Here is a 144,179-nt window from a genome sequence, read left to right as displayed (position 1 = left end):
CCATTCAGAGATTGCGTTCAAACAGGCGAACGGAATAAATGCCTATTTTGGCAAGCTTAAGCAGAAAAGAAATTTACTAAAGAACATTAGATTCATAGCATCTCCAGGATGGTCAGAGAACCTGGCTTGGAGTCTGTGCCAACAGAAACAATGCCCAAAGGAGGTACCAGAATTGTTTCTGTGCAGATTCCTTTGCAACGTCACTTTTGTAAGGAAACTAACGGTTCAAGGCTTTTGTGTATTTTTCTGTTATATCATCCTTTCTTTTCAAAACTTATTTGGAGAAGTTCTTTAAATAATGTGGATATTAATTCCTTATTGATTTTATGTGTAGCAAATATCTTTCCCCATATAGCTCTAGCCCTGTTTTTTGTTGTTGTTGTTGTTGTGTGGTTTTTTTTTTTTTTTTTTTTTTTTTTCATTTAAAAAGTACTGTCTCAGTAGGGATAAATTACATTGAATCAAGCTTGGTGATTGTGTTTTCCAGGTCTTCCATATCCTTACTGAGTTGCTTTTTTTTTTTTCACCTTATCCTACCCATTACTGACAAGTGTATTAAATTCTGTCATTCATTATGATCGTGGATTTGTCTTTATCCTTTACTTCTGTCAATTTTTCATATGTATATCTTTTGGCAACATTATTGAGTAACAATATATTTATAATTGTTTTCTCTTCCTGATGAATTAATCTTATTATTCAGTGAATATCTTTATGTATAGGAATGCTTCTTTCTTTTTAAAATCTTTTTTATCTGGTAATAATATACCAATTGAAGCACTAATATCTTTTGGTAGAAATTTGTCTGGCATATATTTTTCTGTCCTTTTACCTTCCTTTTTTCTTAAGTTTTAGATGTATCCCTCACAAAAGCATATCGTTGGGTTTAAAAAATCTAGTCAGTCTTTGTCTTTTAGCATCGAGTCTGCTCATATTAATGTCATTACTGATTTATTTAGAGTCCAATACGAGATTTTACTCTATATTCCATCATGTGTGTACCTTTTTCTTTTTCCAAAGTATGCAATTATTCTTTTTCTCTCCTTTTACTTTCTTTAGACTGATTATTCTTGTTCCATTCTTTTCGTGACTAGTTTGGAAGCTTAACACCCTTTGTCTTTATTTAATTGTTATCCTAAAATTCCACACATAACTTTAAACTATCAGAGTCTAAACTGAACAATAACCAGGACCTTGTTACACAATGAATCCATTAACTTCTCCTCATGTTTGATGCTATTACTTTCATGTATTTTAAATTTTTCTTGTTGCCTTTAAAGTAACACTAGGTCATTAGTTTTTATGGGACATTACTTCAGATTCTCTTGGCTTCTTACTCTTATGTGGTCTGACTGGCCATCTTCTTGATCTGTATCTTTGAGAATTTCTGTTAGTGAGAGTCTATTGGTGGTAACCTTTTTGTTTTTCTTTTTTGGAAATTATATTTGTTTCATTCTTGAAACCAGTATTTCTGGGTATACAATTCTTGGTTGGCCACTACCTTACCCAACAGTGAAGATCAATACACTGTCTTTAATCTATAGCACAACTGTTGGAAGGACAGTTGTGCACTGTCACTTTTTAAAGGTAATCTGTTTTCTTGGGAGCTTTCCAGATTTTCTCCTTATTTTTGATATTCTTCAGTTTCATGATAAGGTCTTGATGTAGGTTTTTTTCTTTCTTTCTTAATCCTGCATTACCATAGATATTTGAGTTGTAGTATTTTTATTAGTATGTAAAGGCGCTAGATGAAATGTGTCCTTCATCAATTATTGGCCTGCCATATGGAGGACCTTTTCCTAAATTTCTTATTCAAAACCTGTTTGTTTCCTTAATACACATATGGCCCAAGTTTACTTTAATCCTTCCTCACGTTTGTCTTTGATCTGTCTGTCAAAAGATTACGAACCTCCTGGAAAAGGGTAATCCAGCCGTGATAGTATAGCACTGCTAATGAAGAGAACTCTATTGCCGTGATGTTGGTTTCTTTATGATTGTTCATATTTTGTGTGTGTGCTTTGTTGGTGGTGAGCATTTCAGTGAAAAAGAGCTCTGCTGAGTGCTTATCTGTTTTTGCAAAGGATTCACCCAGAATTTATGAGGACCCAGATGGATTTTCCTGGTCTTTCATTATTTTCTGCAAAATTACTTATTTCAAGACATATATATATTTTTTTTTCTTTTTTTTTTTTTTTTTTTCTTCTATAGCATGCATGTCTTTGACTCATTTATTTTCATGGTCTGGACATTGAAGGTGTTTTCAACTAAAATCTAACTGCCAGTATTTTGGTGGCAAGGGCTGTTACATTTCTGTTGTTAATTTCATTGTCCAGAGAGATCAACTGGAAGTAGATTTATTCACTTTACTATTGTATTCAGTATCATTCTAACATTGTCAGAAAGCAGATTTGGGGATGTTACTAGTCAGTCTGAAAACCGGGCCCTTTTCCTTTACTTTCTTGTTAGCACTGTCATAGTGTGAGCTTTTTTTTTTTCATTTTTATTTTAATGTTTATTTTTGAGAGACAGAGAGACAGAGCACGAGCAGAGGAGGGGCAGAGAGAGAGAGGGAGACACAGAATCCGAAGCAGGCTCCAGGCTCTGAGCTGTCAGCACAGAGCCAGACGCAGGGCTTGAACCCACCAACTGTGAGATCATGACCTGGGCCAAAGTGAGATGCCCCACTGACTGAGCCACCCAGGTGCCCCATAGTGTAAGCTACTTTAATTGCGTGTTCTGTATTTATTTTCTATTGTTTTTGTGACTAATTACCACAAATGTGGTTGCTTAAGACAACACACATATCTTGTCCTATGGGTCTGGATTACAAAAATCTGAAATCAGTTTCCCTAGGCTCAAATTAAAGTGCTCCCTGGGATGTTCCAGGGGGAGATGCTCGTTCTGTGTCTTTTCCACTTTTCTAGAGCTGCATTCCCGCCTCGGTGCCTTTCTCCATTTTCAAAGTTACATCTCCTGCCTCTGTGTCAAATCTCACACTGCCTCTCTCTAATAAAGACATTTGCTATTGCATTTAAGGCCCTCCTGGATAATCCAGGATAATCTCTCCATCTCACAAGTCTTAATTTATTCACATCTGCAAAGACCCTTTTGCCACATAAGGTAAGATTTATAGTTTCCAGGGATGAGTGGATGACCTGGATATTTTGGGGTGCTGTCACTCAACTGACCTCTCCTGGCTCTCCCCCTCTCTTAGGACAGTTGTTGGCAATCCCTTCAGTTTGCTGTGCTCAAGCAAGATATGAGAGCCACTGAACAAAGACTTAAACTCGTAGTGGTAGAAACTAAACTGACAACGATACCTTCATTTCCCCATCTCATCTTCTGCGGGGCCACCTGTTTTGTTCTGTTCTCAGATATAATGTCTTGTAATTTCAAAATGGACCAGAACAGGCTTCAGAAGTTAAAATAATGAATATTACCTCTCCAGTGTAACTCCATTATTTCTAACTCCATTATTACCCGACACTGAAAATTAGGTCCAGTAAATCCAGCCAATGTGCTAGATTCCTTCTCAATTGAGACCCCTGGGTATTTTGTATATTCATGCCCAGCTAGGAAGGCACAGACACTGTTGTGATGTGCACATGGGGGTGTGTCATTAATGGCAGAAGATGAGTTATTGAGCCTGGTAGGAGCCCTGTGATCATCACACATACAGAACTGGAGGTTCATAAATTAACACTAAGTTAAATGATCTAGGCCCTTACTTCTCTGGGTGACATAGTAAAATACAAAAGCAACAGGAGGTCAGGTTTCCTGAAATGTAGAGACTTCAGTAAAAGAAAGAAAGAAAGAAAGAAAGAAAGAAAGAAAGAAAGAAAGAAAGAAAGACCAGGAAAGTCCCTGAGCAAACTGAGCAAATTCAGACAAGTTGTTCACCCCTCTCACAACCCACTTTTCTGTAACTTGTTGATAACCTCCAGTTTCTAAACTTCTCTGATTTTGTTTAAAAAAAAAAAAAACAAAACCCAAAGACGATTCAGTCACACATTTGGGTTTGGGAAAGTCAGCTTGAGGGAAACACTCAACTCTGAAGTTCTCATGCAAGGCCCATGTCAGGCTGGATTCTTGTGGTTTGCCATCTGTGCTGAGAATTCTGCTGAAGGATCTTTTCAGGGTTGTCTCCCCTCGCTGCTGAGGGCCTCCGGCAATCCAAAAAATTATGTAACTGAAGTAATTTTTCTCTAGAGCTTCTCTTCCTTATCTGGAAGAAACTATCCAGTTCGTCCTTTACTTTCCTCAAGCAATGCTTATATTTTACAAACACAGCACGTTGGGTGAACTATAATCGTACAGAAAAGTAAAGTGACTCATTAAGGTTATAAAGCCGCTTAATGCCCAGGTCAGGGTAGCGCTGAGTTTCCGGCAGTCTAAGCCCGTGTTTCCATGTACTTTTCCTAACTTCCAAACATCAAATGATGAAGAAAATGGATACAGTTCACTTCCTGCATCTGATATCCTGCAGTGAATACAGGATGTTAGCACATGTAAAAGGAAGACATTTACCATAAGAAGCAGCATATGGAACCCTTGCAAACATTATTTTGCGGTGGATTATGAATTAACCCTGGGTTTTCTTTTCCCTTAATTTACATATTTTAACATTGCCAGCATTTCATTTATATTTGGAACATTTCACGTGTCTTGAAATATTATTAGCATAATACATATCTGAGAAAAAGAAACATTCTTTTAAAATATTTTTTTAATCTATCATTTTTTTTAATCTAAGAAAGTGAGATTTGAAATTAGCCTATGCTGGTAAAGCATAATGTGTTGTCTGTATTTTCTGTGTTTCATCCCTGCCAAGCCTGTTTTCAGGGTATTAGAGGTCATTTTGAGGAAATATGATGTATCATGATTGAAAAGGGATAAAGTTATGTAGTCAAGGGTGGCATGTTAGCAAAGCCACTGTCCTTAAGTATTTATGAGGACTTTCAGTTGTTTACATATTTCAATCCCTGCAAATACACCATGAATAAATGGGTTCTCGTAAAAGAAAGTGTATTGTAGGCATGGATGGATAAGCTTGCCTCTCTAGCCAGAAAACTACACTAGAAAGGGTCACGAGAGCCAGATGATTAGATGGATGGTCTGTTTACAGGAGTACATGTGAGTATACTTAGCATTACACTGGGTCAGAGAAGGCACTTCAAAGGTTATAAACAAATAAAAATCTTTGGCTTAAGGTGCAATACTTGGAAATGCGGCTTTCCTTAGTAAGTTTGGAGAGCTGACATAGGGAATTGAATAAATAAATGCATTTTTACCCTGATAAGTTTACTTCATTTTTGTCTGCATAATTAGCAACAGCAATAACAAAGGAAAATGACAAAGGACCCAACATGAAGTCAAGCAAATATATATTAATAAGATGGGATAATTAGTGTCTAAGTGAATTATGTCAATACATGAAAATATACATTAACATAGATAGAATGGATAAATTGGCGTGAATTTATCACTACTGTTAGAAACATAGTTAATGCTGAGATGGCTTCATTTTACTATCATTTTTAAAAAACAATTATTTATTTTCAGCAAATAAAAAGAGTATTACAATTTAAGATTGAAATAGTTTAGGTTTTAAAATACTAGGTTATGTGAGTATATAAAAATGCTTGGCAATGTATTTAGGGACCTTATAAAAATAATACCTTAGTCTTACGGAGCTTTTTTTTTGTTTTAACTACGACTGCTTACCTAGTGTACTTTCTTGTTCGGCCCTTAATCCAAGGTTCCTTCCATGTGTTTCTGCAAAAACGTAGATAGTAGGTACACCAGATGGAAGTTCAGATCATCTTGAGGGACTTTTAAGATTGGTTTTTCTTCACCAAAATATCAAGTTCTGTTAGTTGTAGGGATTTAAATGTCTTTTCTATCCTACTTTCAGCTCCTTAAAAGCATGCTCAAGAGAGAAATACTAGTAGACATTTTCTTGAGGTGTACCTTAAGTTTCTGTCTTCAAAATTTGACACAGTAACAAAATTATATAGAGCATAATGTCTCTTCTGAATGTGTCCCTATGTAAAGATCAGAATAATTGCAAATTATAATTTAAAATGGTCTCACAAATCATTTAATTTTACTAACACCTATTAACATTGAATTACATGCCTAAGCATATAAGCTATGAGTGTTAGAGCTGCGAGTAAATCTCAGTGCTTTTCCCATTATATATGACTTGTACCTACATTGATATGTGCATTTTTGTATTTAACGTTTTGAGATGATTGAGATTATTTAATTGAAAATTGATCCTCTTCCATATAAAAGGTGAAGAAGAAAGTCAAATCTTGCGGAAATAAGAGTTGGTGGATTAAAACCCTGGGACCTTAGATTTGGCTCGGAGTTTATTAGCAGTTAAAACTGAGAGGGGAATTAGATTGAATTACAGAGCTTCTGTTTTCTGGCAACAGAGAACCTGTACATCCATTTAGAGAGACAACACATTTTCTTGAAAGTGAATTTGAAGTGGAATGTATGAGAGAAGTGGGAACAGAATATTTTCAGAGCACCTGCTGTCTTCCGGGCATTGTATTAGCTACTCTCTGTGCCCTCTCATTTAATTTTCATGAGCACCCCACAGGGAAGTGTAATCACAGTTTCACGTATGAAAAGACTGAGCCTCGGAGAAGGTAAATTAATTGCCAGTTACTTCCCCTGAACACCTACTGATCCCCATCACTAGTAAGTGACAAAGCCAAGATTTGGACTACACTGGTCTCAGGTGAGCGGTGGGAAGGAAGGGAGGTACTTAGGTGCTATCAAGAATTTTCAAGGAGTCCACCTATAATCGATTTGTTCAAAAGCATTTTCTACATGTGCACAAAATAAATCTTAGATCTTACAAATACACATACTGTTTTTAATGCTGTTTGCATTAATAAAATGCATATTTAGATGCATTACTAATATCTAGTAGATATTTTTTATTGTCCATTTTTCACAATCAAGGATATTCCACAGACACTTACAATTGTGTAGAGGGTTACAAGGCTACACCAAAGGAGTGCTCAGAGATTAGGAATGATTAATAAACTTCAATCAATTGTTGATCATTTATTGGACACCTGTTGAACTGTACTCAGCATTGTGGGCAAAGTGGAATTAAGACTATATAAGATGTATTTCCTCAACAAAGAAAGCTTAACATCTAGTTGTTAATATATATATAAACAATGTAGATATCAATATCAGAAAACACATAATCCATATAAACTATGTGGTACTTAGAAGTTTAAAAAAAATATGAAAGAGAAGAGAAAAGGACTTTCAGTTTCAGATCCAGCATGCAAAGAGCTTAGAAGTCACTATTCTGCACTGACAATGAATAAAAGGCTGAAAAAGACTGAAAAATCAGCAAACCTTCTCAGATATGCTATAGAAATGGATTACAAAGCAAACTACTGCCCCCCAAATCAGAGAGACAAACAGGTGGTTACAGGACTCACAACTCTTGTCAGCAGACACCTCGGGGGAAGCAGTGCTGGGGCAGAAGAATCTGAACTGTGCTTGACAAATTGCTGGGGGCTGAGTGCAGACAAGTGTGAGAGTTAAAAACTCCAAGGATTCCCAGTGATGGGGGTGGGGGGAGCCCACCGTTCGGTGAGTTTTACCTTTAGAATCTCTATGGTTCTCGAAGTAAATACCAAAGAAAAATTCCCTTGTCCTTCTGGCAAGGGGGAAGGAAAAATAATCATTTTGAAATACGCCAGGGCATTTTATTCTTCTTAAAACAAGACCTGCCCTCAGGGGAAACTATTTTACCAGAGCCTCATCCACTGAGGTATTTTCAGACCTCACCAAACTGAGGGTAAGAAAATACTCAACCTCAGCAGGCTGTAGCCTTCCACGGTGAGAAGGGAAATGTCTGACTCTTGCCCTTCTGAACACCTTGTTTTACCTTATGAGGGGGAGACTGAGAAGTGCTGATGAAGTTCACAGCTTCTCCAAAAGACTGAGATTAATCATAGGATTGTGGGATGCTTCCCTTACTCCCTCACATCACCAGTGCATTATTCAAAACCTATTTGCTACAGTTCCTTCTACCCAGCACATCATGTCCTCATTTCAATAAAAAAATTACAAGGCATGCTAAAAAGGAAAAGCACGGTTTGAAGAGACTGAAAAAGCATCAGAACCAGAGTCAGATATGGGAGGAATGTTGTACTTATAAGACCAAGAATATGAAAAGCGGTGATTAATATGCTAAGGGCTTTAATAGGAAAAGTAGACAACATGTAAGAACATATGGATAAAGGAAGCCATCAGATGGAAATTCTAAGAAAGAATAAAAAAATAAATGCTAGTGATCAAAAACAGTGTAATAGAAATGAAGAGTGCTTTAGATGGGCTCACCAGGACACGTAATATGGCTGGGAAAGAATTTGTAAGCTTGAGGGTATCTCAGTCAAAACCTTTAGAACTGAAAAACAAGTAGAAAAAAGAAACAACACTAAAAAAACAAACAAACAAAAAAACAACAACAACATCCAGTAGCTGTGAGACAACTCGACAAGGCATAACATACATGTACTGGAAATATCAAAATAGGAAGAAAGTGAGAAGTGAGTGAAAGCAATATTTAAAACAATAATGAATGAAAATTTACCCCAAATTAATGTTGGAAACCAAACCAGATTCAGAAAGCTCAGAGAACATCAAATAGCTCAGAGAACATCATATAAAATGCATGTAACCATATAAAATACAAACCTCAGAAAATCAGAGACCAAAAAAAATCTTTAAAGAAGCCAGAAGAAAGAAAATAACTTATCTACATGGGAACACAGGTAGGAATTATTTCTGATATTTCCTCAGACACATAGAATTAAGAAGTGAAATATTTATGGTGCTGAGAGAAAAAAAAACACACCAATCTAGAATTCTGTACCCTGTGAAATTATTTTTCCAAACTGAAGGAGATATAAAAACATTTTTAGACAAATACAGATTAAAGGAATTTATTTCCAGTAGACTGCCTTGTAAGAATATTGAACAAAGTTCTTCAGAGAGAGGAAAATTATGTAGGTTAGAATTTTAGATCTATATAAAGGAAGTGCATCAGAGAAGGAACAAGTGAAAATAAGATAAACGCTTTTGTCTTTCTTATTTTTACGAATCTAACAGATAACAGTTTGTTCAAAATAATAATAGAGCAATAATGTATTCTATTATATATATGCACCTATGCTTGTGTATAAGTGAAATAAATAACCACAATGATAAAAAGGAATGGAAGAGGGAGGAATCAGCAATATTTTGTTTTTATAAGGTACTTGAAATATCCATGAAGTGGTATAGAGATATTTGAAAGTGGATTTGGGTTCGTTGTAAATGCATATTGCAATCTCTATAGCAACCGCTTATAAGAAGTAAATAACAAGTATAATTGATATATAAGAATGGAAGGAAAATGGAACCATATAAAATGCTCAATTCAAATCATAAAAGGCAGTAAAAGGGTGAAAAAACAACAGCAAATAATAAGAGCCACAGATAGAAAGCAATAGCAGATATGTTAGATATTAATCCAAGCATATTGATAATCATTTTCAATATCAGAGGACTACATGCACCAATTAAGAGACAGAGATTGTCAGGGTGGACTGAAAACCAAGATCTAACTATATGTTGTTTACAAGAAACCCACTTTAAAAGATACATATAGATTAAAAATAGATGGATAAGGAAAAATTTTACATGCTACACAAATAAAAAGAAAGTAGGAGTAGCAATATTAATCCCAGACAGAGCAGATAACACAGCAAGAAAACTTATCAGGGATAAAGAGGGTCATTACATAATGATAAAGATGTTCATTCTCTGAGAAGACATAACAATCCTTAATGTGCCTAATACCAGAGCATCAAAATAATGTGAGGCAAAAACTGATAAAATTACAAGGAGAAATAGATGATTCACTATTATAGTTGGAGGCTTTAATACCCATCTCTCAGAAATGGACAGATCCAGCAGGCAGAAACTCAGTAAGGACATCATTGAACTCAATAACATCACCAATAAATTGGATTATAATGACATCCATAGACTACTTCACTCAACCCAGTAAAATACACATTCTTCTCAAGCTCGCATGGAACATTCACCAATATGGAACATATTCTGTGCCATAAACCACACCTTAACAACATTAAAAGAAAAGACATAGGACAATTTCTGCATTCAGAGCACACTGGAATTAAACTAGAAATAGATAATAGAAAGATAGCTGGAAGATCCCCTAAAACCAACACGCTTCTAAATAACACATGGGTCGAAGAAGAAATTTGAAGAAATATTCAATAATATTTTGAACTAAATGCAAATGAAAATACAACTTACCAAAATTACTGGAATGCAATAAAAGCAATGCTTAGAGGGGATTATAAAGCATTTATAGCATAGATTAGAAGCAAAGAAAAATCTAAAATCAATTACCTAAGCTTCCACCCTAGGGAACTAGAGAAAGAGGAGCAGCTGGGGCACCTGGGTGGCTCAGTTGGTTAAGTGCCTGACTCTTGATTTTGGCTCAGGTCATGATCTCATGGCCGTGAGATTGAGCCCCTGAGGGACTCCATTCAGGGGGTAGGGCCTGCTTAAGATTCCCTCTTCCTCTACCTCTGCCCTTTCCCACTCACTCTCATGTTCTCTCGCTCTCTCTCAAAAAAAAAAAAAGAAAACAAAAAAAGAAAAAGGGCAAATTCAGTATGAAATAAGTGGAAGAAAATAATAGAAATTAGAGCAGAAACCAATAGAAGCAAATGGTGGAAATCAAAGAAAAAAACATCAACAAAACCAAAATTGTTTCTTAAAAATAACAATAAAATTGAGAATCCTCTGGCCAAGCTAACCAAGCAAAAAAAAAAAAAAAAAAGGAAAAACACAAGTTGCTAATATTAGCAGTGAAAAAGGGGACATCATTGTGGATCCCATGGAGAACAAAAGCATAATAAAACAATGATATGAACAGCTTTATGCTCACAAACCTGATAACCCAGATGAAATGGACCAATTCCTTGAAAGACACAATCTGCCAAACTCACACAAGAAGAAACAGATAATCAGGATAGGCCTATATCTTAAGGAAATTGAATCAATACTTCATAACTTGCAGAACAGAAAGCACTAGGCCCAGATGGGTTAACAGGTGAAGTCTACCAACATTTGAAAAGGAAATTATACCAATTCTCTATAATCTCTTCCAGAAGATAGAAGCAGAGAGAATACTTGCTAACTCGTTCTATGAGGCCATCATTACCCTAGTACCAAAATCAGATACAGATATTACAAGAAAAAAAAAAAAAAACTGCAGACTGATATCTTTTATGAAATAGATGCAAAAATCCTTAACAAAATATTAAATAGAATCCAACAATGTATAAAAGATTTATGTATTATGACCAAGTGTGATTTATCCCAGTTGTGCAAAGCTATTTCATTAGAAACTCAGTTAATGTAATTTATCACATCAATGGGCTAAAGAAGAAAAGCCACATGACCAAATTAATAGATACAGATAAATCTTTTGACAAAATCCAATATCCATTCATGTTAAAAACTCAGTAAACTAAGACAGAGGGGAACTTCCTCAGCTTAATAGGAAGTTATTATGTTCCTTATTTACAAAAAAAAGAAACCCTACAGCTGACATTATACTTAATGGTGAGAAACTAGACATTTTCCTAGTAAGATTAGAAACAAGGCAAGAATGTTTCCTCTCACCAGTCCTTTTCAAATCATACTGTAAGTCCTAGCTAATGCAGTAAGACAAGAAAAGGTAATTACTGTACACAGGGAAAAAAGAAATAAAACTGTGTTCTTTTTTGTAGGTAAGATGATCATCTATGTAGATAATATGAAAGAATCAACAACAACAACCACAACCACCACAACAAAACACTCCTGGAACTAATGAGCAATTACAGCACGGTTGCAGGATACCCAATTAATATACACAAGTCAATTGTTTTTCTATATACCAGCCATAAACAGGTGGCATTTGAATTAAAACACAATACCATTCCCATTACCCCCCCAAAATTAAATACTTAGGTATAAATATAACAAAATACATTCAACATCTACATGATAGAAATCATAAAACCCTAATGAATGAAATCAAATAACTAAATCAATGCAATGATATTCCATATTCATGGATAGGAAGACTCAATATTATCAAGTCAGTTCTTGCTCTGTAGAGTCAATGCAATCACAATCAAAATTCCAGCAAATTAGCTGTGGATATCAAGAAAGTGGTTCAAAAGATTTATGTGAACAAGCAAAAGTCTCAATAGCCGGCACAATATGGGAGAGAGAAAGAAAGTTGGATTACTGACACTAACCAACTTTTAAGACTTATCATAGAACACAGCAATCAAGACAATGGTGAGATCAATCAAGATCAATCAAGACAATTAAGAGGTAAAATGATTGACAAATAAATCAATGGAATAGAATAGACAGCCAAGAGATAAACCTACTTAAATATGCCAACTGCTCTTTGACAAAGGAGTAAAGGTAGCACAATGGAGCAAAGATAATCTATCCAACAAAAAGTGCCGTTACAGCTGGACATCCACATTAAAAAAAAAAGGCACCTAGACACAGACTTTACATCCTTCACCAATTAACACAAAATTAACTCAAAATAGATAATATACTTTAAAGTGCAGGCCCCTGGAAGATAGCATTGGAGAAAATCTAGATGACTTTTGGTATTGTGATAACTCTTTAGATACAACACCAAAGGCATAATGCATGAAAGAAATAATTGATAAGCTGTACACCATTACAATTTAAAACTGGTTTCCTATTTCAAAAGAAGGAGAAGACAAGGCACAGACTGATAGAAAATATTTGCAAAATAAATATCTTATAAAAGACTCTTTTCAAAAATATGCAAAGAACACTTAAAATTCAATAGTAAGAACATGACCTGAATGATTAAATATGGGCAAGAGATCTGAACACACGCCTCATTAGGTGTCATTAGGGAATTATAAATGAACACAACAATGAGATACCAGGACATACCTATTAGAATGGCCAAATCCAAAACACTGACAACACCAAATGGTAGGGAGGATGTGGACCGATAGGAACTCTCATCCAAAGAGACAGGATGCAAAAAATGGTGCTGCTACTTTAGAAGACAATACGGTGGTTTCTTAGAAAACTAAATATGCTCTTACCACATAGTCCAGCAATTGTGCTTCTTGGTATTTACTCAAATGAATTGAAAATTTGTGTCTACACAAAAATCTGCACATGGATATTTATAGATAGTTTCTTCATAATTGCCAAGACCTGGAAGCAACCAAGATGTCTGTCAGTCGGGGAATGGATAGATACACTGTGGTCCACTAGGGATTTAATATGCAGCATGGTGACTATCGTTAACAATTCTGTATTACAGACTTGAAAGTTGCTGAGAGAGTAGGTCTTTGATTTTTTTTTTTTTACCACACATACATACATAATTACGTGAGGTGATGGATACATCAACTAACTTTATTATGATAATTATTTCACAATGTATATGCCTATTAAGTCATCACATTTTACACTTTAAACTTACAAAATTTTATATGTCAATTATAGCTCAACAAACCTGGAAAAGGTAGGTCATGATAAAATCATCCAAAAAAACCCAACCCCAACAACCACACAATGGAGTATCATTCAGCACTAAAGAGAAAAGATGTGAAGGAAACATAAATGAATGTTGCTAAGTGGAAGCAGCCAACTGGAAAAGGCCAGGCACTATGATCCCAATGATGTGGCATTCTGGAAAAGACACAACTATAGAGACAGATAAGTGGTTGCCAGGGGTTAATGGAGAGGGTGAGTTGAGCAAGCAGAGCACAGAGGATTTGAGGGACAGTGAAACTATTGTTTACGATGCTCTACTGTAGCTACATGTCGTTGTACCTGTTTCAGAACTCACACCAAGCGTGACCTGTAATGTAAACTATGGACTTGGGGTGATAATGTTGTATCAACATAGGTTCATTGATTCCAACCAGTGTACTGCTGTTGCGTGGGAGAATCCGTACCTGTTGAGGGGGCAATGGGTACACAGAAGCTCTGTACTTTCTGTTCAGTTTTGCTGTGAACTCAGAACTGCTCTAAAAAAATAAAGGTGTGTGTGTGTGTGTGTGTGTGTTTTATTTTGTTTTAAAGGGAAGAAAATAATGTGGACCCAAATGGGGGGGAAAGTGTTCATGGGGCCAAGGTGGGAAAGAACAAAAGGAAGAATTTTCTAAATCCCAGGAGCTACGTGTGCAGAGGAGGGGACCTCAGGTGGGTGTGAAATATATAGAAATATGTAGAAAAGGATATAGCGCAGTATCTGTCATATGGAGAAGGTAAGGGTACGAGTCCCTGTACCCTCCTCTTAGAGCAGATAAACGAGCCCAGGATGGCATCCCCACTTAGACCAAACCCTGGCTCTAGAGTGCTTTGGGTGCCCGAGACTTATCTGATGGTGAGCATGATTTGATTCCAGGTTGCTTAACTGCCAGCTGCTGAGTGGGTATTTGTAAAACGCAATACTTAACCTCAGGCACCTTTTCTCTGTCTTTTCAGCAAGACTGTAGTTCCTGCTCATTAAGAACAGCACGGTTGGCATTTCATTGGGGTGCCACCCACAGCAAAATAGTCACTACCGGCCCCAAACACTCGGCATGTGCTTTTTTTTTTTGGGGGGGGGTTTCTTTTTGCCAGCATCAGAATAACACAAAGAAGGGAAATCTCAGGGAGGTTTTCCCTAAAGAATTACGGTTTTGCAGTAGCACTGATTTATCATCCAAGAGACCAGTTCATAAAATAAAAATGTAATAAAACATAATGGGAATGGCTTTTCCTCATCCCGCCACATAGCTCTTATTAACATTAATGGGGATTGTAAGTGAGTTTGGAAAGAGGAGGATGCATGGTTTTTCCAAAGGCTTTATATTTAGACCGATTCAATGAGAGGGTCTCATGTGCTTTATTCAAGCACAATATAGAATAAAAGGAGGGACACAGGGCCTCTCTTTGGAGAATACTATGCTTTTTGTTGGGGTAATTTGATTTATTTTACTGTTCAGAAGTGTGGAGACAGAGCAGGGTAGCCCTGAGACACATGGAGAGAAGGGTGCTGTTTTATTGCTAAAGCCTAATGCACAGTGAATAAGTTCACTTATAATAATGATTTCAAAACACACCCTTGTAAAATGGATCTATTTCTTCTTGATTTAGTATTCCACGTGGTATATCTTACTCTACCCCCACCTCTAACAACATATAAAAAAAACATCTTGGGGGGGAATAAAAAAAGTAATGATTTCCCCCCCTAATTGAATCGGGCCTCAAGTCTCTCTGGGATTGAGCAATTGCCCTGAGCAACTGGTTTTCCTCAGTTGGTGAGTGTTGTCTATGTGGTTGAGTATTGCTGAACAGCCTGCAGTTAGAAGTTTATCTTTTCTAATTAAAAATATATGACATATTTTCATGGTGCCAAGTTTGAAAAACTGTAAGAAGGTAGAAAATAAAACCCGTCTGTAATCTCATCATCCAGAAATACTGCTCTGTTGCCCCATTCGAATACGTGTATATTTATATATATGACTGTTGATGTACCTTTTATGATTCTGACTAATACTGTGTGTAGGTTTTTATACCTTGCCTTATAAAATTATTTTATGAGGGCTATTTTCCCAGGTCTTTATACAGTCTTTGAAACGATGGTTTTAGTGGCTAAATAATTGTTCGTCCATTCATTTAATTATCCTCCTGTTGTGGGATACTTAGGTGGTTTGTTAAGAGCAAAAATCCTTTTGCATAAATTTTCATTCATGGAATTGCCACTGGGTGTTATAAGTGTAACGGTATTTGCTATTTTGGCAGGTAAAAAATATTATGTCGCTGTTTTAACTTTCGTTAGTTTGATTGATAGAGCAACTGAGCAGTTATTCAAATGTCTATTTGGCCATGCAGTTTCTATTTGGTGGCTAGACAGCATAATATTTAATAATACCATATACATCCTCTCATCCGAGGCTGAAGTTCATTTTGAGCTGCATTTCAATATTACCTGTGGGCAAACTATTTAGGGCTGGAAGTTACAGATATCATTATAGAACACTTAGGAACAGTTTGTTTAAAAGAGAGACATAATTATTCATTTATTAAGAAAGACGTGACAGTGTCCATGTCCCAAAATATCTGTGAAGTCTGTAGGCTGGTGGCAAAACCCATGTTTTCTTAGCAATTTGAAAGTAAATGTATGGTCTCAATAGACTGGGTGTTGCTGATAACAGCTAAGCTAAGCTCTAGCTAAATTAAATGGGATAGAGTGGGAACTGTTCTTTTAGGGAGTCTAAACTCTCTTTTGCATCCTATTTCCTACTCTAGTTGTGGATTCTAAACTTAGTGATTTCTAAACCTGACAGCCCTAACGTATTCTGATGAGCTCAGCACAAATCCAGATGCTACGGTTCCTCAGAACAACGGACTCTGAATCTTTTGGGGGCTGGGAGTGAAATTATTACACATACTTCTCTCTTGTCTTGTTACTTTGAGATGCAACAAAATGGATGTATTGTCTTATCTAATAGGCCTGAGTTGTAATGACAATAAGTTGTAAATGACAACTACTGGCTTCTGAATCTTTCTCCTTGGCCTTGTTGGCGTGTTGACTGGAAATTAGACCCAATACCATACCACTGGCTATTTGTTAAAGTGTTTTCAGCAGGATAATTCTTTGTTGGGTGGGAATACCCCACAGATTGCAGGAGGTCTAGAATAGTGACACCCTTCCGTAACAGGTACACTCTGAACATGACGGCTCCCCAAAATATACACCTATGTTTTCAATAGCCCTTGTTAGGGAAGCACGGACGGAATAGAACAATAAAAGTCACGGCACCTCCCTTTAGGGAGCTTATGGTCATTTAGTAAGACAAAGTACACAGTTATAATACCTCATATAATATGATAAGGAAGGTACAAATGAAGGTGTAGTAGGGGCTATAGGACAGAAGGGAGTGATGAGTTGATGCTTTACCTATATTTTAAAATGTGTTTTTTTTTTTTAATTTAGATGTTACAGGCAGCTAGTTTAGTACACTCTCATGTAAAGGTATGTAACAAAAGCAACAACATCAATATTTGCCTCCCTGAAGGCAATGCCTTTCAGTTTTGTTAGCTATTTATTTTTTAGCATTTATTCCGTGTTCTAAAAATATACATATGTAGTTATTTCTTGATTTACTTTTCAAGTGTTAAACCATCTATTATGATATATTAGGATTTATTCTTATGTTTTCACATACTATCATCATTTGTTTTTAGTATAATATATAGCACGTTCTTTTTAATATATTCTTCATTATTTCATATCTTATTTAATCACTTATTGTAGATAATTGCATTTAATTTCTTCCTATTTTTTTCCTGTAGAGAACAACCTCACACCCTTTTTAAAATGTGCTCTTTATCACTGTTCTCCCCTAAACTGTCTGCCAGAGCTCTCTCTTCTTTTTATTAACGACACCGTCTCTCCAATGATACTATCTTCTGTCCTATTCCCTTTCTTCTCTTGGGTTTATTCCCTTACCCTCATTTTAGTGTGGTCTGGGGATGGTTATATTCCATCCTCCGCGGTTAATGGCCTCACTGAGTTTCTCTAAAGTAGATTGTGACAGAGGGTTGGAGAAGGGCTCACGGAGGAGTGACTTCAGAGATGGGTTTTTGTAAATGACTTACATATGGAAAGAAAGGTGGGCCGAGAAGGAGGTCCACTTAGAGGGTATGACAGACACGGGGCCAGGGTGGAGGAAAGAGCTTGGCCTCCCTTATCCTGTGGAGGAGAAGGGGACACTCTGGGACATAAAGATACCTCTGTGCCCAGCCTTCCATTAGTGAGGGCCTTTAATGACCCAGTACAACGTGAGGAGCCAATATGGGCTTTTAGAAAACATTTAAAGCGCTTCCAACAAGAGTCACCAGATAGGGGAGTGAGCGGCTTATCTGAGGGTGAGAAATAAGGTTTTATAATGTTCTTTTTCACTTCTGACTGAGGCACAGCCACGGCTTCCTTGGGGTTGGTAGGAATAATTGTCGAGATGATTTGATGAGCTTTCAAATTAGTACATCAGACTCTCAGAGGTGTATGATTATCTCAGAAATCCTTGTCTCAACCTGGGCTGGATCCTGTTGCCTCTGAAAGTGTGCTCTGTGTATCCTGATCGCAGGCAAGGCCTCTCTCCCCCTGCCCACACTGGCGTCTGCGGGCTCACTGCCTCCCTTCTCTCTGAGGAGGGCGGTAGAACCCCACAAATCACGCTTCTTTCAGCCTCTTTGTTCCCTTTTCATTATTCACGCTGCTTTCCCTTTCCCCCCTGGATTCTCACTTTTGTATAATTCCATCATCCATTCTCAGGGGAATAATATTATCTATTGGGAAGGCCTCAATGTCTGTAACGTAGCATCCCTGTATTTAAGGATCTGAGAGTCACAAACACAGACTGTCGGGACTGAAAGCTACCTCCACAGACCCACGGAGAACCCTTGCCTCTTACCAAGTCTGAAAACCATAAAGGTGACTTGAATTGCTCAAAGTCTCCAGTTACGTTGCACCAGCACTGAGGCCAGAACCTACGTCTCCATTGTCTGCAAACTCCATAGCTCCTGCCGTATGATTTTACTGATTTGTGGCTGCTGGTGCCCACCAGGTCTTTACCAACAAAGGAAGTACAATTATGAAGAATTTATTATTATTATTATTATTATTTTAAGTTTAGTTCTTAAGTAATCTCTACACCAATGTGGGGCTTGAACTCACAACCCCGAGATCAAGAGTCACATGCTCTACTGTCTTGAAATTAAAATGCTTGCTCAAGTTTTATTTTTTTTAATATTGCCATTTCTATCCCATTTCCATCTGCACTGAAAGTAAACTGGGATGCCCCTCCCCCATCAGAGGGTTTATGTATTTTTCTTAATATGTGCCATGTATTACACACCACGTGAGGCTTTGTGAGGGATACAAAGAAGATAAAAATATAATGTCTATTTGGAGAGACAGGATATAAACCAAAAAGAACCAAACGAGTTAAAATAACATAAGATCAGGAAGGAAGGGTAGTTCTAACCAGTGGCCAGGTTAGTTATACTAGTTACCAGGTGAATGATATACATCCCAAGAACTCTGAGTTCTGATGGGAAGAAGTTTGCTGAAGGGAAATGTGAGAAGCTGACACTGACCTTGAATGGGGAGTTTGATGTCTGGAGCAACGGAGGGAACCTTCCAGAAGGCAGAATGGGTTCCTTCATTGCTGCTGCTCTCCTGTGCCAGATGCTGGCCTAGCCTTGGGCAGGCAGAAACGCTCCCAGGGGGTTCAGATCTGGCACAGCCATAATTCACACTGTGCTACAGCATAGCTTTTAGGGGGCCTGGACAAAATGCCTCGAACGTAAAACGCATAATAGCATCATAATCACAGTTAATTGATTATATATTTAATATTTTCCAGGTTATTTACCCGTGTCGTAGAATTCACAATAACCATGGGAAGTGGGCCATTATTGTCACGGATTCAGAGGTGGGCAAAAATGCAGTTTTCAAGTGATGGTCAGGATCTTAAGTGCCTGTAGGAAAAGACTCATATGAGGTGCTTCTGGAAAAGTGCCTGCCCTGGGACCCACCCCTGCAGGTTCCCATTTCAGGAGTCTGCAGCAGGGTCTGGGTGTTGGGGCAGTGGTGGTGGTTACGGCTCTTTGTGGTTTGATTGTTTAAATCTTTCCGGTGGTATAAATGGGCAGCCAGGGGGCAGAATTCCTGGCGTACAGGGACCAAAGAACAGTTCAGGGCGATACGTCTAATCCGTTGCAAAGTGAGGGTTTGAACACAGGGTCCGCCTTGAACTTCTGTCGTTCCCTCAGGCAGCCGCTGGAAGGTTGGAGGTCCGCAGCGACAGAGCACTGTTAACGAGGGGGGTGTGTGTGTCGTGTGTGTGTGTGTGTGTGTGTGTGTGTGTGTGTGTGTGTCAGGGGTGGGGGTCACACCCGGAAAAGGTACATTCAGGCAACACTGAGTCCTGCGGTTTGGCTAACCAGAGAACTCACGACGTGTGGTAGGAAATAAGGCCGGGAGAGGGGCTGAGGCCTGCGTTTCAGAGGCCTTATGCGGGGCACCCCGAGGGCACCGCAGAAGCGGAAGTGAACGCGGCAGCCTTTGTTCAGGCCGCGGGGAACGCCCGAACCGTGGTCCAGGTAGACGGTTGATACCGCAAGGCCGAGCGCAGGGGTTTGCTGGACGCAAATCTGTTTGAAACGGAGCGGAAGAGACGTGGGGGGGGCAGGAGAGTGAGCCGGAAACGCTCGCAGGGCCCGTTCTCGACCTCCGACTGACGCGCTCCGAAGGATCACATCCAGGCTGCTCAGCACATCCTAGAATGGACGACGGTGTTTACGGGATGACAGGGCTTCCTCGTCACCACAGGCCGCAGCTCCGTCTGTCAGGGGCCGGCGACCCGCCTTCCTAAGACGGGGACTAGGACCGCATCAGCAGGAGACCTCGTGCTCGCTCCTCGCTCTCCCGGCCCAGCTGCGGGAGAGACGAGACCCCACGGGCCCCAGGCCGAGACCCGCCCCTGAGTGAGCCCCCCTCCCCACCCCCACCGCCAAGCTCTGGGCTCCAAGCCGAGGCAGAGGGAGAGCCCCAGAAGGAGGCCAGCCTGTGTTAATTAGGATCCTGTGTTGAATATTCTCCGCTCCTCCCGACCCGTGTCTCCCTGCCTTAACGGCTGTTCTGACTTTCAGCCACGTGACTCTGCCCCTGCTCTTTGCTCCTTTTTCTGCCCGGATCCCCACCAGGAACCGGCTCAGGGGCGTCCGGGGAGCGTCAGGAATGTCGCCCCTGTTCTGAGCTTCTGTGAAATGATGGTGGAGTGGGTGGTGTGGCTGTAATAGGTCTTTAGAAAAGAATGCATTGATTTCTCTGCGGATTTTTTTAAAGGCTTTGGGACACGACTGAGGGAATGGCTAATTACTATTTATGACTGCTTCATTCGGAGCTAATTGCCGGAGCTGCTGCAGACGCCGGGGCCCTCACTGCCGCTCTGCACCAAATGTGCAAACAGTAATAAAATGGTCGATGGGGGCCGATTCTTTGCACAACACTCCTGGAACAGGAGTCTGTGTGCATGTGCGTGTGTGTGTCAATGCATGTGTATGTGTACACACATGCACGCACTTTCACAGATTTCAAGAGGCCCTACTGCACTCATTTGAGACACAAAACAACTAAGGGATTTTATGCTCTCCCCCCCCCCCCCCGCCCCCGCACCGGGTTGATCAAATGAGCAGGGACAGTGAGTGTATGGAAAAGTCAGCTGGATTCATCAAAGTTTGATTAAAGTAAAAGGAAAAATGTAGGAGTGTTAAATGGAGACTGGAGGGGTTTCCCCAAGTTATGCTTTGGTTTTCCTTTAATTGATTTTCCTACTTAGTGTGAACTCAAGACGGCTGCAGTTTACGTGGGGCGTGTTCCTGCATGCTGCGGGCAGAGCCCTGCACATCTGGTAAGCAGCTTTTGGTCTGGTGGTGAAAGATGTTCCCAATGTGTGTCCCCAGTCCCCCGAGCACCGACCTTCCTCCACACGGGTGTGAGACAACAGTGGGGAAATACAGACACAGGCGTGGCTGGGGGAGAATAGGAACGAGGGCGGCTTCAGGAGGGTGTGCTGAGTCCCTGTTGCAAACTAAGGGGAATAATCTCTTGCTCCAGAACCATTTCCAGACAGGGCCATTGTTTTTTTCTAGCTGCCCTCGTATGCTCAGGAAAGCTTGGCTTTTTATTTTTTTTGGAAGGGAAGAGGAGAGTGTATCCATCAAGGGTATATATGAGAGTCTCATTAACTGATAGCCCAATCTAACACTCGTGAAATGTTGGTTTGTTTAGCGGTAAGAACTGTGCGTCTCCACACGGTATGTAACAGGGTGAATTAATAAGCATCTCGTTGGTGAGACCCAGACTCTGCTTGGTTTGACTTCTGCAAGGGCCTGGGAAAGACATCCGGCAGGATTGTCCATGTAGGGCAAGGATGGGGAAGTGCTTGGAACTGAGACAGAAGCAGCTGCCTGGCCCTGGAGCGGGGGCGGAGGGTGCTGAAGCTGGCAAGGGTTTTCCTGAAAGGGACATTTAAGAAAGACTGGCACGCTGCTCCTGCCCAGGTCCCTGGAACAGACAATGTTTGGGGGCATATTCCTGCAGTTGGATCCCAAGCTCCTGGGCTCCCAGGCTGACAGAGGTACCTGGTGTTCAACACTGACCCAGATGCAGAGTTGACCTCTTCTAAGGAAACCTGGGGATCAACAAGGAGGAACACAAAAGGGAACCATAACAGCCAAGACTAGGGGGCTGTCAAGACCAGTGCCCAGCCCCATCGTTGGTGATCCGGGGAGGGAGCATTCTTACAATCTGAATGCAGTGGAATTTCTTTCCGTCATTGAGACAAGGTTTCAGAGTCAAAAATAAGTTTACTTGGAAAATTTAAGTAATGTGATTTTTTTTTTTTGCACCTGAGAGTGGTAAATTAAAATCCGTACCCATCATGCAGTTTAGAATTCAATAACAACAAAAAGGAAATATATACACAGGCCTGGTTTAGGGTCACAGATTCACTGAAATAATGCCTCCCGGTTGTCAGTTGGGTTACCGATAATGATTATTCTCTTTAGTTTGAATCTCACAGACCCGTTTTGGGTTTTGTGAAGGGTGCGAGCATTATAAAGCTAAATATGGCCAAGTTCCTCGTAAGGCACATTCAGACTAGTGGGGAAGACGGACGTGTGAACAGAAGATTTGCACGTGATGTCATAAGCATGTAATAAGACTGCGGAGCTGAACATTTTTCCTTTTTAATTGTCATTTCTATGAACATCTGAGTTTAAAGTACTTGTATATGTTCAGTATGCCCGCCTTTTCCCTAGGGATTAGATTCCACTATTGTGCTATTTGAAAATACTATGTATATACCTTTATAAAATGTATATTGAAATACTTTTTTTTTTTTTTTTTTGGTAAGCCCATTCTAACAAAGTGTGTATTAGTGCTCTAGGGCTGCTGTAACAAAGGGCCACATACTGGCTTAAACAACAGAAATCTATTGTGTTCCTGTTCTGGAGGCCCCAAGTCCAAGACTGGGGACCAGGAAGCTCGTGCCGCTGAAGTTTCTGGGGATGGATCTGTTCAGGCTTGTCCCCTAACTTCTGATAATTAATTGGCCTGTGGCAGCACACCTCCAATCTGCAGGGCGTATTCTCCCTGATTGTGTCTAAATCTCTCCTTTTAACGAAGACACGGGTCATACTGGGTAGGCATCCCGCTCTAGTATGACCCCATTTAACTCACTACATCACCAATGACCCTATTTCCAAGTAGGTTGTACTCTCAGGTACTGGAGATTAGAATTTCCACATAGGATTGGGAGGGAGGGGTACAATCCATTCCTTAACAGAGGGTATCGTTTCTTTGCTCTCCTATTGACAATCTTTTATTCCTCCAGAGAACTCTGCTTTGAATTGGTTCACCATGCTCTAACTGGGTCCAACATTTACGCCATCTCTCTGTCTGAAATGTCTAAGTAGCATTATTTACAAAGGCACAGTGCAATGCCCATTCTAGGAAAGGTCTTCAGGTAAAGAGTGAGTTAGTGTTTTCCATTTTCCTGCTCCCACCTGCCTACTTCTGGTGGCTTTCAGGATGTCCGTCTGCATTTCCTGGAACAACTATGGAGGACTGTATGAGACTAGGATAGATGGTTTTCTTTCCTCTGAGTCTCAAAGATAGTTAAAAATGACTGCTTCCCTCTTGGGGCACTTTTATTGATTGTTGGTGATGGTCACTACTGGGAGCCTTGCAAGTCAAGGCGAGCCTTCACTGGTGGGGTGCATCTCTGCTCTAGTCATTGGTTCCCTTGTTTTTTAAAGTAGCTCTTAGAAATCTAACATGTAGTTCAATTTGTAATTACTTAGCATATGCTTCCTACACGCTGTCCCCTCTCAGTAGCTCTGTCACATAGGAAGCAAGAGCAGACAACCTCGTCTTCCTCTCCTTCATGGCCAGCCTGCATCTGTTCATTGTAAACACCTGCCCATCTGTCGCTCAATGTAATACAGTCACTTCTGTCTTCCTCCACAGCTGCTTTAGTTTTCTTAGGCCTAAACCAGGCACTAGATTCTGTGATTCTCCTGAAAGCAGTGAACACATTCACAATGGTCTGGATGCTCTTCTTACCTGTCCAGACGTACACGAGACAGTTCTTCATCGGAACAGTGGGAGGTAGTCCCACAGCAAAGCAAATCCTCTCTCCAAAAATAGTTATGGCCGCAAAGTCTCACTTTCTGACATCTTTTTACAATACATGCCCCTTTTTTTGGTACATTAGCCACATTTCCATAACCAAGTTGAAGGCCTTGCATACTCGCTATTACATATTCTTTATTCACAGAGTATCTTAAAATGTGTTATATTTTTGAATCTCAATAACCCTATTAGATAGGAGGGCGGGTAATAGTATCCACATTTGACAGATGAGGAAAAGGAGGTCCAGAGAGAACAAATAACTGTTAGAAATACAGATGGCAGCTGAGTTAGAGTGGAACTGGGCCTGGAAACTTGACTTTCTGATCATGTTCAAACAATACGTGGTTTTCGATAAGAATCACGCAGCCCCAGGAAGAGTTGGTAGATGTGGGGGAAGTGACAGAATGGAGGAAGGGAAAGAGGAAGTTTACAAAAAAAGCACAAAAACAGTCTTCCAATATGTTGATTTGCTACTCGTTGCATTCATGGTATTTCTAATAGAGGAGTTTGTGAGATTTTTGTATTTTTCAAGAAAATGGCAGGAGCCAAAGACTAAGGAAAGCTACACTCAAATACTCTCTTTCACTGGATCTATGGCCTTCATCAGCTCCCGTCGCCTGCCAGGATTAACACACACTGATGGTATGCAACGCACCTTGCCACGATGACGTTTATGCTGAGAGAAAGGGCGAATTTCTTATTCCAGTTCAGCTTTTTAAAAACTTATCAAAGGTATTTTAAAATCAGAGCTAATAAAGAATTTTAAGGCTTAAAACCCCAAGGAAGTTTCCTTTTCAAAAAAAGCTGAAGAGGTAACGAAACAAAAATAAACCATAAACATGAACTCTTCCTCCTCCTCCTGCCCCTCCTCCACCCTAAGCCCCTCTGATTTTTCTGGTTTATTTTAAGCCCACGGAGAACAAAACGCTTGCTGTTCCTTAACAAGTGAGAATGATTTGCCCAGACACACAATAAAACATTTGTGACAAGCAAGCATGCACGCCCTTAATCCAGATTTTGCTCAGCACAAGGTACTCTGGCTGCTGGATTCAACAAAGGGCCTTCTGTCCCCGCTCCTTGCCAAGGCTGAATGCCAATTGTCTTAAATCTGATTGCTCCTTGAACCCCACTCCCCTCGTGGATGGAAGAGAGTACCACCCAGAATACCATGACCCATTGGGCTGAACTAAGTGAGGATATTGTTTTAAAGTAGGTTTCCTTTATCCTTCATTCTTTGAAAGTGTTAGATGTATCCTTGCTTCGCTCCTCTTCAAGGTATGTTCATTCAACCCCTACCCTCGAGCCCTCTGCCCTAAAACAGCTGCTTTTTCCACCTGGTTGGGCCATGTCACCCTCAACAAAGATGTCACTAGGCTAACACAGCCTTGATTCTGTTAGATATCCTTCCCAGAGACACATTACCAAAGGGTATGGTAAGAAGCATAGTTAATATGAAACCAAATAGCCAGGCATCAGTAAATTCAAGAATTCTACAGAGAGGAGGAAGGGGAAAATAAATTGAGAAGGCATCATTGAGAGGCTTTCCCTTAAAAGAGTGGACATTAGGGGCGCCTGGGTGGCTCAGTCGGTTAAGCGTCCGACTTCGGCTCAGGTCATGATCTCACAGTTGGTGGGTTCGAGCCCTGTGCTGGGCTCTGTGCTGACAGCTTGCTCAGAGCCTGCAGCCTGCTTCAGATTCTGTGTCTCCTCCTCTGTCTCTGCCCCTCCCCTGCTCATGCTCTCTCTCTCTGTCTCTCAAAAATACATAAAAATTAAATTAAAAAATTTTATTTAAAAAATGGCCTTTTAGTAACTTCTTGTTATGAAATTCCTCCGAAATCTAAAAGTCTGCCTGGGTCATCCTCTATTCTTGTCACTCAATGTTGTAGAAAACAGGAATAACTTACGTCTAATTATGAAAACAGTATGTGTATTATAATTATTTAAGAAGACTACAAAGGAGAAAATGAAAAACCCTACCACCTGGGGGTATATAATGCAAGATTTCACTCTCACTCTGTCTTACACGCACATACAAATACAGTTTATTTGATAAATTATATATTTTTTATAATAAAATACTTTGGAAATATGAGTAACCAATATTAATATCTGGCTGGAACTTAATATCAGATATCACACTTTATTTAAACATCCCCTGTAGTTGATTTTTTTGGTGAAAAATTTTTAGGTACTCTAAATGATATTGCAATGGAAATCTTTGGAGCTACACTTAATTTTATGGGAAATAACCGGGAGAAGAAATTTTTAAGTAAAAGACCATGTGGATTTCAAGATGTTTTGATGCTTATTGTGATCTAGGAAAACCATTCCTCCTTCACGATACATCTCCTTTGCAAAGCACTCCAACTTCATGTTTTTCATGGAGACTACTTTGAGCAACAGCTAGTGTTACATCCTTTTATCCCTAATGCACCTTTCCCAACCTATCTTTAATTTAAACTGTTATGCATAGAATAGCAATAAGAAAAATACTTTCATGTGCTGATGCTGGAATATATTCGTGCATCCAACAGATGTTTCTACCTCTGTTTTGTTTCATGATGAGTCTAGTGTTTTAGCGGGGGAATACCTTATCTATTATGAATCCCATTCATTTGGGGGACAATATATAGACCACTCATGAAGAAAGTCTTGGGCACATCATTTAATGTGAAATTCCTTGTGTTCCACTTGGAGATGTTTATCTTAAAAGAAGCTAGATGTTGTTATCTCCACAGCAATATAATCACAGAGCTATCATCCTGCTGGGAATGAGTAAAATCGTCTGGTTATTTGTAAGAGAGTTCTTAAAATTATATTGTAAATTATTTAGCTTTGAGGGAGTGATGGCCATTTTAAAATTAAGTTTTTCTTTTCTCAGAGATCTTTTTTTCCTGCCAGACACTGTGTTTTGTCATACAATAATCATCATTGATTTCTTAATTGTGCTCTTGATTCTTTCTTAGCAAAATAGGGCAGCAAATTTGATTGAAATCATTACAGCTAGGTTTCTGTAGGTTTACTGTCAATACAAGCTTTTTCTTCCTTTCCAGCTTGCAGCCCAAGGACAAATAATTCAGCCTCCTCCTGGGATTGTCATTCACTGTCCCTCTCCAACATGCACACACGTGCACACACACACACACACACACACACACACTCACACACGCACACACACAAGATCATAAGGCCCTATCAGGAATGGTTAGCCAATCTTTTGCCTTTTCCTACTGCAAATAGCTCTTTATTTTCCAGCATACAAAGAAAGGACTGTGGGTAAATATTGTTCCAGATCTGAAACAGGTGTCTTCAAGTAGTGTCTGTCATCCTTTCCTCCTGGCCAAATAAGCCAAAGAAACAGAAAGGTAGAGCTTGAAGTTAACTATTAACTAAGTTTATGTACCAGAAAGATGGGTGTTTTGATTGAGTATCAAAGGCATGTAATCCTCAAAACTCAACTGCTGTATTAAATAAACACATTTATCGGTTTATTAAACATTCACACAGCACTCTGCTAGTTACCCTTGGATTGAAGCATCAAATATGGCAAGATATTGTGGGATCTCACAATAAATGGGACCAAGAGAACATTTAACAGCATTATTTAATAGCACTATTTATAATTTTATACACATGAAGAGAGAATTAGCCCTCACCTCAAAAACCTCAATTCCAGATTAACCCCAGAGTACAGATAGCACTTTCCAGTTCTAATCTTTTGGACAAATCTGAATCCCAGGCATTTCTCTTGGCTTTCTTTTCAAGGAGGAATGGGCTCTGCATGGAGATATTCTTCTAGGTGTGGCCAAGCCTTTTGCTTCCCTAGTAGAATGAGTTCTGATCTTTCTTCGCTGCTTCCCCTACAGGTTTGCCAAAACACACACACACAAAATCAGTCTGGTACTCATGATTTGTCTTTATCTTCAGAAGGAAAAGTGATGTTTTGGCACCTTACTTGTAAATTTTAAATAATACAAAGTGCTGTGTATCACTGGGCATTCGACCAGGGAAGCAAGATTACTATGAGTCGTGGTGTAAAAGATTTATTTTAGATCTTACATGACACTGGGAGCTGGTGAAGAAATTGGTAGAAAGCTGTTGCCTTTGCCTCTCATGGGAACGGACGTGGCTGGTCTGTGGAGCCAGTGGTAGGAGGAAAGCTGGGGTAGTTAAAGAACGAACTGAATTCCTGAGAAACTGGACCCTGCTTGTGCTTCTCACCGCATCCAGTCCCCCAGCGCAAAGGATGCGCTTTGTACAAGGAGGAGACAGGTGGGGCTTCTGGAGTTGCAGACATAGATGCTGCCCCAGGCCATCAGATAGTCAAGCTAATCGGCAACTTTGTGTGGGTTTCCGCAGCAGCCCCCACCCCCACTCCCGCTTCAGAGACTGATGTCTTGTCCTCACTTCTGCCTTCCAAATCTCTGCGCGTTTCTCTTGGGTCACCTTCACCCGCAACCACCAGAGAGGGGAATTCTAGCAAATGCTGTTCCAGTTTCATTCAGCTGACAGAGCATAACTCCAGGACAAGCAGTGATGATATTTTGAGAGTCATTTTCCACCTGGCCTTAAATTTCATATCTGAGAGGTCGCCCTATTGCTTGTTGTTCATGCCAACTCATACTTTTTTCATTTTACCATCTCTTTATTTTTCATGACTGCCAATTCAAATGCCCTTCCCTATGGTTTTTTTTTTTCACCTGGTAAATTTCTAATAATCCTATAAGGACAGACAGCTCAAATAGCTCCTACTCTGGGCACTTTTCTTCACCCCTAGAGGCAAGGCCGTTGTTGTTTTTATTAAACATCCAACGCTTTATGTTGTGGCTAATGTTTGTATTGCTATTTGTCCCTGTAAAAAAGTTCTTTTTTTTAAGTTTTGGGTTTTTTTTTAATGTTTTTATTTATTTTTGAGAGAGAGGGAGAGAGAATGTGAGCAGGGGAGGGGCAGAGGGAGAGGGAAGCAGAGGATGTGAAGTAGGCTCTTCACTGACAGCAGAAAGCCCGAGGTGGGGCTCAAACTCAGGAACTGTGAGATCATGACCAGAGCCAAAATCAAGAGTCAGATGTTTAACTGACTGAGCCACCCAGGTGCCCCAGTAAGATCTTTTTTGACAGGTACTACAGCCTTCTTACCAGTATGTTCTTGTTTTGCAACATATGTACATATGTACCTAAAAGTCAAATGTATTTGGGATAAATGAAAAGATAATCTGAGTTTATTATGTAAGGTGTAATGGATGCGAATGATTATTACCATAAAACTTCCAAGCATTCCTGCAAGGTCATACTAAGAAGGAAACAATGCATTGTCCTATCTTGATGAAATGGCTCTTAAGACAGCAAATAACGAGACTAAATTAATCAGAAATCTCAGTTACATAGGTATTTTGAAATATGGAAGAAAATGTCATTGAAACCAGAAGTGTGGACTGTCCCAGAAGAGGTTGCTATAGATTCACTTACATTCTGTGAACTCCCTATAAGCCAGGCGGCCGCACGGCTATGTATGTTCTAGACCCAGATCATATTTTGTTTCATTTTAATAGATCCAAAAATGCAATTTGAAGTGTAATTGTAATGTAACATGTCTATAAACAGTAATTATGCTTTTTAATATTAAAGATGAGAAAATGTTTTGACATAAGTCTTTCCACAAAATCATTACTCTACAAAGAGAGAATTGGTGTTTATATAGGCCTTCAGTAATTTGTCGAAGATTTAAATTTTTCAAAATATGTAATTAATTTTAGGTCAAGGAACTGAAATGGTTTGAAAATATTTTCACCAATAATAACAAACAGTATTTTTACCTCTTTTATCCCTCTGATAAAAAATAGAGTTAATTAGGATAAATAATTTTGTGCAACATCCTGATTTATGAACAATTTCTGTGCTGATGAGTGTAGCAAAGGGCATATGAAAATCTGTACTTCAGAATTTTGACTATGAAGGTTTTTTTTTTTAGGATGGCTCATCCCTTTTTTCCTTCTTTCTTTCTGTCTTTTTCACTATTTGCTTTAGCTTCACAAAAACATATAGCTAAATTAGGTATTGTATTTCAATAATTAACTTAGCTCTGGTTCTTAGAATAATTACTTCTCTTCTTTTCCATATAACTTTATATTTCCCTTTTATATATTGTATAAACTCATCTGTCTATCTTATTAATCTGAACTGTATGAAATTTCCATATTTCTAGGTAGAAATTGCTCTAATGGTAAATTCATATGGGAAAGTATTATCAATTGCATCTAGTAAGCATATTGTAAACCATCTTGATTCCTTCTGTAGGCACAAGTTAAGCATTTCAAAAATAGACAGTGACCTTATTGATTTTACTTGTCATAAACTAGTGTGTGCAGTACATTGGAACAGAGAAAGACATGCTGATTTTGTGGAAACAAGACAAGTAAACAACAACAAAAAATATATTGGGAAAACCTTTTTATTAAAGAACCATGCAGTTGATATAGTTAATTCAAAGAATTCTTTGGAAAAAGGGAGGTGAAAATGGAAAAATTCGATGGAAAAATGGAGATGAAAGTTCATCCACTCTTAGATTTTAATTAAAAAAGGAAAATGTATTTTGTTTAAATTTTGATTTTGTTTTGATGAAACTTGCCGTTGTTTTTACCAAAATGCATTTTTCTTGTCAAAGTTATAATAACTGCACAATGTATATGAGATAAAATGGTTGGAGTACTAGGAAGTAAGGATAGTTTAAGCATAAACAATATCAATACCTTGCCCCATTAATATTTTTTTAAGTTTATTTATTGAGAGAGAGAGAGAGAGAGAGAGAGAGAGAGAGAGCGCGCACGTGCGTCGAGAGGGGGAGAGAGAATCCCAAGCAAGCTCCAAACCACCAGCACAGAGCCCAATGCAGGGCTTGAACTCACTAACTGTAAGATCATGACCTGAGCCAAAATCAAGAGTCAGACCCTCAACTGACTGAGCCACCCAGGCACCCCATAGTATTTTTAAATATGGAAAGACTAACTTTGTTTCTAGCAATGGAAATATGATATATGTTTAATACGATGAAGGTGAGGGGTCCCTGGGGGGCTTGGCCGGTTCAGCGGGCAACTCAGCTCAGGTCATGATCTCGCAGCTCCTGAGTTCAAGCCCCACATGGGACTCTGTGCTGACAGCTCAGAGCCTGGAGCCTACTTTGGATTCTGTGTCTCCTGTCTCTCTGACCCTCTCCGCATTGTCTCCCTCTGTCTCTCAAAAATAAATAAACATTTACAAAAATTTTTAAAAGATGAAGGTGAGCTTCACAGGGTAAAATTGCTGACAAGGTTGGCAAAATTTACTGATTATATCTTGGGTTAGAATCTATAAATAAGAATTTAAGAAAAAGCTTCCAATTTATGATTAAAATAGAACATTATAGACATTTTGTGAGTCTTGCCATATGAATTACAATATAAGGATAAATATAGGTTGGGCACCTGGGTCGATTAGTCGGTTGGGCGGCCGATTACAGCTCAGGTCATGATCTCAGGGTCTATGAGTTCCAGCCCCGCATCAGGCTCTGTGCTGACAGCTCAGAGCTTGGAGCCTGCTTCCGATTCTGTGTCTCCCTCTCTCTCTGCCCCTTCCCTGCTTTCTCGCTCTCTCTCAAAAATAATAAAAATTTTAAAAAATTAAAAAAAGATAAATATAAGAGTAATGGAATATATTCCATAAGAATATATGGAACATGGGAAGACACAATATCACAGAGATGGTTGTTTGTATAAATTAATAAATTAATTGAATGTAATGTCAATAAAGATGCCACTCTTATCTTCTGGAGACAGAAAAGGCAATTGTAAAATTTATTTGGAAGAGCAAACAAGAAAAATACCTAAAGAAACCTTTAAAAACTATGGTGGAAGGGGTACCTAGACCTACCAGATTTAAGACACACTATAAAGCCTCTATAATTAAAACAATTTGGTACTGGAGTAGGAACGGACAGGGAAACCAATGGATCAGAATTGAAAATCTAGAAGTAACCCCATTTGTAAATGAAATGTGGTATCTTGATTTCTAAGTCATATTCTACAGTGAAAGGATTCAAGAAACCCATGCCTCTTGAAGACAAGGCTTATTCCAAGGCTGGGACAGGAATGATACAACATAAGTGTCGCATAGTTAGCATGCCAGAAATTTCCTTATGATACTCTATTTCCTTTGGTGTACGTTTGAAGTTTCAGTAATAAAAACTTCTTACAAAGTCTGCTTTCAGAGAAATGGCTAAACATTCTAATGGTTTGTTTGGCTTAGCTTGAAAATTATCACTGATTAATATTATTTTTAAATATAGCCTTTCAGGGTTAGCCTTTTGGTGGGAAAAGTTTTGAGACAAAGATAAAGAACAATAGATTAGCTATACTCCGAAAATCAGATCCTTGTGATACCTTATACACTGTCGTTGGTTAGGCTGAAGATTCTTTTTTTTTTAACTTTTTAAAAATGTTTATCTTTATTTTTGAGACAGAGAGAGACAACATGAGCAGGGGAGAGGCAGAGAGAGGGAGACACAGAATCAGAAGCAGGCTTCAGGCTCTGAGCTGTCCGCACAGAGCCCGATGTGGGGCTCAAACTCATCAACTGTGAGATCATGACCCGAGTCGAAGTCGGACGCTTAACTGACTGAGCCACCCAGGTGCCCCTAGGCTGAAGATTCTAAGAAATTTTCTTCAGACATGGAAGAATGGGTGCATGTATAAGAAATGACAGAAATTGATAATGCACTTGATTGATTATATACTTATGATAACTTGATTTATAAATATGCTATAAATCAAAATGATTATAATTTTGGCACAGGACTACATTGGTGGAGCAGACTAGAATCTAGGAACAGGTTCAACTTTAAAAAACAGGCTGTGTTTTGTAGAATAAAATGCTAATAACACAATATTAGGAGAATGTGTATTGTGAGCTTATTTTGCGATATCAGGGGTGGGTCTGTTCTGCATCATGTATATTTTTTAGGTAGCAAACAGTGGAGCATACTAATGAGACTGTTTGCCCAGGTTTCCAGTGAAGATCTGTAAGTAATGGGGAGAGAGCCACTGATCGCTTAGAGAATCCAACCCATTTAAAATGCTCTGCCATTTCACAAAAACTTCTAGTTTCTTTACGATAGGTGTAGAAAAACCTAATATGTTAAGAGAGACACAAGCCATTTTGGAATGTTATATTTATATAGATAATGACCAAATGTAATCATAGTTGGCAGAGTGATTAAGCAAAAAGGAGGTAGATGTTAAATATTTACCTATTCATGGAACTCCTTAAACCATAATACATGAAGCAATTTAATACACACACACACACACACACACACACGCACAACACGCACACACACGCAGCATTCACAAAGATTGGAGGGGAAAAAAATCCTGTAATGTTCTTTAAAAAGAAACTTTGCTCATTGGAGCTTAATTAAATTTTTGATAGTGACTTCCATTAAGGGGCACCTCGGTGACTCAGTCGGTTAAGAGTCTGACTTCAGCTCAGGTCATGATCTCACGGTTCATAAGGTCTGAGTCCCAGGTCGAGATCTGTGCTGACAGTCAGCGTCTGTGTCTCCCCATCTCTCTTGCCCCTCCCCCGCTCGCTCTCTGTCTCTCAAAAATAAACGCTAAGAAAGGTAAAATAAAAAGGCATCTTTCAGACATTGATGATCACATACCATAAGGTTTTTTAAATACTCTGCAAGAAAAAGTTTCAGTAACAGAGGAGACAGACTGATGCGTTTTCTGAGGCTTTGCATGCTCAGACTTCTGCATTTTTTTCTTTTAGTCCTGCCACTGTCTTGCCACTCCTAGCTTGCAATTTGAAGATTTTAAGTGAGCAGCCCCAGCTAAATAACAGAATGACAGCTGAATGTGATTGATATGCAGAGAATCCCTGAAGGAGATTTTACCTCAGCACATTGCCTTAAGTGATTGCTTGCCTCCTGCAATTCTGCTATTTCCTGTGCCCCAGGTCTGATGGGAATCCTGAGCCCCGGTTATGAAACAACAGGGCAATCCCTAAGCAAACGGTCCATGTTACGGAATTCAGCAACTCCTCCGTATTTGCCAAATCGGTTAAAAACTGCTCTTTTCAATAGCAGTTACTTTTTGAATGACTTTTCTAAGGTAGAATCCCAGAAAGTAGCTGACATTAAAACAAAACAAAACAAAACAAGACAAAAAAAACAACACAAAGAAACGCTGCACAAGCTTTATTTACAAAGTGTATTTTAGTTCCCAAAGTATTTCTCCTTAAGAAATCCAGCTCGCCCACGGCAACAGGAGGTCTAGTAGTTTTAGTATTTCACTTTTGGAGAATCGGAGGGTATATGCCACTTCTTCCTAGACTTGGACTTGCAAAATAAAAGATCCTGAATTTATGTCTGCAAATTTATACTTCAGGTAAGAAATTCTGCCCCAAGAGTCTCAGTCCTAGCTATAACGAATACCCAGAGGGTGGAGTAGTAAATTCTGTTTGTGTCCGTATCAGAGGAGGGTTATCTGAACGGGAGCAGAAGGAAACCATCGTGAGTAAAGGAAAATTATTAAGAAGTAAAGGAAGGTACATATGAAATTGACAGGGAAAAGTAGAGAGGAAATGAGTGCTATTGTCAAACATAATATAGACGACTATGTCCTGAGGGATGTGGGTCAATGTGTGGATCACATGGAACAGGTTATTTTCTGGCTGTGACCCCTGAGGCCCCATCCTGCAGATACAGCCTGATGAGCTTTGAGAATACTAGGTGTATCATGGTGATTGGTACCCCACGGTGACACGCACTGGTTGCCAGGGGCAGCCTGTGTTTCTCTAGGCTTCCCCAACATAATTATTCATAGCACACCTTGTCGCTCTCACAAGTGTCTTGATACTAAATTATACGATCAGTCTGTACCTGTGGCACTGCCTTTTACGTTGTTTAGTGTGTCTGTGTGAAGGTGTAAGAAGAAAACAAATGCAACTTAACATATTCCTGAAAATATTGTTTTACCTTATTACTTGATTTTATTGGTTTTCTCAGGGTTGTACCACCCCTAGGAAAGGGGCTTGAGCCTATGACGCCAGTATAACTTTGTCTCTCCTTGGGTTTTTTTTTTTTTTTTTTCTTTTTACCATCAACCCTGGCTCTGGAGCTGACCACGTCTCATTGTGTTCTAGTAAGTTAGCAAACATGGGTGCATTTTGATCTTACTCCCTAACTTTGCTCCAATATAGATACACGTTATCCTTCCCTTTCACAAATGTCTCAGTTAATTTAACATATATTTGTCAAACACCCATCACGTTGCAGGCACAGCACTGAAGTGACTTGATAACACAGAAGGGACATTTTTCTTTCTGAAGAAGCTAACACAAACAAAACAAATTCAAGCAAGTTACATACAAAATAGATGGTGGTAACCTGGGAGGTAACACTATGGATCCTCTGTTTTCTGTTAAGAATCAGAGAAGACTGATCACAAGAGGTACGTGGATGGTCATGCTCTCCCAGCTGGGTCAGTGGTTTGGGAAATCAAAGGCACATTTAGCATGGAAGCACCGTGTTAGGATGAGTAAGGCCAAGAAAGGCAGCAGTGGAGGTACCATCAAAGACAAGGAATAGCGATTGTGATTCCTACCACATCCTCAGTTTGTTCTGAGCAAAATCCAGAGAGATCTTGGGAGAATTCTAGGGTATTGTTTGAAACTTCATCACATTGTGACTCCAACTCTAGCTGTTGTTCCAAATGTAGTTTCTTTATTGGAGCAAAGGAAAACACCTTGATATCTGGTAGCCAATTATTGATTAGTCAGACTTTTTACATTTTAGTGAAAGAGCACAAAAGCCAGAAATATACTTTCAACATTTCATCTTGGGGCTATATCAATACTCCAGCCCTCTGTTATAACCTCATCCACTGGAGCATCGATCACCTTTCCATTCAAGAAGACTTTGTATCAGGCCCTCCGCAGACTCCAGGTTGATAGGACTCAGGGGCAGGAAGTAGCAAATATCTTGGATATTTTGGAAGGAAAGAAGCATGTATGCCAGAGGTTGAGAAATACATTCCACTAACATTCAAGGGCCTGGCAGCTTAGTGAAGTATCAAGGACATGTGTTAATATCCTTTTCAAGATTAAGAAAAAGTTACTACATCTGGCCCTCCTAATTACCAAGAAAGAGGTGAAATACCTAGTGAGCCTCTTTGGGTTTTGAAAGCCACTTATACTCATTTTTGGAACAATCTGAAAGGATGCAAGTTTCGAGTGTGGCTAAAAGCAGGGGAAGGCTTTGTGACGGGTCCTGCCTGCCGTGTAAGATGCTCTGTCATTGGGCTGTATGACCCGTCTGACTCAGTAGCTCTTCGAGTGTCTGTTGCAGATAGATATGCTATATGGGGCTTTTGTAAAGCCCTTTAGCCCAATCACTTTACTAGCTTTGGGTTTTAGAATCAAATCATATCATCTTCAGTAGATAACGATTCTTCTTTTGATAAACAGCTTCTGGCTTATCACCAGCACCTGGAAGAAGAGGAAGAACACTTGTCCATGGGCCCCTAAGATTCCCTGTAACCTAGCCATCTTTAATGAACTGGGTATTGTGTGGGCCCACCAAGCTATAGAGTTGGATGTGCACAGTGGTTTTCTACCATCAAGTAGAAGTGGTGAATGTGAAAAGGCCTGAGAAGTCACGAAGACACCAACCTATAAATTGCATGGTTCACATTCCCATGGCACCTACATTTGCTACTTTGCTTTCTGTCTCTCAGCAATCATATATGGTCTCATGGTTAAGTATCTGGGATGAGATACTTAAGAAAAGATACCGAAGGAAAAAAAAAACCGGTCTTGATTCACATATGATTCTATACGATATGCTGAATCTATCCAAAGTAGGTATTTGAAGCAATATAGCCATATCCCAGGGAGGCTCTGAAATCCAATAGTGAAGATAAATCCTTCCAATGGCAAAATTTTTGGTGTTGCCCAGGTTTTTTACTTTACTTGTACTGGGAGGTGTCCAGTTGTGCAGATGTACATTAATTTATGGGCAATAGTTAACAATTTGGCTGAATGGTAAAAATTAGGAACAACACAATTGGGAAATTGGTAACATGGATGTCTAGGAAGGAATTATAAGACTATATCTCTTCAAATGGGCACTTGAGAGTGAAGATATTGTAATTGCTCACAGCTAGAAACATAGGGGTGCCTGGGTGGCTCGGCTGATTAAGTATCTGACTTGATTTCAGCTCAGGTTATGATCTCATGGTTCATGGGTTCGAGCCCCATGCTGGGCTCTGTGCTAATGGTGCAAAGCCTGCTTGGAATTCTTTCTCTCTCCCTCTCTCTCTGCCCTTCCCCTGCTCAAGCTCTCTCTCAAAGATAATTAACTTGGAAAAAAAGAAAGAAAAGAAAAGAAAAGAAAGAAAGAAAGAAAGAAAGAAAGAAAGAAAGAAAGAAAGAAAGATAGATAGATAGATAGATAGATGTTCGGGACAAGATGGCTCATTCTGCAGATGTCGGCCATGCTCTTTCCCCAGTAACCCCTAACCTCGCACATTGAGCTCGGGAAAAAAGCAGCTATGGAAGCAGGCATGGAGATGATGCATGAACTCAGCAACATAAACATCTATTCAACAGTGCCGTTCTGGCTACAGGCACTGATGAATTCCCAAACTGCCTACAGCAGAGATCAACCCTGAGCCCCCAATATGGCACACAGAGGGTGAGCCAGCCATCTGTTTGCAGGTTGGTTATGTTGGATGATTTCCATCATGGAAGGAGCAGCGTTTCTTCTCACTAGACTGGATTCTTACTGTGGATAAAGATTTGCCTTGCCTGTTCAAAATACTGCCTCTAAAGAAACAGGCTGTAGGCTTCTAGAATATCTTATTCACTGATATTTTACACAGATGGATTCAGACCACCTCCAACACTAAAAGTACTACAGTGACTTGTATTGATGGAATGCATCTATCCCACCATGTCTTCCATCACCTGCATCATCTGAGCGGTTAGAATCATGAAACAGCCTTTAAATCTTTAAAGATTCAGGGGCGCCTGGGTGGCTCAGTCAGTTAAGCATCTGACTTCGGCTCAGGTCATGATCTCACAGTTCATGAGTTCGAGCCCCATGTTGAACTCTGACGGCACAGAGCCTGGAGCCTGCTTCGGATTCCATGTCTCCCTATCTCTCTGCCCCTCCTCTACTCTCTGTCTTTCTCTCTCCCAAAAATAAATAGCCATCAAAAAAATTTAAATCTTTAAGATTCAGTTATAGTGCTGGCCATTTGGGGGTAAGGAGGAATATGTTAACAAAGTGATAAGTTGTTAGAGGTGCACCTCTTACTATCCTGCCATGTTTTGTGATAAATGCTCATTATAGGGCCACCTGGGTGACTAGTCAGTTGAGCCTCCAACTCTTGATTTCTGCTCAGGTCATGATCTCATGGTTTGTGGGTTTGAGCCCTGCACTGGGCTCTGAACGGACAGTATGGAGCCTGCTTGGGAATCTCTTTTTCTCCCTTTCTTTCTGCCCCTCCCCTGCTCTCTCTGTCTCTCAAAAACATATAAAAATAAACTTTTTTTAAAAAGTTCATTGTCGGGGCACCTGGTTGGCTCAGTCGGTTAAGTGTCTGACTTTGGCACAGGTCATGATCTCACAGTTTGTGAGTTCGAACCCCTCATCAGGCTCTGTGCTGACAGCTCAGAGTCTGGAGCCTGCTTCCAATTCTGTGTCTCCCTCTCTCTTCCTCTTCCCCAATAATGTTCTCTCTCTTTCTCTCTCTCTCTCTCTCTCAAAAATAAATAAGCATTTAAAAAAATTTTTTTTAAAAAGTTCATTGTAAACTACAATCTAGTTCAGTCAGGACTACAAATGGGGAGATACTCCAGGAGTGAAGGTTCAGTTCATCCCACCCAGCAGGGAATCATGATGCTTTCTGAGGTCCAAGAGAATAAAAAGTGGCTATTGGAGGAAGAACATCATATATACCAAATATGACCCCATGAACAATTGCAGCAGTGATGCCTGACCTATGTTAGCAATTAATATACGTTTCAATATTTAATATACAAGATATCAAAACTGGTGTGTGACTCAGCTTGGAGAGAAGGGAACATCACCCAAATGCAGATAAACTGCCTTTGCCCCCTTTTAGGGAGAAGGTAAATATGTTTTGGTTGCATTTGGAATGACGTCATGTTATATCAATTTTGCTTTTCTCTTTATTTGTAAAAGAAGTGTGTATGTTGCCAGGCTGACAGGGAATGGACTGCCCGATTTTGGTATGTCAACGTGGCTAAGCTGTGAATGACATTTTCCAGAATCCTTGACCCTGCGTGGTTAGAAGTAAACAGGGGGCGCCAGGGTGGCTTGGCTGGTTTTCCGTGGGGTTTCTCTAGGCTTTGGGTTGACTGACTTTTCTCAGTCCTGGCTGCTGCCTTGTCCCACTGCTTTGAGATTCCACCTTCTCCGCACTACTGCTGTTAGCTTTATCACAGGCGGCTTGGTCTAGCTCCCAACGATGGCATCGCTGAAAGGCAGAAGGGCCCTCACCCATCATTGTTCCAGCGCCTTATCAGCCCCCAAACAGATGCCTTTTACTCTGATTCTTGCAAAACTCCAAGTAGTTGATGAGCTCTGTCATTTGACTCATTTTAATTTTATTGCATATGTCCTTCTTAGCATCTTGGTACAAAATGCCCCCCGGGACTTATGTGGAAAACAATTTCCTTCTTGATAATCTAATCTCTGTCCCCATCTCTTCCCACTGATACCTAATTAATATCCCTGAATAGAACCAGTACATCCTAATAGTTTTCTCGGAGTGGATTTTTTTTTTCTCCATTCAGTTTGTTGTTTGAGAAGTGCATACCCTTAATTTACCCTAAATCCTCAGAACCAGCTTTCTCAAAGGGTCTACTTTTATTCTGTCCCCTCAAAAAGTCTTTTTAATCCTTCAAAGATTTTTCCTGATTTTCCTAGTGTGCCCTGCTATATCCTGAAATGCCAATGTGCCAATAATGGGCCCAGATGGAGTCCTTCCTTTTTCCTAAGTATATGTATGCTTGTCAGACTCTAAGTCTGGCATTTTCCCATGGCCTTAGAGCAACCAAATATACTGTGTTTCCAGGTACTTTACAATGTACTGGATGACGTATAAGGAGAAAAAGACTGCACCTGGGTGCTTATTTGAAACATATACTTGGACAAGAACATTATTTTATAATTTCATGCATGGAAAATATCAATCCTTCGATTTCATTTTTCCTAGCTGACAGGAGAGAAAAATCTCAAAACAGACATTTTGCTCGTATAAGAAAAATACTCCTGTTACATCGTGGTATACACCACTATGAAATAAATGGCACCCACGGTATGTTGCAAGATAACGTTATTCTTTATGCTTTATTATGACCACTTGGAACGCTGACATTCAAGTTTTCCTCCAAGGTCTGGAAAAAAAAAAATTCTTGCCCAGCTTTAAAAATAGGGCTTTCTTCTTCTTTCTGAGGTCTACACAAAACTTCCTTCTTTCAAGACTCACGGAAATAATCTACCAGTTACTATTAACATTCCTCTCCATTCACTGAGTTTAGAAAGCGCAGGGTCATCCGAACTAAAATCTCCCTGTTCCCCTCTGACTCTCCAAATGCTAGAGAACAGTGGGTGCAGCTAGGTTCAAAGTGGCATTATCTGAAAAGTTTCAGTAAATAATGGATCTCAAATGAGGAGTCGAGACAGAGTCGTCGTGGCTTCGATGAATCAGCCGGCAATGGGAAGCCGCTTTGGCACAGCGGGTGGGGGAGAGCTCCAAGGTTTCTGTCTCCTTTGTGCAGTCCAGGTGTTCTCCGAGTGGAAGAAGGACCTTTTTGTCCATCTTTCTTTCAGCGCTTTCTTCCCCCCTCCCGTCCACCCGTGGGTCAGACCCTCCAAATTGAGAAAGAAAACCGCTTTTCTATGGGATCGTAGAATTTTCTGCACAATAGGAATACACTCGCCGAAGGGGTCGATCCAAAACTGCAAAACCAAATGAAGGGGTTCAGAAATATAAACTAGAAGTTGTCCCGCTTTGTCACCTGCCGCCGCTCTTCCCTCTAATAATAGAGTAATTGCTCATTCATGATGGTAAGCCGAAAGGAGGGTGATTATGCATGTGCCTGTACAATGGTAAGAAGTGGCACTTTGTTCCCTGTGGCTGGCACCCAACAAAGGCAGCAGTGAGCAGCAGGGTCTGGTTACCCGGGTAGCCATGGTGTAGAAGCCGGCCATGCTGGCATCGGTCCGACGGGTTGCTTTTGTGTTCAGACTGCAGTGTCCTCCCCGTTGAAAGGGTGAATATGTGGGCCTTCACACAACATCGGGGCTTAAATTAGTTGGATCCATGGGGCCTCTTGGAGCACCTGCCCCCATTCTCAAATTCCAGCTCTGTTGGGAATTTTTATCTGTCTCCCTTCTCTCACTCTCCCCCTTTGTAATTATGTTTAATCCCACAGACACCTGCCTTGGCTTTGGGGGACCACTGATAAAAAGAGATGAAAAGACCTCCCCCCTCCCCCATTTGTATCCAAATCTACCAAATAAACACAACAGGCCCTGGCTAATTAAACATGTCTAGGGGGAAGGTGTGAGGAAGGCCCTATGAATGAGGCAGAGCGCGACCTCCCCTCCAGTTCTGTGGGGCCGTCTTCACCTGGCTCCAAATTCAGAAAAATATCTACATTTTAAACCTTCCAGCCCTGAAGCTTCTAATGGTAGTTCTCCTGAGATCTTCTGTGATGGTTGTATTTTCAGTACCATTTTATTTGAAAAGCATTACAGTCCTCGCTTTCCTGACCGGGAGCAAGACAAGTAAATGACAGGCTAGATCATTTGTTACTGAAACAGTGCCTTGAAAGTTGCATACCTCCACGTGAGAAAGCTTTCTCTTTACCGTGTCTTCTGCCTCCCCTTGATCACCTGGATTTAAGATTAATTTTGTTAAGAATTCCTATGAAATGACTTTTACACGACAGATTACTTTCACGTTGAAAATGCAGCGTAACTCTTTGAGACATTTTAGAAAACTGCATGGTCTGTTCTGGGTTTTCACCAGCATGTGGTACAGAAACAAATAACGATTTCATTTTTATTTTATTTTACTTTTTAAAATTTTTTAAATGTTTATTTAGTTTTGACAGAGACAGAGAGAAAGAGAGAGACAGCATTAGTGGGGGAGGGGCAGAGAGAGAGGGAGACACAGAATCCCAAGCAGGCTCCAGGCTCTGAGCGGTCAGCACAGATGCATGTGCTCGAACCCACGAACCGTGAGGTCACTACCTGAGCTGAAGTCCGGATGCTTAGCCTACTGAGCCACCCAGGCGCCCCAAGGATTTCCTTCTTAAACAGTTATGAAATGAAAGGACCCTGGGACATAGGTGCTTGGGTGAAATTATCTCAAAAGTTGGAGGGGAAAAAAGGTTTGGAGAGGCAGTTGAGGCTGCGAAAAGATGGTAAATAATTTAAAATAAGATCTAAGTAGGCACAATAATTACCTAAGACTAGAAATTTTCTTTTCCTGTCCACCCAGAGGGTTAATGTAATCAATATAGCCCTGAAAGAATCTGATGTCTGACACTAAATGAAGGGAATGTGGTTCTCTTTTGTATTAAGTCTTACTGGTTAACTGGTGGGAGGGGGCTTTTGGAGTCTCCAAGCTTGTGGATGGATAGATGGGGGTAGAGTGTCAGTTTGGATCACCCTCTTGTGTGGATGAAATTACATCTTTTTTGTTGTATAGGACCAAAAGTAAAGGAAGAACGATCTAAATAGATAAACAAGTTTGCATTAAAAAAATCATATGAGCTAAAACTGTCCTTCTTAAAACACAAACATGCTGTTGAGGCTCCTGGTATATGACCAATAATTGTCATGTAATTTTTTGAGTCCAAACTTGGATTGAAAAAAAAAAATACAAAAATATGCAATTTATGCATTGAACTTTCCTTTTACTTATATTTGACCAAAATCTTAAAGTCTACATCCATCCATCTACAAAAATTGCATAAATGGTCCAAATCTCTGTCAGTCAGCCATAATATTGCTCATACTTTCCTGGAGGCATGTGATTTCTGATCTGTACAACGTAGTTCAGGAATACGTAATTCAACATCACATGCAGCTTTGGATTATCTTGGGAGAGAAACTGGAACATGTTGACAAACGAGAATATTTTATTGGAGCCTCAGACATGGGACATTATATTAAGGACTGTGGATGATGCTTTGAAACAATTTATATGTTCCAAGGTGCTAATCTTTAAAGTTGAGCAGGAGGAAAAAAATAGAGCTTCTATGTATATTTATTTTTATCTAAAAACAAGAAATAGTGTGGAATAAAGGAAATGTCTACAACATATGATCGATTTTCTCTGGAACCCCCATTCCACCCATCTGCCGAGCACACCATGTGTTCCAGAGGTAGGTGAGGTATCAGGAGGAAGTGTCCACCCCACAGAGGGACGGTCAGCGGTGTCCTCATGCACGTGTTGGCTTTCAAAATTGCATGATGTATTGTACTTTGCATGCTCTGGTTAGCTGAGATTTTAAAGGATATTACCCTGTTTTAACTGAACTAAATCCTTATGAAATGGGCAAGTGGCTTAAAAAGAGTCCTGAGGAGTAGGTCTGCGTCAAAAATAATACAGATCATGTAATTGCAGCCAACAGTCGGTGACAGAGCTGACACACGTCTGCTTCATATGAGCTCTTCATCAACTGCTTCAGGAGGTGAAAAGAATGATATAATCAGATCTGACGAGAAATCAGTGCCCTAGAGTTAATATTATTCAGAAGATTATTTGAAACAGAGATGTGTATCCATGGTTAATGATGAGCCTTGCCTTAACTGTATATTCTTCCTTGAGATTTTGTTAAGAAGAGTGAAGCTATCGAACTTGGCCAGATACTTTTAAAATATCATTCATTTCATTTCTGTCTCATCCCTTAAATTTTGCTACTTTGTGTGCATATAATGGTCCACACATGTATTAGTACATTATTAAGTCTGTATTCTACATTTGTGCATCATTACATTATCTCCATTTGATAACTGGTTCTTTCCTGTGCTCTCTGTGTTGTTGGCTGAGTCACATAACCTCTTTGAATATCAGTTACCTCAACTAGAAAATGTTGCTCAGTTATCAAGTCCAAATTAATTGTTTGGGTTGGTAAAGACTTAATGGTACCTAGCCTCAGGAATCTTTTGCCAGGATTTTAACGAGAGGTGAAAAATCCCATGTGCCCTTTTCCAGAATCCTTAACTAGTAGCCTGTCTGTTAGACTTTGCCTCACAAAAACAAATCCATGGGTTGAGAGAACTCACGACTTCAAGGAAACACAGTTATCTCTGGGCTCTAGCTGAAAAAAAAAAAAAAAGATACACGTATGGTTTCCAAGGTAGCGTTGCTACCAAAAACATATGTATATTTAGGAAATCTGCCTGAACTTTGAGTGACCTGAAATCTACCAGCACACATTATAGGCTGGGACATCTGGTGGTCAATGAACTTATTTATTTATTTATTTATTTATTTTACATGACGCAGCTGTACTTGAGCAGATGACCAGGGGCTGTGCAATCAGAGTGTGAATAGCTGAATTAGTAAATCATATTAGGCTTCTTAGGCCCTTGTTTAAGGGCTACATGTGCCTTTTTAATTTTCCTTTATTAAGGTTGGCCCCAAACATAGCAGTGTTAGCAGTAGGGTTATTAGTGACTTATTTGCTTCATTAAAATTTATGGCACATTTTACATCCACCATCTGGGGCAATGTCTCCCCACCTCACTGTTAAAATGTAACCTAAAACCATGCCTGGCACTGATAATTCCTGAAAAAAAAATACACTATAGGTGGAATTCTTTTTTTCTAAAGCCAGGATTCTCCTGCCAGGAACTCAATACACAAACACTGTAACAGCAAAGTCCATATTTCCAATCCAGCCACACTCAATCACTGCTGAATACAACGTCTTCTGTTCAAGTGTTTTGCTGTAAGTTTCTTGTTTATAGGTAAAGGAAAAAAAAAAGAAGGGGAGTTGTTATTTTAAAAGTCGTAAACCCTGTGGAAAAATGGGGGAAAGAAACTTAAAATGCCTTTGGCAGAATACTGCATATCTTGACCTCCTGTGGTTTAATTCAGGGATATTTGGGTTTAGCAGGCTGCAGATATATTAATAACAGGATGGATTTAAAGTAAAAGACTGAGATATTTAAGAGTTTGTGGACTTTCAGGGACTGCCTGATCTACAAAAATGGCTTAAGTTTTGAAAAAAATATTAGCAGTGGAGGAGGGGGGATGGTCCACTTCCAAGTTTAACCTCTTGTCTCTTATTCAAATTCCTGGGACTTGAATCTATGAGATTACAATGGAAGATTCTTGAATATAAAATCTGAGATACATTTCACAGTGGAGCCAATGATATGGAAAGAAGGATATTTGAGATAACACTTGTGGATCCACATTCACTTGGGGTATAAACTCTGTCTATTAAGCAATTATTTCTTTTGTTCAGCACACGCATACACACACACACACACACACACACACACACACACACACACTACTGCTACTAGGATTCTTCAACTAGATATCATTCTCTTTGGGTTCCAAAATTTGACATCAAACTGTTACAGTGCTATGGTAAAGAATTGAGTCAGTGTTGTAGTGTTGTGGTGATGAGCATATCCGGGTCCCATTGGTGCCACTTATTAGCTGTGTAATCTCTGTGTCTGTGTTTCCTTATCTGTGCATAGGGAAAAGGAATATCATCTAAACCTCTTATATAGAGTTTGTAATAATCAAATCATGTCATGAATGTTAAAATTTTTGAAAACTAAAAAAAATTATTAGCAAGCTATGTGTTATCATTTTTTTCCCCAGTAAGTTAATAAAATGTTTGAGTAGGAAAGATCTTACAAAGCTAGGACCCACCTCTCCAGACAATATGTTAAAAAAAAATCAAACAGATAAGATATGTTGATTGTATTAAAACTCCAGAAATGGAATTTAAAGTTTGTTTGGAGAGTCACTAAAAGGTATAAATGGCCCTTGCTGCCAAATTTTTCCTACTTTTAACCTCAGTTTCAGATTGTTTATTAGGAGCCCCTTTTAAGTTTCCACAGCGTAGGGTCTCCTCTCTGGAAATGGGAGATCAGATGAGTAAAGACCCTCTGATCCTGAAATGACTGTTACTATTTCTTGCCTCAGTTTTCCCTTTTCTAAGTAAAATCATACATTTAAAATTAAAAATTTCCCTCAAAGTGCTATTTTACATCAGTTTAATGACATTACTAAAATTAAAAAAAATTAACTTCTAAATCTATATCTAGATAACATGTTTCATAAATTAGGATAAAATAATTAAAATAAAACTAAAGCTGAGAGGATTTATTGTCATCAGTCTTGAACCAACAAAAAATGTTTAGAAAAGTTATTCAATAGAAGGAGAATGATATCCAGATAAAAGTTTGGGTGTACACAATAAATTGAAGTGAAACTAGAAATAGTAAAAATGTAGGTAAATATAAAATAATTTGTTTTAATTTTCAATTGTTTAAAAAAGGCAATAATCCATAGTAAAAATGAATAACAAATAAGTAGCAGGAAAAAATAGAAATATAAAAATGCCGTGTCCAACAGAAGGAATGGAAGAGTGAAACAAGGATATAGAGTTAGTGGGACAAATGGAAACCAGAATTTACTAGATTTAACCCAACTATATTTGTTATTACATTAAATATAAATGTCCTAAATAGCATAATGAAAAGCAGGAATAGATGAATAATAAGGAAAGATCTTACTCTATGTTACCTAAATACAGTTTTTAAAAAAATAGATCAGTTACGAGTAAAATGAAAGAAGACAGACCTTGTATGTTAGCTTCCTGTGGCTGCTATAGCAAATTATCATAAACTTGGTGGCTTAAAACAATAGAAATTTATTCTCTCATAGTTCTGGAGGCCACATGTTTGAGGTCATTATCCCTGCACCAAGTTCAGTGTCAGCCTAGTACCATGCCTCCAGGGGCCCTAGAGGAGAATTTGTTCCCTGCTTTTTCAGCTTCTGGTAACTTATGGCATTTATTGATTTGTGGCTGTATCTCTGTAATCCTTGCCTCTGGGTTATAATGCCTTCACCTCTTCTCTCTGTGTCAAATCTCCTTCTGTCTCTCTCTCATAAGGACAAATGTGATTGCATTTAGGACTGATTCAGATAATCCAGGATAATGTCTCTCTCAAGATTCTTAATTTAATTACATTTATAAAGTCTTTGTCATATAAGGTGACATTTTTTAGTTCATGGTATCAATGGAGGATTGGCTTGGGACACCATGCAATTACAAAAAATAAATAAATAAAACTGGAATCACTATATTAAAAATATCAGAAAAAGTAGATGTAGTAAGATGGAAAATCAACAACGTTAATAAAGTATATTATTTAATGATAAAGAAGTCAATATCAAGACATTATAATAATTCAAAATGCCTCTAATAAAAGTGCCTTGAAACACACAGAGCAAAATCTACCAAAACTGAAATAAGAAATAGAGAAATACACAAGTATTGTTAGAAATTTCAACAAACTTGTCTCAGTAATTGGTGGAATAAGTAGGTAGAAAATCAGCAAAAATACAAACTTTGAAAACAGTGTCAACAAATTTGACCTATTTGACATTTATAAAACACTCTATCCAGCAATAGCTGAATACAAATGCATTTTAAATACAATGGAATATTTACCAAGTTGTCTCATTTTGTGGGAAGTAAAATTAAATTTAACAAGTTGAAAAAGATTGAAATCATACAAATATGTCTTCTGACTCTAGAGAAATAAAACTAAAGAGCAAAACCATAAACATGTCAAAACAATCCATAGGCTACGCACACGCACACACACACACACACACATACACAAATAGAAAATTTTTGAACTAAAGGACAATTAAACATATTCAAATTTGTGGAATGTAACTAAAGCAGTGATTAGAGGGAAGATTTTAAGATTAAATGCTTACTTGAGAAAACAAGGATTTTAAACAATTACTTAAGGTCATTTCTTTAGAAATTAGCAAAGCAAAAGCAATTGAATTCAAATAAGCAGAAGGAAAGCAGTAACAACGACAAAAGTAAAAAATAAATGGAAGTTTTTACCTTAGGAAATAATAAAAATGAGTCAAAAATAAAAATAAAAATAAAAATAAATAAATAAATAAATAAATAAATAAATAAATAAATAAATCCCAGTTAGTTAACATATAGTGTAATTTAGTTTCAGGAACAGAATTCAGTGATTCCTTACACTGAATACAACCCCTTAATACCCATCACCCATCTAGCCCATCCCCTTGCCCAACTCCCCCTTCTCATCAACCCTCAGTTTATTCTCCATAGTTAAGAGTACCTTATGGTTTCTCTCTCTCTCTCTCTCTGTCACTTTGCATCTGTAATATTGTGTCTTTCATTAAATTTGGTAAATTTCCAACCATTATTTCTTCTAATGTAGTTTTTCCTCTATTATTTCTCTCCTTTTTTCTGGCACCACAATTAAAATCTTTGGTAGATATCTTGGATCATCTCACAAGTTTCTGAGGGGCTGCTAATTTTGGCCTTTTTTTCTTTAGGTCCTTAATTTCTACTGAATGGTTTAATGGGATCTTTCCTATGTCCTCTCTTTCTGCTATTAATCACATCCAGGGATTTTTTTATTTTTTTCTAATATGAAAGTTATTGTCAAATTGGTTTCCATACAGTACCCAGTGCTCATCCCAAAAGGTGCCCTCCTCAATACTCATCACACTCCCTCCCCTCCCTCCCACCCCTCATCAACCCTCAGTTTATTCTCAGTTTTTAAGAGTCTTTTATGGTTTGGCTCCCTCCCTCTCTGACATTTTTTTCCCTTCCCCTCCCCCCATGGTCTTCTGTTAAGTTTCTCAGGATCCACGTAAAAGTGAAAACATATGGTGTCTGTCTTTGTCTATATGACTTATTTCACTTAGCATAACACTCACCAGTTCCATCCATGTTGCTACAAAAGGCCATATTTCATTCTTTCTCATTGCCACATAGTATTCCATTGGTTATGTAAACCACAATTTCTTTATCCATTCATCAGTTGATGGACATTTAGGCTCTTTCCATAATTTGGCTATTGTTGAAAGGGCTGCTGTAAACATTGGGGTACAAGTGGCCCTATGCATCAGCACTCCTGTATCCCTTGGGTAAATTCCTAACAGTGCTATTGCTAGGTCATAGGGTAGATCTATTTTTAATTTTTTGAGGAACCTCCACACTGTTTTCCAGAGAGCAGCTGCACCAGTTTGCATTCCCACCAACCAGTGTAAGAGGGTTCCTGTTTCTCCACATCCTCTCCACCATCTATAGTCTCCTGATTTATTCATTTTAGCCACTCTGACTGGCGTGAGGTGGTATCTGAATGTGGTTTTGATTTGTATTTCCCTGATAAGGAGCGATGTTGAGCATCTTTTCATGTGCCTGTTGGCCATCTGGATGTCTTCTTTAGAGAAGTGTCTATTCATGTTTTCTGCCCATTTCTTCACAGGATTATTTGTTTTTCAGGTGTGTAGTTTGGTGAGTTCTTTATAGATTTTGGATACTAGCCCTTTGTCTGATATGTCATTTGCAAATATCTTTTCCCATTCCATTGGTTGCCTTTTAGTTTTGTTGATTGTTTCCTTTGCAGTGCAGAAGGTTTCTATCTTCACGAGGTTCCAATAGTTCATTTTTGCTTTTAATTCCCTTGCTTTTGGAGATGTGTCAAGTGAGAAATTGCTGCGACTGAGGTCAGAGAGGTTTTTTCCTGCTTTCTCCTCTAGGGTTTTGATGGTTTCCTGTCTCACATTCAGGTCCTTTATCCATTTTGAGTTTATTTTTGTGAATGGTGTAAGACAGTGGTCTAGTTTCATTCTTCTGCATGTTGCTGCCCAGTTCTCCCAGCACCATTTGTTAAAGAGACTGTCTTTTTTTCCAATGGATATTCTTTCCTGCTTTGTCAAAGATGAGTTGGCCATACTTTTGTGGGTCCAATTCTGGAGTCTCTATTCTATTCCATTGGTCTGTGTGTTATTATACATGGAAAACCCGATAGACTCCACCAAAAGTCTACTAGAACTGATACATGAATTCAGCAAAGTCACAGGATATAAAATCAGTGTACAGAAATCAGTTGTATTCTTATATACTAATAATGAAGCAACAGAAAGACAAAGAAACTGATCCCATTTATAATTGCACCAAGAATCATAAAATACCTAGGAATAAACCTAACCAAAGATGTAAAAGATCTGTATGCTGAAAACTATAGAAAGCTTATGAAGGAAATTGAAGAAGATATAAAGAAATGGAAAAACATCCCATGCTCATGGGTTGGAAGAATAAATATTGTTAATGTCAATACTACCCAAAGCTATCTACACATTCAATGCAATACCAATCAAAATTGCACCACACCAGCATTATTCTTGAAGCTAGAACAAGCAATCCTAAAATTTGTATGGAACCACAAAAGACCCCGAGTAGCCAAAGTAATATTGAAGAAGAAGACCAAAGCGGAGGCATCACAATCCCAGACTTTAGCTCTATTACAAAGCTGTAATCATCAAGACAGCATGGTATTGGCACAAAAACAGACACAGAGACCAATGGGATTTCTTTATTTTAAATAGTATATTTCTTAGTTCTATAATTCGATCATTGTTAAATAGTTTCTAATTTTCTGCTTGGATTTTCTGTCCGTACAAGCAGATTTTCTCTTAGAATCTTGAGCATACTAACAATAGCTGCTTATGTGCTAATTCCAACATTTATGAATAGAGTTGGTCTCTATTCATTGTCTTTTCTGTATAGAACAGCTTATGTTTTCCTATTTCTTATTATGTTGAGTCATTTTGTACTGTATTCTGGACATTGTGAATGACATCTCACAAAACTCTGTGCCAGTTATGTTCCTCTAAAGAGTTCTGTGTTTGTTTTTTGGAGGCTGGTAAGTGGGCTTGACTCAAACTGAAAATTCTGTTTTGTTTTCCTTGCAGTTCAGTTCTTTTAGTCTTGCCAGGGATGATTGTTTGCATAATGCATGCATTTGAATCCTTCATGTGTCATACAAAGGTCAGCCAGAGATTTTGGGAGAGTGCATATATAGAATCCAAGGGTCCCTTCTCTGACTCTGCCCTCCTGGAATTCCAATTTCCAAGGGATGTGGTTGCCCCAAATTTTGTTCTGATTTATCAGTCCAGTAATGCTGAGGTTTTTCTATTGAAAGTTATATTTGTCCCACATTGAATCCTGGGGACTACTCTCAGGATAAAAGCTGTAAAATGGGGAAATTCAGACAGTATCATCCCCATGTTAGTTTTCTAGTACTGCCATACAAAATGACCTTAAACAGGGGGTCTTAAAAATAAGCTTATTCTTTGGGCTGCAGGTCCAAAATTTAGGTGATAGCGGGGCCTTGCTCTCTCTGCCAGCTTTAGGGGAGTATCCCTCTTTACCTTTTCCTAGCTGCTGATGGTTGTCTGAAATCTTTGATGCCCCTTAGCTTGTAGACACATTCCTCTAATTTCTGTCTCCATCATCAACATGTTATTCTCCCTGTGTGTTTTCATGTCCAAATATCCCTCTTTCTTAAGGAAATTAGTCATGCCATATGACCTCATCTTAACTTGATTACATCTGCAAACACCCTATTTCCAAATAAGGTCACATTTGCAAGCATGGAGGTTAGAACTTGCACATATCTTTTGAGAGATATAGTTCTACCCACTACAGTTCTTTTCTTGCAAATGTTCCTTCTCAAAGAGAGTCTTTGTCTCTTTTGGTTCACTATGTGATATCTTTATGAGTTGCTTTCCTTTTTTTCCAGAATTTATAGTTGTTATTTCCAGAAAGGTTTTTTTTTAAGTTTATTTATTTTGAGAGAGAGTGAGCACAAGCAGGGGAGGGGCAGAGAGAGAGAGGGAGAGAGAGAGAATCCCAAGCAGGCTCCATGCTGTCAGCACACAGCCCAACGTGGGACTTGAACTCATGAACTGTGAGATGATGACTTGAGCCCAAATCAAGAGTTGGATGCTTAACTGACTGAGCCACCCAGGCTCCCCAGCAGGGTTGGTTTAATAGAATCTATTGTGCCATACTTGAAGTGGACCTTCTTTCCTTCACAGCTATGTCTGTCAATCAATCTCTCTCTCTCTCTCTCTCTGTCTCTCTCTCTCTCTCTCTCTCTCTCTGTCTCTCTCTCCCCCTCTCCCCATCTATCTATCTGTGGTCATCTATCTATCTTCTTTCTGTCTCAGTTTTTCTGTGTGTGTGTCTTTCCTCCCTCACCACCATACAGATACAAAACCCAGGCCCTTGAGACTTTAGATAGAAGATTTGTGATCTCACTGGATTTAAGCCCAAATAATTCTCAGCTAGTTATTATATACTTCTTCCTTAATCACAGGTTTGCTTCATTCTTCATTTCTTTAAGAAAAAATAAATTTAAAATGTAGACAAAAAATTAAATGAAAAGGCAGACTTTCTGGTTGTCTTACATTTTTGTGTGTGTGTGTCACTTTTCCTCAGATTTTAAAGAGGAGGCTAGGCTCGACCTAAAACACAGATTTCCTAATGGTACATCCCTGAGTACATGCCCCTCCTCCTGACAGTCTCCAAACTTTGAAATTTTCATGTTTGATTTTGAAGACAGAAAAACAACTGGACAAAAACCTTCTCTGTCTACAAATGCTCATAACTCTCAAGGAATTCTCTGACCATTTGAACTTCAATACATACAGCTACGTGAGGGTGATTGTGAGGATGAAGTATATCAGTTGAGTTACCATGTGTGGCATATCCAAACAAAAATGGACCCCGTTCACCAGAATTGAGCCTTATGTTCCCTCGTGTCTTTTTCATGCTTTCACTTCCCCTTAATGCCTTTTGTTGGGACTTCTGAAATGACAGCTTTATATACAGCAAAATTACTGGTTGAGGTAAATGGAATTCATACCATACATAACTTGAACCATCCATTGGTTTTGATTGGGTTTTCCCCCGAAGGCTGCTTACAGTGGCTCTTAGATCATAGTTGCTCTTAGATCCTTTTGCTACACGTAGTGAACCAGCGCCGTGTACACAATTCTACACAGTGCTCCCCGAAAATGGTTTTTCTCTTTTCATCTCACACACCTAGGATTTTGTGCAGCTACAGCTACCTTCTCCATAAATTCTGCCTTATTAAAAGCACAGCAAGTCTTTTGTTAATTTGAGTATTCAAGCTTTATAAGTATAGGTTCACTCATTTTTTTTATCCCTAGGCACTCAACTTTGCTGTGCCTACCGTGTGGATAATAACATGTGCCTTATCCGTGCTTCTGAGAAATGCAAGGAAAGTTAATTAGAAAATGTCAAGAAAGCTCTCCAAGATCCTGAGAGGAAAGAACATCATGTGACTACAGTGTATCATTAGTATAAAAATAAGATCATTCCCAGTCCCATAGCTCTTAAAGAGCCTTCACACATTGCTACTGCATTTAAAAAATAAAATTATAGACTCACTGAACTGGGCAGAATCTCAAGGAGTTATATGGCCTATTCCCTGCTTCAGGAGAGACCACAATTCTACCATCCCATATGACTTTGTAACCTATTTTTAAGACTTCTAAATGAAAACTTCTAAAGTTCCAAAACTCCGTTTGATAATTTGTTTCTACTGCTTAATCTCTTTCACCCGCATAAGATATTTGTTAATCTGCTTTTTAGGAAATGTAATGCAATCTAATATTATTCAGTATGCAGACTGGAATTTCTTGGTCAAGAATGACTGACCTCAACTATTGTTACACAGCTAAGTAAAGTAAGTATTGGATGTGAGAGAGAGGACAGAGATGGGATTTGACCCTGAAATCGGGTCAAAGTCTCGATTGTAAATTTTTTATTTAAAAGAATATTCTTATAAAATTTTAGGAATCTATTTGACGTATGAATTTGCAAAAGCTGTCCATTTCCTCCAATTTGTTTTCCGTGACATCTACTTTATTTATTTATTTATTTATTTATTTATTTATTTATTTATTGCCAAAAATCAGATTTTAAAAAAGAAGTATTAGATTTGTTCTAAAAAAATTGGAAAAAATACTTGACAGAGCCTAATAAAATTACAGTCTCCTTGGTATTTTCCTTAGTATAATCAGAGTTACAGCATAATCAGAAATATTTATAGAAGGCTCAGTAGGCTGCTTTCTAATATAGCTTGGGATTCAAACTAATGTATGCAGTGAGTGAATGGAATTATTCAAGGAAAGGATGTGATCATGCACAGTTTAATTTACAGATATACAGCATTTCAGGTGACATAGATCTGAGAACCATATATAATTTGAATCGTTTTTATTTTCATACATTTGAAGAAACGAATTATTCAGTAGTCAAGGAACTTATCTGAACATTTCTACGAAGCAGATACTGTCCTCCTTCCATTTATTAGATTCTTGGTGTTACGTTGCACTATGTATGACCAGCTCTCTTGGGTCCGGTCCCTATCCTACCACTTTGTATTTCTCTTCTCTTTGGCCAGCTTCATAATGCCTCCAGATTCCATTTGCCCTCGGACCTGTTGAGTCTGAGAAATCCATAATTTAAACAAGGAGCAGTGTCAAGCACACAGTTGCAAAGACCTTCAGAATTTATTCAACCGAATTTAATTCAACCCAAATTACGGACCCCCTTGTAGTCTTCTACCAATAATTTGCACTTTGGGCTATAACAAGTGCCATTGTGTTTATATAACACACTATATTCAAGACTTAGTAGTAGCTATGGCTTTTGAGTAATTTGCTATAAAAATCCACAATATACTACAAAATATAGGAAATCCTTGGAATTTATGTTAGCAAGATAGGACATTAAATGGAACATTTGATCCCAACTCTTTTGTTCTGTACCCACGTAGGATTATAAGGGCATGTACTCAGAGGATCCAGATATTTATTTGATTATTTCCATGCTTCCCAATCCTCTAGACAAAGCACACGTTGCAGAAAAAAGAAACATAATAATTAGAAGCAGCACATCAACAGCAATGCATGTGATTTCTTTTTGAGGATCCAGAACCAAATTTTTGCCCCAAAGGACATCAAAACTAAAATCAAGCTTTTTCCTGTAGCAGTGATTTAAACAAACATGTGCTGGGACTTATTTGTAGACATAAAGGTACACAGCCAGAGGTTTTATTCAGGATTGCTATTAAATAAACTCCCCTCAGGGCCTTGTAAAAGATGGTATTTGAATTATAAGTAGACATATCCCATTTTCCACATTCTGCAAGCCACTGAAGATTTCTCACTGCCTACATTGTGGCAAGGGGAGTGCCCTCTTTTGAGTTTCTGTTGAGCCCTGTCTCTATAGTAATTATGAGTTTGGAGATCATTAAAAGTCTTAAATTTTGCGGGGGGTGGGCAGAAAGAAGACTGCTTTTGAGGCTCTGTGGCTGATCAACAACATGTTCTAAAAAGCTTTTGATGTATACATGGCTCATTAAGTAAAGGTCAAAATTGGACAATGTCCTGTTAATTTCCTTTTGCTAGAGAAATCAATATCTGCATCAACATTCATTAAATTTGACAGAAGCTAAGAAAGTTAGATGTGAAATGTAAATCAATACTTATTCCTGATAGGATTAACTTGCTGTACAGAGAGTATAAAACATCAATTCTTTCCACATATTGTTCAATCCAATACTCCACTCTAGCCTTAGGGAGACAGCTTTTTGCCTTTTTAGCCTTCACCTCTAATCTGGCTTTGGGTTTTTGTTGGCTGGAGCTGGGTATGCCAACCTTGAACAGATTTTACATCTTCTTAACATATATGCAATGTGATACTTTATTTTGCATTATGAAGTTTGCAGATTGTTAAGACTAAATCATGTGCCAGCAGCACAGCCCCCAAATTCTAGGTATTTGAAAGTTTCAGAACATATTTTATTTCTGTATGAAATTTGCAGGTTAAAGAGTTTCATTTTTCCCCCTTGCAGTTATCAGCAGAGCTTTTGGTATCCTATGAATCCCAAAAGAGTAAGTTTGGGAAAGTTCAGTTTATTGACACAGATATCTAGGAGTTGTTTGCTTTGTTGGTGGTATTGCTATCTCTGAGACAGTAAACTATACCACTATGCGATTCCATGAACCCAGCCTTATTTCAGTTGACGCTGATACTCATAATTAAAGCTATGTGCCATTGCAAGACTCTGAGACATCCTTTGAAGTGAAGAATATTAAATCATGTGCATTAAACTATTGGTGGGAATGTAAACTGGTGCAGCCACTCTGGAAAACAGTGTGGAAGTTCCTCAAAAAATTAAAAATAGAACTACCCTATGACCTAGCAATAGCACTGCTAGGGATTTACCCAAGGGGTACAGGAGTGTTGATGCACAGGGGCCCATGTACCCCTATGTTTAGAGCAGCACTTTCAACAACAGCCAAATTATGGAAAGAGTCTAAATGTCTACCAACTGATGAATGGATAAAGAAGATGTGGTTTATATATACGATGGAATACTACTTGGCAATGAGAAAGAATGAAATCCTGCCATTTGCAGCAACGTGGATGGAACTGGAGGGTATTATGCTAAGTGAAATAAGTCATTCAGAGACAGATACCATGTTTTCACTCATATGTGGAACTCGGGAAACTTAACAGAAGACCATGGGGGAAGGGAAGGGGAAAAAATAGTTGCGGGGGGCGGGGGAGGCAAACCATAAGAGACTTAAATACAGAGAAAAAACTGAGGGTTGATGGGGTGTGGGGAAGAGGGGAAAATGGGTGATGGGCATTGAGGAGGGCACTTTTTGGGATGAGCACTGGGTGTTGTATGGAAGCCAATTTGACAAAAAATTATATTAATAAATAAATAAATTATGTGCATTATAGTTGCAGTGTTCTGTGGATTTTATTAGATTTTGATGTTTTTAAAAAATGTTTTAATGTTTATCTTTGAGAGAGAGACAGAGAGAGAATGCAAGCAGGGGAGGAACAGAGAGAGAGGGAGACACAGAATCCGAAGCAGGCTCCAGGCTCTGAGCTGTCAGCGCAGAGCCCAACTCGGGGCTCGAACCCATGAACCGTGAGATCATGACCTCAGCCGAAGTCAGATGCTTAACTGACTGAGCTACCCAGGCGCCCCAGATTTTGATTATTTTTAATAGAAAAGGTATAAATGACAGTAATTGCCACCCCCCCCCCCCACATACACATTCTAGCATTAGATAATAATCTCTGCATATGTCACATTTATCTGGAAGTCTAAACAAGAAATGATTGCTTTTCCCCTCCAAACAAATTTGGTTTCACTGAAATTCTCAACAGGTGCCAGCTGGCTCTGTACCCTCTTGGGTCCTTCTTCATCTAGTTGCTCTCTGGCCACCCAGGAATTTCTCAGTAGTATCAGAACGGGAGCTGGTTGGTAATGGGAAAAAATCCAAGCCAGAGAGAACTGGACTCCAGGGGCTGAATGGGCTCATCAGGAGGTGATAAAAGAGGTTATCTAGAAGGATTGTAACAGAAATCAAGGGGAAACACCCAGGCATGGGAAATAGCGGGAGGGATGTTGATGTTTTTCAGGCCGAAGTTAGAGCAATCACTTTGCAGGATAAATAGGTTTCCATCACTTTCCTGCTTTAAAACATTCAATGACTTTCTAGACAATTAAAATAAATCGCCTGTTTCTTAACTTGGTCTCTGAAGTTCTAGGTAATTTGATGCCAAGCCTCCGTCTCTACACTTTGCTCCTGTCACTTTGTGCATCAATCACCATGTAGTTAAATCTTCTTTTTATCCCTGAACATGCCAAGCGCCAGGGTGCTGTCCTCGTCATCTCTGCTGACACACTCTTCCCCTAGACCGTTGTGTGGCCGCCCCTCTCCTTCCTCTGGACTTAGTGGATGTTACACGTCTTCACAGACGTCTTTCCTGATCTCACCCTAGACAAAGTGACTCCTGCGCTGGGGATGTACCTTCTGCCATTAGTGTTACTTTCTTCACAGGACATTTAGTTTATTCACAGTCATATTTCTAGGGCATTCACTGGATTACGAATCCCAAGTGTTAGGGATTCTGTAATTAGAACAGAGCCTGACACAACAAGCATTTACATGCATCCAGACAGATCCAGCTGCCTGGGCGGCTCAGTCGGTTGAGTGGCTGACTCTTGAACCGGGTTCAGGTGATGAGCCCAGGATTGTGGGCTGGAGCCCCGTGTCCCGGATGGAGCTCCCCACTGAGTGTGCAGCCTGCTTAACATTCTCTTTCTTTCTCCTTCTGCTCCTCTCCCGAACGCACTCTCCCTCTGTCTAAAATAAAAAAACAATAAATAAATAAATAATCAAACAAACAAACAAACAAATAAATCCATCCATCCATCCATCCATCCATCCATCCATCCATACTCATGAATGAATGAATTCGCAGAAGAAAAGCAGAAACCCGGCCCCTTGGAGATGTGGAAACTGGATGGGCACTGTGTGGGCCCGTAAGACAGAGATGCAGACATGAGGGGCTCAAACAGGGAACCGGTGACTGAACTTGGAGTAAAACTGAGTTCCATGTTCGTGTTTTAATTCCAGTTGTGTTCACAGGGTCCTTCCTTCCTTATCTTGGGAGGAAACTCTTTGGGGACCAGAGGCCACACTGTTTCCTGATTCTAACTCTGTGCTTCCAATTCTCATTCTCCTCGTAGACTCACCTGGTCCCATGCTATGTTATGCTGCCCAGATACCAACAACTCATTGCCAGGCCCTCTGAAACCTCCCGGATGCCAGCCCGTCTTCGAGGACTTCTGCCTACTTCTGGCGTTTAGACTCTGACAGACTTCCATTGGCAGGCAACACTTCCTCGAGTCCGCTCCCATGGCTTTCCCACAAGATGCCCCGGAAGATCCATCTAGTTGCCATGGTTACAGGTCAGTCTGGCTTTATCCACGTGGTAAAGATGCATGCTTCCTACGTTCCCCCTGATAGGATCAGAATTGGCCCTAAAAATCCATTTTCTTTGGAGCCCTGGCATCAGTGTCTCCCCAAATTTCAATTTTTGAGAGGAGAAATGAGTACTTATCAACAAGACTGCTTGGCATAGTAGAAAAGTCAGCAGATCTGTCACATTTGGATTAAAATTTCTGGAATGACCTTAGTATAGAACTTCCAAATATATTACAAAATCAGAAGAAAATCTGCTATAAAATCAAGACTCTTAAACTTTAGGTCCATCTCTTACATCTCAGACCCTTCTACGGCCTTGAGAAGTGCCTTGGGGGCTTACTGCAGTCACGTATTCCTATACAATTTGAAAAAGTATGGTATTCCATTCTGAACCCCCTTCCATCCCATTTGCCCTCATGTTGGCTGGTGTTGGGGTGGCCGGGAGCCTTTCCGGGGGCATCTAGCTAGGGGGCAGTTAATTTAAGAATACATTTATGGTGGATTTATTGGGATGTGTTTATGTGGTTCGCAATCACTTTCATGTATGTGGAAGTTATTGCTGGCCATTCTGACACAGCCTCAGAATTTCTTCCACATGAGCTATGCTCGTTGGTTATTGAATGCTAAAGCAACACCTTAGACTCTAAGGAAACAACGGTGATGCAACATTTGGTGCGGTTTGGAAAAAGTGGCAGCTGGTGCTGGGTATGGATATGCGGGCTGGGTATGGATATGATGATCTTGTGTTTGACTTCTCAGTGACATCTCATGGAAGGTAGAAATATGAGAGGCAGGGCTTCTAATACATTTTCTGTAAAAATTAAATCACTTTCCATGCACTATGGTCTCATGTGTGAACTGCTAACCACCGGGGCTTGGTTTCTTAATAATCTTTGTAAAGTCATTTGTCCTTACATTAGAGAAAACTGTTTCCTTCAGCCACCAAATTTGAACTATGAAGTAGAAAAAGATGAGAAGGTTTTTCTTGTTTTGGATTTTTTTTTCCCCCTTGATCCAAGTAGCACACTGGGCAGACCTGATTTGTGGTTTCATTATTGATGTTGGGCCAAAGAGATGATAAAGAAGTAAGTAATGTGCCGTTGGGTGTGTCTTTGATTGGGGCCTGATTAGGGATGTGGGGGCACAGAGATTTTTGGCCTGATGGCACTTTGTGGCAGCGGGCTGGGGAGCTGCTTCGGCTTTGAGTTGAAGCATCTCTCCGTGAGGAGGCTGGCCTCACAGCTGGTCCTAATCGGGTGCTTTGCTGCCTGGGCTCCGCAGACAGACCCCGTGCTTCACTGGGCCCATTTGCCCCAAGCCAGACGTCAGGGTGGCGTCCTACTGCTGACCCATACTTTGCTCGCCCTTTGGCTAATCAGAATATCTCTGTCTCTTGAGCTGTCGGACTCACCTCTCCCAAGACCATTATTTCATTAAAAACATTCTACAGGAAAACATCGTGAGGTTTTCTTTCTACTGCACTGCCTGGCTTCCATGGCTTTGAGCCATCAGCAAGATGCTGACATTCTCAACTCGGTAAGAAAGAGGGTCACTCAGGACTAAGTATTTTACAAAATGAAAATCTTTGTTCTTGCTGCGAAGAAATCTTTGACTTCCAGTTGTGCAATGCTCCAGGAAAGAAAATTTTATTCTTTAAAGCAATATGACGGCCTTGCATCTTGGAGGGGAGTTGGAGATGGGGGGGAAAGCGATCGGTGGAGAGAAAGAAATTCTATAAAATGGGAAAGAAGGTGAAAGGGCACATGAGGGTGAAGGGCATTAGGCAAATGACAAGGAGTGGACGGGAATACAGACTGATTTTATTATTCTAATACGGATGAAACTAAGGTAGAAAAAAATACTGACTCTCTTTTTTGCCAATTATAATGCATATTTAACAGAAACATTTATGTCTGGACCATTGTTAGAAGACACATCTTTTTAAACAAAATGAAAGAACATACTCTAAGGTAATAAGTTCTGGAGTTAAAACAGAAGCTGAATGAAACAGAGATCCATATTCCAGTCCCAATATCATATGGCTTTTACTTCATTTCCAATGGAAAAAAAAAACATATTTTTTTCTCCATTCTACCTTCTCACCTGATCCTGTGGGATAAAAAATTCTTGAAGATCAATGAGTTCTTAATAACCGGGGTACCTCTTAATTACTGAGACAGCATGCGTGTCTCTGGATGAAAGTTTCAAACACAGGCCAAGCAGCTATGCATTTTATTCACCCTAACAAATATGGTACCTGCATGAAATAAACAGCAACAATGAAATGTGGCACAACAACCATATCGTGCTTGTGTTAGAAGGCTTTGGGAAACATATCTGGCTACTTCTGTGGGAAATTTAGAAAATCCAGGGCAAAAGCAGTGGGTTCTCCCCATAATCTATGTGATTCGATATGGAGCTGTGCGTTCCACAGGACAAAGAAGAACATAATGTGCACTTGTAATCCACACTAGTTGTTCAGTAACTAAAAGTGACCCCCAGAATGATTGTGCTTTTGACATTGAAAAGATAGCGTATACCTTTTTGTGTTTCCAACTTTTTATTCTTTGCTGTAGGGCACTTGAAATTGGATATGGGTGGGAATTGTGATGTTCTTTCCATTATTGTAAAATGAATTCTTGGAAAAGCTTGAGGGGTTCTGCTAGCAATTGTTAATGAGCCTTTATTAACCTAGGACACCACCCTATGGAATAATCGCTTAGAAAAATAGATGTTCTCATAGGACTCACTTGTTTTATTAATAGTACGGCAGGGAAGTACACAAGGCTCTGGGGAATGAAAATGGCCAGGTGAATGGGGCATACGACTTTTCCTTCAAAATCAGCAATTCACCCTTGCACAAGTCACATATGGCCCCAATAATACATCATAGTTAAGCCTACCCTCGTAGGTTGTCCTGTGCTGGAATTGGCGGCCTTTCTTTATAATCTACTTAGTCACCTTCAATTCTATATCTATGTATTTTATTTGGGGAAAAATGTAATGTCTGCATTTAGGAACTTAAGATTTGGGGGAAATAAAAGGTACAAAATAAGTGCCCATTATATGTTTCACTAGGTTTTGTGGCTTTCAGTTGGAGACACAGTTTTGTTTGGTTTTCTGTCTTTGGAAATTTAATAAGTTCAACCCAGAAGAGACTCTTTAATTTAAAAAACATTTTTTTAAATGTTTATTTATTTTTGAGAGAGAGAGAGAGAGAGAGAGAGACAGAGCGTGAGGGAGGGAGGGAGGGGCACAGAGAGAGGGAGACAGAATCCAAAGCAGGCTCCAGGCTCTGAGCTGTCAGCACAGACTTGAAGTGGTGTTCGAGCTCATGAACTGTGAGATTATGACCGGAGCCAAAGTAGGGCACGTAACCGAATGAGCCACCCAGGCGCCCCCCTCCCCCCCATAAGAGACTCTTAAAGACGAGAACAAGCTGAGGGTTGCTGGAGGGGAGGTGGATGGGGGGATGGGCTAAATGGGTGATGGGCATTAAGGAGGGCAGTTTTGGGGGTGAGCACTGGGGGTCATATGTAAGACGTGAATCACTGGTTTCTACTCCTGAAGCCAAGACTCCGTTGTATGTTAACTAGCTTGAATTTAAAAACAACAACAACGACAAAAGATCAGAGAAAGTCTGGGAAAAGAGACATTAATACTAAAAGGTGTTTTTTGAGCACTGGGGTTGAAGAAGAAGACTGAGCTCACCCTGGAAGGAAACAGAGCAAAGTAAACATACAAGTCACAGGTAGACAGAGCTGGGCAAGGGGCACAGCCACACAGGGGAGCCAACCCCAGGTGCACATGCATATTCTCTCTCAATATTCTTGCAGTCCTCGTGTGAAGGATAGCAGATTTGGCTGGAGATTTTCAAGGAAAAGAGACTGCCCCCACCCACCTCCCCCTGGCCACCTCAAACTAGCGAAATTGAAAACTACAAAAATGGTAAACAGGCAGCCGCCATGCCGGCTCCGGGATTGTCTCCTCCGAGACCGAATTTTCTGTGTTGTTCCATATTGCTGGTGTTTGGCCCTTGGATGGGTCTGGCTCGGCCTTTGATGACTTGGGACTTAAAATACAGCTGGGGTTGCTCTGAAGAGGCAGAGGGAACCCACTAACTCACATCTGCTCACTGGTAGACGCTGGGAGAGTGTGTAACAACCGGAGGCCACTGCCATCTAGTACAAGTATGAATTGGTGACCAATTTGGATGCAGGGATTTTTCTGTGTGTTTAAATATCATTTATCCTGAGAAGCGCGCCTTACCGAAATGAACGGGAGACCCCATTGGGACTTAATTAGGGAAGGCTGAACTGGGAAGTGACAGTTTCCATGCTGTCTTGGAGCTCGGCTCCAGTCCTTGTTTCTATCTCCTGTAGTAACACAATTAATATCCTGTATCTAGTTTTAATAGAGGCAGTAACTCTAGTAAGACACATTATTGCTTCTTGGCCCAAAGAGAAATGTTCATATATTTCTCTTCTTGCTGTTATCTGTCAAGCCGACTGGCTTCATCTGTACCCTGAGACATTACACATTCAGGAAAGCAGTTGTTTCCATATGTCTTGGGGGAAAGCTATCATTTTTCAGAAAGGCATGAGGTGCACGGAACATTTTTCGTACTTGCTTTCCCTCTGCATATATCAGGTGGTAGCCATTATACATTCCCGGCGCATACCGCCGACGTGAGCACTGGAACTTCTATAACCTACAGTTTGTATTTATTTCATTGGGAGACAGAGTTATAAAGCTGCTTCCTGACGTACAGCAACAGCTGTGGTGCATCTGTCCACTGTCTTAGGAAAGAATTCAATGGGAGCAAGAAAATACCAGTGAAGGCCTGTGACTAGGACACCGAACAGTCATCTGAAAAGTAAATCAATGACCAAATTCTCAGGGTCCTATCTTTAATTTATTCACCAGGAGGAGAGAACAAGGATTAGATTACACTTATTTCTAACCAACTTTTTAATTACACTTTGTTTTCTCCAGGCTACAACCACATCCATTGTTCGCGATTCTGGCTCAATACACTACTAATTTATGAGGCCCATTTGGACCCCAACAACCTTGGTGCTGGGTGATAGAGAATCCCTGTGTTTTTTTTCCTAGGTTAACGACAGACTATTTACAGTATGTTTTCTGGATCCTTCTTTCCATAGGAAATGTTTTAGAAGTTTTAGGTTTACAGAACAATTGAGCCAGAAGTGGAGAGTTCCTATATACTTTCTCACTATCACCCCAACCCACAGTTTCCCCTATAATTAACATCTGGGTGGTACCTTTATTGTAATTGGTGAGCGAATACTGATAGGTTGTTTTTCACTGCAGTTCATCATTTATACGAGGGTCCTTTCAATATTGTACATTCTGTAGGTTTTGACAAATATATGTAATGGCGTGTATCTCTCATGACAGTATCAGACAGAATAACTTCACCAGCCTAAAATCCCCCTTTACCTTCTCCTATGCTTATTCCTCTTCTCCTTTCTAAGAACCCCTGGTGACCACTGATTTTGTTTTACTGTCTGTTTTGTCTTTGTTAAAATGTTATATATTGACAATCATACAGGATGAAGCTTCCCCAGATTGCCTTCTTTCACGTAGCAATGTGCCTTTAAGTTTCCTCCCTTTCTTTCTGTGGCTTGTTTTGTTTGTTTTTTGTTTTTGTTTCGTATCACTGAGTAATATTCCATTTCACGAATGTACCACAGTTTGCTTATCCATTCACTGATTAAAGTCTTCCAACTTTTGGCAATTATGAGTAAAGCTGCCATACACAGTTGTGTGCAGGTTTTTGTGTGGCCCTAAGTTTTCAATTCATTTGAGTAAATACCAAGTAGCAAAATTGCTGGATTATATGCTAAACATATGTTGACTTTTCATAAAAAATTGTCAAACTGTCTTCCAAGGTGGCTGTGCCATTTGACATTCCAGACAGCAATGAAAGGGGCAGAGGGGGTGGGGGTCCTGTCTTTCCTCATCTTTGTCTACATTTGCTGCTGTCAGCGTTTTGGATTTTGGCCATTTTAATGGGTATGTAGCAGTATCTCATTGCTTCAATTTAGAATCCCCTGATGTCATATAATGGTGAATATCTTTTCATATGCTTATTTTCCATCATATATCTTTTCTGGTGAGGTGTCCAGATTTTTTGCCCATTTTTAAACTGGATTGTTCATTTTCTTATTATTTGAAGAGTTCTTTGTATATTATGGCTACCAGTCCTTTATCAGTTAAGTCCTTTGCAAATATTTTTCTTCCAGTCTATGGCTTGCCTTTTGATGCTCTTAGTGATTTACTCTTTCATTTAATTTATGCAATACTGCTTCTTCTCAGAATATCACGGACATAAGCACTTATATTTATAATGTTGATTTTAACCTGTAAGTTCTAAGGAAGCACAGGTTTCAATTTTCTGTAGATAGCATGGAAGAAAACAGGATTTCTGGACTCTAAATGTGCAAAAACGAAGAAACATGGAAATTTTGATAAACAGAAGAAAGATTAGTATGGCCGGAATACAAAATGAAGCAAAGGAAGAGGCACAGGAGAAAGCTGTGGAAGTCACTGAAGGGATTTAAATGTATGTGTGTGTGGTCAGTGGGCAGGATCACAGGGCACAATTCCTGTTTGAAAAAATATCAGGGTACGTTGTTGAGAATGGATTTGAGTTTGGTGGGACAAAGTTGTGAAGTTTACCGTCAGGAGGCTATTGCTATAGTCCAGACAAGGGATGATGGTCGATTGAAGTTGTATGTGGGTCTAGAGATTTTAAGAAGATACTTTGGGGTTAAAGTGGATATAAGTTGTTGATTAATTATATTTCCTTGGGAGTAGTTAAGGAGAAGAAGATGTTAAGGATACTTCTAGTTGCCTGGATTGTACAACTTGGTGAAATGACAGTGCTATTCGTTGAGCTAGGGAATCATGAGGAAAGATGAAATGTGACAGGGAAGATGATGAATTTTGAATATGTTGATGTTGAAGTATCTGAAAATGTAATTAAAGATGTCAAGTAGACAACTGCATGTGTTAGTCAAGAAGTAAGAGGAAATTCTGAGCTGAAGATACAAATATTGAGAGTCATCAGTGGTAAATATGTGACTAATATGGAAGATTAGATCACTACTCACAAAATATCTACTTCCTCCCCTCTCTGCCACCATGAAAGAAATTTAATTCCTTGTGTCCAGGCTTAGGGATTGCCATGTGACTTGCTTTTGGCCGATGGCATGTTAACAATTGTGACATGGTCTATGGCTTGGAATGTGCTTATGCAGTCGGGCTTGCCTTATTGTGCTATAGCCTTTCATCAGCCTTGGTGAGCTGCTGGTCTAAGGAGTACAAAAGACATGAGCAGACCTGGGTTTAACCTTCAGCTTGAAGACAAACCAAGTCAAGTCCAGCCCAAATTGGCTGGAGTCTAATCGATCCACAGGTGCATTGGCAAGATGTATGCCATTGCTATCTTATTATGTTTTGTGCCACAGTAGCTGTCTGAGACAATGAGTTCTCTTAAGGGGTCACTGAAAGGTAAGGTGAGAAAGGGACCAGGGTCAGATCTGGAGGGATGCCAATACTAAAGGTTGGGTAGAGATGGAGTGGCCAGAGGAGAAAGGGAAAAATCAAGAGTGCATAATAACATGGAAGTCAAGGAGGTAGGGGTTAGTCAACAGACCAAAAAAAAAAAAAAAAAAAAAAATCTGTAAGTTCAGAAAAGAGTGTTCAACAGCGTTGAAATTCAGGAGCCATCCCAGTGGTGAGAAGGGAAAGAACCTGAATGTGAGCTACAGAGTCTGTGTAAGATGAAAATATAGAAGCAGGTGGAGAGAGGGAAAACCACAGGAAGAAGAGGCTTAATCACCAGCACAAAGCGTCTGAGGATTTTGTAGGGGGTGGAATGCGGACCACAGGCTGCAAGATTGGCCTTATATAGCTGGAGGAACTCTCCTTTATTATAGCCGTGGGAAAGAGGTTTAGTCTACAAGGTGAGGAAATTCCAGTTGGTAGCCTCATGGTTTACCTTACAAGTGCTGTATAAACTTGACATCATCTTCTGCGAGTAAAGTAGGGGATTCAGAGGCTTCTGAGAGGGAAGACAGAGGCCTTCCATTTCACATTGTGCGAGAGGTTAACTTGCAGTGAATGAGAAAAAATCATTTGTGCTTGACAGCTTTCTCTTGAAGTTTTGAAAGTTTTTGTTTTGTTTTGTTTGTTAGTATGTGTTTTAATTGAAATAGCGTGATAAAACACACTTTTGTATGTGTGAAAAATATCTGTATTCAATCTAAGTGGGATACTTTTCACTTCTCTGCTTCCAGTTATCAGTGATTTTGCATTGCAAATAAGCATGACTCCACCCTGAGCTGAAAACTTGGCTCTTCTTTCCTTATGGGAGTACTCATTCCAAATTCCAAAATTCAAACTCACAGAGCAGACATGTGAAGCTTCCTTAACGTCCATTTGCAAAGAGTAAACGGTGATGGAAGAGGAAGAGAGAAATTCCACCATTAATACTCTGGGTCATCTTTGCAGCACTGACTTTTAACCTTGAAACTCTTCCAAGATTTCCTTTGCATGGGCTTTATGGCCGATTGCCCCCAGATAGGCACACTTCTTTCTACAAATACCCTTTTAAGTTTGACACCCGGGACATGTGTTATGCTGTTTCGCTCTGATTTTCAGGCAGAATTCTTCCCAATCTACATTCAGTTATGTGGAGCATTTGGCTTTGCTAAAGTCTGACAAGTCTACCAGAATCCTCTGGAATTCATTTTCTCTCCCAGATCAGAGGAGGGATGATGTGAGGTAGGACTGCAATCTACCAGGCAGTTATAGTATATAAAGACATATTCAGGATCATCGTTGGGAGGTGATTTACCCCATTCTGACTCCAATTATCGTGGAAGAACTTTGCTACAGAAGAAAATATACCCTGCTCTGGCAAATTATTGGCAACTTTCTGCTTTGAAAAGGTGAAGGTCAAGGTAGCTCTACCTGATTGATTGACTAAGAGGGATGTCGTGTAGGATTTGTATGTGAAAGTTACTTTGGGCTACAGCCATCAGTCTGACACACAGCACGGACTACTTGGTTTTCTTTATTGCTGGATGTCTCCTGTTGTTTAGTGGATCCCCCTGCTGTGTTGCCAAGATCCACTTTTGAGGCATGAGGCATTTCTTTCCCCAGTGGCTGAAGAACGGTACCTATTGACAGTTCATAGCCGACATCTACCCGCAGAATTGCCCTCAGCCAAAAGAGGCAGTTTTGCCTAATATTACAATATTTTGCCTAATATTACAGTGTGTCCTTACGGGACAGGACACATTCAATAAGTGATCAGCATGGGACTGTCATCCTGGGCCCCCTTGCCTCTAGTAGGAACGTCTCTGTAGGACCATCTTAGCTTCCGAGCGTCCTGTGAGATCACCTGAGGCCTCTGTTACGAGTACACCTCTGTACAACTCCCCTCCCTGGACAATCCCGAGTCCCTCTTTTTGTTATAGGTGTTTCTGAGAGTGTATCCCAGTAAACCATCTGAATGCAAATCTAGGTTTCAGTGTTTATTTCTCGAGAAACCAACGTAAGACATCTAGGGCTGGGAGTGGTCCTAGGAAACAGACCCTAAAAGAGATCTTGGAGCTGGATCAGCTCCCAGCCTCCTGACAACAGGGCTCCATTACCCCAGGTCCACAAAATACCGACAAGGGCTGGAAAGTACTGGTTTATGACAAAAACTTCAACCCGTGAGGAATTGGGGCACGGGGATGGGTTACCAGCGGAGGGGATGTGTGGACATGCAAAATATCCGAGGCATTTGAGAAGTTCGAGGAAAGTTGAAATTATAAGATCAAGTGGCTGTGACTGGAGGCTATCAATGCATTGGAGAAGCAAAGATGAGGGAGATTAGTCAGTTTAAAGCAAAAAGTGATATATACTCGTGTGTGTGTGTATGTGTGTGTGTGTGTGTGTGTGTGTGTGTGTGTGTGACACTCAATAAAATTGACTTCTATGAGAAAAAACATAAAACAAAAAGTAATAGCTAGATAAATGACTTCCTTGCCAATATATAAGATTCTCATCTTCTATCGAGAGAGGAAGGAAAACCCAGGATGCAATTGTAAAAGGAACTGGTCCTAGAGAAAGTGGAATTCTCAATCCCAAGAAGTCTGCTAAGCCAAGCCTGATGGAAGAAACAGCAACCTGACACTTTGGATGGAAATATATGGGTCAATGCACTCAAACTCCTGAATCTTTAGATCCCTCTGAATCCTATGGGCCTGCAGAATCGGCCATTTCTTCTCACTCAAGACCAGTGCCTTCTCCTCTTTGTTTGAAGACAGTGCAGAGACCTGCTTTTCAAGACAAGGTGTGCTCCCCACCCCACTCAGGACCTTCCCACACAGTTCCACTTGGCCAACAGACCGTTAAGTAGGGTGAAGTCAAACATTATCTGCCGGGAAAATGCTGACCTGCTAAGCGCTCTATATTCTGAAGGAATTTCAAGCTGGGACCAGCACATACCAGGGTGAGTCAGGAGAAAGCATATGGGGTTATATTCTGAGAGCACTTGATCACAGGGAGCACTCTCCCTTGAGACTGGGGTCCTTTGAGACAGGAGTCCCAGGAGACAGTGCTAACATGCTGCTAGAATGGCCTTGGAAAGTTTCAAGAGAGTGACAGCCTAAGGAAGTAAAATGAAAGTACAATACTGCTGTGGCAGGCAGTAGAAGTGATCAAAAGCCACTCAGTAGAAGGCATTCCAGAATGTGCATACCATGTAAGTCCAGAAACCCCACTGGCTGAATGTGTTCCATGGAAGTCACCATGGTATACTCCATTTCCAAAGCAACAAGGAATGAGCTTCTGAGAGGAGCATCAACAGCATTGAGAAGTCCAGTGGTGGCTGTCCACAGGGCCAATATAATAGGAGGTATTGGTAAAGACTTGGGTCCCCTAGTAACAATGGAGGTGATGAGGTCCTGAAATGACAGCCCAGGTGGCAGCATTTAACTATGATCAGTGAGGCGGGTACAATAATCATAAAGAGTAGTGAGGTTGGAATGACAGCCATGGAAAAGTGACCTGCAGGAAACTACAGAAATGTTTAGTACAACATAGTCTTTCTGAGGGCAAAATAGATCGGCAGCCAGCATGAGTACTACTCCACATTTATGTACAGTCAAAAGAAGTTTTAAAAAGGTGGTCAAGAAATGGAGGGCAACCATTCCAGTAAGAACGCCTTGCCTTCTGTAACGTAACCAGTTTTTAAATCCAGAGTCCATAGACTGAAGCAGAGGCCAGTTTCCCAGGAGGAGTGTCCCCACAGAATCTCGGCTTATAAATACAGTACCAGTTGCTTCAGATCTTCGCCAAAGGTACCTATGGCCATATCCTCAAGGAAATACCTGAACATTTTGAGAAATGGCAGACTTTGAGTAGGGTAGGTGATTAGTAGAATGCTAGTTCAGGTTCAGGTCACAGGAGGCTGACTGGATTCACAGGTATACCCCATGCTTATTTTCCCAGTACCCGAATTTATAATAGGCATGTTCATATTTGGAAACTATCACACGGATTTCTTGGTCTGTGGCTTAAGAGCTGCCAGAGCAGGGAATGCCAGGCTGACGTCATATATCTACCCCCTCTTGCCTACCCAAGTCAAGATAGTAAATATGAAACCACATCACACACTGGCAGAGATTATTGCCACACTTAGTGACCTAAGGGATTTGAAGGTTGGTGCCTCCGTCAGATTCACGTTTAATTCACGACTCTGGCCTTTACAAAAATCTGAAAGATCTTGGAAGATCACAGTAGACTATGACCACTCAAACAGTTGGCCCATTTGCAGCTGGTCAGATGTGGTATATTTATCAGGTGTATGTCACACCTGTCCACACTAGGAAGGAAAGGTGATGCTTGATAGGCCTCTTCAAGTTAGGTAGCATATTTCGCACTTTAGATTATTTCCCCAACCAATTTCCCAAGTGGCACAGAATGTTCCCAACTTGGGTGGACCCTTGAGTAGGAAAGAATTCTGCGTGAGGCCCAAGATAAGATACCGAGAGCCCTACAGATGGACAATAGGACCCAGAAAACCTCATGGCATTAGAGATGTCTGTGCTGTGAAGCATACAAGACACCAAGTGAACTTTCTAGGAAGCCCACTTAGGGAAATCACAATGTGGACCTGTAGACCCACAGAATCATAAGATTAAATGGGCCCAACGGCAATCCATCTTAACATGGGAGGTGTTAAGACCAGCTGGCACAGACATCTGATTCAAGACTGGGCACAAGCAGACAAAAGGGGTATAAGTAGGCTACAGCAGGTAACACACCCTCCACGCCATGCCCCATAGTTCATGGACACTTCCCCCTCAGCTAGCACTTTAGGCCACATGCGGAGTCCCTGACAACCAGCTGATGGGGGAGAAGAAGACCAAGCTTGAGTCACAAATGGGTTTACTTGATATGTGAATCCAAATTCAAAATAGACGGCTTCTGCACTAAAGCTCTACTCAGAGATGGCCTAGAAAGACACTAGTGAAGAGAAAAGGTTTAGAGAGTTTATCAGGTCATTTCTTTTGTAGAAAGAGAGGCGCTATGAGGGAAGTATATACATGGATTGACAGGCAATGGTAAATGGTTTCATTAATTTGTTAGAAACCTTGAAAGAGAAAGACCAGAGATAGGAAAATCTGAGGAAGAGGCATGGGCATGTATCTTTGGAAGAAGGCAGCATGTGTGAAAATCCCTGTAATATATGATAACACCCACCAGAGATCCTGTACTGTGAAAGAGGCACTATGCAAGCCAGTAGAGAAAGTGACTCAGCCAGTTGATATTAGCCAGGCTTTCTCACTGGCTATGCAAGTGTTGGCATGTGAGTGCATAAACAGAGTACTTCAGGGCAATAGAGATAAATGCTATGTGTGGGCCCAACAACATGGATTTCCACTCATTAAGGCTGTTCTAGTTAATCCTATTGTCGGATGTTCCACAGTTCAGTAATTTTGAGTCCCTAATATGGCATCATCTGTTGAGGAGACTAACCAGCACTTGGTGGCAAGTTCATTACACTAGACCCCTTCCATCTTGGAAGGGGAAGTGTTTCATCTTGACTGGAATGGTTACGTGTTCTAAATATGGATTTTCATTTTCTACTCATAGGACTTCAGCACCATGATTTGTTACTGCCCTGGCAGGGCTGCTTGACCCCAACCATCAGAAAGAGATAGGACTGCGGGCGCACAAGAGATAGGGTAGGACGGAATAAGTTTGGCATCAAGGTAATCTATAGGAGCATCTCAGCCTATCCCCCTGACCAGTTTTGAAAATAAATGGAAAGGGCAGCAGCCGCAATGAGAAGGACATAGTGATGAGAGTCATAGGCACTGGCAGGATGACAGTCTGGACGATCCCATGAGCTAAGCAACTTTAGATAAGCAGAGGTGTTAGTTAAGGCAAGGAGAATCTAGAATGGGTGGCAGAGGAGGGAGAGGGTGTGTATTAACATGGCCCCGAAAGCAGCCGCAGCAGGTGATTTCTTTCTCATTCAAGCACCCTTTCTGACTCAAGGGTCCACCCAAGTTGGGAACATTCTGTGTTTACTGTCTTGACTGGGGCAGGCAACAAGGGATAGATTTAGAACTTCAGCCTGGCCTTCCCCTGGCAGCTCTTACCCCATAGACCAAGAAATCAACATGATGGTTCCCAAATATGAACACACCTATTATAAATTTGGGTGCTAGGAAAATAATTAATTCTGCTAAACTCCCTCTTGTAACAGTTTCCAGGAAAAGAGACTAATGTGAATCATGGAGGAGTTATTCCAAGATGCATTGAATTTATTCAAAGCAAGTTGGTCCAAGAGCCACAGGGGTGAATTAAATGGTTGTTGTTGTCTGCCGGTGAATGTATGACTGAGACACATGTTGCCCTCAGCGTTGGGAGCATTGTTTGCAGACTTCACCTGTGAGGCCCTCTCCAGAATTGTCTTAAGTCCCAAGAGAGCTGATATGTTTATTCCTGGAACACTTTACATCCAATGACTGCTCAATGCAGGGGTTCAAAGTTCCTCCCCCTCCATTTGGGCCATCGCTAGAGAACTGTCTCAGGTGTAATGTGGCCTGTGGGTTTAAGTGAGGATTTTGATTCAACTGCACCATACTTTCCCTTTCCTTCTACCTAATCCTTCTTACCTTGGCTCCCTTATAGGTGTTTTTCCCCAACCACGTGCCTCATTAAGCCTATTATCCTATGTTCACATCTATTTCTTGAGGAAACCAACTTAAAACAAATGCTAGATCTCCATAGGCCACTGATGATTTATTTTTTTCTGGTGGCTCTTTTTATCTTCTGATTTATACTGTGGTTTTCCTGGAATAATTGTTTGCTCTGAATGGGCAGAGGCACAGTTATGTTTCAGTAAATATTTCTGATATTAATTTCTGTTGTTTGGTTGTGTGCTAGTGTGTAACTCTCGGAATAGAGATTCCTCGGCATAGTTCTCATTGCTTGGTTACTTCTTCCTGAAAATCAGCCTAAAATTCAAAACCATCACCAGGTGGTATTGGTGGCAAGGGCTTAAGCAAGATGGGGACTTAATCAAGAAGCAAATAAGTGGAGTAGTGGAGATTTAAAAAAATCAACAAAATCCAAACCGTAAAAATTTTGAAAAAACCAACAACAACACAACCCATTGCTACACATAAATCTCCTCCTCCTTCCTCCTTACCCTCCTCCTCCTCCTCTTCCTCCTCTTCTTCTTCCTCTTCTTCCTCCTCTTCCTCCTCCTCCTCTTCCTCCTCTTCTTCTTCCTCTTCTTCCTCCTCTTCCTCCTCCTCCTCCTCCTCCTCCTTCTCCTTCTCCTTCTCCTTCTCCTTCTTTTAATTTTTAACTGTATAACTTTTAACTTTTAACTCAATACTAGAAGTATTAAAACACTTATCTGGATTGTTTACTGCAGCAAGGAAATACTGATTAGCTCCCTGCTAATAAAGAGCGAGCTGCAAAATAATATATTAACGAGGCAGCAAATAAATGTCATTTCCCTGGTCACCAATTACCATTTAAGTTAATCGAATCATGATTTTCATATTCATACCTAAACTGTTTCTGAGCTTTAAGAGCTAGGACAATTCAGTTAAGTTGGTTTAGCAGCTCTGTGATTTTAAGTTTTAACCTTTCTAAAAATGTCTTCAACTCTGCCTCAAAACTAACAAACACTGAAACATTGCTATACACACTGAGATTGTGTCTTTTCTAACTTTCAGTGTCTTTTCCACCTTTCAGTGTCTTTTCCAGGGAGTCCAACATTGACCATCTCTTTTTCCTTTTTTGATGCTCAGAAGGGGAAAATACCATCTATTCTGGAGGCAAGGTCACATTTGTTTCTCCCCACTTTCTTTGTTCTGTCCAGTGGGGGTCAGATGGGACCTCAGCATCCTACCTCCTGCTATCCAAGGGCCTACACTGCAAGCTCAATGTATGGCTTTGTGTTCAGGTTTCTTTTTTCTTTTCCATTTCTTATATCCCTCGTGACTCTGCTTTTTTCTAAAGAGCTAATTAATGTTCTTCCTATTACACATGTGATGGGTATTTTTTAACCATCTATGATAATTTCCTTCTTAAAGTGGATAAACCTTTCTCTTCTTTTAATTTATATTTTTGATATGTTTTTGCTCCATGGATATCTAATGTGAGATTTTCAGATTTGTTATTTCCCATTGTAGGAGAAAACCTGGTGTGCAGAATGAAATCCTGGCAGATGGAACAGGGCCAGGCTATCGTAAGCATCTATGATGTGAAGAGCCTTTCAGGGAGTTGACCTTTGGTTCATGGGCATTAGGGTCACCTATCCATTGTTCCATATTTTTGTAATGGCAGCTTCCTTTATTTATGAAGGCAGACTGTTGGCTTGATGTGAATGGCTCCTGTTCTGTACTCATATGCTCCTCTACTCATAACCTCAATAGGTAGAAATTAAGAACAAAACACAGAATAAAACAAAAGCCGCAGTGTGTCTGACCATCTATAAAGAGTATAATTTATTCTAACCAAGGTTGACCTTCTTTGGTATAAATCATCCATTTCTCTGCCCCCATCATCCTTACTCTTTGGGGTGGTATTAATTAAGAACCATTGATTTTCTGCTAATGTCAACCCACCCATTCTTCCAGTTACCCTGCTAATCCGCTCATTCGTATTTAGCAGAGGCATTCACTGCAGATGCTACTTCTGTCTATTCATCTTTCTTCCTCTCACCAAGTCTTTCTTCTCCTTTCAGAAGAGTCTGTCCTTGACCCACTAGCTTCCTTCCCTTTCTCCACATCCCTTTGTGGCCTCTTTTGGCTGAATGCTTTAGTGACAATGACTACATTGACAATTCTGAAACCTCTCTGTCCACCTTTAACCTCTGTCCCAATATATAGCTTCTCTGTCAATCAGAGTCCCCCTCTAGCCATTCAAATGCATGCCCAGTCTATTTGAGAATGAAAGAATCTTTCATTTGTCTTTCTTCCATTGCATCATTTAGAATCACCTCAGGCATCAGGCTTCTAAAGCCTGAATATGCATTTTGATGCATGTCAAGATCAAGATGTATCTTTAAAGACAGACAGTTCTGTGGTCAGAGGCCCTCCGCTGAGAGGCATTGCAGCTCCCAGATGTCAAATTGTAGGGGGAAGTCTGGATATAGGACAAGGCCTGGGAGGTGACACAGGGCTGAGGCTCCCTCCTCTCCACGAGCCCAGAATCTCCCCTCATCAGCTTACTCAGAGGTGATTAAACTTTGGACAAACAAATTCAGGCCAAACAGACTCACAGAAGTGGATTTGGAAATCAAAGTGTCAGGGAGGGACACTCCCAAGATGAGCCAGATCAGTAATTTCCTCTGGTCAAGAAGAAAGTGCTGGGTAGGTGAGTTCAGCAGAAAACAAATCTCTGAAGGTTTCCTGATTGAACAAGAACCTGAAAAACATCCCTTGGTATGTAGATTCTCCTGGGGAATAACTCAGGCCCCACCTAGTAAATTGGAGTCCAGTTTGAACCGGGGTCTCAAGCCCCAAGCTCACTTCTTGTAGTGACTCATTTCTTCAGGTGGTCAATTATGTTGATTTTTTTCTAATTTCCATTTTGGGGAGTAATATTTCCTTCACCTTGGCCCCTCCTCATGAATTAGCAATATATGGTGGGTCTGTTGCACTCATCACATGAGGTTTCTTTCATTCTGGCCCAGAGAACTTTTATTTTTATTTACTTATTTATTTTGGGGTGGGGAGAGGCAGAGAGAGAGGGAGAGAGAAAATCCCAAGCAGGCTCCATACTGTCAGAGCAGAGCCCCGTGTGGGGCTCAAACTCACAAACTGTGAGATCATGACCTGAGCGGAAATCAAGAGAGGGAGGCTTAACCAACTGAGCCACCCAGGTGCCCCCAGAGACCTTTCAGGTAATCCACATTTCAGAGGAAGACAATCCTATGGAAACAGCACCTGCCATGAGTAGTTATGTTCTCCTGTCAACAGCCCCCGAAATGAGATCCTTGATAACTTAGGTTTTGTTTTGTTTTGTTTTTAATTTTATTTATTTTTTGAGAGAGACAAGACAGTGCAAGCGGGGGAGGGGCAAAGAGACAAGGAGAGAGAGAATCCCAAGCAGGCTCTGGGTCACCAGCACAAAGCCTAATGTGGGGCTCGAATTCACAAACCTTGAGATCATGACCTGAGCCTAAACCAAGAGCCGGACACTTAACTGACTGAGCCACCCAGGTGTCCCGACACTTAGGTTTTGGGTTTTTTTTTTTATTTAAAAAAAAAAAATTTTTTTTAACATTTATTTATTTTTGAGACAGAGAGAGACAGAGCATGAATGAAGGAGGGTCAGAGAGAGGGAGACACAGAATCTGAAACAGGCTCCAGGCTCTGAGCTGTCAGCACAGAGCCCGACGCGGGGCTTGAACTCACAGGTGTGAGATCATGACCTGGGCTGAAGTCGGACGCTCAACCGACTGAGCCACCCAGGCGCCCCGACACTTAGGTTTTTTAATGACTGTGGCAACCCAGACCATTTTAGGTGTCTCAGATACAGCCCAGGATGAATGGGTTCATCCTAAAGAACATCAGCCATGCGCTAAAAGATAATATTAGCTCATATTAAATATGGTTAAAGCTAAAATTTAAAAAATTGCAATCAGTTCTAAATAAAGGAAAAGATTAGTCTACTTTAGTAAAATGCACAATTTAAAACCAATATTTTTTTTTCAAGTTTTTATTTAAATTCTAGTTAGTTAACATAGTTAATACTAGTTTCAGGAGTAGAATTTAGTGATTCATCACTTACATATTAAGAACAATATTATTATTTTAATTACCATTTTGTATGTGTATCTTTAAGAGTTATTTTTTATTTCTTTTCTTTATACATGGCACATACCCTAACGACATCATATGGTGTCTAGAGGGGTGCCTGGGTGGCTCAGTCGGTTAAGCATCTGACTTTGGCTCAGATCATGATCTCACAGCTGGTGAGTTCGAGCCTCATGTCAGGCTCTGTGCTGACAGCTCAGAGTTTGGAGTGGGCTTCAGATTCTGTGTCTCCCTCTCTCTGTGCCCCTCCACTTCTCACCCCTTGTCTCTGTCTGTCTCCTTCAAAAATAAATAAGCATTTAAAAAAAAAGAATATGGTCTCTAGAGCCAGATTGCTGGGATTCAAATTCAAACTGTCCCGATAGTGTGTGACTATAGCTTGTCCTTAATTTCCCTGTGCCTCAGTTTCATCATCTCTAGAAATGGGTTTATAACAGTAGTTACCTCATGTTGCTAGTGGGAGATGAAATGATTTAGTATATTTGGCACTCAAACAGTGTTGGGTATAGAGTATGAACCATCTAAGTGCCTTGCTATTATTTTCACAGAAATGAGTGAATGTAAAAGTTTGTGTACTTTTAAAACATGGTCTTTTTTGCAAGAGAGAGGACTTTTTTTAATCAATTTTTTAACGTTTACTTATTATTGAGAGACAGACCGTGAGCAGGGGAGGGGCAGAGAGAGAGGGAGACACAGAATCTAAAGCAGGCTCCAGGCTCCAAGCAGTCAGCACAGAGCCCTACGCAGGGCTTGAACCCATGAACTACGAGATCATGACCTGAGCCAAAGTCGGACACTTAACTGACTGAGCCACCCAGGCACCCCAGGAGAGAAGACTTTTTTGCAAGAGAGAAGACTTTCTATTTCCTTTTCCACCCACATCAATGCCACTGTTCTCAACCCCATCTGTACACAGGTCACCCATGCTTCACATCTCATAAGAGCTTATCTGTATTTTTTCCTGTACTTCTGCAATTCTGTAAAGAATATGCATATATATGTGGAAAATTGATAATTGTTTCATTTCATAGAGGTGACATCATCAAATGCAGTCTTTTCTAGAGCCTGTTTCTCTCATTCCAGAATCCCTTCAAGGGGCACCTGGGTGGCTCATTCTGTTAAGCGTCCGACTTCGACTCAGGTGGTGATCTCATGGTTCGTGAATTCGAGCCCCGCATCCGACTCTGTGCTGAGACCAAAGCCTGCTTCAGATTCTGTGTCTCTCCCGCTCTCTGCCCCTCCCCCACTCGCACTCTGTCTCTCTCTCAGAAATAAACATACATTAAAAATAAATTTAAAAAATATTTTAAAAAGGAATCCCTTCAGGTAATCTGCTATTGCCTCATTTCGTGGTTGTACCATGAGGCGGACGGACATTGCTCATTAAAGCATTTGCCCCTTGACGGGCATGCATTTCCAGTTTTCTAAACCGTGATAAGCAATGCTGTAATGAACAGCCTTCTGTGCCGACGTTGCCATTTCTCTTTCCATGGCAGGGATTGCCACAGTTGAACCTCTAGTTTGAGAGTGTATGTATTTTCATTGGTGCCGTCAGATTGTTTTCCAAAGCTGTAACTCGATGCATTTCCACTGCTAATGCAAGAAAACGCCCCTTTCCTGACATCTCCAGTAGCAACAGGTGCCACTCGTCCTAATTATTTCCGGTCGTATTGACAGAGAAGCAGCATTTGAAGGAGTTGGAGGACCTCACAGGATGATGCTGTCCATTCGCAGCATAGGAAACAAGAACAGGAGGGAAACAAGGAAGGAAAGGAAGGAAAATCAGCCAGAAGCCAGCAGGCGCCCAGTGAAATAGAGGACGGGGTGCTTCTGCCCAGGAGCAGGCTGAAAACAGAACAAGGTTCAAACAGAAACGATTCACTTTAGGGCATCTACTCCTTTATTTGCTCATTTAGAACTACCTAGTTGGCATCTACTAATGGCCACATAGCAGAGTTCCAAAGGGGATCCAGCCACGAATAAGATAGGTTCCGTGCACTCAGGAAACCTGTAGTTGGACATACAGATGTGTACAGGTATCCACCACCAAAGGGATCCAAACTGTTTCCTGCTTTGTTCCTGTTGGCCCCTGTTTTCTGTGGGACCAGGTTCTATCCCCCTTCCGGATTTTTCATTGTAAGTGGCTTCCACTGCTACATGCATCGTGCTACAGATTACTACACCGATTCTGAGTCTGGAGCCACCCCGTTGTTCCCCAGTTTGGATCCTTTGGTGGTGGATACCTGTACACATCTGTACCTCCAACTACACGCCAAACCTGGTCCCTCAGCAAATGGGCCAACAGGAACAAAGCAGGAAACAGACTCAAGTGGCTACGATATAAGACAGCACTTACTACCTGATATCCGTGTTTGTGGGATAGGGGCAGAGAACTCCCGAGAACCCTAAAGATTCAAACGGGAGGCATCAATTAGATCAGTCTCCCTATATATATCTCTATATCTCTATACCTATATATATCTATCTCTATATCTCTCTATATAGATATCTAGATATCCATATCTATATAGCTATAGATCTAGATATCGCTATATAGATATATAGCGATATCTAGATAGCTATATCTAGATATATAGCTATCTAGATATTGCTATCTAGATATATAGCTATCTAGATATCTAGATATATAGATAATTTTACTGATCTATTATTTCACTGATATATATATATTTTATATATATATATAAAATATATATATCTATATCTATCTATCTATCTATCTATCTATCTATCTATCTATCTATATTTTAGAGAGAGAGAAAGAGATTATGAGCAGGAGACAGGGGCAGAGGGAGAGAAAGAGAACCCTAAGCAGGCTCTACACTCAGCACCCTGGGATCACGACCTTAGTGGAAATTAAGAGTCAGGCACTCAACCAGATGAGCCACCCAGGCACCCCCACCACAGTGCTATTTAATTAGAAATGGGAAAGTTGCTGCCCACATAGTTTCATTCAAGTACTTGGTACTTGTCCTTTGGGTATAATGGCAGAATAGAACTATTTCCAAATTCCAGGGACTTACGGGGCAAATAGTTTTGATACACTGATGAACTAGATTCCACTGCTTTTCCAGGAAAAGAGTGAAGTGACCTGGAGATAACTGAGTACTCATTTCAAAGAGGTGGGGTGTGGTCCAGCTAATTTGGTCAAGGCAGTTCTGCTGTGCTGTGCTGTGAGGACAGAGGAGGATTGTTGTAGTAATTATTTCCAGGTGCTCATCAGAGACCCAGGAAATTATAATGGGAAAGCTTTTGGGTTTAGCAATTAGAACGTAATTGGTGAGCTTGGAAAACAGTTTTATAAGACTCCTATGTGCAGAAGGCCGATTTTAGGGGGACTCAGGGAGCAATTGAGCTGTGGGAAAGGGGAGAGTGAAAACGTAGATTACACTGTTTCAAGTTCTTGTGGTTCTAAGAAGAAAAGTGATAGGATAGCAGACAGGAGAAGCGATTTGTTGGAAAATATATATTTTTTCCTTAAAAGAAAGGTAAGTTCTAAGCATATCAATAGGTAGGTAGGAGAGAGACAAGGCATGTTGACACAGTTGAGTAAGGAGGCAGAACAGATCTGAAGGAATCTGGCTGGAAGAGGTTGGATCATGGGCAGGGATAGAAGGCTTCTGGATTTCTGCTCGTGGAAGTCTAGGTAAAAAGAGTGTCTAAAAACACACACACATAAACTCCGAAAGCAATACCACTGAAAACATTTGTTTCTGAAAAAGTCGTTTGTGTGTATGTGGAAGATTTATGGAAGGAGATACACCGCAGTGTTAATAGCGGTCACTTTCAGGGAGTGGGTTTTATTCAGTGAATACTTAACGGGTGCTCTTGTCAGGTGCTATTGAGTCCAGTCCTGGGAATATAATTGTAAACAGGTCCTGGCCCTTGTAGAGTTCATATTCTAGGAAGGAGGCAAAGAAAATAGAGTATCTGCCATGAACGCTGTTAGGAAAACATTACACAGGACATGAGAATCGGGAGGGACAGGGGCTGCTGTTTTAGATAAGGAGGGACCTGAAGGCAAGGAAGAAGCCAGAAAGTTGTGAGCATGAAAGCAGCATGGTCTGACCTGCATTTGATGGCTGTGGTGTGAGACACAGAAAGGCCAGGGTCTGAGGAGGCAGGGAGAGGGCAGGAAGCTTTGAATAGTCCCTAGGAGGGATGGAGGTGCTATGTTGGTAGTGGGGTTAAAATGCGGTTAAGGTAAGCGTACGTAATAGCTAAGGTTTGCTGATTGTTAAGACAGGTAGAAAAGGGACATGTTGGGTCATTTCAGGAGAAACAAAAGACGGGGAACGAACCCTGACACCTGACAGGGTGTTTGTGACAGTCGAGTAAACCCTGCATGAGCTCTGCGGCTTTCTCACGGCCACAAGCTTCCTGTTGCTCAAGCCCATGGCACGCATGCACACCAAGACCAGTTCGTTTACAAGTGACCTAAAACGGCCCGTCCACTGGGGGCGCTAACGGACACTCAATAGATATTGACTCTAAATGGAGTAGGCAAGAGACAAATCAGACTGCGCATGCGCATAGTGCTAGCGTGGCGCATGCGTAATATCATGCATAGGTCTTGGAAATCCCCGCCTACTCCCAGGCCTTGATATGACTATTCCAAACCCAATTATAACCACCCAGAAGAATCAGAGCCCCACGTCCACCTGCTGCAACTCAAATCCTCTTTCCGAATGAGCCCGCGCTCCCTCCCAAAGTGTGTGCTGTTGCTTTGCAATAAAGCTGCTGCTATACTTTCCTCTGACTCGTCCTTGAATTCTAACTCACAGTGAAGAACCTGGCACTGTCTTGAGGTCGAGGTTGAGGTTGAGGTTGAGGTCTCAGGGCCGGAGAACTACCCAATCTCCCGTATTGATTGGGGGTTTGACTTTTGGGAATGGTTAGGCTATTTTATTTGCAATGGTAATACATTGTTTTTATAACTTAGGTCATAAAACCTAAGCAAAATATAGCATTGCTAAGCTCTGCAAGCAGAGCAGCAGAGTCAGGTTAAGAGCATATTAAAATAATAGCGGCAACAAAATCATGCAAGCCACGATGCTAATAATGACATGATAGGAAAAGGTTCAACTCTCTTCAGTGGAGTTCAAGTTGAACGTTCAGTCAAATTCTGGGAACCAGAGGCGGGTCTCAGAGTACAAAGTTGTTTTCCCTGTTAATTCTCCTGAAGTGTTACATTGAAATTAGTGGTGTGTTTTCCAAAGAACCTGCATCAAGGCCTGGATTCTTAACCAAATCAAGTGGTTAGCTACAAAGTTATCTTTACGCAAACGATTATGGGCTTTGTTTTTGTATGCAAATCACTTGGGTTGATTTTTAATTTTGGAGTCCTTGAAATCAACATCTGGATAGTCATTGCTAGTGAGTTTCCTGGGGTCTAAGTATACATTTAGTTACCCTGTTTTGCATATATTTTGAGACCAGGGAGAGAAAAAAGGGGCATTAAAAACACATTAAATGTCTAATGTTATTGATATCTAAAAAAAAGTTATGTGGTCAACAGAATAAGCAAAGCTGACAGCTGACCAATCAGAACAAGAAAAAAAAAAAAAGGCAAAACAAGTTTACTTTTTTTTTTTGTCCTGACTTAAACTTTTGCACTTGAAGATTGCGAAGGGATTGATTTTCTCCCTGCTTGTGAGATGAAACCAGCGACTGTTCCGCCCTTGACGGGCTGACTGCTGCTTGCACCGCGGTCTGACCTTTGGCTTGCTGGCGGAATAACATTTCCCTGACCTGGCTTTGTCAAAGTGTCCTTTTCCTTTTGCAAACCCCGAGCTGGGACACAGTGTGCCAGCAAACGCTTCCAAAAATCTTGCAGGGAAGAAGCTGGCAATGTTTCTAGTCATTTGTGGTTCTGAAAGAAGAATTGTAGACATTAAAGGGGAGGGCAGCTCCCTAGGGCACTGTGTTGTGTAGACATTCACTTCTGAAATGGGAATGGCTTTCTGGAGGTGCGCGCGGATTTCGTTCACGCCTTAGTTTGATGGCTTGAACTCAGAAATTCGTAATTTAAGGGGGGATGATTTAGATGCCTTTCCTCCTGTTTATAGCTTGAAAAATGGGCATCACTATCCCCCGTGCCAACTATAGAGATCTGTGCTATCATTTACTTATTTGAATTTGCCACCAAATAGAAACGCTAATCCTACAGCTAAACCTTAAGTATGCGTCTTTCCCACTGCCAGCCTACTCCTTTCCCCCAACTTCGGAGAAAAAAATAATTTTGTGGTCAGGATTTCTTCTTGCACTTCCCAATCCATTTCCTAGAATCTGAACCCACATTTATTTTTAAATAGAAGGGACTACGCCACCTTACATGTCAGAGATGAGCCGGCTCACAATCTGCCCTCTTGTAAATGGGGATGTTTTAATTCTGGGTTTTTGCCAATATCTTCCTGTCCTCTCCTTTTCTTTCTTTTTCTAGACCCTGTCTTGACGATTAGTGTTACTGAATGTATTCATGTGACGTCGACTGTGAAAATGGCATTATTTGCATTATCTTATTTAAACCTTGCAGCCACCTGAGGACAGCTGGTGGAGATATAAATATCCTCAGTGTATCAGTTAAAAAAATTTAGGAGATGCTAGTGAGGTAGCGAGTAGGACTTTAAACTCCACCTTTTTCTAGTGCTGCTTTTCCATTACTCAGCACATCCACTTAGATTCAGCACATTTTTTTTTTCTGGAGATAATTTTGTTAGGTTATTTTAATTGGGTTATCTCCTGATCTGTAGATGAGATTTTGTTGTTGTTGTTGTTGTTGTTGTTGTTGTTGTGTTTTTATTCTGTCAGTTATAATTAAGGAGTTTGAGCAATTATCGTATTTTCCCCTATGTATTTCATTTAACATACCAAATGTCTGTTATGTAATTTATATCACTATACTTAAAATTGAAATTGCAGTTAAGTCTCTGACCCAACAAGCATGAAAAAATAATGGCTCTCCAAACCACCAAACCTCACCCCTAATTATATTTCCCTCCCATGTAATTTTCCTTGCATTTGGTTTGACCAAAAAAAAAAAAAAAGGACAGAAAGAAAGAAACCAAGAAACTGCCTGGTAATGATATCTATATAACAAAGTTGAATCTTTTTTTTTCCTAATGTTTATTTACTTTTGAGAGAGAGAGACAGAGGCAGACAGAGTGTGAGTGGGGGAGGGGCAGAGAGGGAGACAGGGAATCCCAAGCAGGCTCCAGGCTCTGAGCTGTCAGCACAGAGCTTGATGTGGGGCTCGAATCCGTGAACTGCAAGATCATGACCTGAGCCAAGGTCGGACCCTCAACTGATTGAGCCACCCAGGCGCCCCACATAGTTGAATCTTTGATGTGGCACCTATTACTTAATGGAAGGGTTAGAGAGTACGCATGCATAGACAGACACACACACACACACACACACACACACACACACACACACACACATACCTTCTTTTCCTATCTAGTCTGAGTGAACATGAAGAACAGAATTTTGTTTAATGGGCTAGTGAGGATATGGTTCTAGCCTCCTTTACACGGTGATCATCCTTGAGGAGGGATAGACACAGTTTTGCATTCTGTGTATCTCACTCTTCAGGAAGGTGAAGAGAAGTCCAAGAACATATTTTAGCTTTGTTTATTTTTATCCCAAAGGAGAGTATATGTCATGCTTTTCTTGGTGCATGTGTGGTACTTAAAATTATTGACTGTGTGGGGACACCCGGGTGGCTGAGTCAGTTAAGGGTACAACTTTGGCTCAGGTCATGATCTCACAGCTTGTGGGTTCAAGCCCCACGCCAGGCTCTGTGCTGACAGCTCAGAGCCTGGAGCCTGCTTCAGATTCTGTGTGTCCCTCTCTCTCTCTCTCTTTCTGCCCCTCCCCGGCTCATGCTCAGTCTATTTCTCTCTCTCTCTCAAAAATAAATAAACATTAAACATGTTTTAAAACTTATTGACTATATGAATAAATGAACAGATCATTTTAGGGACAGTGTGTTTAATTCACATTATTATTAGCAGTTTTTCATAGTGTAAATGGGGACTTCCAGCTAGCTCACAAATGAATAATTGAGAAGTTTTCTTTTTAATTAAAAAAAGTATTCTGAAGTATTCTGTAAGCAGTACTTATATTCAGATAAATAAAAATGTCATCAGAGATGCACAATGATAATGGGAACCATCTAAAGAGGAATTAATGAAGTATGTCAGGATTTTAGTTTTAGGTATTTTAAAGTATATGTCCATATGACTTATCATATTTAGTAAACTTCAGTTTAATTCTAACTGGTCCACTATAAAAACTCTTTCTGGGCAATACCTTACTAAAAATAATCATAGATGATTGGTCAGCTGTTCATGATGTAGCCTCTTATATGCAATCAGAAAAGTTCCATTTTTACCGATTGGTGAGGCAATAGTTATGCCATATTTAAAATGACATGCTGTTCTCCAACACTTAGTAAGAACATGTGTTCAACTTTACAGTAAGCTGGTTTAACATGAGTCTTTCGTTCTAACTAGTGATAGATCTTTCTTTTCTGGTATAATTTTTTTTTTCCTTTCTGACAAAACCATTGCCCCATGAATTTCAAATCATGTTAGTTGGTTCCTAGATTCAACCTCCCACGCTTAGACTCCTGTGTAATCTTCCAAGATTGTGGGAAGTCTGCCCGTTCTCCTTTTCAGGAGGTAAGAGAAGTTATTTTTACACTTTGAATAAATAAATGCACATGTAAGCTGGCTTTGGGGCTTTTTAAAGGAATCCATTTTAGAAAGAAGATTTAATTTGAGTTGCAGTTGCCTAATATTCTAGACTATAAATCATATGCCATTAGTGAGATGTTACGTTTTTCTCTTTGATGATGATTAACAGGGAACACTGCTGTGTCTCTGGTGCCATTCTAGATACCAGGTGAGTAAAAAGGAGTAACACAGGAGCCTGCCTTCCAGGGGCTATATATATATATATATGTATGTATGTATATTTATATACATTTATATATATGTATGTATATATATTTAAAAATATAAATATAAATACATATATAAATATATTTAAATATATATAAATATTATATATAATATATTTAACATATTTATATATAATATAATGTATTAACATTAATATATATTTAATATTATATAACATTTAATATTATATAATATATTAATATTAATATATATCTAATGTATTTATATATTATATAATATATTAAATATATACATGAATAAATATATAAATATTTATAAATATAAATATAAATACATACATATGTATAAATATATATACATATTTATATATTTATATAAATATAAATATAAATAAATATTTATATATTTATATAAATATAAATATAAATAAATATTTATATATTTATATAAATATAAATATAAATATAAATATAAATATAAATATAAATATAAATATAAATATATAGTGTGTAGGACTCTGGTTCCAGGTGAGATGGATAAGCATACTTTTTTCCCTGCCTGAGTACAATTATGAAACGTGGACAAAATGCATGGCACAGCTATTTGAAGAGTGTGTAAAGCAAGCAAAATAATCATAGGGCAACTGGCAGCAGACAGATTGGGAAGGACATCAGCATTTGAAGATGTGCCCAACTGGTGAGTTTCCCAGTTTCCCTCCCTCTGGTATCCCCTGGCCCACATACAGGCCAAGCAGTTGGGGAACCAGAAGTTACCCCTGGTGCAGACAGAAGTCTCAAGGACAAGCTCTCTAGCTGGGGCTTAAGAGCTGAGAAGATTCAAGAGTCAAGAAATCCACTTCTTTGTTCTTTCCTCCATTATTGTGTGTGTGTGTGTGTGTGTGTGTGAAATGGCAGGGATAGTTACGGGATGCCCCAAGAGAGTCCGAACTCCAGGGAAGGTGCGGCTTCCTTTCTGTTGGGTCAAGCCATGGCTTCACGGGGGCGAGGTCATCTCCCGGGACGCTTCTTCTCTCACCCCTCTACTACCAGAGATAAAGGGAGATATGGCACCCTAACTGAAGGGCTGATTCTCTAAGAACATGCAAGAATTCTAAATGTGTAGGCACCCAACGGACCTTCGAAATGCATGAGGTGAAAACTGACAAAACTGAAGAAGAAATAGAGGAGTCTACAGTTACAGTTGATACTTCAGCAGTCCTTTCTCTAAAACACACAGAACCAGTAGACAGAAAATCAGCAAAGATACAGAAGAACTGACAACATCTTGGCTCTAATTGACATTTGTAAGCACTACTCAGAACTATCAGAATATATATTTTTTGAATGCGTATGTGAAGCATATGCCTACACACACACACACACACACACGTGTTTATTTATTATTGAGAGACAGAGAGAGACAGAGCATGAGCATGGGAGGGGCAGAGAGAGGAGGAGACACAGAATCCCAAGCAGGCTCCAGGCTCCGAGCTGTCAGCACAGAGCCCGACGCGGGGCTCAAACTCACGAATTGTGAGATCATGACCTGAGTTGAAGTCGGACGCTCAACCGACCGAGCCACCCAGGCGCCCCATCATATGCCAATGTAGATCATAACTTAGGTCATAAAATAAAACTTAGGCAACGTGAAAGAAATTTAGGTCACCCCAACTATGTTCTCAGGTTCCAATGGAATTAAAATTGGAAAGCAGTACAGAAAGGTGATGGGGAAATGTCGAAACACACAAAAACTAAATAATACACTTTGGAATAATCCAAGGATGAAAGAAGTCTCAAGGGAAAATTATAAAATCTTGCAAACTGGATTAAAATAAAAATACTGAAATTTGTGGGATGCAGCTAAAACACTGCTGAAGGGAAAATTTAGAACATTAAGTTAAGGGGCGCCTGGGTGGCTCAGTTAGTTGAGTGTCTGACTTCGGCTCAGGTCATGATCTTGGGGTCCATGAGTTTGAGCCCCATGTTGGGCTCTGTGCTGACAGCTAGGAGCCTGGAGCCTACTTCAGATTCTGTGTCTCTCTCTCTTTCTGCCCCTCCCAGGCTCAATCTCTGTCTCTCAAAAAATAAATAAACATTAAAAAAATTTTTAAATAGAGAAAGTATAGTCACTTTAATAAATGATGTTGGAATTGGACAGCCATATATAAATATTAACTTAACCTTATACCTTATAAAAAACCTAAAAGTGATTCATAGATCTGAATGTACAAAGGTAATACAATAATGCTAAAATAATGCTATGGATAAAAACGTAAGAGAAAATCTTTGTGATCTGGGCTAAGTGAGCAAAAAAAAAAAATGATTCATGGAAAAAATTGATAAATTGGACTTCATTAAAATTAAGTATTTTTTTCCTTTGTGAAAGACACTTTTAGAAGAATTCACAGAAAGCAGCTAGAGATGGGGAGAAAATATTTGCAAATCACGTTGCTGACAAAGGAGTAATATTCAGAATATATAAGTAACGCTCAATATTCAATAGTAAGAAAACAAAACACTCAATTTTACAATGGGCAAAAGATTTGAAAAGATACTACATCAAAGAGACATGAAAATTTATGTTGATACAAAAATGTATACACAATATTTATAACCATTCTGTAACAGATTGCCTGAAACTGGAAACATCACAAATGCCCTTCAGTGGGTGAACCGGTAAACAAAGTCTTTGTTAGGTTTCTAGCTACAAGTGGGGAAGAAACAAGACAGACAAAGAGACATAGAAATTATGCTGAAAGAAATCTTTGTGAAGAGAGGAATACACAGATGATCACCATAATAATGGCAAAACACTTTTACAGTACAAACTACCCCTAGTCGTTGCTTTAAATAGTGTATGTGTATCAACTCATTTAATTTTTATAGCAATGCTTTCTCAGTCCTCCAGACTTGTAAAGATACATTTCCATTAGGCCTGTTCCTGAAAAATCTACATATGCAAGATCACATAATCATGACTCCAAGTAGTATTGTAATATTAAAGATCATCGCAAGGTTAACACTCTTGTGGATTCAAGTAATTGAGGAATGACTGAGAAGCACTGGATCAAGTACTCACTAAAGTTCTTTTGCGGTCAGTGATGGTGGGAATAGTTTCAAAATCCCCTGGATGTAAATTAGATAATAGCTTAAAAATACAGTAACTCATCCTAATAAACTTTGATTGAAATAAATAAACTAAGCCATATAGAGAATAAAAGTAAGTTTAAAACTATAAAGTGTCAAATCCACACCTCCAACTTCTTGAAAAAATTAAGAATGTACTTGATCACATTCTTTAAAAAACACTCCTCAGTCTTTCTGTGGAAAGGAAATTAAAATTTAAATACATATGTTCTTCATTATATGACAAACTTTTGGAAAAATATAGAGCAAGGTATTAATGAAACATTGGCAATTTTGTATCTGTGAAACTTTGAGTTTTCTCTTAAACTCCAGGAAATACCTGAATTATATGTGTAATTGTAGACCAGTCTCCTGGGGTTTCACTGGCTTATTTTTGACTCTTTTTTTGTTTGTTTGTTTATTTAAGATTTATCATTTTTAAAAAATTTTTTTTAATGTTTATTTATTTTTGAGACAGAGACAGAGCATGAGCAGGGAAGGGGCAGAGAGAGAGGGAGACACAGAATGTGAAGCAGGCTCCAGGCTCTGAGCTGTCAGCACAGAGCCCCACGCAGGGCTCTAACTCACGGACTGTGAGATCATGACCTGAGCCGAAGGTGGACACTTAACCAACCAAGCCACCCAGGTGCCCCCAAACTATAACTATTTGAAAGTTATTCTCAGAGAAGCCTTGCCCCCTTTCCCACACATTGCATGCTGTTTTCCACCTACAACTTCCCATGAGTAATGATGTTCATTTTTGGCAAATCTTTCTCTCTTTATCCCTCTTAATATGAAAATGTAGTGTACCAAATGACATAGATATTCATAGATAACTTGAGGTCACTCTGTGTCAGTCTTCTTACATGTTTTTTTATGGCTGTATCACTCTCTATTATACAGATGTACCTTAGCGTTCTGACCAGTTTGAAACATTTGTATGGTTTCCAACCTTTTTCAAAAAAAATTTTTTTTAACATTTATTTATTTTTGAGACAGAGCATGAACGGGGGAGGGTCAGAGAGAGGGAGACACAGAATCGGAAGCAGGCTCCAGGCTCTGAGCTGTCAGCACAGAGCCCGACGCGGGGCTTGAACTCACGGACTGTGAGATCATGACCTGAGCCGAAGTCGGATGCTTAACCGACTGAGCCACCCAGGCGCCCCTAAGATTTATCATTTATCAAAAGGTTCAATACAATAATGTACAGAAAATTATTTTGTAAATTGCAACACTGTTGAAGTGTTGTCATTATTAGAAGGGCACAAAGTACAGTGAAAAGCACAGCTGAGCGTTCACTCAGTACTCCTCCTCACCCCTGCCTCCCCCCGCCCCTCCCCGCTCTCGTGAACCCGGAGATCATGACCTGAGCCGAAGTCAGACACTCGACCTACCACCGAGCCACCCAGGCGCCCCATCCTACCTCTCTTTTTTGCCGCCCACTTCTTGCTGTCACTTGAACAATCTGCATCTGGAATTTAGCTCTGGTTCTTTCTGTCTGGCAGGCTCACTGTGGCTTACAGCTCCCCCCTTACAGATCTCTGTTCAACTCTTGATCAATTTTCATAGTACTTCCCAGTCACCTTATTTGCATAGCATGTCTCCTACCCCCACGCCCCCACCCCCCTGCCGCATTGTCTTCCCTCTTCCCTGCTTTCCCTTCATCACATGTGTCAACATGTGACCTACTGTATCATTTACTTGTGAATTTGTTTAGGGAGTATCTTCCCTATCAGAATGAAAGGTGTGTGAGGGTTGGGGATTTTTACTGGTTTTGCTCAAAGCGGTATCCCTAGTGTCTAAAATGATAACTGCAAATCCTCAAAAATAAAAATTAAATGAAATTTTTTTATTGACTGTTGATTTGATCAATATTTCAGGAAGGAGGAATTAAAAGTAAAGGAGAGAAAAGATCTCTTTTTATGGACTTTTAAGAGGTGGGATTCAGAAACTGAGGATTCACATTAAGGCTGCATTTCCTCTTGCAAGAGCCCAGATAGATCACAGAAGCTCTCAGGTCCTGAACTTCCTCATCTGTAAAATGGACCCCTGCTCAAGCCACCTCACAGGTGGCTGGGAAAATTTAAGGGGACAACAAAAACCGATACAGAGAGTGAATTATTAGATGCTAAATGTATGCTTTCATACAAATTTTACTATGATTTTATATTCTCAGTGGAGAGACTCAATGACTTTTTATTTTTTATTTATTTTTATTTTTTAAAATATAATTTATTGTCAAATTGGCTTACATACAAGGGGGCAAAAGATGACTTCAGAGTGGAAGTAACGTTTAAAGCCTGTCACTGGGTCATGAGTGAGATGGCCCTAAGCATGGAGAGACTAACATTTTTCAGTAAATAACAGTTATGTCCGCTGTAGGAATGCAGGGGGAATTTGGAGAAACAAACTGTAATCAAGGAAAAGCGTTCGGTGCCTTTTCAGGTAGAAGTCCTCTTTCTGGAGCTGCCGTGTGTAGTTGTTTGGGATGTTCACTGAACAAGAGGCTCTAGACAAGTGTATGGAAAGGAGCTGAAATCCAGCCTATGTTTTGCTTGGGAAGCCGCATAGCCCAGGGTTGCTTCTGCCTGAGGCAGGCGTCCTTATCCAAATGAGCAGGGAGAAACTGTGAGCCCCCTGTAGCACTTCACCTTCAGGCCCAGGTAACTTCTGATGAGGTCAGCCTTAGCCATCTCTCCTTCTATGGAAGCACACAGTTCTTAAGACCTGCACTGCTCATAACAAAGTCATATGCTGCGTTTTGTTGTTAGGATTAATTTATTGCTGTCGTGATCTGTCAGTGGAATTTTTATTATGCAGTCAACAGACATGCATTGTGCATCTGCTATGTGTGGGCTGGGACGTGTTTATAAATCATCACTCAAAGAACCTAAAATACGTCTCGAGCGTAGGAGTGGTTAGAGTTTCTTGGATCTGTTTGGACCTCGTCTAAATGCCCTGTTTAGCTGCTGAGAATTTTTTTTTTTTTTTAAGACATTTACTGATTGATTGATTGATTGACTGCTTGGGGTCAGAATAGTGCAAGGAAAGTCAAATGGTGATGCTAGCAGATAGTGAAAAATAAGAATGTAAAATACTCACTAAAATTGGAGGTGTGAATGTGCAGCAGGTGAAAACCTAAAGTCACATCGTGGAAGCTCAGGATGTGCGACTTCCACCTGTTCATCAGCTGATCATTGTATTTTTAGTTTCGGTATTTTTATCTTGTGACTTTTTCTGGGATGTTAACGTTTAATTTTAAAATTGGTTTTGCATTGGAAGTATACTTAGAATGACTTTGACATATGATTGAACATGACTATTTTTTCAAATAAGTGAACAGAAAAATCAGGGTATATTATCCTAGTGTAGTTTAGAGACAGTTTTTGAGGAATATATCTACTTTATATACAGAGATGTCCCAGTTAAGACTCTTCAACAATATAAAACCTTTAGAACTAAGTTATTGTAGGCAAAGGTCAACTTTCTTGACTTCTGCCTGGCAACTGCAGTTTTAGGATGCCATCCACTGAGAGACAATTCTGACTTCAGAGATCTTTAAATGAGAAAATTGGATACGTTAGACCTGATGAAGTACAGTGGCAGGTGAGGAACAGGGTTGGTCGTGTGCTGGGAGCGATGGACAGAGGATGTTCTGTTCTCAAGGTATTGAATTTAGGGTGCCTGGGGAGACCAGCGTGTCAGACCTCCCCCTCGGGGTCTCGAACGGGGCTAGGCTCTGAGGCTCTGAGTGAGAATGGCATAAGGTCAGGGAGACCTCAAAGTCTTGACATATGGCCCAAAGATGCAGCAGCTGATGGAAGGAAGCCCCAGGGGCAAGCCCAGGGAAGTGCACCGCGTGCCTCGAGAGGGATGGGGAGCTGACAAGCATACCGGGCTGGTGTGAGTTAGGCACAGTGAGATCCAGCATCGCTTATGTGTCGCCAAGAGTGCTCAGGCCACTGCAGAAAGTCTGTTATTCTCTGTCACAAAACCTCTGCGGGAACTTAACCGTGTCTCCTTGAAGGGCAAAACAGAATTCAAGGTTACAGCCAACATTCCCTCTGCCAGCGGGTGCAAAGAAGGATAAAAGTGGGAACTATGCTGTGCCCTAATAAAAATAAGGGAGAATAAGCCCATCTAACAGGGCAACCCTCTTCTCTAAACAGATAAATCAAAGATTGAAACGCCTTAAAACAGACACGCCTCAATGGCTGCGCAGCTGCGTGTTTATTTTAGTTCCTGCACTTTTCACCTGGTGCTCACGTTTTCTACAGGGCAATTGGCTCCTGCCTTCATGGCCCCGGCAAGAGCAGGGGCCGTATTTTGTGTTCGATAGCCAGTAAAATAGATTCTGTGAGACTGCAGCTGGGAGAACGGCATTTACGGAGGATACGTGTTGCTCGATTATGATTCCCGTTCTTGAACCGATGCAACAAGAAGAATACGCTTTACCGACGGGCGATAGTGCTGAGATACTGTAGAGCCATCATGCGTCAGAGCGGAGCTCCAGCACAACTGGGCTCACTCCTCCCTCTGCCGGGAAGCGGATGCTATGGGCTCTCCTTGAGCGGGGAGAAATACAGAGGTGTGAATGCGAACACATGCAGATCTCCTCTCCCCCGGGCCACGTGGGAAGAAGATGCACCCGTGGGGATAATGACCCCATGCTCTCTGCAGTCAAGCGGTTCATCCCTAAAACAAACCTGTGTGTTTCTCACGTGATTCTCTGTGGTTTTGCCCTCACACCGCGACTTGTCTGTCTTCAGGCTTTCATGCGGACTGAGTTCTTTTCCCCCAACCTTCGATTCCCCAGCCCCCCTCCCCAAACCAGAAAAACAACTATTCATCCTTTAGGACTCCTTTTATGTCTTCTTCCAGGAAGACTTCCGGATCCCTGAAGGCCAGGTTGGATTCATTACTTTGTTCTTAACATCGTGCTGTGTTTATAGCCGTCATAGCTTTTAACAGACCACTTACAAATAATGTATCTCCAATAGGACTGTGACCTATAAGGGAAATGAACACGCTTTGGCAGAAGCTGGAAATGACCCATGAGAGCCTAATTTTTCCTTATTTCATATAGTAGACGGCTAACTACACTCACAAACCCCATCTTCTCTTCTTCCACAACGACAGAAACCTAGCTGGAACGTACTTGTGCAGGCTGGGACCTTCCTCTCGCAGCTCTGGGCCACCACATGGCAAAGCTTTGGAGGCTGATTTGGATTAAATGTAGCCTTTCATTTTCCAGGCCTGCTCTCCAATATCTTGTGCACACCGCCCCCCCCCCCCCACCCCAGCCCCCATGAACCAGAGGACAGACGGGCGTGAGAGTCACACACTCTTGCACATGCAGAGAAACAAGGTGGAAAGGACCAGATCTCTGACTGACTGGGTGGAACTGACCTACCCGGCTGGCCCTAGACTTTCTCCTTTGGCTACTGTGAGAGAGAGAATCTTCTACCTTCTTTATGCTCTTGATGTAATTTGGAGTCTCTTTGTGAGAGCAGCTGGCGCTCATTCTGACTAACAGAGAAAGGAGTAGCTTGAATCGAATTAATACCGCAAGACTCAAATACACATCCGTAGCTGAGCTGCCAGACTGCAGGGGACAGAGGCACAGGGCGGCCGGCAAAGCGTGTCGTCTTTCATATGCTCTGGCCAAATATTTAGTAGGATTCCCCCTTCCGGTAACCCGGGAGGTGGACAATGTGCCTAAACACCCTTGCTTTTGATGGAAGCACTTCATGTTGTATTGTGTGACTCTGTCTCTGGATGATTATGTCTAGGAATTATAAGAATGATGAAGGCAGGCAATAACTGGCTAGTTTTCAAGGAGAAATATGATATAACAGAGAGCATGGTTCCCACAAGGGTGGAAACCAAGAGAGCAGGAATCCCACAAGGGTGGAAAACCAATGGTGTCTTTTACTAAACAACGGGGGGGGGGGGGGAACTATTGTTACTCAGAATCTTTCTCCCAGGCTAACTATACAGGCCAACACAGAAGGAGATCATCACTCCCAGATCGGGAATTCTTTTCAATTCCTGCCCCTTGGGATTAGAAATGTATCACTAATCTACTGTGTTTGTCCCACACTTTAATTTTCTGAATGCTAGTTTTTATGAATCAATTCTTGCAGACTGGGAGCCATGTTCAAACCTGATAGAGGACCGAAAGTTTCCCACAGAGCATGAAAGCTGAGTGGCATAAACTAACCAGGTGGAATTTTTCATTGCCCTTGAGTGGGGTAGATGGCATTTGACTTCTGGGAAGAAGTTTGTATAGAAATTTGGTGACCCTCATGGCAGCCTGTGGTGGAGAATGCTATCTATGGTCAAAAACGTACTTTTCCCCCTTCTCACGTAGTGATAACAACTGAATTATGGCTGGGACAATGACTTCTAGCTTGGGACTACACATCCCAGCCCTCAGTGAGGCTCTCTGCAGCCCGGTGATTGGTCTCACCAATGAAACATGGTGGGCAGGGCTATCTCTTCTCTGCACACCATTTACCTGCCAATACAGATGTCGTTCATTGTGGTATCTTGCCTTCTGTCAACTGTCCATGCAGTTGTGATTCTTGATGCCCCTTTCATGATATCCTTACCCACATGTGGCTGTGGCAATCCCAACACATTGGGGAAGGACCATGCCACACAGACAGAGTTGGGAGCATTTGCTCTCTCTGGGTTCTTACCATTTTCTGGGACTCTACCCAGGAAGCAAGAGTTATCTCTTACCTTCTCTCATATCCCCAGACTGATCTGGGACTGTGTTGCCTTCCCAAGGCTCCACCTAAGAAACAGTGAAACACCATTCCTCTTCCTCGGGTTTCCACCAACCTCACACTCTCTTAGTTCCAGGTTGAGTGTCTTCTCTCTTCTTAGCCTAAGAAATTCTTTCATAGTCTCGGAAGGGTATGGTGGAAAGAAAAACAAAATCTGACTCTTTTTGTCCTCCCAAAATGTCTATTTAGGCCATGAGTATTTTTAATTACCCTATGAGTGGAAGCTTTTGAAATTCACCCAGAGAAAAAAATTTTTTTCTTTCCTTTCTTCCACTCTCATATATGCCTTTCTTTTTTTTTCAATTTTTTTTTAAATTTATTTTTGAGACAGAGAGAGACAGAGCATGAATGGGGGAGGGTCAGAGAGAGAGGGAGACACAGAATCTGAAACAGGCTCCAGGCTCTGAGCTGTCAGCCCAGAGCCCAACGCGGGGCTCGAACTCACGGACCGCAAGATCGTGACCTGAGCCGAAGTCAGACACTCAACCGACTGAGCCACCCAGGCGCCCCACATATGCCTTTCTTGACAGAATAGGCACAGAAAAACTTTGTTATTGAAATTGAGGTAAGGCTCAAGACAGGAAAGGAAATGCCAAGAAAAATACCATTGGTTAATATTTCATGTTTAAATAGTGCAAATTACAGGATGCATACTTCTTTGAGAATCTAAAGTTGGTTCTTTTTTAAAATTTTTTTAATGTTTATTAATTTTTGAGGGAGAGAGAGAGAGAGAGAGAGAGAGAGAGAGAGACAGAGCATGAGTGGGGAAGGGACAAGGAAAGAGAGGGAGACACAGAATCCAGAGCAGGCTCTGAGCTGTCAGCACAGACTCAGACACGGAGCTGGAACTCACAAACTGTGAGATCATGACCTGAGCCGAAGTTGGATGCTTAACTGACTGAGCCACCCAGGTGCCCCTTGAGTTGGTTCTAATCAAACCCATTATAATATAACAAGAGATGATCCAGTTTTAATTATAAATGGCTTGATTTCAGGGAGCCTGGGTGGCTCAGTCAGTTGAGTCTGACTCTTGGTTTCAGCTCAGGTCATGATCTCACAGTTTGTGGGTTAGAGCCCTGCTTGGGATTTTCTGTTCCTCCCCCACTCATGCTCTCTCTCTGTCAAAAAAAAAAAAAATCTAAAAACAAACAAACAAACAAGTGCACACATGGCTTGATTTCAAACAGCAAAAAAAAAAAAAAAAAAATCATAGAAGTTTCATAGAGGATCATAATCTTAACTGTAGCCTCTCTGGCATGCAAACCATCAGAAATCCTATTTATCTGGAGTGCCTGGGTGGCTCAGCTGGTTAAGTGTCCAACTCTTGATTTTGGCTCATGTCATGATCTCAGAGTCATGAGATTGAGGTCTGCATTGGGCTCTGCCCTGACAGCATGCAATCTGCTTGGATTCTCTGTCTCCCTCTATCTCTGCCCCCCCCCCCCCGCGCTCATTCTCTCTCTCTCTCTCTCTCTCAAAATAAATAAATAAACATTAAAAAAATAAATCTCATTTGTCTGAAGACTTGGCTGGTCTCCTAAGAGAAGATGATTTCAGAAATCAAAGCCTAGGACCCAAGATGAAGACTCTAATTTGAACATCAGGGAGGAAGGTGAAAGAAAGGGGATGCTGGTAGAGGCAGAGGAAATCGGAGATGCTCAGGCCAGGTCCTGGGTGCAAGTTGTCACCCTGAGAAGTGTCCTGAACCTGGTTTCCAGTCCCGGAGGAGAGATGTGGGATCCCAGTGATCCATGCTGATGCGGGGGGATGGAGACGAATGGAGACGAATGGAGACAAAGCTGTCTTTGTCATCGTGGCTAGTATTTTTAGTTGGTGAAACTGAGAATGAAAAAAGAAAATACAAGCGACCAAGCACAAACCTATGAAGAAAGAAAGAAATAGGGAGATTGATGCAATCCATTTCCTTCCTCTGCAGGATGAAGAGGAATCTCAGGGAGTCCTTGTCCGGGAATGCGAGTGTCCCTCAGTATCTTGTTAGAGAAGGAAATAGTTGGCTCGAGAGGCTAAAAGAAAGACACCATGTATCGTAGATGTAGTGCTACCCCCTAGAACAAGCTGTCAAGACCCCTTGACTCAGAAAGGCAGACATGACCAATCAGTGGTGGTGTATTGATTACTATGATTTTTGAAAATGTCTCCATGACCGAAGTGTGGCCTCTTGGCCCCAGAGCTGCCCAGAATAGCATAAATAAAATAGCTGCTCTCTAAAAGCTGCCTCCAGACATCACCAGCACCCACCTGCACGCTAATCTCCAAGCCCACGTCTATGACATCATCCTGTTGGACTTCTCTACACTATGTGGAGTTGACCAACTTCCTGAAACTCACTCTACCCTGATCCCTGAGAGACCCTGCCTCCTGATGCTTCCTGTTCCTCTCCGATTGTATTTTTTTTCCACTATTTTTTTCCTGTCTTCTTCCACCAGCTTCTTAAAATCTAAGTTTTCCCCTATATTCTGCACTCTGTTTTCCTGTCTTCCAGCTTTGTACTGTTTTCCTGGGAAACGTCACCTACTTAGCTATTACGTGGAGGACGCTCACCCAAATCTGTGAACCCTTCCAGGTTTCTCTAAACAGAACACTTGCATCCTCCTTTGTGCTGCTGTTGACAGTTGCTCAGAGCTTCGCAGCCAGAGGAGACCTTTGCTCACTCCCTTTTCTCTCACTAGCTCCTAGCTCAGTTCCTCCCACATACCGGGTATCCTGTGTATATGAATAAGGCATATGCATGCGTGGATGACTGTTCATCTGCATACACACGTGTTACAAATTAGCGTCTAGCAATGGTCCCACACTAAACGTATTTTAGGACAATGCAGGGAATAGCTAAACATAAAAGTGGTTTCCTAGAAAGAGTAATCAAGCTAATAGCAATGCCTTTCATGCGTTAATTTTAAATAGTCGGTGCACTTATGGAGTGGAGGAGAAGTCCTCAGTCTGGTGTAATGTTTCAGATCTGAAAACAGCTACCTTTTTCATCTTATATGCTGATACACCACAAAAAAGTTGCAACTAAAACTGATCTCAAAATTGAAGAAGAGTGATTGATTGAGACACAAGACACAAAAATCTCAAAATGAAACCTGCCCTTTGCTAACTTGCACTGTGGTGGTAATTTGTTTACCATCAATGAATACACCAGTAGCCCATTTATGTTAATACTAACATTTTGAAATACCATAGGATTATTACCATGTCATTCGCAAGTGTCATTTGTTGACTTTCCCCCAAGAATCATAGATATTTTCATCCTACAGGGAAATCAAGAGATTATCTTGTCCAGCTTTTTGCTTTTGGACAGGGAGAGCATTAATATTCTTGTCTTAGAAATAAAATGCTGCTGGTGCCTTGAGAAAGGAACAAACAACTTGACCAAAGTTCACGGTTAGTTAGTGATGGACTCCTAGGTTTTACATCACATGAACGCAGTGCACTTATTACTACTCTGAACTGCTGGGTTGTCTACAGCATTTATTTCACTGAATTAACCTCATAAAATGCTGGCATGATAAGGCATATGAAGAGACGCGTGTGGAGAGACTCCATAAGGGAGCGTACGTGATGACCTCATAGGAACAAAGGAAAGAAAAGAAGCAGTCATTTTTAGGCTCATTCTTTACACTCTAAAGATTTTGGACACAACACAAACAGATGAACCTCTAACTTTAAAGAAAAGCATAACTATGATCTTCCACGGTCATATCTGAGGAGTTAAATACAAATCAGAGTAATGTCCATAAGGTTGAAAGGAACTCTACTTTTTTCTCTTTATCCTTTTCCCACCCAGAATGTGCTAAACGACCAGTAGAATCCTACTGTGGTTAATTTGAGTTATGTTCATAGGGAAAGGGAGATGTAAGGAGAAACGTGAATGTTTTGGTACTTGCCATCCACTACTGATACCTTCGAGTAAGACCTTTGCAGAAAGATCTCTAAGTTATTACATCTGTGCATTGAAAAACAATGCATGGTCCTGTTGACTCTCTTTCTGAAACTCTATCAACTAAAAGCAACCATTTACCTTTCTTCTGCCACTGACAGATAGGTCAATCTGGCACTACAGAACTCCCATGTGAGGAGTGCCTGAATGGCTCATTTGGTTGAGCATCTGACTCTTGGTTTTGGCTCAGGTCATGATCTCACAGTTGGTGGGATTGAGCCCTGCATCGGGCTCTGCGCTGTCACTGTGGAGCCCACTTGAGATTCTCAATCTCCCTCTCTCTCTGCCCCTCCCCTGCATTCTCTCTCTCTCTCTCTCAATCTCTCTCTCAAAATAAATAAACATTTAAAAAAATTAATTCCATCTTGGAATCCAGTTATGTTCATCTTCTGCAGGCACTGACCCATGTTCTGATCTTATTATCCTGTCCCCTGTGCCCCATCACCACGGCCACCCCATTTCTTTACAACATCTGCAGTGGTTGTCCCAGCAAACATCCGTCTCTGCCCCTGTGTGGTTACAATTCTTGATGCCGACCACTGTCAGTCCCAGCCAATCAGAATCGTCCATCCTCCTGGCCACAGTGATTGGTTTGGGGAAAGGCATGTACTGGAATGTGGTCTAACAAGAAAGAACCCATGACTTTGTTGAGGAACAGAACAGGGGACAAGGTGATGCCTCCCGCTGTGAATGCTATGAATGGTGTGAATGGTGCTGCCTTCCTTGTACATGGAAGAGCTAGATGGTCCTGGGGATGTAGCTAACACAGCAAGCAGGGTGAAGATAGGGAATCATGGTTGGGAGCTTGCTTGCTGTCTTTCTTGTTCAAGAGATGAACGCAGGGGCAAGAAGCTAGTTTGAGTTAGACATCCTTTGACTTACAACGGAAACCATTTAAAAAGCTATTGTGGGGAAGGAGAATGTGTTACAGTGTGTCACGAGATGTGGCACCTGCTGGGCTGGGTGTGTCCCCCACTGGAGTAACAAAAAGCCCGTTCCACCGGTGAGGGGACTGGAGTTTTGTTCTGCCCCATGTCCTCGGAGGTATGCGCCCTAAGTCATGAACTCCTGATGCTGTGATGATGTGCTTTCAGGATGTAACTCTCCCAGGTATTGGTACTTCTGAAGGCCAGGCTTTTAAGCACAAGGGGGTGATTTCCTTATGCTGCAATTCGCATTAGTTCCTTTGGGGGCCAGCAGAGTTTATCTGCCTCTCCGATCCTAAAGACTACTCCATCTGTGTGTCATACACATTGAGTGAATGAAAAGTGACACCACCTTATTATTCATTTAGATAACTATGGGAATGCCATTCTTTAACCTATGCAATCATTCTTCATCATGCTCTCCCGTACCAAGACTCTTTTCTCTAGGTGCCCTGCCCCCGTGTTATTACAATTAAGGATCGTGTAATGGGGTTTCGGGAACATCCTGCTGCTCCAAAACCTGAGGTTTTTGTCAGGGTTCTTATTTTGTTCTGTCTTTTTAAATTTACTGTTGGTGGGGACTACACTCAACCGAGTTGCTGCACAGGACGTGGCCGCATGGAGTTTCTGCCCCAGCTGCAGAGCCAAGGCAGACGGAAAAATACAGCATCTCCCACACGTTCTGGGTAAACAGTTTGTAGCCTCTTAAGCAAATATAAATTCAAGGTGCCCCGTCCTTCTGCCCAGACCTTTGGCTGGCATCCAGGAGGCCTGGTGAACCATCTGTCCCTTCATGTTTATGCTGCGTTGTTGAAGATATTCTTGGTTGTGCCTCATTTTATCTTGTTTACAAGAGGGGTCCGTACTGCGCACTGAGAAGAGCCCTCAGCTGGAGGTAGAGACTGCTTGGTTCTAATCCTTGCTTGGTGTCTTATCCGCAGTATAACCTCAGGTAGAACATTTCCTCTTTCATGGCTCCTTTTCTTATCTGTGAATAATGGGATTGAACTGGCTATTCTCTGAGATGCCTTCCAGATTCTTTGAAGTTTTTCTTCATGGCAAAAGTTGATCTCCCTTCCCTGTGATGTGGCATGGGGCCCGAGTACTCTGCTTTCACAGAGTCCTTCAAACCCTGAAGAAATAAGTCTGTACTTCTGAGGAAGCCACGTGGACTAAATTGTGGTAGTTCCTTCAATAATGTAACAGCTGCACAGACACTCTCCCTGGGCACAGCTGGGTGTCTGCACACCCCCCATCCATCCACCCACCCATCCATCCATCCATCCATCCATCCATCCATTCATCCAATAAGAGTTCTCACAGCAATGGCCGCTCCTGTATTTGCTGTGTTGGAGGGGAGGAATGTCAGGGAGGGGCAAGAACCATGCATGAATGGTCATTTCTCTGTGCTCAAGAATGGAGCTCCTCATCGAGGAGGGAGATAGACACAAATAAATGATTTACTAACTTCCTTTGTGGATTGGGGGCCGAGGACAAAAAGAGAAGGAAGGTACTGAGACCAAAGTAAAAGAGACTCAGTAGAGAAGCATATATTCCAGAGGCTGAAGGAAGATCCTTTTCAGTTGCTTACTTTTCCCCACCACAGTGAGAAAACTATCCAAAACTAACTCATTTTATGATGGCAAGAGCCCAGTTAAGAAGCATAGATGATTAAAAATGCACTTTATAAGTCAATTTATTCGATATATGTGAGCTTGGTGAGTGTGGAACTATGACTGTTTTGCTCACTGATGCATCCCCTACAAATAGCACAGAGCCTACGTGTAGCTGATACTCAGTAAATACTTGCTGAGTGGCTATTGAGGAATTAACTCCAACCAATTCTAATTGAGGCAGTGTGATGTTTTCTTTATCAATGATTAAATAAAAGACCCAATATGTCAATGTGTATGAAAGGAATTAGGCTGATTCGTGAACAACAAAACATTGCAACTTCACTTTTATGACGTTAGGAAGGGAATGGTGATATGAACATACTTTAAATAATTTTCACTCTGAACATTAATGCTTGGAGAAGGTAGACATAAGAACTCTGTGTGGTCATAGAATCTAACAATCCCATCTAATGCAGAATTTGCTAATCCTTGATCACTGTGACATTTACTAGAAAGCCCCTACTACCCTATAAAAGCCCAGAGCAGTTGCAGGAGGCTTCTCAGTGGATGGCAGTCTGAAACAAGGTAGCCGATTCTGAGCAAAGGTTTAAGCAGACAGAGAAACAAAGATGTAGCATTTCACCCTACGGTAGGCCTTGGAAGTTGCAGGGTGGTCACAGACCCAAGGCTGAGTATATGGCTCTGTGCCTGTTCCAGCAATGAGCCTTCTACTTCACCTGGAGAATGACAACAGTAATGTCATCAAGATTGTAACAACTGCTATAGCTCTCTCTCTCTCTCTCTTTTTAAACAGGGGAGACCAATATACATTGGAGGTTCTTGCATTTTATTTATATACAATAAGACATTTTGGATGCAAACCTTTACTTTCATGCAATTTTTACTGATGGGCCCTATTCCTTTGGCAAAGGAAATCACAAGCCCGAACCCTGTCAAGTGAAAATAATTTTAGCTTTTATAGGAGTGATAGAGTTGTTTGAAGCAGTAGGAACATCTTAATGATTAAATACAGATATTTTTCAGGGCGTATGGGGGCTGATGGAATAGGGGCTTGGTCAGATCCGTGTGGGAGGGAATACAGTCAAGTGATCATAAGCTTTCAGGACGTTCTGTGGCTTGAAGGAAAAAGCTTTCAAATCTTTTAAAATTGCTCGGCACTAAGGCATTTCAGGGGCCTGCTTCCCTTTCAGATTCAACCATTACAAAACTGGGAAGGGTTTGCAATCATTGCAAATGGACACAGTGTGCAGAAGACAAGGGCAGAATTGGGGGTATTGGCACACTTTGTGTGGGTACGTGCTCCCCAGTCACTCAGCCAGTCTCCGGCAATGATTCTAAAACTCCCAAGTGACACAGTGTGAGCCGGGAGTTGGGCAAGATCTCTTCACCGGAAAGAAAAATTCTGAAGGGAGTAGTATTTGAGGAAGAATGATTGAAGCTGGATATCCTCTGTCCCCCTGGTGGTATAGACAGTTCCCTGATGTCCCTCTGAATGAAGTCTGCCAAGGGAAGAGGCAGTCTGGCTGTTAGGAGTTTACCTCTCTATCTTACCTGCTCCCATGTAAATTGACATTTGCTTAAAGTGCTGTGTGTGAATCTTTTCTTCCCTTTGAAGAATGCAGCCCTCAGACAAATTAGGTACCAGGAGTTTACGTTGGCATATTTCTATAGCAGACGCTGCTGGCTGTCAGGACAGGACTTCATCATCTGCGTGGACAGAGCTCAGATCCTCTCAGTGACGGACAGAGCCTGGGTGGCTGGCGTCCCTGCCCCAGCAGATGCTGGCTGCCATCCAGGCTCCAAAACTGTGTAGTTTACTCTGGTGTGCCACAAAAATAATATCATCTTCATGACGCTAAAATTCACATGACATTAAAATCTGTAGGCAGTACTGACCTGCCAGATAGCTATTCTTTCTTTCTTTCTTTTTTTTTCCCCCTTATCTTAAGGCACTGACTTTGTTTGGAGCAGTACTATGCTCAGTGAAAATATTCGATATGGTGGTTCTGGTGGCTGGTGATGTTCAGGTGACATAGTCATTGCCAATAAAATGTAAGCAGAAGTGTGCTTAGGTGGCCCTTCTGGAAAGCCTGGAGTTTCCTAGAGTATTGGGTCTCAGAGTCCCTGGGCCAGCAGCCGTATCAACATATCCTGGGCACTTGTGGGAATGCAAATTCTCTACCTAGACTATATAATCAGAAACTGGGGGTAAAGCCCAGCGATCTTTGTATTGGCAAGGATCTAGATGATGCTGGTGCATGATAAAGTTTGAGAGCTAATGTTTTGGGCCTAGAGTAACGGCTCTTCAATATGATGGAAATTGGAGCCCCCTGGAGTGACTGATGCTTCTTAGGTATTGCCCCCAGAGAGTCTCGTTCCATTGGTCTGGGATGTGGGTGAAGTCCATGCCAGTCTGCCTGCCTGTAATACTGCACAGTTATGCCAGATTTCGCCCTCTTGCTCTCCAGGTGATTCTCTAGCATGTAAAGGTTGACAGAGCCTCCTCCCCTCATAGCACATGCCACACCGCTCAGTTACCCAGTGATGGAGAAGACCGTGCTGTGCCTGCATTCCTGCTTCTGTTCCCTTATTTGTCAGAAACCTCACTTTAAAAGCAACAAGGGTGGCAATGCCCAAAATCTTGAATGCTTCCTCCTTTTCATCTCCCTACCTCCAGTTGTCCTAGAAAATGAAAAGTGGGTTAGATCCCAAAGGTAGTGAAGAACTTTTAAGTATGGTAGCAAATGATAATAACGCTACGGAGCAATAAAGGAGTCATTGCTTTACGTTCACGGCAGGATCCCTGAATAGGCGAGACTGTGTTTTTTTGTTTTTTTTTTAACAGACGTTAAGTGGTGCATGCCAGGCGTTCTCAAGAGGTTCATTGGCCTCCAGCTAAGCCTGGCAATGGATTTGCCCCAGCTTGAGGTATACTAAATAAGCAAACTCAGTAGTTTAGACTTGGGGCAGTGTGGTTTGTGGCTGTCCAAGTTTACTTGTTTATTGGCCTCTAGACTTTTCCTAAATTGTTGGAGAAGCCAGCCAACATGGGCACAAATGGTTGAAGCAGGAATCTGAGCAGTGTTTAAAAACTGGGTTGTGGTAAATGAGCAAGGATGGGTGGAGTTGATTCATTTAGTAAAACACACATTAGCAGTTGACGGCGGTTTAGAGTCATAGCAGGAGTGGGCATGCCCAAGTGGGAACTGTGTTTGGAGAGGGAATTCAGCATGGAGCCTGGTTTATCCTCTGGAGGTCAGGGAGCTGAAGTGAAAAACGATTGACTTGGAGTCAGTGTGATAAAACCGACCTTCTGGAAATGACTCAGTCCACCCCCTCAGTTACAGAGAATTGTAGCAAGTTCGTGTTTATTTAAGGAAGCTTTGCAGAGTCGAATGACATACACACCAGTTTTAAAGGAAAAATAAGTCTTCGTTATTCTTAGTAGTGACATGGATGGTTTTTTAAAATGTTACATATAAACAAAGACAATCAACAACTCAATACTAAGATGATCATAAATTCAATATGATAAATGACGCTTGCTAAAGAAATCTCATTTTCAGCCACAAAGCTTATAATGTTTGGGTGATCCATATGTTAGCCTGGGTCCTCTGAGAAGCGCAGGCCAAGAGGAACATGTGGGAATTCTATTAAGAGAAACACCAGATGAGAAAGAATGGGGGAAGAAACAGGAATTCTGAATGAAGTCTGAGCCTTTGTAGAGGATGGACAGAAGGAAAGTTGACTGGGAGTGCTCTAGACGAGGGGAAGCAGCCTAAGGAAGGCTTGTCAAGGCCACCGGGGAGTTGTCCAGTTAAAGGCAGTCATCGGAGAACTCCAGTGTCTCAGGACAGAACCCGCTTTCATATCCCATCTGCTGTCTTCATTGTAGCCCTGTCGCGCTTACGGCTAGCAGATTATGACGCATTAGCATATTCAGATTAGATAGTACCAGCTGGGAGCAAACAGCATCTTTTAGAGGGAGGTGTCGGCAAGACCATGTGATGGTCAAGGGTTCAATTCTACCACTTACATATACCGTGGGATGCTTTCGATGCAACACGTTCAAAGGTCATTTAGTTTCCCTTGCCAAATTTTCTTCGTTTTCATATTCAGTCTTCCTCTGTTCCTTTCTCAGATGCCAGAAACAATTAATGAACAATATATGCACTTCCTGCTGTTCTTTTGATTCCAAGTCTAATTTTTCCCCCCACATGTTGTCTGTTAAGCCACAGTGTTGTTTCTGTGAGAATATGTTTTAGTTGTGAATGACCAGCACAAAGAAGGTTGTTTCCACAACCGGAGAAGTAATTCCACAGGAGTAAATAGCTGCCCTTGTACAAATGTCATTTCGATAATAGAACACAGCAGCCTGATGACACCCAGTTGTACTTACCAACCCATGAAAAGTGAAATATCATCATGTTACTAGATGGTTTGTCATAAATACAGGTACAAGTGCGACAGCAGCACTGAACCCACGTGATGGTGTGGGATTTTTAGGGGGTCGCCTGGATAATCAACGTCAAATATTCTCACACCCATGCACCTAGTAGAATTAGGTAATTTCTACAATATATTTCAGTGCCCAGATGTCACGCTTCAGAGATTCTGATCCGGTTGGTTTTGAGTGGAGTGGGTGTTTGTATGTTGTAAACTCACAGGTTTTAAATGAAGCCACCTGTAAACTTATAGTGCATTTTTAAATTATCTTAAGAATGGAAAAATAATTTTCATAGAGAGCTTTTGGATCTTTGAAAATATGATCATGGGTGGTACAGCCACTTTGGAAGACAGTTTAGCAACTTCTTACAAAACCAAACACACTCTTAGCAATATGATCTAGGAATAGCCCTCCTTGGTATTTGCCCAAATGAATTGAAAATTTACGTCTGTACAAAATCCTGTGCAGAGATGTTTAAAGCAGCTTTATTTATAATTGCCAAAACTTGGAGGCAACCACCATGCCTTTCAGTAGGTAAGTGGATAAATAAACTGTGGTACATCCAGGCAGTGGGATATAGGATTCAGTGCTAAAAAGAAATGAGTGATCAAGCCTTGAGAAGAGGTGGAAGAAACGTGAAATGCATCTTACCAAGTGAAAGAAGCCGATATGAAAAGGCTACACACTGCATGACCCTAACTAGTTGATGTTCGGGAAAAGGCAAAACTATGGAGACGGTAAAAAGATTAGTGATTCTTAGTGGAGTAAATGGGGGAAGAGAAGAATCGGTATAGCACAGAGGGCTTTTAGGACAGTGAGACTACTCTGTACTTTTCTACAGTGGTGGATACATGCCATTATACATTTGTTCAAACTCATGGAGTGAGAGAGTAAATTAAAAAATGTGAAATGTGAAGTATGAAGAGTGAAGAGTGAGCCCTAAGAAAACTATGGGCTTTAGGTGATAATGATGCATTAATGTAGGCTCACTGATGGATGTACCATTCTGGTGCAGGCTGTTGATATTTGGGGACATTGTGCATGTGTGGGGGAAGGAGATATATGAGAAATATCTATGCCTCTGCTCAATTTTGCTGTGAACCTAAAACTACTCTTAAAAAATAAGCTTATTACTTATAAAAAGGTAATCATGAATCTAGCGCTGTATTAGAATAAGTAAATAAATACTGGTTTGTTTTAAGAATAAGAAATGATTGTAAATCTCTTATCCTAGTTTTTCTTTTTCCTTGTATCTACCATTTTCTTTTTCTTTTCCAAATTTAGATTATTTTTATATTATAGTGTTAATTTTAAGGCAACTTGCTATAAATAAAACTTTATCATGATGCAGTAAGATGATATATTTGAATTCAGGAACACAGTACTTCCAGGCAAAAAAAAAAAAAAAAAATGCCTAGAGCTTCAGCAACTCTGGCTATTATCAGCCTGACCCCAAGCAGATTAGTAGCCAATCTCAAGTAGTCACATCATTGTTCAGCAGAAAAATTGGGGTAGCAAAAGATTTTATCATCATTTCAGATGAGGAAGCTGGGAAATGTATATTAATGAAAACTGGTTAACTTCCTTCCAGACTGACTGCTGAAATACATTTGTTTTATTCACAGCTACCAGGCAAATAGACAATTTCTCCCAATTTACAGAATTACTAAAAAAGTATTAAGTGGGTTTTTAAAAACTTAAGTACATTTGCAGTAAAATATTAGGTTGCAATGAATAGCTTAACATAATTTAAAAGTCCGTGGCCTAGGAATCTTATAGACCTGGATGCTAATTCTGGCTTGACCTCATATTAGCTTTATCATTCAGGAGCAAACTGAACCTCTTGTGGCCTCAGTCTTTCCATCTGCAGTGCAGGTAGTCATAACTTAGAGGCTTTTATGAGACATAGGTGACGCGGCCATTGGTGCATGGTTGTGGTCACATTGTGACTTGTTTACTGTTACCGACAAAAACACAGGAGTTATTCTAGCACCTCGTGTTCCTTTTCCAATCAAGGGATTATTCACATGACTTTTCCTTTGTATTTTGGTTCACTGGAAATCTAGGGATGCTCTAAATCAAACCCTGGGCAATCTGCCACATGCAAAATTGTGTCTAAAATAACCTGAGATTTTTAAGACCTGCCCCCAAATCTACCCCTAAGTCTTTAGTTTTACGTCAGTCCATCTCAAAGTTTGTTCTGAAGATGGTGTCAAGAAAAATGCAGATTTAGGAAGGAGCCTGGGTGATCCTTATTTTTTATTCTGTTCTATTCTATTCTATTCTATTCTATTCTGTTCTATTCTATTCTATTCTGTTTTGTTCTATTCTATTCTATTCTATTCTATTCTATTCTATTCTATTCTATTCTGTTTTGTTCTATTCTATTCTATTCTATTCTATTCTAGAGAGCACAGATGAGGGAGAAAGGGAAGTGGGGGAGAGAGAGAGAGAGAGAGAGAGAGAGAGAGAGAGAGAGAGAGAGAATGAATGAATATCTCAAGCAGGCTTCATGCTCAGCACAGAACCCGATGCAGGCTGGATCCCAGCACCCTGGGATCCCAACCTGAGCTGAAACCAAGAGTGGGATGCTGAACCAACTGAGCTACATAGGCACCTGTAGGGTGATTCTTTACTAGGGAACACGAGAGACAGGGGGGGCACACATATCTTCAATAGAACTATATGCATGCCAATGCAGTTTTCTCTGGTATCTTAGACTCTTCCTACCCAGACCTCTGGTTCCTGTGCATTCTGCCTTTTCTTCCCCAACCTCTCTGTTTTTGACTTTTATTCTGCCCAGACCCAGTGCATCTAATTTACATCATTTTGAACAAACAGAATATCGGATCCTGAGACTCACTGCTCATGCATTCCTTTTCCACTTAAGACTTCCAGCACAAGAATTAGTGGTAGCTGTGGCCATTATATTTTCTTCCACACACAATTGCAACCCATGGGCTCTGTCTCCTTCAACCCACACATACACTCAACTGACATGGTTGTGTCGGCAGCTCTGGACAGGAAATGGATTTTAGGAGGCCTAAGCCTTCTGTCCCCAGCACCCTCTCTGGGTTCTATAAGAGATGGAACCCTTGCTGATCACTGATTCTTCCAACTTCTTATAAACCTCAGTGTGATCTTGCAAGGAGCCCCCACCCTGCATCCCTCTCCAGTGGTTTTGTTATGCTAAGGATGCCTTCTCTTTCTCAATTTAGTTTAGCACAACTTCTCAGTATTTCATGACCTTAGGGCTTTTGAAGAGCACTAGGTTATTTTTTCAAATGTTTCTCAGTTTGGGTTAGATATATTTTCTTATGATTGGTTTGATTTTATGCATTTTTGTCCAAAAATACCACAAAAATGATATCGTGTCTTTTGTAGTGCATCATATCAAGGGATACAAAATGTCTGTATATTTTACTGGCATTTATTACTAAATGCAATATAAGATACTAGAACAGTAAAAAGATTTAGTGGAGAATTTAGTGAAATTTGAATAAGACTTGTCATTTAGTGAATGTTGGATTAATGTTAATTTCCTTTTCTTGATAATTGTACTGTGGTTATATAAGATGCTAACATTAGGTGAAACAGGTTATGGGCTATACAGGATCTTCTTGTACTAAGTTATTTTTGCAAGTTTTGTGTAATTCTACAGTTATTTCAAATTAAAATTATTTAAGAGTGCAAAATATTAAAACAGTATTCCGGTAAGATGATGGAAGGTCCTGGTCATCTATCAGTGGATCATAGACTTCTGTCTAACCAAGTGTTTCTTGATATCAGCATCTTCTATACTCCAACAGGTAAAGCCTTGCCACGTAGAATATAGGAATACAACATTTGATATCTCCAGGTAAGATGTTCAAGAAAAATAGTTTGATAGATAACTAAACCTATTCCTTTCTCATCTCTTCTAAAACTCAAAATGGGTTACAGTAGGGATTTCTTTTTCAGGTTTGCAAATATCTTGTGAGATTACTTGTTGGGAGTTCAGTGCTGTGACAGTTTGGGTCTATGTGGGTGTCCTCCAAATGAACTAAAAAATAACTTTAAACATTTCATCGCCCTTTCCCAAAATCCTCTTACAGTTTTTCTTTTGTAATATAACTCTGGACCAATTCAGTTACATTTAAAATCAGAAGAGTTTCAGGCAAATAGTGTAAGATTAAATCACTTTTTTTTTTTTAAAGGCAGCTGGAGTTTATTAAGTTGAAAGATTCCAAAGGCTTGCCTCAGAGTGTTTTTAGAGATTTGCATTTGAAAACAACTCAGGAAAAAGTGAATATTATTTGTTTCAAAAATGTGTTGCTCTTGATATTAAAACAAATGTTAAAAATAGACAAAGAATCCTGTTTACCATTTGTGGGTTGTTGTGGCTTTTTAAAATTTTTGGTGCTATTATGAAGTTTGTGTTCCTGCTTTTATATGAACTATTTGAATCAAAGCAGCTGTTTTTGCTGGAACAATATGCCAATTTCGCTAGAAATTTTGAGGACATGGTTTAAATGGTTTACATCCATCCAAGAAGTTGTAGGAGGGCTATCTAGGCTAAATTAAATAGGTCCCACAGTTTCACTACCACCCTGGAGCTTCAATAACTGCTAATTATAGATAGAGAGCATCAGCATTTGCATATCCAAAATAGAACCCTGCCCATGTGGATGAGGGCCATTGGATAGCCCTAAACAAGAAGCCCAATATCTCCTTCTTTCTTTTTTCTCTTATCACACGGCATACTTTCAAGCTGAGCTTCATTTTTCTATTTTAATTTTTTTATTAATGTTTATTTGTGAGAGAGAGAGAGCAGGGGAGGGGCAGAGAGAGAGGGAGACACAGAATCCGATGCAGGCTCCAGGCTCTGAGCTGTCAGCACAGAACCCAATGTGGGGCTTGAACCCAGGAACCATGAGATCATGACCTGAGGTGAAGTCAGACACTCAACTGACTGAGCCACCCAGGCACCCTGATGTTTTTCTATTTTAAAGAGTGTATCATTTTGTTACCTCTAGAATTGTCTTTTTTAAAAAAAATCTATTTATTGGATTCATTATAGCTCTCATTGTTCATTAATTTATTCAAAAATTACTCATTGAGCACCAAGTACTGTTCAGGCTTATCTGGAAGTATTCTTTCTAAAATGGAAGATTGTTCATGCCTTTCTGGTTAATATCGTTCCATCAGTCTGTAACTTCCAGGAGAAAGTCCCCCCTCTGACATAGCAGGTAAGACCAATCATGGCTTGGTGATGCTAACTGACACCCCTCTCTCCCCACAACATTGCTATAGTTCAAGACATATCAGATTATCTTGTAAACTAATCATATCTTTGCACATGACTGTCTTCTGTAAGAAATTCTTCATTACAAAATCCAGCTGCCTTTTGCACATTCTTCAAAAGTCGACTGAAAGGTTACCTTCTCAGGGAAATGCTGTCTCATGAATGCTTGTAGAATCAGAGAAGAGAGAACGTAATTAATGAATTCCTAGTTCTGTTTCCAATCTGGCCCAGAGGGCTTTCCAGAGACCTGATTCCGAAGGGAATGTTTAGAGTAAGAATGATAGACCGAGAAGTCTGGTGAAACATTTGGATTATATCTTTACCCTGGTCATTTTCTGTAATGCCAAGAGATGTGTGTTGTTGTTGTTTTTCCTTCTTGGCGGAAGTGAAGATGATGGTCCTTCTCAAACTCAAGGAAGCTACTGAGAGCAGACCACATTGGACTTGCTCCGAGGTATCCTGGAATTCTTTTCAGTCAAGAATCTATCCCCTGTTGCTACCTCACCAAAAGGAATAATTCCACCAAGTAGAGGAAAAAACCATTGAAGAGATAGAATACTTTTTCTATCCAATCAGGGCTTTTTCTTCCAAGGAAGGATTCCTAGGAATTTCTGAACCAAGACCTAAGAATAACTCTTGACCATTGACGCAGTTTAGGTTGAAACTGTCAGTGAAGAGAGTGCTCTCCTTACATCATATGCTGGGTTTCCAATGGAGACCACTGGTGGCTTCTCTTAAACACAGAGGTGCCAGAGGTGGCCCACGGTTATCCTCAAGACCTACCTGTGCTTGGCACGGAAGGTAAGACACACTTGTACTTACCTGAATGCGTTACGGTCAAGTACGTTTCATTATCTTCTCTCTCAAATTTATTCCTCTACAAAGGTTCTCTTTTAAAAAAAATGGTAACAACTCCCTCTCCCTGACCCATAGTTGGCTTGATAGAAAACTGTCATCAGCTCCCAGGGAGCCCATTGTGTACTCAGGAAGTGATAGCTCTTGGCAGCTTCGGAGCATCGTTGTTACTATTGATTTGTTGCTGTTTACACAGTAATGGAGCCCCAAGTACACTTGCATTTTAATTTACACGTATTTTATATCTCTGCTATTAATCTTTAAATATCTTAAAGGAAATATTTATATTTGAGTCATCAATTTATCCTCCACAGCGTGTTGTGCTATATTTTACAGATAGAGGTAAAATAAATATGGTTTAAGTTACTGATGGAAGGAAACGAAACTCAGATTCATGACCTCAGAGAATAGAGAGGACAGTGTGGCTTTCTGTAGCTTCTTTCCATAGTAAAACTTCACTCTGTGGTAGTATCATCATTCTATCAACTTGGAGCAAAATGTTAGCTCTCTTACTTGGTCATGGCCATAAACTGTAACTGACTAACGACAAAAATCTTAGGTTCCATAGAACAAACATTAATAAAATATAAATTAATACTCTTACATTACAAAAGAAGTTCAGCAGGGCACCTGGGTGGCTCAGTCAGTTGAGTGACCAACTCGATTTCTGCTCAGTTCGTGATCCCAGAGTTGTGCGTTCGAGCCCCACGTTGGGTTCTGTACTGAGTGTGGAGTCTGCTTAAGATTCTCTCTTTCCCTCTCCTGGTGCTTCTCCCCCCCAAATGAAAAATAAAATACATTTTAAAAAATAAGAAATAAATTAAAAATAAATGTTTAAAAAGTTCAGCGTCCATGATTATTTTGATTTTAATAATTTTGTGCAAATATTTGGGGAATGGAGTGTTTGGGAACATTTCCAGGTTGAAGTTTGTCCTCTGAATTTGTGTTAAGTTTCAAATGGTGTTGGAAAACACGTGGTGCAAAGTTAACCTCTGTTGCCTTTTGTGATTTGGTCATTTAATTCAAATTAGTGCCTTTCACTTGCTGTATGAGAAAAGGCTAGTTCTTTTTAAAATTTTTTTAATGTTTATTTATTTTTGAGAGAGAGAGAGAGAAAGAGAGAGAGAGAGAAAGGGGAAGAAAGAGAGGGGGACACAGAATCCGAAGCAGGCTTCAGGCTCTGAGCTGTCAGCACAGAGCCAGATGTAGGACTTGAACCTATGAACTGTGAGATCGTGGCCTGAGCCCAAGTCAGATGCTCAATTGACTGAGCCACCCTGGTGCCCCAGAAAAGGCTAGTTCTTACTGTGCAGTAGAATATGGAGAGTATCTGCCATTATCCAGCTTGTTAATACATCATTTAGCACCTAAAACAGTTTTTTGAAAATGAATAATGCAAGCCTCCAGAATTAATGGAAGTAATAAGATGTGGTTCTATGGGAGGAGATAACTGCTCTGTCTGAATCGAAGACATTTGAAAAACTTAGAAAAATTCACTAAAAACTCTCTGTATTGCTTTCAAAAGGTGATACTGAAGTTTAACTGAAATGGTAAAAACACATCAAGCCCTACTAGACAGCATTCCATGGAAAGCTTTGGATTTTAAAATTCCCTTTTTCTCATAACCAATTGTAATTAAAATTTGTCATTCTTCAGATGATACCACCTATTCATCTAGCATAGCCACTTTCCTTCTGGAGAAAGCGCTTGGTTTGAATTACCCACAGATCTGAATCCTCAGCGCATCTCTGTGCTACTCTATGAGTTCATCTTTTACTTTTTCCATGTATTCATAGTCTAGCATATATGATTATGTGTCTGTCACAGAATTGAAGCTTCACCAATCTTTGTTGAGTGGATTAATTAATGCTTAGTGTGACTTTGGTCGAGATTTCCTCATCGCTAAAATCAAATAGAGTGATGTTGAAGCTCCCTCCTACCTCTGTGCTTCTAACATAAGCCCTCTCCCAAATATCTATGAATATAAATCTCCAAGTATTTCAGACTAGAGCAAAGTAGGCTACCATTTATTATTACTATTATTATTATTTTTTTATTATTATTTAAGGTGTATATTCACCTTTCATCAGTGGCTATTCACCTTTGGAGAAATTGGAGTAGGTACATGACTTGTGTTTTCCATTCTTTTAATAATGATAAAGGCCTTTTCTCTATGAACTGTTTTGCCATTAAGTCTCAGGTTGGGAATGGTTGAATATCAAGCAGAATCAGAGCCCTTATAGTTATGTTTTCTTCTTGACTGAACTTCTTATTTTTAAAACATAGTTCACGAGATGGTGTTTCTGTTTTGTTAGAGTTCTACTTACGTGTTCCTTTACCCTCACCACCATGTGGGTTTCAAAATCAGTCACCAAAATGACCTTGACTTTTAAAATCACAGTCACTGGCTTTCCACACTAGGGACACACTGTTCTGTAATAGCTCCTTTAAAATAATATCTTTTGAGGTTCAAGAAGTTCTCCTTTTGGCTTGGGGTGGGGGTAAATCAGTGGACGAACGTTTGTGCAAAGTAAGATCGTGATGATGGAGGCGATCCCTAAAATAAGTCCTCTCTGATTTTCCTTTTAACTCTTGACAAGCCCTTTATCTCATTCCTTTAAGAAAATACACACATGCACAGAGCCTGTATTTCCCCAGTTCTTCGTGTCTCGGATTAGAGAGTTCTCATGTTTTCAGAGGGGAAATCCTTCACATTGCCAAACTGTGCTGGAAACCATGTGAACTGAACTTCCTTTTACTGAAGTTAGATGTTAAATCAGCTGCTAAGAAGATGCCAGGGCAAGGTAAGCTGATGGTTAGATACAGACCCCCTAGGTGAAGCTAGACTACCTGAGTACCACTCCCGACTGGTCTGCTGCCCGGTGGTCTCAGGCCTGGGCTCTCCACACTTTGGTGGTCTCATCTCTAAAGTTGAGTCAACAATAGGATATATCTAGTTGTGATTTTTTTAAATTGATTCAATAAATTGATACATTTAAAGCATTGAGAATACTACCTGAAAGATTAAAGTATCTAATAATGGTTAGTTATTATTATAGTTATTATAATTATTTTGAAAAGAGAGCTTTGAAGTAATTTTTATTAGGCCCAATACCAATATACTTCCTTATCCAGCATGGTCCAGTGTTGAGTTCTGAATATTTGTTTCTTGGGGTAGCATATTATGCTACAATATTGACAGCATGCAAAATATCAGTGAGGTGTCTTTATGTAGGAAATGGCCAGATAGTTTCTATTGGTTCAGTGCTCTGACAGATACTTTCAAGGATACCCCCAAAAATAAATATCTAAAACTCAATACTGGGTAATGCTCAACAGGGAAGGGTATTGGTAGGATAGGTACTAGCAAGTTGACAGACATAAATTTGAACATTCAAGAAGTTCAGCAAAGCTGCAGCTGGACAAATGCAAAAAAGATATACCTAGGCAATCCCAGTCTACTGCTAAAGAACAAACATAGAAAATATTGAAAGGACCCAGAGAAAAACAAAAACTGCATAAAGGGAAACATTGACTCAAATGATCTCTGATTTATCCTCAAAATAATGGAGTCCTGAAGCTAGTAGAATATCATCCTTAGATGAAAACAAAAATAGAGACACTTTCCTATAAAAGAAAATTATAGGTATTTGTTACTAGAAGATCTGCACTCCACGAACTTTTAAAGAAAGTTTTTCAGATTGAAGGAAAATGGTACCAAATGAAACTGTTTCTCAGGAAGGAATGAAGAGTCCCAAAAATGTTTTTAAAAATCCACACAAGGGGCAACAGTGTTCTGAGCCTCAGTCAGTTAAGCATCCGACTTGGGCTCAGGTCGTGATCTCACAGTTCGTGGGTTCGAGCCCCGCATCAGGCTGTCTGCTGTCAGCACTGCTTCGGATCCTCTGTCCCCGCCCCCCCCCCCGCCCCTCCCCTACGCTCTCTCAAAAATAAACATTTAAAACAATCCACAATAATGCAATATTTGTAAAACCTGTATAACCAGATACAAAAACAGAATGTTTTAATGTTCCCCCCTCACTGTTTTTGACTATGGCTGGAAAGATCTACACTATTGACCCTAAGTGATCTCCACCAACTCCCATGGCTTTTCAATCTCTTTCAGGAATTAAAAATGTCCTATTTACTTGACTTCTTAATTTCATATCCAATTAACACTCCCCCTTCCCCTTCCACTGCTGCCAGTCAGATTTTAGCTGACAACTGGGGGTGGATGGATGAGTAGACTGTTCTTTACTTCTCTTCTTTCTCTTTTCTGTGTCCCTTTCTTTCCTGTTGTTGGACTGAAAGGGGAAGATTGGATAAAAGCATCAAGTATCTTTTTATTAGCAAATGCCACTGTTGTCTTTTTAGGTTGCTCATGACACGGGCATGTAGCCTCTAGGCATATCTTAGGGCCTCTTTTGTAGGTATTCAGACTGTGGTCATGTCTTTGGCCTGTGTCATAGATATTCAGAGCTTGAGCATTTCCTGGGGCTTATGAACCATCTCCTGGTATCTCATGGGCTGGTTCTGTCATGAGCTCTTGGGAAAACTTTTCACTTTTGATATTAATTGATACCACATTAGCTGCCTTTTCTAGCTAGGTATTCCACAGTCACATACTTCTGGGAAACCCTATTTGCCCAGGTTTTGTCTAAATACAGGACCGTTCACGACAGTGTAAGACTGTCTTCTTTCTTCTATGTCTTTCTAAGCCACAGAAAATCTCTCAGCCCGACTACTCAAAACTTGTAGGATTGCAGATTATTCTATTATTCTCCTGGGTCCTCCTTTCTTTGCTCAAGCATTTATCCTCACCCTCTGCCTTTCCTGTATTCAAGAGGACAGAGGGCAAATCCAAAGTCTCTTCCTTTTTTTTTTTTTTAATGTTTATTTATTTTTGAGAGACAGAGACAGAGCATGAGTGGGGGAGGGGCAGACACACACACACACACACACACACACACACGCACAGAATCCGAAGCAGGCTCCAGCCTCTGAGCTGTCAGCATAGAGCCTGACACAGGGCTCAAACTCATGAACTGCGAGATCATGAACTGAACCAAAGTCCAACGCATAACCTACTGAGCCACCCAGGTGCCCCTCACAGACTCTTCCTAAGTGGATGAACAATCAGAAGTGAGATGCCAGTCTTTTAAGCCTTCTTACTTGGCTGTAAAAGATGACAAAAGCATATTCCTATCCTACTACCACACAGAAAATGAGAGAAGGACCTCGGGACTCACTTCTCTATGCTGGTGACCCACCATTCCATGTATATCCTTGAGTCTCCTCCCACTTTATAACTTTTGCTAAAAGATATTGAAGGAAAAATGGCTGAGGATGCAGGTTATTTTTGACTGTGGGTGTTTGAGTCCTAGGGAGCCACCTGGACCTTCCAGTGTTGAGTCCTTTTAGAGTGTAGTAGTAATCATGCCTTCTTGCGTTCATCTTTGGACATCATTCACTAATTCTGGGACAACAGGAAGGAATCTACCCAGCAATCTACTGTTACAATTGCACAGATCCAAATCTCAATGTAGGATCCAATTCTTCTTTTTAAAAAAATCTCTTTTCTTTTGTTTTCTTTTTTTTCTTATTTGGAAGGTGGAACAACACTGCACTTGTTTAGCATTTGGGGAAATTCTGAATTTCTATGTGTTGTCACTGATACTAGACTTTAACAATATATGCATTGTGTGAAGTTCAAGCTAAATGACCCCAAGAGCTCTTGACTATGGGTCCTATAACCTCTATGCTCTCAATGGCCAAGTTAATTGAAAATGTCCACAAGAGGAGTCATCCTGCTTAGGGTCAGTGCCAACATCGATAATTGTTTAACTTTGTGCCAATGGTTTTATCAATGACAAATTATGTACTTTATGCCCACGTTTATGGCTTCACTGTGACCTGTGTTAATGTCTTCTAATCTGTATGCAGCTGGTCTTCTGAGCTCTAGGAAAAAAAAATACACAATCCTCAAGTCTAATTCAATATGATCAAAGCCAAACCTATCATTTTCTTTCCAAAATATTCTATTTCCATATTAATTATCCATAAAGTTCCATCTATATCTATATCTATATCTATATCTATATCTATATCTTATGCATTACTCTCATGAACTGGTTAGTCTCAAGGACGTGATGGATGACAAACAAATATCCTCTAAAATAATAAGTAGTATGGAGAAGAATAAAGCAGCAAACAGAAGGTGAAGGGAGTGCTATTTGACATAAACTGGCCAGTAAAGTTCTTTATGATAACGTGATACCCATGTTAAGTTATGAAGGAACCACAGCAGCAAATCATGTGGATATCTGAAGAAGAGCCCTCTAGAGACAGGAAGTGGGCTGGAGCATTTAGGGAAAGTCAAGGAGGCAAGTGTGTCTGGAGCCTAGTGGACAGAGAAAGTGGTAGGGAGAGAGGTCAAAGAAGCTGTGTCAGATCACATATGGTCCCATAAGCTGTTGTAAGAGCCATGGCTTTTACTCAGGGTAATATGTAAGAAAATTCAGGATTTTGAGCAGAGAACTCTTTTTTGGTTTTTTTGGTTTTGATTATGTAAAAGAAACCATGGGAACGAATAGACATAATGAAGCAAAAGGATTCAGTACAGCAGAACACATAACTAAATTGTCAAAGTCAAAGACAAAGTGAGGCACTCGAAAACAGCAGGAATCTCTTGTCACTTGCAAGGGAACCCCCATAAGACAGTGCATTTCTCCACTGCAGTGGATTTCTCTTTGCAGGCCAGGAGAGAGAAGAATGGAGTATTTAAAATATTGTAAAAAACAAAAACAAAAACAAAAACAAAAAAACCCTGTCAACCAAGAATACTATACTTGACCAAAACTGTGCTTCAGAAATAAGTAGACATAAAGATCTTGAACAAACATAAGCTAAGAAAGTTCACCACCATAAGACTTGACTTACAAGATTTTGTTAAAGAGCATTCTTCAAGCTGAAAGAAGTTGCTACTTAATATTATAAAAACACATTAATGTGTAAAACTCACTGTTAAGGAAAATACATAGTAAAAGTCAGATTCTCTGATATTGTAATGGTGGTGCATGAATCACTTACAACTCTGGTTTAAAAGTTAAAACAAAATATTAAAAATAACCATAAGTATAATAATTTGTTATTGGCTTTATAAGATAAATAAGATGTAAATTGTAATAATAACAACCTAAAAAGTGAGGGGAGAGGGAGAAGTGAAGGTACAAAGCTTCTGTATGCTACTAAAATTACATTATGAGCTTAAAATAGGATGTTTTGAGTGTAAGATATTTTATGGAAGCATCATGGTGCTCAAAAGAAAAATCTGTAGTAGACCCACAAAGCTTACCACCACAATAAGCCATTATATCACAAAGGAAGACATCAAGAGGGAGAGCAAGGAAAAGAAATCTATAAAACAGAAAACCACAAAATAACAATAGCAAATCCTTACCTATCAATAATTACTGTAAATATAAATGTATTAAATTCTGTAATCAAAAGATAGAATGGTTGACTGAAAAATAATAGTAATAATAATAAAAAAAAAAAACAAGATCCGGTGGTATGCTACCTACAAGAGCCTAAATTTGACTTTAAGGACATATGTAGGCTAGGGGTGAAGGGATGGAAAAATATTTCAAGCAAATGATAACCCAAAGAGACAGAGGTAGATGTACTTATGTCAGACAAAATAGATGTGAAGCCAAAAACGTTCTCCAAGAAACAAATTTAATTAAATAATGATAAATGGATCAACTCATCAAGAAGATATAATAATTGTAAGTCTTAGTGCACCCAATATCAGAGCATGTAAGCATATAAGGCAAATACTAACTGGTATGGAATGTAAAATGGTAGGAATGTAGAAATGGAAAATAGCGCAGCTAATGTGCAAAAAAAAAAAAACCCAGTTTTTCAGATCTTCAGTAAGTTAAATATAGAATTACTATAGGACCCACCCATTCCATGCCTTGGACATGAAGAAATGTGGCCATTGTTTCCATGAAAGATTCAGAATTATAGAGTGTTTTCTCTGGGCTTACATATCTTATGGAAGGAGAAACTGAGACTTTAGTTATGCTGGTGAACATGAGCACACAGCTGTAAATGATGGAGCCTGAGAGAGAAGTCACATTTCAAGACTCACTTTGCACCTAGTGCTAGCGATTAAGCATAAATCATCCCATAACATCGGTATAACTCCAGGTGGCTGTGATGTATTACAATGCAACAATTCAACCTGGGCTAGAGTAAAATAAGCACACCCAAGTGCAAGCCCTGCTAAACTCTAGTGCTTAAAAAAGAACAGATCCTAGCTCCGAGATGATTTAATGTCTTCTGACCAACATAAGCAAGTGTTATAGTTACAACATGCCTTTTCTGGCCATGTGCCTGAGTAGTCATCCTAAAAATAGCTCCTGACTCAAAACATATACCAAAAGATATCAAGTATCTTGTATCATATATTGCTGAAGTCATACAAATAATGAACCTTGAGACTCCTAATTCAGGATGGATTTTAAAAGAAGGCACAGACCCACCAGGAGAAGGAGAATGGGAACAGAACCACAGCATTAACATTTTGGAAGCCGGGAAGCATTACACTTGTGATAATGGAATTCGCAGCCCCTAGAAAGGCTGGATCCTAAGCAGGCAGAAGGGGAAGCCAAGAAATGACCTTATTTATACAACAGAGCCCTGCCCCCCACACCCCCAAAAGCCTCAGGAATTTGTAGCATCAGGCATCTAGTAATTGGGGTAAATGTGGGGATAAATGTAGAGAAACTTGTTGGAATCGGTATGAGAAACAGTTAGAAGCTCCAAAGGCCTTCCTTCCTTCCTGGCAGCAGGCGGGAGGTTCACATCCTGAAGTTGTAACAGAGTCTCTGGCCTGGGCAATGCCAGGCTAAGTTGTTAGTTAAAATTTTACTGGGAGAACCCACTCCGTGTTAAGAATCCAGCATTGTTCTCTAAGTCAGCTCTCAGAACGCTTGCAGCCAGGCCCATGAGTTCCGAGCAGGGTTTTGTAGGTATTTTGTAGAACCCAACCGACCAGAACAGTGTAGATACTGACACGCAAGGCTTCCCACTTGAACTGTTTTCTCACACCGCAGTAATAAAGTCCCACAAACTGGGTTGCTTAGACAACGGAAATTTAGTGTCTCGTATTTCTGGAGTCTAGAAGTCTGAATTGAAGGTGTTGGCCGAGTTGGTTCCTTCTGTGGGCTGTGAGAGAAGAATCTTCCAGACCTCCCTCCTCGGCTTAGAGATGGCCGTCTTCTCCCCGCGTGTCTCTGTGTCTGTATCTGCCCTGTTTGTGAGGAAAATAGTCATATCGGATTGGGGCTTGCCCTAATGACCCCATTTTAATTTTATCGCCTTCATAAAGAGCGTATCTCCAAGTAAGCTCACATTGTGAGGTGCTGGGTGTCAGGACTCCCAACATATCTATTTTGGGGGCAGACCAACCCAACTCATTAGACCAAAAAAAAAAAAACTGCCAATCTCCACGAACATACACAAAGCTTCTGACCCTCCTATACTTTTTTTTATCTTCCTTACTTTTTTTTTAAATCTTCTTTACTTTTAAATCTATATAAACAAAAAGACTGAGAAAATAAGCAAGAAAACAGATATGCAAGATTGAAGAAATAAAGAAACTTTCCAGCTAGATACCACAAGACATCGGCGAACAAAAGCCAGTGAAGCCAGTGTTCCGACTGAGTCAGGCTTTAGCAGCAGTTCTGCTCCTACATGGATTTCTTTCATCTTTATATAAAGAGCTGAGAAGCTTTGTTCATAGAAATACGTAGAGGAGAATGTAAGAAAGTTCCTTGCAGCTCTTAATCGCATCAACTGTTACATATCAAAAAGCACATGTAGGTCTATTCCAAAATTTTTTTGAACGTAAATTAGCCAACAATAGCATAAGATCCTCTTAAAATCTTGCGAAAAGCGGTATGAGCCACATATACCCCGCATCAGTTATGTCCTATAGTCGTTAGTGTCATTTCTTCATGTTTTAAACTGTCCTTTGGTACCCAGGGAACGCTTATATTTTGGAGCAATGTCCCATGACAAGATTAGGAATGGATACACAGGGTTTCATTTGTTTTATTTTGCTTTAAATACAGAAACATTTATTTTTCTGCACGTATAGCTCTGTGAATCTCTAACACAGGCATGGATTCAGTTAAAAACCACAGCAGGAGGGAAACAGAATAATTGCATCAGCCTCTTCTACCCAGAAGCTTCTTTGTGCCGCCCTGATGCCTGTATTCGGGCTCTCTTCCCACACCTCCCTTTGCCCTTGCAAACACTGGTCTGCTCTTTATCGCCACATATGTGTTTTTGCAGAATGTTATGATAATGCATTCGGATACTATGGAACCTTTTGAGACATTTTTTTGTCATTTAGCATAATGTCTTTGAGATCCGTATAAATTCAGCCCTTTGCATTGCTGAGTAGTCTTCAGTTGCATGGATATACCACATTTGTTTATCCATCCGTGCATATCCAAGGACATTTGGGTTGTTTCTAATTTGGGGCAATTACAAGCAGAGCTATTACAAATGGTCCTGTGTCGCTTTTGTGTGAACATAGATTTTCATTTGTGTAAGATAAATACATAGTAGTAGGATTGCCGGGTTGTATGTTAAGTTTGCATTTAATGTTCTAAGAAATGGTCAAGCCATTTTCCAGAGTGGCTATACAATTTTGCATTTATCAGCTATTTACGAGAGTTACCATTTGTCTGTCTCTTTACTATCTCTTGATATTGTCAGCATTGATCATCTTACTTGTTCCGAAAGGTTTACGTAAAAGGAGAAAAGAGTGATTTTGAAAGGAGAGATAGGAAAGGGAGAATAGCCTGACACCTCAGGGCACCTGGGTGGCTCAGTTGGGTAAACATCCAACTCTTGATTTTGGCTCAGGTCATGATCTCACAGTTTGTGAATCCCAGCCCCTCATGGGGCTCTATGCTGACACCACGGAGCCTACTTGGGATTCTCTCTCCCTCTCTTTTGTCTCTCTCTGCCCACCCCCCTTTCTCTCTTTCTCAAAAATAAGTAAATAAACATATGAAAAAGAACAACCTAACACCTCAAAAGTAGGTACCTTCTCAGGAAGATCACGGTAGGAAAAAAGTCTTGTGGAAGTTATAGTGAATTGCTTCCATCTAAAGTGCCTATGCTCTGAGGAGACATTATGTACATCCTTAAGGGTAATTTTACCTAAGTCTGAAGATCTGCTCTAGAAAACTTTCATATATATGTTTTTAAAAAGTAAATGAATATTAGTGACTGGTAGGAAGGTATAAAGGTTCAGTCAGAGACTATTTTACCCGGGGTTTCAGTTGTCACATTTCACAGGCTCAGTTGTGGACACACCAGCATTTATTACATAAATCTCTATGCTTTTTTAATTATCAGAAATAGTTAACAAAATAGTTAAGAATGTATTCATCTCATCCTTTTCTTGTGATGTCAACTTTCTTTATGTCCGCTAAATGTTGCAATACACCTCACCTCTTGTGTTCTTATTCTCCATGCAAGTTTCTAAATCTTTGTCTTGGTTTGGAAAAAAAAAAAATTAAATACTGGTTACAATTTCCAAAGCTGTTGATATTTTTTTATTTCCATACATTTATTTTTTGATTTAGAAGACACACAATATTACTAAGAAGCCACCTTTTGAAGTTAATATTGCTGAACTCAAATGATAAATTCAGTGTACGAGATAAATTTTCAGTAACTATTAGCAAACTCATGATACGTATGCCTAAACTGTTGGCTAACTAGTTCTTTATGACAAATGGACTAGGTCATTAGAACAGTTGCTGGGATTAACTCAAAACAATGATGCAGTGAACTACTTTCAGGCACAACAATGTTCTTTTTTTTTTCCTTATCTGTATACTGTACTTCCTAGGGAGTTGGATTTCTTTGAGCATCATCACATAATACAAAAAGTAATATAAATTAATTAGCTATGAAAAAATAAAATTTATCCCAGAAATATCCAGTTATTATTTTTACATTTTTAAAAAATATATTTACCCAGAGGCGCCTGGGTGGCTCAGTTGGTAGAGCGTCTGACTTTGACTCAGGTCACGATCTCATGGTTCATGGGTTTGAGCCCCACATTGGGCTCTGTGCTGACGGCTCAGAGCCTGGAGCCTGCTTTGGATTCTGTGTCTCCCTCTCTCTCTCTGCCTCTTCCCCGCTCACTCTCTGTCTCTCTCTCTCTCTCTCTCTCAAAAATAAATAAACATTAAAAAAATTAAAAATATGTTTACCCAGAAGCCAATCTTTTAAAAAAATGTTTATTTATTTGTTTTGAGAGAGAGAAAGAGTGCTCATATAAGCAGGGGAGAGGGGCAGAGAGGAAGGGAGAGAGAGAATCCCAAGCAGGCTCCATGCTCAGTGCAGAGGCCGATGTGGAGCTTGGTTTAACGAACTGTGAGATCATGACCTGAGCTGAAATCAAGAGTCAGATGCTTAACCGACTGAGCCACCCAGGCGCCCCTCCAGCACTTTTCAGAATGTCTCCTCTTTCCCCCAAATGGATACATTTTTAGACGTAGTTGAACTTCCACTAACATCCGGGGCTTTGACAATCACCCGCGGAAATGGCACGAGACACCAATGTGTGGTGTAAATGCCAATAAAATTATCCTCGTTTCACAGATGTTTAGATTTATGTGTATCAGCCCTGACTGTGAATATGTGTCTCCATGTATAATAATCTGGAGCAAAAGGATGAAAGCTGTTCTTAAAAGAAAAAAAAAAAGGCATTCCGAATCTTTACTGTAAATTATACACTATACAAAATCAGCCCAAATTGTTCAAACCCTTGGACACTCACAGTGTTATTATGCTCGCTGCTCGGAGTGCTGTATAATTATCCCAGCTAACAGCCATTTGCTGGTGCTGATCTCCTAAGAAGAGGTGTAAGACTCACAGAACCAAAATAAGTACAGATGTGGGCCCCTGTTTTTGTTCTCTGACTCTGCATGTGAAAAACAGCCACTTAATTCCCGGCTTTTTTCATTTTCCTAGTTAAGATGTTAAGCTAGACAGATCAAGTGGTTGCTTGGTAAATAAGGGTTTCAACGGCGAGCCGAAAGGCAGTGTCTCCAAAGCTAAATTCACTTAGTGGCCATGAACATGAGTTTCCCTGATACAATGAAGAGAACACGCTTACTCTGTTGTATTCGTTTCCCCTCCTAAGCATGGGAAAATAATTTTCAAAGATAGTTAGGCGTTTGGAGATCCTTTATCACAATTTATTATAGTGTCAGGAAATAATGAGGAAGAAGCAAGCAGAGGGGAGAGTGAGTGGATGAGACTCATACTGTGGGAGCCCCCACCCTGGGGTTTGCGCTGATGGATAGAAGAACTGGGGTGTCGGGAAGGAAGTCGATGCAGAGTATATAAAACCTTCTCCCGAGAACATAAACCTCACTCTGCCAGCGGCTCCTCTGGGTCCTGTAAATCAGTCTTCGCTCTTAATTGTGTCAATTAACAGTGCCCTGAGCGAGCCACAGGAGCAAAGCCGAGGAGCCAGAGAAACAGGTGAGTATGTGGCAATTGTCCCGACATAATGGAGCCTAACCTAAATTGCACACTTTATTACAATGGCATTGCTAACCTAAATATCATTGCAGGTGATTCATTCCTATCATAATCATGGGGGAATCCTGAAAGTCAGCCCGAAAGAGAATTGGATCCTCATTTTTTATCGTTTGATTTGACACATCCTGCTCTATACGTAATAACAAGTTGAGCGTGTGTGGCATTTGCAACCCACCTCCAAGGGTGGTTTTTTTCAAGCCAGCCTGAGTCAAAATGACCAGAAATAATGGACCTTTAAACATAGTTAAAAGGGGATTGCTAGGAACCAGGGTGTTTTTACCCTGCGCATATTTCTGAGTTAGTTACTGTGGTAACGAGCTAACAGGACAGTCCTCCACGGGCGGAATGAATGTGAGAGTCTGCAGCAGTGACCTAGATAATCCAGACAGACTGCCCACTTTTGCCTGGAGTGTCAGGGAAATTGTTCTAATTCCCCACTCGCTTTGATGGGGAGAGCCTCCTCCGTTTTCTTCAGTGTCCCATTAAAGCCTGGGCTCCTCTTGGTGGTGGACGGGGCTGAGTGTTCCAGTTGGAGCTCGTTCTCTGTACCTCCGGCTTTGATTGCTATTGAACTGGATGGGGCTGAAATAATAACTCGTTTGTACTCACGGGAGCCATATGGCCTGCTCTACAGTCCAATCACTCGTGTGCCACTTAAAGTGAGGCGGTGTGAGTAGCAATAACCAAATGCTTCAATCCTGGCCATCCTTTGTTATCTCGTCCATTCTATGCATACTTAGTAAGTTCTATCACCTCCCTGTGGTGGTCCACAGCCGCAGTAGAGACATGGATGCGGTGGCAATTGGTCCTTTCTTTTGGCCACTGAGACCCTGAACATTTGTCTTGTGTTTGGGAAATTTCCCAAATTACTGGCTCCACGCTCCTGTCTGGGGGAAACCATCTACTCACGTTTTCAGCCTTACTTCTCAGTTATGATGGGGGCTAGATTTTGAAGAGGGAGCGAGTGAAACAAAGAATCAGGCATCGTGTGGGTGCTGGTAGCTCTGAGTCCTAGCCTAGCAGAGGGAGAGTAGCACGTTCGAGTGCCCACCAGGATTGTGTTGACGGTAGAAACTGAAAGGTCTGTGCCTTGGGGTAGGTAACGGCAGTGACATTTCTACCGAACCCACTTCTACAATATGCTTTTCGGGCATTGGTTTGGCTGTGGCCCTCTGTGTTTGTTCTCTGTCCTCCCAAAGGATCCGTAAGCTACCCGATGTGTTTTAATAGATAAATATTTTCTTTTTTTGCGTGAACTGGCTAGAGTTGGATTCTCTTGTTTGAGATTAAATAGGTCAACAGGGAACCCAAGACAGAATGGTCAGCTCTTCTGAGTGAAGAAGGGTGTCAGCACTAGAATTTTAGAGGAGGCCACCCCTGAGCTGAGACTCAAGAGGCGAACAGATCTCCCCGTGCCTACCCTGTTTGACCACAGACATAGTAGTAATTTGACCTTTATTAAAAAAAAAATTATGTTTATTCATTTTTGAAAGACAGAGACAGATAGAGTGTGACTGGGGGAGGGGCAGAGAGCGAGGGAGACACAGAACCCGAAGCAGGCTCCAGGCTCTGAGCTGTCAGCACAGAGCCCCATTTAGGGGTGGAGCTCACGAACCTAGAGATCATGACCTGAGCCGAAGTCAGACACTCAACTGACTGAGCCACCCAGGTGCCCCTGACCTTTCAGTAAGGTCTGGTTGAAACAGATACTAGAAGAATGGACAGCAAGATGACAGATAGATGTCAAACACTCTTAATTTCAATTACAAATTATAATGCTTTGCTATGCTTGAAAAATTAGGGGATTTCAAATTAAGCAATTGGGGTTTGAGTCTCCTTAGTGTAATCAGTGCAACATACAAGTTCTCAGATCTCCATGGTTTCACACAAGAAAACCTAAACTCTCAATCATGTCAGAAGCTGATGCTGGTGACGCCACTCCCTGGAATAGCTCTTCTAGAAAGGGGGATTCAGGCCACACCCAGTGGAACATGTGGTCTCCAGTGTCACCTCACTGTGGCAGAGGAAGATAGGGAGGACAGGACACAATGTCTCTTAACTTCCCCAGATCAGAAATGACTACTTTCCTTCCTAACAACTTGGCCAGGTGGCGTTCCTATCTCTAACTCAACTTAGAGAAGCACAGAGATATTTGTAAGCCTTCAGGGCCTCTCCCAGTCTATCTTTTGGTCACTCAATATCTATCTTTTGGTCACTCAATATCTATTCACTCTCTCTTCCTGAACACAGAGCACACACCCACACCCACAAGGGAGATGGCCCAAGTCCCATCCAGTTACTACACTTAGGTCAGGTCCAAGGTTTCTGGGTGGTCCCATGTCTTCTCCATCCAGACTCTATCTGTTTTGCTCCTGAGGCCCATGGGGAAAATATGGCCAATGATCTGTGCTTCACCCCCTTACACACACCCACACACACACACACGTGTGTGTGTGTGTGTGTGTGTGTGTGTGTGTGTGTGTATATATATATATAATGTTGAAACACGGATGGGATAGGTGCAGTAACAAAACCCAATGGGAAGGAAGAGGCGTAAGATACAGCTGTAAATGCTCTAGAACGATTATGAAATCACATGGTGTAGAAACTGTGAAGACCCCTTCCCTGTGACCCGGGAGGTACCTTGATTGCATTTTTGCTCCTGTCCCCAGAAGAGTTGCTTCCCTGGTCCATTTCTTTCTGGGAACCCTGGCTGGACCCTCCTGGCTGTTTTTCCTTTTCCACTATCTTCTTCGGCAACATCTGAAATGGACATTGGGGAATGTGACCCCTTTGCACGTTGCCCGACATTCCTGGTCTGCTTCACACATATATATGTAGAATATGAGGAACCTGAGGATCATTTCAATTTTCAAAGTATGCAAGGGATTTTATTTACGTATTCATTTAGATCAAGGCTTGGAATTGCTTTGGTAAAATGATATTATCACCTCCCCCCAACTACCCAAAATTAGTACATTTCTGATCTATTTGCACGCTCTCTGTTTTATGGACCAGTAAGTAGACTTCAATTCTCTTTGACACATGGTTCTTAATCTGACTCCCCTCCTCCTTTTTTGCTTAGATGCCAATTTCTCTCAGCTCAGCTGTGTTTCTACTGGATCCCTCTTGTGCATCATGCCAAAGCCTGGGCCCCATATTTTATTTCCACTGCTCACCCCGGCGCATGTAGGTTTTGACCACTTTCCTCCAAGCGTAACCAGGCAGTCAGTACCTTTCTACAGAGTGGGGCCCAGTATCTTTTCCTTCTCATTCTAGGGTTCTCTGCTGTCACATCTGATGTGACATCCCCAGGGACTGTTCAGTACTCACATACATACAAACCAGAAGTGGCATTGCCGAAAAAATGAATGGAAATGGGTCCACTCTTGGCTTCTGGGGAATGGGACACAATGGATACAGTCTTCGGTCTTCTATTCCGGGGTGCACAGGTCGGAGATGGATTCTGCAAATCTCACAATATCAAGCAAATTGAATGCCATTATCTAGAGCAGTGGCCAACTCCAGACAGCATTTCCCTGGTTTTCCCTTTTCCTGATGCATTTCTTATCCCTCATTCTCTCTCAGATTCTTTCCAAAGAAACTACTAGTTTGTAAGCTTTCTGCTTAGGCTCTGCTTCTGAGGAATGCCTAGGGTAAGCTAGGGGCTGGCTGGGGGCTGGCTGGTGGGAAGGAGACTCCCTTACAGTGATCCTGGCTTCTTTCATCCAGTTGAGCTCAGGTATAAAAGTTTTTGGGACTCTTTTTGATCTCATGGCTCCCCCCTGACCAACCTTAGATTTCCATTTGTTTGTTTGCTCGCCCGTCTGCTTGCTTGGGGTTTATAAGCACTCTGTTTCTCAATCTTTCTGGTCCCCGAATTTCTAAACATCATCTATTCCTTTAAATTTCTAGCTGCTTTCTGGTAACTTGTTTCCTCTACTCATGTCTATAGCCTCTTGCCAAATATTACCACTAGTGGCCATCTCACAAAACACATTTCCATTTTTCAAGCCTTTTCGCTAAGTTGAAAAGCAATAGGCCTGTGGCTCACCTCCCGTGTGATCACATGTGGCACCGTCGCTGGATGTCTTGTGTCTCCCTAACCTAAATCACCACTGTACCAGTTCAACCTCTGTACCAGTGGTTATCTTGTCACAGCAACACCCAACCTCAAGTGCTGTTTTCTGCATTAGTCAGGGTACTTTTGTTTGGGGCCACCAGTATGAACCCTCAAATCCAGTGGTTAATAAAGATTCATTTCTCATACTCATGCTGTCCCCTGTCTGTTGGACAACCTCCTCCACTGTGTAGGCGGCGGGGGGCGGGGGGGTGGGGAGGCGTCTGGAACACATGGGCTTTGAGGACCCTGCAGCAGGGGAGGGACGGGAGACAGCTCACTGCCCCAGCTCAGAATGACACTGTCACTCCCTTTCGTGGTCTGCTAGCCACACACACAGATCACGAAGTTCCACTTTCAGGGCAAGAACATCTGCAAAGTGAATGACGAGCATGTGGATACGTGATCAGCAATCTCTCTGCTGCCTTCATTTTGGTTGAACCTTAAACTTCTCATCTGTGGAAGAGGGATTATAAAAGCTGCCCTATTTTTAAGAGTCATGAAGCTCCAATCCAATATGCTTTTCCTGTGCCTCCTCGTGAAGGACAAGCTTTACACAAACTCCTCTTCCAACTAATAGGCATTTTGTTACACTTTCTTGTTTATTCTTAGAAAATCTTTGACAACAGAGGCTGCCATCCATGTTTCAATAAGGATTTGATAACCATGGTTGGTTTCCATGGCTAGTTATTCCTACCAGAGTAGGTTGGTATTAACTTGGGTAGTTTATATCATCAATGAGGAAAAACAAAGTAAAACAAACACACAGAAAAGTGGGTCCTAAACTGATAGCCCTGCTATTCACACTGTAATCTCATATTTCTGCTCTGGTCCAGATCTGTTTCTGTTGGTTTCTGGTTTCCAAGTCTCTCCCACAAGAGATGCATCCCAGGAAAATGACCTGATCTGACCTAGTACATCTGCTCATGTCCTGCAATAAATCCTCCCTTTCTTACTTCTTCCCCAAATACATGCATCCCTGCTCCCCACCCCAGAGAGCTCAGCTCTTGGGGACTCACTGATCAGAAGGCGGATCCTGCATTTGTATCAATCTCAAAGTATTTCAGGATGTTCCTTTGATATTATATAACTGCCTTGCCTCAAAGCTACTGCCAAAGCCTCTCCCTCTCCTGCGGAACTTTCATCTGGTGCATATTTACTACTGTGGCTCTGCCCTGTGTGGTCTCTGGGATGTTGGAGGAAAAATCTCTACAGACCAATGCAGTGGAGGCTTCAGTTTTTAAATGCTAAATGTAATCTTTGTGGACAGCTAATAAAGATTATTCTATGCCCTTAAAATTTTCCAGGCTCAGGATAATTTCTCCATTGCTCTATTTTGATCACAGCTGAGACAGCCTGTGAAATATCTACTTTCATATTTTACCAATCTTTTATTTCAAATATAAGCTAATGTGTCCCAATGGCAAACCTACCTTTCTTTCTTTCTTTCTTTCTTTCTTTCTTTCTTTCTTTCTTTCTTTCTTTCTTTCTCAAATAAAGATTAGATTTTTTTTTGGTAGACTTGTGAGATAATTTCAACTTGGTATTTTTTTTTTTAATGATGGTTCTTTGAGCAACAGTGGGTGCTTTCTCAGAGTTCTTGTTGTGGTCACATCCCTTATACAACAAAAGTCTTTATGTGCAAAGAAGCAGACACATTTCAGTCTGCACAGCAACAAGATTCACACCTGTAACTAGATACACTGGGGATCACTTTTGTATGTCTTTAACCTATTTTATTCCATAGTGAACAGTAACTTATGGTCAAGACACCAACTCTGATTTCTTTCTTCATTGGGTGAACCCAGAATCACTAAGATAATCCTGTTCTCAGTTCACCATAGTCCCATGACCTGTACAGATATTCAAATCATTAGCAGTATTTGTGTTGGTGGTAATATTTAGCAATGGGTTCATTTCCGTCCATTAGCTTAAAGCACTTTTTGTGTGGTCCCTGTATGTCAATAGGCTGGCTGGATGAATGCTAAGAATTTCAAAAAAGAAGAAAGACTACTTGGTCATTCTTTGATTTTCAACTTCTAATTAAGGTATTTTTGACAATACGCAAATGGAAAGTTTCCAGATAAAAATACTTTTGGGGAGTATAAAATGCCATTAATTGTGATGCTTTTGTAAAACAGTGAATCTCTTCTCTTTGTAGCTATACTGCTCCTGGAATATGTCCTCACTTGGAATTGTTTTATGATAAAGAGAGTGGGGGTAGGAGAGAGTATGTTTTCACTCAGTCCCATATATAAGTATCTGTAGATGAATGCAGGGACCACACACAGTACATGCAAAGAAATTGATGTGGCGCAGGATATTTACTTCTGAGCACAGCTATTAATCACTCAGGACAGCTGAATTAACCTAGCTATGGGGATGTTAAGAATAAACTGGACCTTAAAAAAATGAAAAAAAAAAGGGAAAGAAAAAGAAAAGACAGAAGAAAGAAACTGAAAACTTTGTGACTTCTTGGCACTGGATGAAATACTCAAATTCAAAGTGGCCCTAAATAGAATGTTAGAAAGGCCCCTTTACCTCAGAGCCCTTTCTGCTTTGACATTGGCTTGGAGAACATGGTCAAGGTCATACGTGGCTCATGAACAGTTTTTCAGTGAATAGGCACAAGACGTATGATTATATGTTCTAGAATTTCTCAAAATGGGAAGCCATTTGATCTCTGGACTATATTGATTTTCAAGTGTTTTAGAATTCCAAAAATAACAAAACACCCAAGTTTCTTGTTGAGAAAAAACCAGCTTTAAATATAATTTTAAAGAGAAATAATACATGCTTTTAATTTGTATACATTCAACAGTTTTCTTTAGGAATTTGCTTGCTGTTCAAACACCAGGCGATCTCTGTCCCATCGTTGTCTATTTACTGTTAAAAATGCAACCTAGATGCACAGGTTTTGTAATTCCAAAGAGAATCTGACTCTTGAGAAGCTTATCCTAAACTTTAAAATTAAAGTCCAAAGTGTCTCCGGTAAAATGAACATGCTGTTAAAAGCTGGGCAGATTCATAAGACTTTCGGCTTGCATATTTTCTAAATGTCGACTGTTGTTGTCTGAATAACCCAGATGTCTTCTGAATTAGGAGGATTATTCTTTCTCCGGTCTGTCGCTCTGAATCTTATCTCCTTGCCTATTTACCAGTGCCTACTCGTAAAAGTGATTGGAAGTTAAATGTTATATAATGAATATCCATCTTTCTTTTAATTCAAAGCTACTTTTTGCTTTTATTTGAAAAATTGATATGTTCTTCCTCATTTCTTAGAAATGCAGAGAAAACTCACGTTCCTAATCCTAACTTTGAAATGAATGTGACTTTCGGATCACCTTCTGCTGAACTTAAATAAAGAATCAGGCTGTTTTTCTAAAAAAAAAAAAGAAGTAATAATAATAATAATAGGGCCAACTTGTGCCTAATTAACGTAGTGGAGACACAAAGAAAGGACACTGGAAAGGAAAGGAAAACGGTGTCCTCTTAAATTTTTTGGCGGCCGTGTCTCTCGACTAGGGTTACTTTTCAAGTCTGAGATTAACAAAATAGTCATTCCCTGTTGAGCCAGCACGTGGGAATGTGGGGATGGCGGTTTCTCCAGACCTTTCCTTCTGGCTTAACAGGAGGGTCAGCCAAACCCCGGTGTGCTTCACGGCAGCCGTGTCCTCACGTCCAGGTGGCTGCCAGGGTCACGCGGTTGTTGTCTTGCACTTACAGTTCCCGGAACCGCAGAGCCCCCGCTGCCACACCTCCCCACACCCAGCCACTTCGTGCAGACAGGTGGACACCAGGCTCAGGCCCCTGAAGGAGCCGGGCTCCCCCCTCGGCAAGGAAGCCAGTGGCTGTCCCCACTTCCCAGCTAGCCCAGAGCTGCTGCTGAAAAGTCCCCACCTGGTGGCCTCTGTGTGTGGCCATGTCACCTGTTGTTTCCCGCTCTCCTGGGGGGCAGCTCTCGGTGCTTCCTTTCTTTCTCTCTGTCCTTCAAGAAATGGAGTCCCCACAAACTACGGAGAACAATTGTCCAATGGCCACATGGATGACATATTCCCTTCCCCTCCCGTGAGAGGCAAACCATCCATCCGCAACAGTCGGGCTGCCCTTTAGAAACAACTGCTGTTTTTATTTCCCAGCAGACTCCATGTGTTGTTAGAGTCTGTGTGTATCTGAATCTTGATTTTTAAAAATGTTCTCTCAATAACTGATGATTCTGTGATGACACTGAGTTTTTTGTTTCTTTCTCCCTAAAACGTGCTTCGTTTAAGCATCACTCCTAAGAGTCTCTAAAACAGTTCTGATTTAATTTTCTACTATTAATACATCCTAATAAATTTTAATTATTGTTTTAAATTAAAACATTTTAATGTTCATTTATTTTTGAGAGAGAGAGAGAGAGAGAGAGAAAACAGGGGAGGAACAGAGAGAGCGAGGAGACACAGAATCCGAAGCAGGCTCCAGGCTCCAAGCTGTCAGCACAGAGCCCGACGTGGGGCTCGAACTCATGAACCATGAGATCATGACCTGAGTCGAAGTCGGCCGCTTAACCGACTGAGCCACCCAGGCGCCCCTAATTATTATTCTATACATGTTAGCAATATTTGTCTAAGGTTTTGGGTTGTTTACCTGAAGAGTTAGATTCAACCACACTTATTTACTTTAGGTAATATTTTCTTTGGGTCATTCATAGTAATAATTTTCGTCGTGTGGAAATCCTTATTCTTTTTCTTTTATTCTTTTACGTAGATTTCATTGAGAATATAATAAAATACTTTTTTTCATTGAAAATACACTTTAAATAGTTCTGTCTGATAAAGTCTCGTGAGAAAGTTATATAGTTTTTTCTCTCTTAAGGACTGGATAAGAAACCAGGCAGACAAAACAAACACAAATATAAAACAAAAACAACAACAAAAAAAGGAAAATAAGCAAACCAAACTTCCCACTTAATGAGACTATGTTAAATTGTCCTGTAAACTTAGTGTCTAGGTTTTGTTTTTATACTCACTACCATCCGTTAACAGCTGGAGAGGAACAAACCAAATATTCACAAGACTGGGGATATCTAGGTGCCAAAACAGAAAAGGGGAGTCGCTAGGTAGAGAGTACTGAACCACTTGATGTGGTTCAATTTAATTCTTATCACAAAGATTGTTTTTAATGACGGTATCTCTTATAAAACAAACACTTCGCAAAACATTAAAGTGGAATAATTATAAATAATAATTTTCCTTCTGAGCTTTTAACTTCAATATTGTAAAGGGAGAAAAATCTCCTTTGTATTTTAAAACTACTTATAAATATAACCATTGGGTATTGTAGAGCTTACATTTGATTCCGCCATGGCCATTTGCCACGTGTGGAACCTTAGTCATTCAGTGATTCAGTAACTTCTTGATTTCCATTCCCTCGTTGGTCAAATAAAGACTAACTTTTTTGTATAGTCTCTCTCAATTCTTAAAATCCTGTAAATTTGGTGATTTCTGCCATTTGGGTCAGATAGGTAAGTGTTCCATATCTGGCAAAGATTCCGTATGACCGTAAGCAGATTCGAATCCACTGGCAATCCAAACATAAAGTCAAATAGAAACCCCGTAACATTTGTGTTTGTTCTAGCATTTTCTTCTTTAAAATATTACAATAATTAAGGATTTTTTGAGACAGGTTTTCATGGCAATTATTCGTTTGTAAAATAAAACCCTAAATTTGGGTTTAAGCAAGACATGCTATTTAAGGATGACACAGCTGTAGAGAGAATAGCAATTGGTATTAAACAATAATAATAGTTACCATTTGAAGATAACTACCAAGAGCGTTGGTAGCTACTATTGTTTGTATGATCTAGGAAGCATGGATGAAACAAATCAAAATGGAGAGTTTGAGATCTGGGGTGACACGTTTTTTGAAGTGTTTAATTCATCTATTTTAAATGCCATTTGTATTAAAAATGTCACTCTCTCAAATAATTGGCAAACATTGGAACTAGTCCCTTCAGTATTTTGCTGAGCTAAAATTTGCTGTGACATCACGGCACAGATTTTTTTTTCCACACTTATTCACATGGTGGACGTGGAATTAATGTAGCTGGGAGGTTTGGCGTATTTCCATCACCAACGACAGCATCTACAATTTCTTCCTCCGGTTCAGGATTGCAGGTGTATTTTTCCAGGTCCTTCATTTGTACTCTTTGCTCAGGGGAAGTGAATTCAGGTCTATTCTTGGTGGCAGGTTGAAGGAATTCTCTCATCTTGTACTCAGAATATGAAGCCATTCATACCTGGTTTTCTAGGCACTCAACCCAGAAGACAGAGATCATTACCTTGGTACTTTGCCATCACAGTGTCTCCGACCCCCTCTTTATTCCAATCTGATGACTTTTGAGCTCTTCATTCAAAATGATTGGAATTTGCCTGAAAAAGTGAACTTCTGAAAGTCAAGTGAGAAACTTGACTATATAGGGTCTGCAAGCTTTTCTGACCACCTCAGCAAACGTGTTTTATTCTCTCCTTAGGACATAACACGTGAGTTTAGTAACGTCGGCAAATCCTGTTACGCCTACGACCGAGATCTCAAAACTTTCTTCCTTTGGGTGCCCTATTGTAGATAAAATTCCATTTTATGTCTAGAACTATGAAATGATAACCCAGACAATTTTTTTTTCTGTCTTCATTTAAATGATACTTACAAAAATCAGGTATCCAAATATTTTCTTTTAGCTAAATGTTTAGTTACATGTGGAAATAAAAATCTTTATATTTTAAAATTTCTTTCATGTTTAATCATGTTAATATATACAAACATCATAAGGGTTTGGAAAGTGATCGCATTTTCTTGTGTGATTAACCTTATCCACAAGTTTAGCATTGCCTAAATAGCTCTTAAATAGCATGTCCCTACAGAAAATGTGATGATTTTTCACATAAACAGTGAGGAAGCAACTTCCTTCTCAAACATTTTTTTAGGGTTTCAGAATATAAGCATTTTACTTTGGTTATATTGCAAATCTAGGAAATACTCATAGTTTCACTTAATTTTATTTTGTAATACATTGATTCTCTCTAAAAAGCCCTTTTAGGTGAGACTTCCGACTAAGTAAGTATTTGATTAAGTGATTTAAACATAAGGAAGAATTGGAGACAATAAATATGTACAATAATGTTACTTAGCAGTGAGTTTAAAATTACATAATCAATAAGCATTTAATTATAATCATATCACTGGAGATTAAATGTATAAAGTAGGTCAACTCTGTAGTAATTTAACATAACTTGGGAGAAATAGATATTAATTATTTAGATATCAAGAAGCACTGAGAAGTACTACAAAAATTGAATGCAGTTTGTTTCTTTGTTTATTTTAATATGAAATTTATTGTCAAATTGGTTTCCATACAACACCCTGTGCTCATCCCAACAGGTGCCCTCAATACCCATCACCCACCCTTCCCTCCCTCCCACCCCCATTAACCCTCAGATTGTTCTCAGATTTTAAGACTCTTATGGTTTGCCTCCCTCCCTCTCTAACATTTTTTTTTCCTTCCCCTCCCCTATGGTCTTCTGTTAAGTTTCTCAGGATCCACATAAGAGTGAAAACATATGGTATCTGTCTTTCTCTGTATAGCTTATTTCACTTAGCATAGCACTCTCCAGTTCCATCCACGTTGCTACAAAAGGCCATATTTCATTCTTTCTCATTGCCATGTAGCATTCCATTGTGTATAAAAATCACAATTTCTTTATCCATTCGTCAGTTGATGGACATTTAGGCTCTTTCCATAATCTGGCTGTTGTTGAAAGTGCTGCTATAAACATTGGGGTACAAGTGCCCCTATGCATCAGCACTCCTGTATCCCTTGGGTAAATTCCTAACAGTATTATTGCTAGGTCGTGGGGTAGATCTATTTTTAATTTTCTGAGGAACCTCCACACTGTTTTCCAGAGCGGCTGCACCAGTTTACATTCCCACCAACAGTGCAAGAGGGTTCCTGTTTCTCCACATCCTCTCTAGCATTTATAGTCTCCTGATTTGTTCATTTCAGCCACTCTGACTGGCGTGAGCTGATATCTCAGTGTGGGTTTGATTTGTATTTCCCTGATGAGGAGTGACATTGAGCATCTTTTCATGTGCCTGTTGGCCATCTGGATGTCTTCTATTGAGAAGTGTCTATTCATGTTTTCTGCCCATTTCTTCACTGGACTATTTGTTTTTTTGGGTATGGAGTTTGGTGAGTTCTTTATAGATTTTGGATACTAGCCTTTGTCTGATATGTCATTTGCAAATATCTTTTCCCATTCCGTCAGTTGCCTTTTAGTTTTGTTGACTGTTTCCTTTGCAGTGCAGAAGCTTTTTATCTTCACGAGGTCCCAGTAGTTCATTTGTGCTTTTAATTCCCTTGCCTTTGGAGATGAGTCAAGTAAGAAATTGCTGCATCTGAGGTCAGAGAGGTTTTTTCCTGCTTTCTCCTCTAGGGTTTGATGGTTTCCTGTCTCACATTCAGGTCCTTTATCCATTTTGAGTTTGTTTTTGTGAATGGTGTAAGAAAGTGTTCTAGTTTCATTCTTCTGCATGTTGCTGCCCAGTTCTCCCAGCACCATTTGTTAAAGAGACTGTCTTTTTTTCCAATGGATATTCTTTCCTGCTTTGTCAAAGATTAGTTGGCCATACTTTTGTGGGTCCAATTCTGGAGACTCTTCTATTCCATTGGTCTATGTGTCTGTTTTTGTGCCAATACCGTGCTGTCTTGATGATTACAGCTTTGTAGTAGAGGCTAAAGTGAATGCAGTTTAAAGTGATTAGCATGAAACACTTTGGATATACTATCACTGAATTTGAGAACTCAAACCTGAAGAGAACTATGAGACAAAGGAGATTTTTATGGCTTCCAGACCACCTGTCAGTGGTCTGTTGGAGTGAGTTTCTGGTGTTGGATTTTCTTCTACTTCCATGAGTACATACTCGTCACACTTTTTTGGAGACATATCAGTTTGCACCAGCATTTGGGACATTATGAAATTCTCTGGGATTAGTTCATTTGTATTTGTTTGTTTTAAGAATATCTATTGGGTGTCCGTTCTTCTCACAGAGAGAAAACGTGGAGGTGTAGATACATCTCTGTCTACAGATGCAATCATGTAAGTAGGAACAACATCGGGGTTGCCTGTGCCCACAGGGCGGAAGCTGATGTTAGAAGGGACCCAGAGAAACCAGCAGTAGTAAAAGCATGAGGCAGGCTAATCAGCAGTGGGAAGAATGTGTGTCTCCATGTCGAAGTGCCGAGTGAGGAAGTAGGTGGTGGAAAAAGGAGACCCATTATGCTGTCTATGCCCAGGAGGATGGCAAGGTCTGAGATGAACCATTTCTGGCCAGGACACCTGCTGCTGAGACCCCCACATCACCAAATCAGGCTATACACACAGGGCAGCAGATAATTTAATGAATAATCTCAATTGCAAAGATGAAGATCACCAAATATTAATGAAAATGACCAAATATTAATGAAAAGCTAGAACAAAGAAAGTAGATGTCAAACTCACCAAAAACAATGACTTACCCCTGAGGAAAATAAGGATATGTTTTCTTTTTTTAAGTTTATTTATTTATTTTGAGAGAGAGTGAGAGAGAGCATGCATGCATGTGGGAGGGGCAGAGAGAGAGAGAGAATCCCAAGCAGGCTCTGTACCGTTAGTCTAGAGTCCAACACAGGGCTCGAACCCATGAACCATGAGATCATGACCTGGGCTGAAATCAAGAGTGAGATTTAATTGACTGAGCCAGTCAGGCACCCAAGGACATGCTTTTAAAACAACAAATACACCTTCAGTGAAGAGGGGATCAGAAATGGCACTAGACAAACTCGATAATCCTCAGTTCACACTTTGAGTTCATCACATAAGAATGATTAACTCACAGTGCATTATAGAGTTAAATGTAAAATCTAAAGCCACGAAACCTCTAGGAGAACGTGAAGGAGAAAATCATGTGATCTGCGCTATGCACAGATTTCCTAGGTGTGACAACAAAAGCAGCAACGATAAGGAAAATAAATTGCTAATTGGGACTTTGTCAAATATATGGATGTCTGCTTTTTGAAGGACTCTGCTAAGATAATTAGATATAAGTCACAGAAAAGAGAAATCACAGACATACAAATTACATGTTGATTAAAGGACTAGTATTCAGAATATATGCAGGACTCTGAAAACTCAAAAATATTGCAAAAAACCCAACAACCCAATAGTTTAATGAACAAAAGATTTGAGTAATTACTTACTGAAAAAAAGATCTGTGGGTGATAAATAGGCATGTAAAAAGATGCTCCACATCATCAGTCATTAGGAAAATGCAAGTTAAAACCACAAGACGCCAGTACCTACCTGTTAGAATGGCAAACAGAACAGAATGAAACAGAACTACCATTACCCAAAACTAACAGGGCTGTGGAGAGCCAGAGCTCCCATAGATTTCTGATGGGAATGCAAAATCGTACAAAGACTTTGGAAAAATGTTTGATGTTTCTTTTCAAGTTAAACATACACTTACCGTATGCCCCCAGCAAACTCAGTCCTATGTATTTGCCCAAGAGAAATTAAGATTTATATTTATACAGGCACCTATACTCAAATGTTACTAGGAGCTTTAACATACTAGCCAGACTAGAAACAATCCCAGTGTCCTTCAGCTCGGGACTGGGTAAATAAGCTGGGGTACGTCCATACAATGAACTGTTATTCAGCAATAAAAAGCAACATGTCTCTGACACAGTCAAAAGTATGGATGGATGGCTAGTGCATTATGTTGCGCAAAAGGAGCCAGACTCCAAGAGTCATATATTGTATGATTTCATTTATATGACATTCCGGCAAAGTCAAGCTATCAGTGGTCCTCAGGGGATAGGAGTGAAGCCAGGAATCATTGCAAAGAGACAAGGAAGAATTTTTTTTCAGGTGACGAATCTCTTCATTGAAGTGATGGGTATTTACTTATACGCCCATGTGTTTGTCAAAACTTGAAGAGCTGAGCACTAGAAACAACAGTTGTAATGTATGTACATTATATTTTAATGAAAACAAAATTAAACACAAACCTTAGAGAGAAGGGAGCAAACTGCAAATATAATAAAGCATATAAGTAAATGAATACAATTTAGTAAAAACTATGGTTATGAAGAAAGAACAAAAAGTTCTTAAATATCTTAGAATAAAAAATAATTGTTGATTTGTAAGATCAGTATATGGACTGTGTAGAAGACTAGAGGTAATCGAAACCACAATGAGGTACCACCTCACACCTGTCAGAATAGCTAAACATTAACAACTCAAGCAACAACAGATGCTGGCAAGGATTGGAGAAAGAGGAACCATTTTGCACTGCTGGTGGGAATGCAAACTGTGCAGCCACTCTGGAAAACAGTATGGAGTTTCCTCAAAAAAACTAAAAATAGAACTACCCTACGACCCAGCAATTGCACTACTAGGCATTTATCCAAGGGATACAGGTGTGCTGTTTCGAAGGGACACATGCACCCCCATGTTTAAAGCAGCACTAGCAACAATAGCCAAAGTATGGAAAGAACCCAAATGTCCATTGATGGATGAATGGATAAGGAAAATGTGGTATATATACGCAATGGAATATTACTCAACAATCAAAAAGAGTGAAATCTTGCCATTTGCAACAAAATGGATGGAACTAGAGTGTATTATGCTAATGAAATAAGTCAGTCAGAGAAAAAAAAACCATATGATTTCACTCATGTGTGGAATTTACGATACAAAACAGATGAACATAAGGGAAAGGAAGCAAAAATAATACAAAAACAGGGAGGGGGACAAAACATAAGAGACTCTTAAATACAGAGAACAAACAGAGCGGTTGCTGGAGGGATTTTGGGTGGGGAGATGGACTAAATGGTCAAGGGGAATTAAGGAGGACACTTGCTGGGATGAGCACTGGGTGTTATATGTAGGGGATGAATCGCTGGAATCTACTCCTGAAGTCATTATTGCATTATATGCTAGCTAACTTGGATGTAAATATAAACAAACAAACAAATAAATAAATAAGTAAATAAATAAGTGAGACCAGCTTGTTTCACTTCAAGAAAAGAAAAAGAAAATTCATATTCATGTCAGGTATAATTCAAGGAAGTCATCAGGAGCTGTATCATATTTATAAAAATACATTCTTGACAACCAATGACTCAGTAAACAAAAAAATGAAAAGGTGGACAAAGTTATATCAGTACAGATTAAACTAAATCATCTTACACTATTACAATTGTGGAAAAATACTTAAATGTCACATAGAAATTCAGGAACATAACTCTCTGGGTTCGGTTATGTGTGATGCATGTGTTGGAAAGAAACGATAGGTACTTGGAAAGTCCCATTAACTTGTTAACCCATATTTCTCTGTCTCCACCACAATCAGGATAAGGCATTCCCATTTTAAGCTCCAGAATCAGGCTGCATCAGGGTGGGTGGCCCACCGTCTGACTCTTGATAAAGTAGTTACTGAGTATCAGGGTCTCTACTAAGGTTGCTGGGAAAAAACCACAGGCCTCCATAACTGGGCTCTTCAGCAGCGAATCCAAAAGCATAAAAATCTAATCACTGCCCCATTTTCTCCTTGGAAATCTCACACCATGACATCATTC

The sequence above is a fragment of the Acinonyx jubatus genome, chromosome B2 (genome assembly GCF_027475565.1).
Source record: "Acinonyx jubatus isolate Ajub_Pintada_27869175 chromosome B2, VMU_Ajub_asm_v1.0, whole genome shotgun sequence".
NCBI lineage: Eukaryota > Metazoa > Chordata > Mammalia > Carnivora > Felidae > Acinonyx > Acinonyx jubatus.
The sequence above is the reverse complement of the archived record's forward strand: the minus strand, read 5'-3'. Positions refer to the sequence as shown.